At 37.3% G+C, this 144,179-nt stretch overlaps 1 protein-coding gene across 4 annotated transcripts; it reads right to left on the bottom strand.

Moving 5' to 3' along the window:
* Nucleotides 1-32,186: 32,186 nt before the first annotated feature.
* FAM53A (family with sequence similarity 53 member A) lies at nucleotides 32,187-136,321 on the bottom strand. 4 transcript variants are annotated; one of them, XM_003773441.4, is made up of 5 exons: nucleotides 135,855-136,319; nucleotides 107,844-108,097; nucleotides 96,846-96,900; nucleotides 93,803-94,599; nucleotides 32,187-33,439 (listed from the first exon to the last, which is right to left on the bottom strand). In XM_003773441.4, exons 2-5 carry the CDS (start codon nucleotides 107,958-107,960, stop codon nucleotides 33,110-33,112), a joined length of 1,299 nt encoding a protein of 432 aa, XP_003773489.2. In that variant the 5' UTR covers nucleotides 107,961-108,097; nucleotides 135,855-136,319; the 3' UTR covers nucleotides 32,187-33,109. The 4 variants fall into 4 exon arrangements, with proteins under 4 accessions (XP_003773489.2, XP_012407837.1, XP_031798113.1 ...); XM_012552383.3 differs by having other exon boundaries at nucleotides 93,803-94,596; XM_031942253.1 differs by lacking the exon at nucleotides 32,187-33,439 and adding an exon at nucleotides 68,423-68,645 and having other exon boundaries at nucleotides 135,855-136,321.
* Between the last annotated feature and the right edge of the window lie 7,858 nt (nucleotides 136,322-144,179).

Genomic DNA, 144,179 nt, shown 5'->3' with positions numbered 1-144,179 from the left:
ATATCGATATATAACTATAGAGAGATACATCTATGAGTGCAATCTTATTAAGAGATATGTAACTACATATAGATATATAACTATAGACTGATATATCTATGAGTGCAATCATATAAAGAGATACGTAACTACATAGAGAGACATATGAGATAGACATAGAGAGAGATATAATAAATACATAGATATGTATGCCATCATACAGACATATCTATAATTAGAGATAGATATATAAAACTATATATGGGTCTCAGACACTTAACACTTAAGACCCTGGGCATGTCACTTAACCCCAATTGCCTCAGGAAAAAAAAAAACCTATACATCTATAATATATAAGCAATCATATATAGATATGTAACTATATACAATCATACAATGATATGTAATAACATAGACATATATGTAATACTATATATAGATAGCTATATGTAGGTAATCAAAAAGAGATATCTATAACTAGATATAGATAAAACTAGACATAGATGCATGTACAGATATATATGCAATCATATATAGATATATAATTATATATAGATACATATACAATCACCTAATGATATATAATGATATACAGACATATATGTAAATACTATGTATAGATACACACATGTAGACAATCATAGATATCTATAACTAAATATAAATAAAACCATATGTAGATACATGTGTAGATATATATATATAATTATATATAGATATTAAAACTATATATAGATACATATATGGTACAATCATAGATATCTGTGATTACATATAGATATATAAAACTATATAGATATATATGCAATCCGCCCAGGTTAAGGATCCCTACTGTCCTATTGCACTACGCTGGTTCTCCTCCATCTTCTTCCTCAGTCACCTTCAGAGTCTAATCTTCCTTACTTTCTCTGGACCCTTAAATGACTGACCTCCAACCATTTAATACACTGTCCAACATCTAAGCTTCTATATAAATGCTATAAAAGCTATTATTATTATTTACTAACTTCTGCTATTTATAAATCCATTATAGTCACTTCTTCCCACTCACACTGAATCTCTCCATAATAGACAAAATGCTCGTGGTGGAATCAGGAAGACCTGAGTTCAAGTATGATCTCAGATACTTAACAGACATGAGATCCTGAGCACTTAACCTCAATAAAGGCATCTTGCTCAGAGTTGGGAGGATAAAATGAGAAAACATATGTAAAGTACTTTGTAAACCTTAAGTGCTATATAAATGCCAGCTGGCATTATTATTATCCAACTACAACTTATCTTTCCAGGTTATTAATTTTCCATCCTCTGACTATTCAGCCTCTATTCCTTTAATCAGACGTTTCCTCACAAGCCTTTCCTCCTGTTCTCCTGCCTGTCTACTTAGCTCTCAGTTGTTCTTCAGAGCTTCGTCAAGGTCTGTCCCTTGCTAGCTTTGCGACCTTAGCAAACTCGCTCTTCTATAAAAGAGAAACTGAATCACCAAGTTTTGGAGGTTTTTTCCTTGTTCTAATATTCTGTGTTCCAAGGACCTATTAGGTTCTGACAGTCTTTCTTCCAAGGTTCCACTTCCATCTTCCATGCTCAAAGGTTCCTTCAGTTTTGATGTTTTATGTTTCTCTGGATGGAGATTTGTTTATCTGGGGTCAGAGCTCTGATTGCTGAGAACTGGGTATCTGAGTACCATCCTGCCCACACATACCCACCACCTCCCTCTACACACACACAGACACATATATCCTTTGGGAAGAATTGGGGGGGAAGATGAGCCAGGATAGGGAAATGACCCATACAAAAAGCCATTTCCCGAAAACCATGCAAGTTTCTTGGCTTGTTTTACATTTTTGAAGGAGGATCATGGGGATCATAATTACAGGGTTTTTATTACACAGCAACACGGAAATGGAATTAAATGTCAAATGAGTTGCTGGGAATTAAATATGTAAACAGAAACAAATGGACATTTCCATGATCTTTTGCCTGCTACTGATGAGGTTTCACAAACATCAGTAATTCCCCTGACCCCCTAAGTCTAAAGGGAGGAGACCTTGTTTGACCTAAGAAAAAAAAGATTAATTTCTAAAAAGAAATGTGAGAGACCCAGTCAAGAGATTTAAAGCAGTCAACATTCTAAAGTCATCTGCTTGTAGAGGATATTAACCCCCTAGATTCTGGGCCATGGGTCCGTGAATGGATGGATGACCCTCTCTCTAGGTAAAGTCAAAAAATCTCAGTTATAAAAAGAACCAAAGACAAAATCTGGCTCAACATCCTTATTTTACTTCATCGAATACTTTTACAGACATACAACATACCTTCTTGTTGTCATTTGTCCTTCTTTCTCAAAGATGACCATAACATCAGGGAGGTGATGCTATGACACACAAGTGAATTGGATTTAAGCAAGAACTATGTGAGATGTCTATCCAGAGAGGTGAAAAAACTTCTATAATATATAATATTCTATAATATAATATCATATCCTGAATTAGTGACAGAACCAGAACAAATATCCAGAACATTTGGCAGAATTTATTATATAATTTTACAATAAACTGTCTTATATAAACTTCAGAAACCCCCCCCCCAAAAAAAAAAATCAGTTCGAGTTCTAAATCACAAGTCAATGTTTCATGCAGAACCTTTGATGTCTATCTCAGAGTGAAAGACTCTTATATAATATCCTATAAATATATATCCAATTAGTGAAGCCTAGAACATAATATCAGGAATCATTGGCAAATTTATTCACTATTTACATTCCAATAAATTCTTACACAACTTCAGTATAAGTATATAAAATAGGATACAAATCAAACAGTTACTGATTACTAAATCAAAGTCAATTTTATCCCATGCTCTTTCTCATTTTAAGTAGTCCCTATATGAGATATACCTAGTTTAAGAATCTGTGCAGCTTTAAAATAATAGAATCTAACTTTCCTAACTGTTCACCAATATGTGTTCACATTCAGTATTAGTATACAAAATGGACTACAACATCAAAATCTAGATTAATCTCATTGACCTCTCAATCAGTTTTATAGACTCCCATATGTCAAGATCAACCTAGAATTGTGCTTTAAGAAATATTCACTAACTGCATCTAATGGCTGTAGTCATATAAAGAAGCAAAGAGAATGGGGCTACTCAATCTAGTTATCTCAACAATGTAATAGATCTTTAATGAAAGGATCAAAGTGGCTGAATTCGACCATCTAATGGGTAGAATTAAGGGAAAGAAGGGAGGGGTGGAATGGGATGTAACTGATGATCATAATCCTTGAGCAAAGGACAAGGGCTTTCACCTGAGCAGGTAGAGAGAATGGGAAACGAGGTGGAAGCTATGTTGTAAGATGTCTATCCTTGAGTCCTAAAGTGTATCTAGAAAATAATCAGCAGAAGTACAATGGACAATTCAGGTGGAAGCTATTATTAATATCCTGTTAACAAAGTAGATCTAGAACACAAAGATCAAATAATTACCATAATTCAATCAGAGTCAATTTTATTATCTGTTTTAGATGTGACTGAGACAGAGATTAATAATTTTCAATCACAAGAGTTGTTATTCCTGAATCCAGTTCCAGGGCTCTACCCATTGAACCACCTAAGTGTCTGAAAAAAAATCAGGAATAATCAAGTTTACAGTTATGTGACTTGGAGGATGTACTATCCCCTAAAGAGACTGTAAAGTTAGAAGGAAGGTCAGGTTTTGGGGAGGTGGGGGTGTTGGAGGAGCTCAGTGAAAATGCAACTTGACTCAGAGAGAAAGTGGACTTAGCCTTGATTCTTCAGGAGGAATGCATTTGTTAGAAGCTTCCCTTCTTGACAGCAGGAACCCCATGCAAAATTGGGATGGGCACCAGGAATAATGACAGAAAACCAAGGTCATCAAAGTTAAACTTAGTCAACTTTATTCCACTTATCAAAGGTATTGGGGCATTCAACATGAAAGATTCTTTATCTCTTCAAATAACACCTCTGACCTCTAAACAGATTTAGTTTTAGTCACTAGCTGCCTAACAATAGATGAAATAATCTAGTAATTCTCAAATTATAAGGTTTCAAGACCTCTTTAAATTCTTAAAAATTATTGCGGACCCCAAAGAACTTTTGTTAATGTGTATTACAGCTATTGATATTTACCATATTAGAAATTAAAATATCTTAGCATAATTTTGAAAATACTTTTGAATTTGTGGACCTCCTGACAGATTCTTGGAAAAGCAAAGCAAGAGCTTTCAGCTTTTACAAGATCCATCTAGCTTTTTTTTTTTTTAATCTTCCTCCTGAGTTGATTTGCAAGGCAACCTGAGGTATTTGGGGATTAAAAAGAATCTCCTTATGCCAGCTCAACCAACTTCCTTTGAATTTTTGCTAAATAGAGTCCTGAGAATGATTTTATAAGGTCCTAGGCTACTGACATAGAATTGTGATAGGATTGAAAAGAACTTGCAGACCATAATTCAAATAAAACTTTGAACTGGAAGGATCTGAATAGCAAATGAAGAAAAATCATCTCAAAAAACACATTTTTAAATCCCTCTGAACTCTTTTGACTAGCTGCCTGGCTATAACTGACAGGACAGAAAGAGCTAAAGATGGCCCATGGGGCTACAAGCTAAAGAGCTGGCAGACCACTTTCCCTATGGAGCTGAGGCTGTATTGTAGCTCAAGACCAGCAGGTGTCAGAAGAGAGTAACAGTAACCCAATGGAGTCACCCAATGACATCAACAGAGGATTTTGGGTAGTTCTGTAGCATCAGATGTCATTATTCTTAACACATCTATTCTTTAGCTATAGATGTTCCAAGCTATGGCATATTTAACTAAGATTCCTCCCAGCTCTGATAGTTTACATTTTATGTTTTGAGGGCCCTCCCACTTCTTGAGAATCTAAATTCCTTTTTTTTCCCTAATATTAGCTTTTTCTTTTCAAAATTTATGCAAAGATAGTTTTCAACATTCACCCTTGCAAAATCTTGTGTTCCACATTTTTCTCTCTCCCTTCCCCCACCCCTTCCCTAGATTGCAAGTAATACAATATATGTTAAACATGTGTAATTCTAATATACATATTTCCATATTTATCATGCTGCACAAGAAAAATCAGATCAAAAAAAGGAAAAAAATGAGAAACAAAACAAAAATTAAGCAAACAACAACAACAAAAAAGGTGAAAATACTATGTTGTGATACACATTCAATCCCCACAATCCTCTTTTTGTATGTAATGAGAATCTAAATTCTTTTTACTAAAATATAATTGATACCCTTTTCAATGGGTAGAAAAGAGAAAAGGGAAAGAATTTGGAATTCAAAATTTTTAAAGAAAAGAATAATTAAAATAAATGCATACAGAATTGGAATTTTAAAGATTACTAATTTTGCTTTTAAAAATATTTCACTGATATCTTTTGGTTTAAATGTCTTCACATGCAAATATTTCAACATATGCTCCCATCCCCTACCCCACAGATCAAAGAATAGAGGAAAAAAATTCTTAATGTATATGGTTTTTCTGGTTCTACTAACTTTACTTTGCATCTGTTCATAAGTCTCTCCATGCTTCTCTATGTTTTCCATATTAATCTTTTTAAATGATATGGTAATATTCCATTACCAAATTACACAATTTGTTTAACCATCACCCAATGGATGATCATATATTTTGTGAGCAATTCTTTGTTGCAACAACAACAACAAAAGCTGTTATAAATGGGATCTTTCTATCTCTGACTGATATTTTCTTATAAGATCCCTTCCAGCTCTGACAGTCTATAATCCTCACAGCAACCACATGACTGGCTCTGTGTGCATTAATTAGAATATAGGTCTGTTCTCAGGAATCCTGGGAAAGGCAAGAAGCCCGGCTCCCCTTGGGCCACAGAAGGTCGGCAGACCCTGCCCATGTCCATGAGCAGGGTGTTTCTGGCTCTCAGACCTTTCCCAGCAGCTGGGCCACCGGATCGGCCCAGAAGCCAGAGTGAGCTCATTCCCACTCCCAGCAGTGGCTGTTCCGGCTGGAACATGGAAAAGGCCATTGTAGGATTTATTTTTTTAAAAATGGAGAGACAGACTGACAGACAGACAGACAGGAAGCATCCAGTCTAGGCTGGAGCTTCCCCCTTCTCAGGGAGCTGCACCAACGGCTGGACAAACAGCTGTGTACTTTTCACAAACTCTCCCAGAGTCCCCTACCCTCCACCCCCACCCTGCAAAACCAGGAAACCTGCCCATGCCTGGAATTTTTTTCCTAAGGGGACACACCCAGTCCCAACTACGCCCAGCAGTCCCCTACCTGGCCCTTTCCCAGCCCTATTCTTTCTTTTGTCTTCTCTGCATCTCTGTGGCCTGGGGAACGGAGCAGATGTCCTTGTCCCCTCTTTACAGATAAGAAAGAAAATCTGGACCCAGGGACCAAAGTGTGAGTCAGAAACTGATTTTCTAAGAACCCTTTCAATGCATAAGACCACTAAGTAGGTGAGTCAGCTGAAGGCAGAATTCCATCTCTGATGCTCTGATGATCCTGGGTGCAAATCACTTGACCCCTGATAGGGTTTCCTCTTCTCTAAAATGGGGAATCGGGCCAGCTAGGTAGTACAGTGGATAAAACACCAATCCTGAAGTCAGGAGGCCTCAGACACTTAACATGTCCTAGCTGTGTGACCCTGGGCAAGTCACTTAACCCCAATTACCTCAGAGAGAAAAAAATAAAATAAAATGGGAGGTCGGATCAGACTGCCCCCAGAGCTCTGAGCCTATGAAATAAAAGAAGAAGGTGGCTCTTTGTCTGATACACCAATCCAGCAACCCAACCTGAGATCTATTTTTCAGGCCTGTGAGATTTTGGAGGGCCAGAATTGACCCTTAACCTTCCCGCTCTCTGTTTATGGTCAGCCTTGCACAAATAGGAGTACAATACATCCCCAGTCAAACTCAGAAGCTCTTTCCTGAACCCAGCATTCCTTCCATCTCTGGCACTTTTCATAAGTGATTTCCCATGTCTACAAGACTCTCCCTTCCCCTTTATCTCCACTTATCAGAAATCAAAATTAAACCAAGAGTGAGGCAAGTTTTGGCTTCCACTCCTAGAACAGGCAGACAGGGGTCCTAAAATGGCCCTTTTCTTCATACCTCTCTCAAGGCTGCCATCCATACCCCATAGTCGGCCCTGGAAGTGTTGTGTTCAGTATAGGATGTCTTTTAATGCAATATGCATTAACAAATTAATTCAAATAATTGAACTAATTAAGTAAATCTTTAATTAAATAAATAATGAAAATTAACAAAATGCATTAACAGATGATGATGTTCGACTGAGATTCATTGTTCAACTTCAATCATGTCTAATTTTTCATGACCACGCGCCATAGCATTCCAGCCCTTCCAATCTGAGGGGCTTATCTTCCGATGTCATACTTTTTAGCATTTTAATACTGTCCATGGGATTTTTTTAAAAAATAAAGATACTGGAATAATTTGCCCTTTCTTCTCCACTGGATCAATTTTTCCCCCCTGAGGCAATCGGTCTTAAGTGACTTGCCCAGGGTCACACAGCTAGCAAATGTTAAGTGTCTAAGATCACATTTGAACTCAGATCCTCCTGACTTCAGGGCTGGTGCTCTATCCACTGCCACCTAGCTGCCCCCACTGGATCATTACTGTCTATCCTGGGTTACACTAAAAGGCACTGACCATGGTCTCATTGCGCCCTTCCACCGCCAAGGCAGCAGCCCATTAAACGCCACTCTTACCATATTACTTTATTTAGTTCTTTCTTATTGCACTGTTCACCTGCCAACAGTACTTCAATGTAATTCAGCATTTATTCAGTACTTACCATGTGCTTGGCCTGGCCTGGGTGCTAGGGATGCAAAGAGAAAGACAAGCTCTTTCCATCTCCTGCCTTGGTAGAACAGGTAAACAAATAAGGAAGCACAAGGTGATCTCAGGAGAGAGACAGAAGCTAATATTTGGGGCAGGGGAGTGATGGGAGAGGGTGGGAGCTTTCCTATAGGAGGTGCCCTGAGTGAGTCTTGAAGGAAGTGAGGCACTCTAAGTGATGGCTGATAAGGAGGGAGTGCATTCCAGGCATTAGAGAGAGCCTGAGCAAACACATGGAGAGAGAGACAGAATGCCAAGTTCAGACGACATTTATAGTCCCGAGCTTGTAGAACAGAGGAGGGTGCAGGACAGGGTAAAGTGAAATGGCTGTAATTGCTTACTGTTTCAGAGTGTGGCAAGGTCAGGGGAAAAGGGAGAAAATTTGAAACGAATGTTAAAAATTATTTTTACTTAATTGGGAAAAATAAAATATTAAAAAAAAAAAAAAAAAAAAAAACAAGTAAAGTAAGACCCAGAAGCTAGAAAGACATAAATTTGAGGCTGAGGAATTCAAATTTTTTCCTAGAGGCAATAGGAAATCACTGATGGTTTTTTAAGGAGGAGAAGAGCAAAATCAGATCTTTCTGTTAAGAAATATAGATGATATTGTTGACCAAAGTTTCTTAAACTGTGGGTTGGGACCTCATATGGTGTCATGTAACTGAATGTGGGAGGAGTGAAATTATGATTTATTGAGAATAAATTTGATTTGTATACCTATTTTACATATTTATAGGTATAATAAAATATCTCGGACAAAAAGGGATTGCAAGTGGGAAAAGTTTAAGAATCCCTGTTGTGGATGATAGAATTGACTAGAAGCAAGAAAATCAATTACAAAACTATTGTAATAATCTCATCTAGAAGTAGAGGGCCCAAAGGAGAGCAGAAGTGGAAAATGGAAAAGAACAAATGAAAGAGATGATATAAGATAGAATTCCAGGATTAATAATTGATTAAATTGAAGATGAGCTTGTTTACTTGGATAACTAAAAGGATGATGATGTCCTCAAGAGAAAGCAGGAAGTTTGGAGGAAGGATAAAGATTTGTAACAGATAACTTTCTTCCTCCCTTCCTTTCTTCCTTGTTTCCCATTCTTTCTTCTTTGCTTTCTCCTTCCTTTTTTTCCTTCTTTCTCCCTTGTTTTTTTTTCTTCCTTCCTTCCTTCCTTCCTTCCTTCCTTCCTTCCTTCCTTCCTTCCTTCCTTCCTTCCTTCTTTCCTTTTTTTCTTCCTTCCTTTCTTCCTTCCTTCTTTCTTTCTTTTCAGGGACAGGAGTTTAGGAAGATGTTAGTTTAAATATAAAGATTTAAAAACAATTTGTGAAATGGTGATAAGTGAACCTATGTTAATTAATAAAAATATTAAGGGAGGAGAGGAGAGAATACAAAACAGAGCCTTGGGGAATACTCATGCACAGTATATAGAAGGATTTGTTAATTCAGCAAAGGCGAATCAAGAGAAGGCTGTATTATAGAAATCAAGAAAAGAGAGAATGTAGAGAGCAGAAAAGACCTTGTATGAAAGACAGCATTTGATGAGCTAAGTTGTTGGATTTGGGTTTTGTTTTGTTTTTTGGAGGGGGGGAATTGTTGACTTTTTCCTTAAATTTTTAAAATTTATTTTGAACTTAAGTACAAAATTTAAAAAAAGACTTTGCCATGTACACAGTTAAATATAGTAGAGAATTCAATATAAAGTAATAAGTTTCCATTTGAAGAAACCTATTTAATAAATACCATACATTGTTTCCAAAGATGCCAAGGGTTTTGTTTTGTTTTGTTTTGTTTCCTTTAGTTTTTCTTTTGATCCGTGCTGTGTACTTTCAACTTTATTTTTCTCCTTTGCCTCCCTCCAAAGAAGGCCACAATCCAGCCCTGTTTGTAGTGGCTAGAAACTGGAAAATGAATGGATGCCCATCAATTGGAGAATGGTTGGGTAAATTGTGGTATATGAATGTTATGGAATATTATTGTTCTGTAAGAAATGACCAGCAGGATGAATACAAAGAGGCCTGGAGAGACTTACATGAACTGATGCTAAGTGAAATGAGCAGAACCAAGAGATCATTATATACTTCAACAGCGATACTGTATGAAGATGTACTCTGATGGAAGTGGATTTCTTTGACAAAGAGACCTAATTCAGATTCAATTGATCAATGATGGACAGAAGCAGCTACACCCAAAGAAAAAACACTGGGAAATGAATGTAAACTGTTTGCATTTTTGTTTCTCTTCCCGGGTTATTTTTACCTTCTGAATCCAATTCTCCCTGAGCAACAAGAAAACTGTTTGGATCTGCACACATACATTGTATCTAGGATATACTAGGACATATTCAACATATATAGGACTGCTTGCCATCTAGGGGAGGGGGTGGAGGGTGGGAGGGAAAAATCGGAACAGAAGTGAGTGCAAGGGATAATGTTGCAAAAAAATTACCCTGGCATGGGTTCTGTCAATAAAAAGTTATTATAATAAAAAGAAAGAAAAAAAAAACAAAGAAGGCCACAATTAAGTGTGTGGGTATATATATATATATATATATATATATATATATATATATATGCATATAGATTTACATAGATGTCTATAAATATACACATATACACTCATACATCTCTATGTAAGTGTGCACTATGCTTATTTCCAGTTGCTACCAAGTTCTCTGAGGTGGATACTATCTTCTTTCATAAGTCCAAGTTTTTCCATGTTTTTCTCAATGGAATGAGCAAAGTTTTGAAGCAAAGCGGGGACCCCAAGAGTCAAAACCTGCAGAGGTCAGTTAGCAAACGCACTAAGGAGAGACCAGTGGGTTTGGCTGTTAGTAAGAGATGAGGAAAATAAGTGTAGAGGAGTAGGATTTTCTAACATTTTGCTATGAAATGATAGTTTGGTGAAATGAGGAGACGAAGGATGGGAGAAACCGCAAAGTTTATATAAGTGTTAAAGGAACCGGGAAAGAAAATGAGAGAAGGAAGAAATGGTCTAAGGAGCAAACTCCCAGGGGAGACCGAAGGGGGTGGGACCAAGGGCCTCCGCAGAGAGAAAAATCATGTGTGTCCTGCTCGGAAAATGGATCAAAAGAAGAAAGGATGATTCGCGACACAAAAGAGATAAAACGTATAAGGTCGGGGATAAAGATGAGGGCCTAAGTTTCTCAATAAAAAAGAGGGTACATTTTTCTGCTAAGAGGGAGAGAGTGAAATGGCTTCTGTCTGGGTCTGGATTTGAACTCAACTCTTGTGACTTCAGCCCCGGGACTCTCCCCACCTAGGTGGGGAGATGGGTGGGAGGAGGGGAGACCTAAAGGAAAAGAACGCTCAGTCCCGAAGAGGGCGGGTGGAGACGCAGTGGTCCCGCGGAGGTCCCGGTTTCCATGAGCACCGCAAGGCGGAGGATGAGGTAAGAGCTCCGGGAGGAAGGAGGCTTGTCCGCGGCGGGGCAGGGCTCCTGAGGACACGGCGGCGGGGAGGGGAGCGGGGGAGGGAGCGGGAGCGGAGGGACGGAGCCCGAGCCCAGCGGGGCGACGTCCGTCTCGGCAGATGCCGACCCTGGCTCGGGGCTGAGAGGAGCCGGGAGGCAGTTTGTCCGCCTAGCCCGGGGAGGGGTCAGCCTGTCTCCCGGCCTCGGGGAAGGGCGGGACGGCCAGCTCCCGCTGCGGAGATGGGGGCTTGGGCCGGGGGGCGGGGGGTACGGGCCCGGGCCGCAGATGGGAGCAGCCGGGGCTTGTGTCTGAATGTCCCCAGGAAGAGCCGCCTTGTGCGTCCCTGCTGCGGAGTGACCTCAGCCTCGGAGGCACAGGGTGCTTCCGGAAGACGGGACTGAGACCCCCAAATCCCCAGCGCGGGGGACGAGCGCCCAGCACCTGGGAGGGTGCGGTCCCATCGGTTCTCGGGCGGGTGACCCAGCGGAGAGAGGCTGGGAGTCGGAGCCGCGGCTCCCTGCGGCTCGTTGACAGAGAAGGAAACTGAGGCAATCAGCGCTGAGTGACTTGTCCCAGACCAGGACCGGTTCCTGCCCGCGGCCCAGCGCCCGCTTCCTGACTTCACCCCTGCCCGTGGGACTCCGAGCTTCCCACATACATACAGCTAGGTCTCGGTGTCTGGCCACAAATGCACGTACTGCACAAGAATCCCACATAGCCTCATCTCTGTGTACGCAAGCTTGCAATGCACATACAGACATACATGTAGAGACCAATGTTTTCCGTTAATAACAAATGCATTTCAACTTTGAGGTGTCAAATGTTTCAATATCAGAAATCTAAGAAGCCAAGGACAGATTTGCTTTGCCTAAAATATAAGCTTAAAAATAAAATGAATTATTAATGAATTAATTAACTAACAGAAGTAGGCTATCAGGGATCCGATCCCCTTATTAATAAGTTAACATGAACATATATACACATCTCTATACCTCTATATGTACACATGCATGCACGCTTTCACATACATGTACATATATACATGTAGAAATACACATATTGTGTCTAATTTTTTTGGTCACTAATAAATGCATTTGGAAATTTGAGATGTCAAATCTTTCAATATCAGAAATGTAAGAAGCCATGGACAGATGTTTGCTTTGACTAAAATATATGTATGTATGTATGTATAAACTTAAGAAATAAAATGAAATCTGGTCTCAGACACTTAACATAATCTGGTCTCAGACACTTAACGCTTCCTAGCTGTGTGACCCTGGGCGAGTTACTTAACTCCAATTGCCTCAGCAAAATAAATAAAATAAAATAAATTGTTAACGAATTAAGTAATAGAAATAGGCTATCAAGGCTCCATTCCCCTTATGAGTAAGAGTTGCCTTGTCCACTAGAGCGAGCCAAGAATCCCATCTGTCTTCCCCACCAAATATGGTTTCCAGTGAGGGTTCTAAGTGATATTAACTGATATTAACAGAAAGGCCCGCTGAATTCTATGGCCACGTAGCTGGGGTATGACTGAGCACCTTCTCAAATCTGTCAAACCTGATGACAACTCCCTGCTTCTGGTGATTTCTATATGGACAAATGATCTTTCCAGGAGGAAACTAGAAAAAAAAAAAAATTTTTTTTTTTTAGTAGGGATTATGTAGTCCTAGATGAGAAACGGAGAGTGTTACAGACACAGGTGGTATATTCATCACTGCTACTGATTGAAGAAAGTAAGAAAGGGAAGCAAAAGGCAGCTGTGGGAATGTGGAGGAGTTGCTGGCACAGAACATGGTGACTGAGAACAGGATTTGGATTTGTGGACCACAGCTTAAAATTTAGGAATGATGATCTCTTGGCCGGGGATGGCATGCACCTAATCAGGGGCTGGTAAAAATATAAGTGCTGGAAGTCTTGTGAATCTAATCAAATTTTAAACTCGAAAGTCAAGAAAAGAAAGAAAATTGCTTACATGTGCCTGCCAAGTTTAGGTACCATAGAGACTAGAAACAATAATATAAAAAAGAGAATAGCAGCAGAAAGGCCTAAAAATTCACTAGAGACAAAAATCTGAGGAGAAAATCAGGAATAAAACCCATCACTTTTAATGTTTATTTTTTAAAAAACATACACACAAAAAGTATGAAGAATAAAAAGATAAGTCATAAGTCCTAATATAAGAAGATAAATTAATAAATCATAAGAGCCATCTGTAGAGCTTAACAGATCATCTTCATTTTAGAGTTGAGGAAACCCAAGTTAAGTGACTTGCCCAAAGTTAATTAGATAAGGTGAGACTTGAACCCTGGACTTCTGATTCTAGCACTTGAGATTATGGTCTTTTCATTGTACTCTTCTTCCTCTTACTGAAACACAGTGAGGTAAGACTCAAGACTGGAAAACAGCTGCTGAAAAATGGATGTTATTCAAAAGAAAGAGAGTAGATAAAAAGGAGAAGATTGAGAAGGGTTGAGAGAATGCACTTCTTTTCCTTCATTGTAGAGATGGACTATGGGAATACTGTATAAACTGTCAATCATGTGCATATGTTGGTTAGCTTTGCTGAACTGATTTTTTTCTCTTAAGTCTTATAAGGGTTGACTCAATGGGTAGAAAAGGGATCCTGCTGGAAATATTTGAAAATGGACATTATGCAAAAAACAAATAATAAAATTACAGTTCCTCTCCAAAACTTCAATCTGAAAGAAATTCAAATCATTAGGTCTAAAGCAATTATATCCCAGGGTTCTGAAAGAACTCACCGATGGAGCTGCTGAAGCACTGTCAGAGATTTTTGAAAATTCATGGAAGAAAGAACAAAGAAGTTTGGAGATTGGGTAAATGTCCTAATTTTTTTTTAAAAGGAAGGTGGTGAAATCTATTCATTCTAGGCCAGTTTGCTTGACTTCAACTCCTGGCTAAATTCTACGATATATTATCAAAGGGATAATTTGTAAAGACAGTGACGGAAGCAGTAATGACTAAGGGCCAACATGGTTTCATCAATAACAAATAAACTCAGATGTTGGATAACTCGATTTCAAGGAAGTATTTGACAGACTTTCCATGCTATCCTCATGAACAGAATAGAGTTTATGGCCTAGATGATGGTAACTAGAATAGGTGCGTTTCGAAATGGTTAAATGAATGATCCTAAAGTCAGTAAAGTAACTCATATGACCCATTACATCTAACCAGCTCCAATCATGCTTCATGCTTCTGTTCTAGCCCCCTTCTCAAACTCTCTACTAATTCATACGCTGCTAGTCAGGGCAGTGTAGATATTCCCTTCCACCTCTTGCTCTGAAAACAGAACTCAAATTTTCACCACCATTACTACCGGAAAGGTGGGGACAATTAATATCCAGATATTTCACTCACCATTCCTGTGACTTCCCAGGACAAAGTACATCTCCTGGCCATCATTCTATATGTGTTGTTTCCTCCTGTTACAAGGTTCTTAAACTAGAATCCATGCTCAATTAATTAATTAGGGTCACTTAATTTTGTTAACTACAATTCAAAACAGATTCTTTTATAATCTTATGAATTATGTACTTAGAAACATTATTCTGAGAAGGGGTCCATCAGAAGGGACCTTGACACAAACCTCCATGGTCAATTTACTAACTAGGATCACTTAATTTTGTTTACTACAATTCAATACAGGTTTCTTTATAATCTTATGAATTAGGTACTTGGAAACATTATTCTGAGAAGGGGTCCATCAGAAGAGACCTTGACCCACCCTCCTTATTAGAAGGTATGTTCCCTAAAGGTCGACTGTCTCACTTCTGCATTTGTATCCTTAGCATTTAGCCAAGTTCTTGGCACAAAGTACTTTAAAAATGCCTCATTCATTCATGCCTTCATAGATTCAGATCTGGAAGGGACATCTCATTTTGTGAGTAATTAATGACAGAGCTAGAACACAACCCAGGTGTCCTTGTTCCAAGATCAGGCCAGGCTGCCTCTCTCGAGTATTTTATTCAGCCCTGCCCTGAGACCTTTGGGAAGGCACATTTCAGCAGGTGGAGAACTCACCCCCAAACCAAGGTATGGGTTCTCTGCTGGACTCCACTGTCTTTGAGGGACTTTGCTCCCTGATAGCTGCACCCCACCTTTTGCTTCTGAGGCCCTGGCACCCCAGGCTACACATAATTCTTCAAGGTGACCAGAAATGGGGGGCGGGGAAGCAGGGCAGAGACTCAGAGCCACGAGGGCTGGGAGGAAGAGCGAGCGGCAGGAGATTCGGGGAGAGGACTGGGGAGGCCGGAGACCAGGCAACCCCAAAGAAATCCTCTTTTGTTTGCTTGCTGTCCTGCTGTCTCTGCCCCTCCAGCTGAGGGGCCCGAGCTCAATGAAAGAAGGAGCGAGTACCTCAGGAGCCCACTGAGTCTCCGGGGATGACAGGCGGCTGTCAGCCTTCCCACGAGCTGCCTGCTATTCCCAGAGGAATTTCAGGCATCAATCAAAGCCCTCTGCTTTCTGCCTCTTTACCATGACATTTAAGTCACAGAATACACATGCTCTGCTCTCCGAGTCTGTGTCTCTGTGTCTCTGTCTCTGTCTTTATCAGTCAATCAAAGGACTCAGAATAGCTCCAGCCCTGATGAACTTGGGATAAGAATAGAGAAATTCTCACATTGTACATGTCTTCCCCCCACGCTGTGCATCTTCTTGTGAAAGGAGGGGAGCGGGGGGCAGCAAGGTGGAGCCTTTTTGGAGGCTTCTCCAAGCTCAGCTCTGAAAGGCCCCGCCACCCCCTGCAGACACTCTCACCATTCCTGGGGGGCCCCCGGGCCTCAGAAGCAAAAGGGGATGTTCACATCCCATGCTCCCCCTGCCTGCCCACTGCCTGCAGGGCCTGGCTCCCTCCTGTTCCTCCTGCTCCTCTCCATCCATCTCTCCCTGTCTCTTTCTCTCTGTCGCTCTGTCTCTGTCTCTCTCTTTCATTTCTCTCTCCTCTCCTCCCTCTCTCTCTCTCTCTCTCTCTCTCTCTCACACACACACACACACACACACACACACACACACACACATTCTCTCTATCTTTCTCTCTCTGTGTGTATGTCTCTGTCTCCCTGTCTTTCTGTCTGTCTCTCTTCTCATTTCTCTTCTCCTCCTCCCATGTTCTCTCCTCTTCTTTATCCTCTTTTCTTATCCTTATCACTCTTCCTTTTCTTTCCATTCCCATTTTTTCTTCTTCTTTCTCTCTTTTCCCTCTTTCCTTCACTTTTTATCTCTTCCTGCTGTTGCTTTTTCCTTCTCCTATTTCTTTTTTTCTCTCTTCCTTCCGATTCTTTTTTCTTTTTCTTCCTTCCTTTCTTCTTTACTCCCTTCTTTCCTTCCTTCTTACCTTCCTTTTTTCCTTCCTCCTTCCCTTCCTCCCTTTCTTTCTTCCTTCCTCCCTCCCTCCCTTTCTCCTTTTCTTTCTTTCTCCTCTTTTCTCCCTTTTTATATACCTAGATTCACTACTCTTGAGCTGAGAGCTCTGGTTTGGCTCAGAGCCCCAATTCTGGCCCTTTGATCATATCTATAGGCCAGACAGAATCTGGTATCCATCTCCCACCTATTCCAAACCTATGGTTGATAAAACTCTCTCTATTCTGTCCAGACTTTAACTTATTGTATCAGGAGCAGAGGTGAAGCTCTGCCTGCTTAGAAGAGAAATAAATCTGGTCTCTATCATCCCTTCCTGGAATAGGTCAGCAGAGGCTTGGAGAAATCCAGGGAATGGTGGGAGAGCTTACTTAGGTCGTCCCTTCAGAAGGTTCCACAGAAGGAGGGTGACCCAAAATGTCTTCAAAAGCAAACAGAAAGGGACTTGAAATGGGAATGCCCTTTCTCCCCTGCCCAAGCAGGGATTTCCCAGAGCAGTAGGAACTGGGGGGGGGGGGAAGGGGGGGAGGAGAGTGTCAGGACTAGGAACAATCCCATCAACTCTGGCAACAATAGCTCAAGTCTCTCATGCCAAAGGATCTTCTTGTCATAGTCCCCTATGTCTGCAGAAAGAGCTTCATGATGTAAGGCTGGTCCCTGCCAGCCGCAATCATTTCTTGGGTTCAGGATGACCTCAGAAGACTCTGAGGGTCCCAGAAGAGGCTCTGGGACATATTTTTACATAATTTTCTATAGAATAATTTGAAAAACTGACAAAAGCAAGGCCTCAGACAGCATCCATTCCAGACTGTGCCTGATCATGGTCCTGGCCCTCCACAGCACCCCCAACAAATGGCAGCTGCTTGAAGACATTCCAGCGATGGGGAGCTCACTAGCTCTCTAGGAAGCCCATCTCACTTTGGGACAATTCTAATAGTGAGCAAGTTATAACATGTGCAGGAGGAAGAAGGATGTCTCTGATCTATAGCCTTGAGCAGCTCCAGGACCTGGAGAGGCAAAGACATCCCCACACTGACTACCTCGAGGCTTCTGCTGCAGGGGCAACTTTGATTGGGAAATGGTATCATCTTATTCAAGTCCAAACTCCTCAGATTGGCATTCAAGGCCATCCACATTCCAGGTTCCCAAGTTACCTTTTATCCTTGTCTCCTGGTCCCCTCCAGCCTGATACAGTTACCTCCACTCTACATACCTCACATATTTCCCCCTGCCAATGTTTCCCCTCCCCAAATACTCCCTCTTCTTCCCTCTGCCTTTCCTTCAAAGCCCTATTTAAGGGGGGAAAAAATCTGTCCAGAACTTCCTGCTTCAATAAACTCCTACACCCCTTCTTAGGTCACACCGCTGACATCCAATTTACAGCGTCACATGTTATTTAAGCTAGTCTAGGCTCTTCAGCATCCCCAGCCAAGAACAGCCCTCGCTTTCTCTTTGTTTTTCCAAACCCTCCCTATTCTGCTCAAAGCCCTCTTCCAGGAAGCCTGCCTTCCTCAAGCACTCAAGCTCATACTTTTTTTCTTTTTGACAAGGGAAATAGAGCTAAGTGACAGATAGTAAGTGTCAACTATCTGAAGCCACATTTGAACTCACATCCTCCTAGGGGTTTTTTGTTGTTGGGTTTTTGGGTTTTGGTTTTTGTTGTTGTTTTTTGTTTTTTTGCATTTAATAATATTTTTCTCAATTAATTTTAAAGATAATTTTCATCATTTTTATAAAATATTGAGTTTCAAATTTTTCTCCCACCTTCCCTTTCCTCCCTCCTCCCCAAGACAGCAAGCAATCTGATATAGGTTATACATGTACAATCATGTTAAACATATTTCCACATTAGTCATGCTGTGAAAGAAGATATAGAACAAAAGGAAAAAAAAAAAACAAAAGAAAAAACAAAAAAAATTTTTGAGTGGAAATGGTATATTTCCATATATATTTATAGTCTATAGTTCTTTCCCAAAAGGTGCATGGTATTTTTCACCCTGAGTCTTTTGGAACTGTCTCAGATCACTGTATTGCTGAGAAGAGTCAAGTCTATCATAGTTGATCACAGAATGTTGTTGTTACTATGCACAATGCTCTCCTGGTTCCCTCGGATCTTCCTGACGCTCTACCCACTGCACTATGTAGCTGCCCCAGATCTATTCTTTTTAAAAATAAAATAGAATTTTTTAATAAACAAAAATCTATTTTCTCTCCTTATATCCCAGTTAATAATAATAACAATTATAATAATATATAATAATAGCAATATTAATAATCCTTGTAACAAATATGCATAGTCAAGCAAAAGAAATTCCTGCTTTGGTCATGCAAAAAAATATTTCTCCTTTGGTACCCTAAGTCCATCATTTGTTTTTTAGGCAATGAGTAGTCTCTCCTATTCTTGATTAATCCTATACTTGGCCAAGCACTGCAATTTTAATAATCATAATTTGGCATTTGATTCTATCTTTGTTTAATAGTATTCTTTCTTCCTTATATATGAATCTAGTCTTCTTGACCAGACTGTGAGGTTCCAGAGTGAGACCCATGTCTATTCCTCCTCAGGGATCCCCTCCAGACCAGAATCACCCTGAGGGGCAGAGTCAGGTTCTGTTCCTTTGGCCCCCACAATAATGACATAATTATTAAGCTTGCTCAGATAGAAGGAAATCATTCCTGTAGGCCCTTAAATCAGGAAATCTGTGTCTTACTCCCATGAAAATTATAATACCCACTCCTACCCCAAATCCAGTCAATAGGAAAGCAGACCTATTACCTAGAACCAAAATCTTTTTCTCAGAATCTTAAATAATTCTTTAAAAGGACTGCTTTTAGCTGGACTGAGCTTTGGAGGCTTCTAAATACCTTTCCCTTCCATGTCAAAGCCCCAGGATATAGCAAGATTTGCTTAATCTCTCCAGGTCTCGGTTGGTAGGTTTCTCAAGAGCAAATCCAAATCCAAGAACTCCTATGTGCCAAATAAAGGGGATCTTTCTTCCTTGAAAAAAAAAATTAAATCTGTTACTTCCACTGCCCCCTCTAATTGAACAACTAAAAAATAAATTATGTATAGACCAACATTGGCTGGCTTCAAAAATAGATGTCTCTTCCTTCATTTTAAGTTCATCACCTCTCTGGTAGGAAGTAAGAGATAAGTTTCAACTTTAGTCTTTGGGGATTTTTGGTTTATAATTTATTTGATCTGAGTTCAAATGTCTTTCAGTTTGTGATTGTTGATGCTTTTTATGTTTATGACCATTGTATATGGTCCCTGGCATAGTGGACATTCTGGTTTCAACTGAAATAATTCATTCCATCATTTCTTACCTGCATTAATATATAGAAGGTAAATCACTTTTTGGGGCAACAAAGTGGCACAGTGAATAGAACAAGAGCCTTGGAGTTAGGAGTCAAATTTGGCTTTAGAGACTTACTAGCTGTGTGACTCTGAGCAAGTCACTTAACCCCATTTGCCTCAGTTGTTCATCTGTAAAATGAGTTGGAGAAAAAAATGGCAAAGCACTTTGCCAAGAAAATCCCAAATGGGATCAAGAAGAATCAGACATGACTGAACAACAATTAATAACTTCCAAATCAAGAGTTTGCTGTTTAAAAGCCATCAATAGCTTCTAAATAAAGGTTCAAACCTGAGAGTTAGTCTCAAATGAGATAATAATTACAAAGCACTTAGTACAGTGCCTGGCACGTACTAAGTGATATATAAATGTTAGTTGTTAGTTATAATTATTAGATTCAGGAACAACCACATTCGAGTTCTCCCTTTGACACATACTATTTCTTTATTACCTGACACAAAGCTGCTACTTGGAGAAGTTGAGGCTGGTGGATTGACTCAATAGGAGGTTCTGAGGGATAAAATCAAGCCAGGGCCAAAAAAGTGAATGGGGCAGAGAGCCAACAGAAGGCCTGAATTGGGGCATATCAGCCTGGCTTGGAAAAATGACAAAGGTTAGAGCTTCATCCCAAACAGTGTTGGGATAAGCCTGGGAGAATGGTTGATATACTTCCAGTCCCAATAACACAGAGAGACTCAGTCTCAAAAGTTTTTTCATTTTCATCTCAGTGCTTCCAAGCAATAACTGCAGAAGTTCTTAACCTAGGGTCTAACAATGTTTATCTGTTTTTAATATCTTTATTTTGATAATTATATTTCAATATAATTTATTTCCTTGAGAATCCCATGCACTTTAGTTTATACATTTAAAAATATCATTCTAAGAAGGGAAAGGGAGAATCTAAAGCCTTACCTGATCAAAGAAATCCATGACATACAAAAAGAGTAAGAACTCCTGTTGATTTGCACTTAGGAGATGCCAATCAGTATCAGGGTAGGGAGTTTCCTATGCCAGTGAAATCAAAGGTCTGGATTAAAAAAGAAATGTAAAGCAACAGATAGAACCCGGTCCCTGCAGGACACAGATTGACTTAGAAAACCACAAACTGACCTTATCTATGTTGTATTGTATTTTTATTTATCTTGCACCATCTTGAATCTGGTGAGGGTGCACTGGGGAGTTATTGTGCAAGCTGCAGCTTGTGGTATGTAGGCTGGGTGTTTGACACCTCTGATGTAAAGCAGAAAATGGCACAGTCTCAGCCCTCCCAGCTTCTAAGGGAGCAAAAACAAGATGTACTGTACACCAATGTGTATGTACAAGGACAAAGGAGAGCTCCAGGCAAGATACTCAAGAAAATTTGAGAAGGGAAAGAGAGAGGTCCTGACCAGTGGGAGCCTGTAGAGGCAGGTAACTCCTATGAAAGAGCCTGAGGTTGAACCTTAATGGAAGATAAATTTGAAGAGAGGAGGAAGAGGTGCATTGAAGGACATCAGGGAACATGGGTCAAGTTCGGGCAGTTTGGGTTTAGTTGGTCTGAAACCCAAAATGCTGCCTGAAAGGAATATAGATTGGAGGTTAGAACTTGGATCTGTGTTGTAGTGAAGCCTTCAGTGCCAGGGGAGGTTATTATTACAGGCTTCAGGCAACAGAAAACCAAAGATCATTCTTACCAGTAGAGTGAGAGGGCCAAATATCGTGCCTGAGGAAGGTTACTTTGGCAATTGTGTGGAATATAGATAAAAGAGAGGAAAGATGGTTGGTAGGGCAACTTATGTTGGGTGACAGCAAGAATGGAAAAAAGGGAATGGATGTAAGAGATATTACCAAGGAAGAATTACAGAATTGGCCGCTATTTAGGAGCAAGGAAAGGGAAGAATTCAAGAACCATTTCGAGAATCTTCAAATTGACAATGACAACTGGTATCAGTAATCAATGTTGCTAGGGATTGTGGAAAATGAGATGTATTAAGATTGTAGAATTGATACAACCATCCTAAAAACCACTTTGGGATTATGCTAAGAAAGTGACTAAATTTAAGGCAATATATTCTTTGAGTCAGAGAGTTCAGCGTTAGATATATACCCTCAAGTGAGATGAAGGTAGAAGGAATGGTTCCCTAGACATAAAATTTCCAGAGCGGCACTTTTTTGTAATGGAAAAATAGATGTTTGTTGATTAGGGAATGACTAGACAAATTGTAGCATATGGATGTAATAGATTATTACTGAATCTTACATGAAAAAGCATGAAAAATTTAAATGAACTGATAAAATAAAGTAAAATAAGCTGAGTCAAAATGATATACATAAAAAGAGCAACAAGGACCAGGCTTGGCCCAGAAGAGATAAGCAGCTCTTCCTCACCACCCATCTTCTTTTCTTTACAGAGGTTAGGGTCTATGGAGGTGAAACACAACACTGACTGTCAGACTAGGTTGAGCTTTTTTTGCTTTTTTTATTCTTTTTTTTTAAACAAGTGATGACTCTCTGGGAGGGAGAAATATTTGAAAACAAGTATGTAAACAAAATTAAAATTAAAAATTAAAAATCAATTAAAAGTTTTATTTCTTATTTATTTGTTTGTTTGTTTGTTTTATTTTTGCCGAGGCAATTGGGATTAAATGACTTGCTCAGGGTCACAGAGCTAGGAAGTGTTGTGTCTGAGGCCAGACTTGACCTTAGGGCTGGTGCTTTACTTAGCTGCTCTCAATGAAAAGTTTTAAAAGAAAAGAAAAAGATGACTACAGGGTTGATGAGGAAGATGATGATGATGATCAACAGAATGGGAGGTATTAGGAGGAGGGGATATAACATCTTCAGTTTTGTATATGTTGGGTTAGAGACGCTAACCTGGCATCTAAGCAGAGATGTCTAGAAGGAGTTGATGATACAGGACTGAAAAGGCAGAGAAATAATTGTGGCAAGGATAAAGACTTAAGGACCATTTCCATAAAGATAATTTGTCCCAGGGAAGTAGATGAGATCACCAAGCAAGAGAATATAAGTCACACTGTTCTGTGTGAGCCACATGAGGTAGACAATGCAGACATGATTATCTCTATTTGTCAGATGGATGCTGTGACTTGCACAGGATCACACGACTTGGGAAAGGCTAACTACAAGCTCAAAGCCTTTTCTATCCCACCAGACAGCAACCTTTAGCTGCGGCTCAGGGAGGAACAATAGGTTGTCCAAGGTCACACAGTGAATCAATAGGACAGCCAGGATGCTCCACGGGAGTCCTATGAGTCTTAACCAGGGAACTCTTGACATTGACCAAGGTCAAGGAGCAGCAATCCCATGGAATGCTGGGACTCGCTCCCGTCAAGGCCTTCTGTCATAAGACATGGAGCCCAGGGGTTCAGGACCTGGTAGAGGTCAGGGGCCAAACAGACCCACTGTGTCTTTATTCTTCTGAGCCCGTCAGTCACCCTCAAGACCACAGCTGGCATGCTGAGCCAGCGTGAGAAATCGCAGTATCCTAGAGGTCTCGGCGATCTCGAAACCACACGCCCAGAAACTGAGACGAGCGTGTCAGCATCCCGTGGAAGGGGGGTGTGCCTCAGTGCTGCAGCAGGGGGGCAGGGGCGGAAGGCAGGATTGCTCAAGATGAAAACCCCAAACCTCGTTTGATGAAACTGAGAACAGCTCTGTCAGAAGGAGGGTTTCCCACCAGGTGGCAAGTAACTGAAAAGCCGGGGCCCCAGGGCCCCAAGGGCAAGGGCAACAGCAGTAGTAAAGAAAGACAACAGTTTGTGAAGGTCCAAACCAGGATTCAGACCCTAGGAGGCCCTCGATGAATTAATCCACTACAATTTTCACTCCTCAGAATTCTCACTGCATTTTGCAGAATTCTCATAACCTCTATCATATCCCACCTTATATTTTAGCAATCTGTGGCCATTCCCATGCCCTGCCTCATATAAGATATAGCTTTCTTTATTAAACCCCACTGTGGGGTGGAGATGGAGAGAAGGGAATACGATTTCCAAAGCTCCTAATATGCACCAAACACTTTACAGATATCTCATTTCATCCTCACCACAACCCTGGGAGGCAGGTGCTGTTACTATCTCCACTTTACAGTTGAGAAAACTGAGACAAACTGAGCTTAATGGAGTTGCCCAGAATCAAGTGTCTGAGACTGGATTTGAACTTAAGATATCCCTGACTCCAGACCCAGCACTTTGTCCACTACTATCCCTATTTATAAATATGGCTTGAGTATTCTGCTTCCTTAAAAACCAACCAAACACTCAAAAAACATCCTCACACAATTGTTTCAAATTCCTTTCCTTAACCTATCAATTCCTACAAAAAGTTGTTTACCCTTACTGATTCCCCTTCCTATACTTCCCATCATTTTTCAGCCCTTGGCTCCATGGCTTCTCATCTTACCACCAGAAGGAAACTCTTTTCTCAAAGTCTGCCATTGATCTCTTAGCTTCTAAATTCTAAGTTCCTATTTCTCTTTGAACTCTCGGATACTTTTGGGGGGCACTGGTTGACTGGATACTCTTTGTCCCTTGATTTTTACCATCCTTCTCTCTGTTGATTCCCCCTTCTCCATCTCTTTGGCTGTCTCAGGATCCATGTTCCTCTCTCTTTATATTAGGGATCTTCCAAGGCTGTCTTTCACTTACTCCCTTTTTTTGTCCAAATTCTCCCTTGGTTCACCAATCTACTCTTGTTTATCATCTTTTATATCCATCCAATATCATCTTTTACATATCCAACCCTGATCTCTCTGTCTCACAAGTTCAGTCTTGCACTGCTAACCACCTACCAACTGTCTCTCTTTGGATGCCCCCACCAGAATTTCAAATACATGTCCAAAAATGGAATTCTTCATCTTATCCCCTAAACCCGCCCCTTTTCCAAACTAAATCAAGTCAATCAATTAGCATTTATTAAGCAATATGTGCCACTCACTGTGCTGAGCCACGGGGATATAAAGAAAGGCAAATTCTTGGTATCTGCCCTCAAAGAGTTTACCTTCTAATGGAAAAGACAATACACAACATACAGAAGAAGAGATGGAAAATAATTTCAGAGGGACAGCACTCTGCTTAAGAAGGGCTGGGAAAAGCTGTAGAATATGGAATTTGAGATAAGTCTTGAAGGATACTAGGGAAGTCAGGAGAATGAGCATTCCAGACATAGAGACAACTGGCCAGTAAAAAAGCAGATTATCACCTTCAAGGGAACAGTAGGAAGGTCAGTGTTGCTGTATCATGAGACAGCTAGTGGTGCAATGGACCTGGAGTGAGGAAGACCTGAATTCAAATCCAATCTCAGGTAATAGCTGGGCAAGTTATTTAAACTCAGTTTCCTCAATTGTAAAAAAAAAAAAAAAAAAAAAAAAAAAGTACCTACATTTAAAATCTACCTTAAATCTACCTAGATTTAAATCTACCATTTAAACCTACCACAAGTTGCTGTAAAGAGTGATTGAGATAATGTTTTAAAAACCCCTTCATGCAGTTCTCAGCACATAGCAGACACTATTCAAGTGCTTATCTTTCTTTCATAGAGTATTAGGAAAGGAGTCAAGTTGGGGGAAAAGGAAGGTTTGGGGTGGAGGAGTTGGGGAAACAATGAGTTCTATTTTGGACATGATGAGTTAAGAGATGTCGACTGGACTTCCTACTTCAAGATCTCCAAAAGGCAGTTGTTAATGGGAGAAGGGTGCTAATGGAGCTCTGGGGAGAAGTTAGGGCTGGATTTTTAAACCATCTGCATTGTGATGATAATTGAAACCATAGGACCTAAGATAAACAAGTGAGACACTATAGAGGGAAATGATAACTGGTCCCAGGACAGTCTTATTAGAGTATAGTCATGGTTGGGAGACATGACCTGGATGAAAATTTAGCAAAGGGTTAGACAAGTCAACATAGCTAGGATTTATATTGTACCTACTATGTGCTGGGCATTGTCCTAAATACTTTACAAATATTATTTCACTAGATTAGGAGAGAGCAATGTCATGAAAACTAGAGAAAATATTCAAAAGAGGGCAACACAGCATCAGAGACTGCCAAGAATTAAAGGAGGAGGAGGATTGAGAAAAGGCCATTAGATCTGGCAATGAAGAGATCACTGGGAACTGTGGAAAAGGAAGTTTCTGTGAAAGGATGAGGTCGAAAGGACCCGTGTCTGCTCATCTTGTGCTGTTTGCTCTTTCACAGTGAAAAATGAAAAGCCTACAAAGGGAGGGGGAGAAAGGCAGGCTTACTGCCAAGCGCAGGGGTGGCAGTTGAGGGGTGCCTGCTACAGGTTCAAGGTGAGAGATGCAGGAGGATGGAACGACTCTGGGGAGTAGAGGGGCAGCTTCAGGGTATCTTGATTCCCACAGCTGCAGCAGGTGTCAGGTTGGGGGGGGGGGTAGTTATAACCGCCCTGAGAGCCCAGAAAGCCAGCAATGGAAGGGGAATGGAGATGGGGAATCTATCAGAAGCAGAGGAGGCTACATAGGAGGGTGGGATTGCATGCATTTTCCCCCACCTTTCCACTGTCTGATCACACACACTTCTTGGGGGTCAAGTCATGCCCCCAGCTTTAAAGACTACCATTCTAGGACACTTTCTCTTGCATTTATTTGCCTCTATCACATTTTACTGTGTGTGTGTGTGTGTGTGTGTGTGTGTGTGTGTGTGTATTGCATCCAGCCAGCCAGCTTTGCCCTCTAAAAAAAAAAAATTAAACTTTTTGAGGGACAGTCATTTAAAAAAAAAAAAAATCTTTATTCCTAGAAGCCCAAGCAATGTATTTTAGAAATCGAGTCAAGGCAACAATCATTTATTAAATTACTGTGTCAAGCGCTGTGCTAAGTTATAGGTCATGAATGTTTGTTGAATTAAATTGTCAGAAGGTCACCTTCCCACCTCCCAGAAAAATACAAGTTTCTGTGGCTTCGCAGGACCTCCAAAGGCTTTTTACAGGCAGGTGGCATCCTCAGGTGCAAACATGACCTAGATGGGGCCTCTGTGAAATCACCAAAAGCTGCTGAGCTCTGGGCTGGAGCACTCAGCTGGCTTCCGGTTTCAGGGACGATTTTACCCAAGTATTGTGAGGTTTCTAGTAATAGAGAATAGAGGAGCAAAACGATAATTGTTTTCATTTCTAATTATTATGTGTGATCCTTCCAAGTTGGAGAACTAGTGAGAGAGAACCAAGTTTCTTTTTGAACTGGCACTAGCATTTTAAATCTAGGCTCCTGCTCTTAAACACCAAAGAAAGCTTTGTCTTAACTAATTTATACTTTCTCACCCTGGAGCTAAAAGGAATTCTATGACTAAAGTTTCATTCAATAACATGCAGCAACTACTAAATTCCTAGTGCAAAGACCCATACTAGGTTCAGCTGGGGTTTAATAAATGCCGATTAAAATAAGTGGAGAGACTGTGCTGTGGGTTTTGGAGATAACAGAAACCAAAATAAATAAAATAAAATAGAATGAGTCTCTGTGCCCTCAAAAAGCTTACATTCCATTACTGACCTACAAATCCTTCCTTATGCTATGGGTTTAAGGCTACAATGTAAATAATCCCCATCATCCAGAAGTTGACATTCTACTGGCATTCCATGAACTTAATGACCGCTAGCTATACCTAATTAATGTGTTTGTGTAAGAGGATTTGCCATTTTTCCAAGTTGCAATGGCAGAAAAGTTTGTCATGTTGGAACTGCCTACTTCCCCAAGGGGCTTTAAAAAAAAAAAAAAAAAAGGAAAAAAAAAAGCAGTCAAGTGCTCTCTCTCTCTGAATTTCTCCCATGCATTTGGATTATGGTTGTGTACTTTGTTCCCTTGGTTCCAGATTGTAAATTCCTTGAGTGCAGACACTGTGACAATTTTTTGCCTTTGTATTTTTTGTATGTGCATATTTACAGGAGGGGGCTTAACACATGGTAGGGGCTCAATAATTGTTCCTTTGGATTGCTGGGTTGGGGGTTGGGTGGGGGAGAACTAAAGTTCTCTAACAAAAGATTTTCCAGGCAAAGTCCTAAGAGCTATTCAAAATCTTCCCAGCCACCTTCCCAAGGGAGAGCTGTCATAGATGGTCTGGAAACAAAGGTGTGGGATTGTCATGGATGGGATTTTCCTGATTTGGGGGAGGTAGTTGGATGATAGCTGGGATTCCTTGCAGTTTTAAATCAATGAAATTTTATTTTCTCTTTTTTTTTCCAGGATCAAATGAGTTACCATGTGTACATTGCTTTTCAAACCTGAAAGTGACATATAAATGTTAGCTATCATCATTTATCAATGAGAGGAGAAAAAAGAGGAAGAAAAAAATGCTTAATTGAAAAAAATTAAAAATTGTAATCTATGATTCTATGATCATCTTTGCAAAGTTAGTCAGAAAGAAACTACATATAGTCTAAAGCTATGCGTTCATCTGTCTCTCTCAAATGTCTTTGTCTACACCTCCCCTGTGCAGTTATCATATTGCATATAAGTTACTGGTTGGTCGTCAATAAACATTTATTAATCCTACCACGGGCCAGAATTGCATTAAGCAATGGGGATACAAAGAAACAACGATTTTTATATATAATTACATACTGTATAAATTGATCATATGTATTTATATTTATTGTATTTATTATTTGTATTTAAATATATTGATGTAATTGTTTATATTTATTTGATATTTATTATTTTACATTTAATTCAAATAATATATATTTAAAGATGATTTGGAGATATTAAATAGAGTGAAGGCACTCTTAAATTAAAGGGAATGAGGAAAAACTTTTCATAGAAAATGGGATTTTGGCTGGAACTTAAAGGAAGCCAGCAGGAGGCAGAGATGAGGAGGAAAATTCCAAATATGGAGGACAACCAGTGAAAATAATCAAAATAGGAAGATTGAGTATCTTGTGTGAAGAATACCAAACAATCCTGTGTGTTAGATCAGAGCATGGAATATAAGGAGGTATAAATGAGATGTAAGAAGACTGGGAAGGTTGGAGGTCAGGAGAAAGAACAGGTTAAAAAGGACTTGCATGCCAGAGGATTTTATATTATTTGATCCTGGAGGTGATAAGAAAACTACTGGGGTTTACTAAGTTGGTAGTTGTTATGGTCAGGACTTTGCTTAGGAAAACCATTTTGGTGTCTGAATTAGAAAACGGAATTGGTGGGGAAAGACTTGGGACACATCGATCCATTAATAGGCTATCAGAACAGATAAGATGCAAGTTGTTTGAGACCTACACTATGACAGTGGCAGAGGAGAAAAGGGGGAATATTTGAGATTTTCAGAGATTTCAGAGTAAGAGTGAGAAATTGAGGAAAATACCTAGGTCATGAGCCTGAGTGAGTGGGAGGATGATGCTGCCCTCAACATGGAAGATGAGTTGAATTTGGGATATACTGAATCATGGATGAAGATTTTGCCTGTGGGACACCTAATTCGAGATGGGGATGAAATTGAGTCCCTGTCTTCTGGACAATAAACTTGTATATCTCTTAATTAACTGTTGATTTTTTAAAAAGGGAAGCAAAATTGTTATATTTGACATGTTTTTGTGAGACTACCAGAACTTGCTGTTTCTAAGACCAATATTAAAATCAAAATAGCAAAAAATCAAGATGGCAGAACCATGCATGATGGATCAGTGATTCAAACAATCATTGCCTAGAAGTACCTTTAGATATCATCTGGTATAACCCATTCCTTTTCAAGAGGAAGAACAAAATCAAGTGGATTTTAAGTGTTCCACAAAAACATAAGATAATACTGATCTATAAAAATACTACTGGAACCCTATTCCAGAGATTCTACAGAAATCCAGGCAAAGAGCTTGGACACTGCCTGGCAAGTGTATTAAAGAATGAAAAGCACAGAAATGTATATATGCATAGATATGTCTCTCAAAAATGTGTACAAGCAGATCACATAACAGTGCTTTAAAGTTTACAAAATACTTTGTTAGAATCTCATTTGAGTCTCCCAACAACCCAATGAAATAGGTATTACAAGAATTATCTCCATTGTTCACAACAGGAAACAAAATTCAGTAAGATTAGTCAAACCAAATTAGAGGCAGGATTAGAATCCAGCCCCAGGTTCAGCCATGTACCTCTAGTTCCTTGAAGGTAATCTCTGTAAAGTTTACATAGTGCTTATATTTATATGCACCGGGTGTAAAACAGACCAATTGAATAAAAATTATTTTTAAAAAATTAATGTTTTAAAAATTCAGAAAATAAAGCCATTTTTTAAAACTCAAATTGAATTTTAATACTAATCATATTACTTGGAAGTTCCTTGCTAAAAGACTTATTTTCCTTTTATTTCCTAGTTCCATTTTTAATACTTTCTCTTAGTGCCACATATAGTCAATAAAAATTAATCAAAAAGTACATGTGAGATAGAGCAATTTATAATAAAAGTATCACTAACAATTGGAGATGGTCAGCATTAGGCAGGGCTGACCACCCAGCTTTCAAGAACCATGGCAAATGGAGGGAAACTGCAAAATAAAAAAAAAAGAATGCTAGACTTGGAGTCAGTTTGGATTTGGCAGTCAGATCTGATACTTGTTTTCCTACTTGCATAACTTGGAGCAGGGTACTTCATCTCTGTGGACTTCATTTTCCATCTTGGTCATCCTTTGATGAGGTCGCTTTGCAGTTCTAAATTCATGATCCTATAACCTCTTAAGGCTGTAAAGAGGGATCATACATGCACTGAAAAGATTGATGTTTCTTTCCAGTTTTAGGATGGGGAGGGAAAGGGAAAGGAAATAGAAAGGTTCTAAAGGAAATGGAACTTTATGTATAAAATGACAATCATTTCATTTCTTTTCCCTTGAATGGAGAAAAAAACCCAAAAATCAAAAGACAGGACACACCCAAATGTCTTTTCTAGGGGGGAAAAAAACAAACAAAAAACTGAAGGTCAGGTGTTCTTACAGATGCATTTTCAGAATTTTTTAAAAATTCATAATTGAAAGTTTAAATTTCAGTTAGAGATCAATGATAAAGATGTAACTTTTCTTCCTATCCAAGTTCAGACACCCTGAAATCTATCCCCAGCCACCTGGTTAAGAATCTCTATTACATAATATTTGTTCTTGATTTACTATACCCCCAAAAGAGATTATTATATTCCAATCCTAGAGGTGGTAAGAGAAGGGGTTTTATTTGCAAAAAAAAGATTAAATGAATATAAGATATTTATTTATTTAATTAAATTAAGTAAAAAAATTCAAATAATCAGGAAAACGAAGAAGTAATCAAGTGATCTAAGGGCAACATTCACCCATCAAGGCTAGAAACCAGACCTCTGAGTATAGTACATACTATATACTACTTATAGTATACTACAGTAGTATAGAAGTGCTATTAGATGTAATACAGAAGAAGTAAATTAAATGGGCAAGTTCAGGAACCCTTAAGAGTCCCACATTCCTGGAGTCAAGCTTTTGTGCAATGTCAAAGGTGTACTTTTGCTCCATGTCATTTATAATGAGCAATTTCTTTCACCAGCTTCTCTTAAAGCTGAGTTCTTTGATTAATAACAGGGGCTTTTCTAATTTTAAACCATCAGCAGACAAAGCTTCTGATTCTGACCTAAAAATTTTGCTAAAATCTTGATGTATAAATAGTGCTCTTCTTCTTCAAAACAGGAAGGAAGTTTTATGTGGTAAACTGAATCAGAAATTAAGTCACAGGTACTTCTGACCTCACCTATTTTAACACGACTGAAAGCTTCCATCAGATTAAAGACCACTTCTCAAGAAAGGGGTCACTTATTATGGCAACGTTTTCCTTCCTGGCATGAGTCTATAAAAATCCGTGTAAATGATGACCCTTCACATTTTCTTTTGATAACCAAGAAATATTTTCCAGAGATAGATAATGGTCTACTCCCTACCTCAACAACCATCACCACCCTCAAACTCCACCCCATTCCCACTCCTTCCATCACTGCTCCCAATTTCATAGTTTTAGAGATATTTTTGGCTCAGAGCTCAAGGGCTGTCTAGGGCAGGGCACTGTTATAAAAGTGAAAATAAAAATACATGCTTTGTTCTTGGGCTGAACAAAGCCCAGGCAAGGTCAAGGAATCTTCGGGGAATTATAAAAGAAGCAACATTTAAACCAAATTAATAAGCAGAAAGCCACATATGCAAAGCAAAATGTCTTTTATTGAATTCAAGGACTAAAGTTCTGTCTAGTATTGCTCAAGGGATCACCTCCTGGGGAACTGATCATTGCATTACAAAGCCCCTGTCTCAAAGTTCAAGTGCTCTTTGTCATACATTCTTCTGAAGCACAGAAAACATAAAATTGACCACCAAGCTGGGAAGCTACTTGAATTTATAACCTGCCTAAATTATCATGGCTTCAGGCTAGAAAAGACTCAAGTAATGAAAGCTGGAGAAATATTAAACCTGTAAGGTCACCACTAGGTTTTGACCAAAAAGTCTGAATGTAGAGGGGGAAAAAATTTGTCTCATTTCAAGAGGTTTTGTAACCACTGGCTATATACCGCTGGCTAAGCACTTCTGACCAAGTGTCAACCAGAGCCTTTTTTCTGATCATCTTATACCTGATGTTTATTATCAATTACATTACACAACTCAGTTATTCCCAGTAAGCATTTGAATAAAAGGAACGGATACCCGCACTAGAATCACTGTAGGCAGATTGACTTTAATAAAATGCCCTTCAGAAAATTCATTTCAAAATAGAGAAGCTTTCTCCACAACTGTAAAAGCCATAAAAATGCAAAATATTTTTGTTAGGAAAATTTTAATCAAAATTACTCCTTAATGTTCAAAATAACATTTAACCTATTTTTTTTTTCTGTCCATATACTGATTAACAGACTATAAACAGGTGATATCATTTCATTTCCCATTCCCCCACCTGAATTTTTTTTTTTTGGCTTTTTTTGTTTTTGTTTTTTGTTTTTTTTAAACACAGTCCCCTCCTGAATGGCCACTATAGATGTCTGGGGATATGGATTACACATGGCAAAGGCAATCCACTTTCATTGGAAATTTAGGAGAACTCACTGATTTCTAACCCCCAACTCTAGGACTGACTCAGTTGTTTTCGATTTGCTCTAGATCTAGGTCTCCACAGTCCAAAGGAAATATGCCCTCCTCGGTGCTCTCACAATCACTAGGGTCGTCTTCTTCGCTTTCACATCCTGCAGCTGCTTGCGTACAAGCCCTTGTGCCGAAGCCAATCTGGCAAGGTCCGTGATGTCTGACTTCATCCAGCTGCTCTTTCACTGGACTGGAACCAGGGGTGATGATGCTCATGAGGTCATTTGAGTCACATGGGGAGGACACAATTGTCTTCATTTGGGTATCATCTTCATCTTCATCTTCATAATCAAGGGAGCAAAGACTTTTTGAATTTTTTAGAGTCTGAAATAAAACAAAACACAAAAATGAATTTATTTTGTGGCATACAGAGAACAGGTGGCTAGTTTTCTTGATTTGTCACATTTTTCAGTTAGACTGACCTTCCTTAGTGTTCAGCAGTGTATGAAATGGGAGTTGGTTCGTTTAAGTGAGTTTTCAGCTTGCTTACTCATATTTCCATAAATTCACATCTTCAAGATAGCTTTCAATAGTCAATCCTGTTATTTACCTTTTTTTTTTTTTAAACATTGCTATAGATTTGGAACTGAAAGATTTTCTAATCCAACTCACTCTTTTTACAAATAAGGAAAATAAGAGTCTGAGTTGATTATATAAGCCCAATATCATATTTACAACTAAGCAACAGACATAGATTTGAATCCCTGTCCTTCCGGTCAAAATATGAAGTGTCTTTTACTACACCCAAGCTGCTGGTGTAAGAATGAAGGAATGGCAGTGAAGGCTCTACTTAGAAACCAAAGAAACAAAATGAGAAACAAATGAGAATGTGTTTATTTTAGAATTAGCAACACTGACCACTTAAGACTGGGTCTATCTGGAAAACAAAACAAAACAAAAAAACAAAAAAACTGTTAAGAACCAAAATCGGCAAGGTCCTTACAACTTAAGTAGTTTACTCCCTTCAAACCACAATTCCTCAACAAAAGGTTTGGGTGCCTAAGAATATAAAGATTCCTCACCGGTTATAAAAAAAATCTCACCGGTGATAGATAACAAGCAGCCCATTAATCAGGGTCAATTCCATGAGGATGCCAGTGAATGTAAAATGGCATTTTGCCCCAGTTAAAGATCAAGCCACTGTCATTTTCCGATAGAATTCTATTCTCAAAATGAAGATCAAATCCTAATTTAGTCTATCAAACATAGTCCACAAATTGCTGAGGGGGTTTTCCCCATACACATTTGGGATACATCCAAAGGAATTCATCCTTCATTCAAATGAGGCAAATGAGAGTATATTATCTCATGAAGTTAATGAAGCTAGTTATTTAAGAACCCAGTTTTTACCTTTTCCAACTCTCTAAAAATCGATGACAAGCTTGTTTTACATTTAAGTTTGCATCTTGACCAGCAATTAAGATATGACCATACACACAAAAATAATACACATACACAGGATTTAAAATGAGTATGTATAGGTGGAAGCCAAATATTGTTTAGCTATTATGATTATCTATAAATATATACACAAATTATTTCCTGTAGGTTTTACTATATTTATAATTATTTCTCCTACTACTCTAATAAATAATTATGTCTTTTACTATAATTCTCTGGATTTAAAAAACCCTGGACTCAACCTTTTATGAATGTTTGTATGTATCTACCTGACAGATGGTACCAATGACAACTGCTGGGATGTCATTGCAGCATGTACCAAATTCACAGATTGCAATTATGCAGCTTAAGCACTACAAACAGCAGGCTTCTTAATGACTTCCAGTTTATGTAATTTATAGAAGGTGTTCTTGTAATAGTTATCATGTCATTAATACTTGTAAAGAAAAAAATGGAACACAGCTAAAAATCGAATAAAAAACTCCAACATGGAACTAAGGATCCAAAGCTTCTTGAGCCTTGAGACTTGAAAAATAAATTACTTTCCCTTGATGCTATTTATTTACTGCATTTAAACAATACAGATAGTTAAGATCTGTCCAATGAAGGCTGATGCTTTCTTCTCCCTGCAATATGCACACAAAATCTGTTTCATTTGAAACACAGAATCACAATTCAACAAACATTTTTAAGGACTCACTGGGCTAAGCACTGAGTACACAAAGAGCAAATGGAATTGTCCCTGACCTTAAGCAGTTTACATTCTGCAGTGTTAGAGCTGGAGTTTCCTAGGGATCTTTTAAGACAACCCTTCCCTCCATCAAGTTGCCGAGAAACTTAGAGATGTTGAACAATAATACTTACACCATTGGACTACCCATATGGCAAAAGAAAGGCTGTTTTCTATGTGCACATAAGTAGGCAAGTTTAAAATATAATTTATAATGGGTAAGTTTATGAATCTCTAAATTATTAAGTCAAGTTACTCCCTGAAGATTAAGCACATCCTAAAGGATGTGTGTAAAGAAAGTAGAAATCGGCAGATTAGCTGTACTGCACTTATAGAGGTCATGGGTTTCCCCCCTTCCCACCCGTTCTCTAGCCACTCAAGGCAATCACATAACCCAGCAGGAGCAACTTGTTTAATCATGGGTCCTCATAAAAGATGTTACATCAGAAAAGATGAGAATCCAAGGCTAGCAGTGTAGAACTCAAAGCACTCAACCCATGTCTTTGTTTATTAAGGAATGTAAATAAGTTTCCAAAAAGGGTGGGATGGTAAATAGCTGAATATTCGACTTTCTCCAGAAAACAAAGACTAAGTGGGAAAAGTAAAGTACCTTCAAAGCTTCCTTTTCCAATCAACAAGTCAGGCTTACCTTTAATTGAAAGCAAGACAATGTCTAAGTGTTCTATCAAATTTGAAGCTCTGAAATTCACAATGAAATCACCAAAAGAGGAGTGGAGGTGGGAAGAGGAGAGACAGAGACAGAGACAGAGAGAGAGAGAAACACAGACAGAGAGAGAGAAAGAGAAACACCCATAGATACATTTGCCACATTAGTTCTTAATCACATACTGTACACTATAAAACACAGATTACCTGCTGGTCACCAAAATCATCAAGAAGCTTTTGCTAGGTTTTATTTCTCTGGGGAGAAACTCATAAAGGGTAAAGTCACAGAAGCTCAACATTAACTTTACAAAGATCTATATGAAAAGTGAAGCATCTTGGCCAAGCCAACTTTGATAATTGTAAAATTTATTTCTTATTTTAAAACAAAGTTAAAATCTAGAGACTCCACATATCCATTAACTGAGTTTCAAAAAAAGCCCAAAGCCTAAATGAATCACTGGACAAAACATTTAGGAAAAAAATAAAAACCTGGCCAGGTACTGTCTGCTCACATTTGTCACCAAGCACATGAAGGACCTGGATTTATGCATAGAAAACGCAAAAAAGATTTTACATTTAAGAATAAAAGTGGCTCTAGATCTTAAGAGGAAGTTAGAAAGGTGTAAAGAATACTGACAGTGACTCTTTTGCTATACAATCTACACAAAGAAAATCAGGCTGGCTTCCTTTCAGAACATTTTCATTGTTGTTGGGTGGAAAAGTAAACTTTAGTAATCAGCATGCTAAAGAGAGAAATGCTGATATAAATAGCTCCAAAGAGAACTTTCTAAGGAGCAAAGGCATTTCCTCCCCCCAACAAATCACATTTTAGAACCTCTCTCTCTTTAGTCTCTTAATTCCCCCATTTCATGAAACTCACTGAAAAAATATTCACCATTAAGCTTCCTAAAAATTCTAGTTATCGGTTAAAAGGTTAATAGCGGCAAAGGTGTTTAAAAAAAAAAAAAAGAAACCCTATACTTTTATTAATAGAATTTTGAACAATTCTTCTCAAGGATGATACTTTTTAAGGTACCTCATGCTGCTAGACAAGAAAAGACTTTTAAACCTATGACCAACAATTACTAAAACTTTGCAAATAATGTTCATTCTTGGTATTTAGAAGCATTTTTTCTTTCCCTTTTGGGGGAAGGAGAAGAAAGGTGGTGGTGGTAGTGGTGGGGAACACAAAAAACATATCCCAAATGCCAAAATAAAACAAACACAGGGAAAAATCTGAATTGTATTCCAGCTGACTCTTTTGGTGGGAGGACAGCATTGTCTTTCATGAATAAATAAAGGCTCCTAATAAATCTTCATATTATGTCAAGACACAATGAACCTGAAGATCTAAGTGCAGTTTAATTATACTCACTTCCTGCTTTAATTTGGCACAGATTCCTTCTGGTGCTACAATCACTACTAACAAAGAAATTAATTACCATCTTAAAGAACACATTTTTTTTTTTTTTTTTTTTGCTGGCCCTGTTACAATATCCTAATTAATTCATAGTATCATTCTTTATTTAAGCCTATGAATGCTTTATTCATATCCTCTACTACCCTGAAACAGACTGCTTCAATGCAGTTATACTTCTATACAAAGCACATGAATGTCAAATTCAAGGCAAAGGAAAAAAAAATTAAGATACCTGCACATTTAAAACAGTTTGGGAAATCAACTATTCCCCCCAAGGATTCAAACTTCAGACAAGGAAAATAAAACATAAGTTTCTTGTTTCTGTTGCACTTTATGATCACAAAATAAAGGAAAAAAAATCAATGTCCCTCATATCCTTCCCCTCTCCATTTCCCAAAACAAGTAAAAAGAGATTCTGCCCATAAGATGTGAAAATATTTCACCCAAGTTTTTCTCTCACTTTCAAGAACAAAAAAATTGTTAGTTAATGAAAATTGGAATAAAACCCAAGTGCCTGATTAGTTGGTTGACCATAATTGATCCGAGGGTCACATTTCTTGTATCCAGGAAATCCTGAGGCATGCTCTTCTCAAAACAGGGACTAAAACAAGCTGTGATAGTGATCTTGAATATGGCAGAACGACAAAGATAAAAACCAGAGATGACAAGTCTAGAGGGGAAAGAGGGTGCAAAGAAGCTGTATGCAGACTCTAATTCTCCTTCCCACTTCTATGACACATTTTATCTCAACTGCTTGAGGAATAATGATAGGATGAGAGCAGTGAGCAGAACCAATTTCTCTTTCAAGGGGTCCAGATCCACAAAACAAAACAAATAAAAAACACCTGCCTTTAAAGAAATGTGGAAAGTTCCACTGGTAGGTTTTTTAATGCCAGGGAACATAACGGCTCATTTAATATATTAAAACATATACTCCCCCCCCCAAAAAAAATAAATCTGGTACTTTAGGTTCCTATAAGACCAACAAAAGGAGGAAGGTTGGTAGGGAAATGGGATGGGCAAAAAATAAAGAGAAAGGGAAGAAAAAAGGGAGCAAACTAAAGATGGGGAAGAAAGACAGAAGAGACCCACAGGATGGAGGCAAAGAAGAGCCAAGACAAGACAGACACAGGGGTGGGTCATAGCTTTTGAAATGTAGATGAGAAGATAAACTGCCTTTTGTCACATCCTCAGTTAATCTCTAGTCTGATTCACCACTCTTTCAAAGGGCAATTAAATGAGCTGCTACTTAACAGGAAATACAAATCCAAGTCTTATCTAACAAATCACTAAAAATGCTGGTTCTGCAATGACTTTTGGTGTTGTCTATTCTAGTATAGTGTAAAGTATTTGCCCATAGCCTAAACTGTCATTAAATTCAAGTAGACCTCCTTTGTTTTCCGGTGCAGGATATAAACATTAAAGGACCAAGTCCCAGGTCCCTGAGTATTTAAGTGTCAAGGAAGAGGTGAGATTTGAGCAGTCTTTGCTAATATAAATTAATTATTGTTTAAAACATTTTGGCTTACATATCACCTTCGTTTCTGAATATACATCTTGTTCTCTTTTCCCTATCTAGAGAGCTATCCTTTGTAAGGAAAATCAGTTGAAAAAGCTGACCAGCACATCAACCAAATATGAAAATATATGTGATGCTGCATCCCCACAACTTTCCACCTCTGCAAAGAAGGGAAGGAGATACCATTTACCTGTCTCTACTCTGGAGCCAAGCTTGGAGATCACACAGCTCTATGGTGTGGTCGGTTTGTTTTTAATTCTTTTCCTTTTTATAGGTGTAGTCACTGTGCATATATAGTTTCCCGTTTACCTCACTTTGCATCAGTTAATCTATCTTCCAAGAATTCTCTAATTCCATCACATTTAAATACCACAATCTATCTAGCTGCTTCTGCTTCTCGGGTAAGGGGCTTCTTTTGTTTTCGATTCTTTGTTTCCACCACAAGAAGGGTTGCTCTGACCATTAAATTGCCCCCATTCTTACTACCCACATGACCCAGACCTCAGAGACTGTCAAATCCTCATACTCCTGTCAAAGAGGCATTCTCCCACTTCTGTCCACAAGCTCTCCAGCCTTCCTTTCTTCCCTCCCACAAATTCTTTTTTCCTTCTTTCTCTATCTTTAGCCCACATCCCACTTCCAAACTCTCCTAGACCATGCCCTGGTCTAACAAAAAGCAGTAGCATCTGATCACTTTAGCACTGGACCTTTCATGATTGTACACTTCTATCAGACCCCAACAACACTCAACACAGTTGCTTTTCAAGAAGCATACTGCCATCTGATCACACAGTCAGATTGGCAAGACAGAAAAGGCTGCATTCTTTTCACAGAATATGTGAATCTGTGTTTCTCTTCTAAAGAAGACCTGTGTGACCTAGGCTAACACATTTAACCTCGATGGGCTTCAATTTCCTTCAAGATAATCTAGTTTTCTCATTAAACATTTTACCAAAAAATACTGAACATCAATACAATGAAATTTGCTTAGTAACAACTACATTTCATTTTCCTTGAACAATCCTTGAACAGACTTGAAGTCAGAGGATCTGGGTTCAAATATCACATCTGACTCTCCCTCACTTAACATCCCTGGGACTTGGTTTCCAAATCCTTGAGAGGAATGATGGTTCCAAATTCTCAATCCAGGACCCAGTGATGCTATCACCTCTTGGCTCATGTAGTGTCTTTCTCAAAGGGCATTTATTAGTTGCAGGAAGTCTGTCAACAATAACCATAAAGACAAGCCATGATCAGCAGTCACTGAGTGTTCAAGTACTTCCCATAGTAATCAGTCTTGATTTAATAAATAATTCTCTCAACTTCTGTTCATAGGCAAAGAGATTACCAGAACTGGCAGAAAGTCATTCAAGCCTCAGGGACATTATAATTTTCACCAAGTCATTATAATTTAATTATAATTCTTAAACAGAAGAAGTGGTGATAGTAGCTATCATAATTAAGAAAATTCATTTCTACACATCACAACAGCTCTGACTTAAAGAGCCCCAGAACTTGAAGGGCCTCCTGCCAAGATCATCTAATAGAAAAGTCCTCATTTTAATGGTAAAGAAACCAGGGAGCAGAGTTCATAGGGGAGCTGAGATGAAAGCCTCACTTCCTGATTCTCAGATCAGACTCTATCACACCAAGATAGCCAAGTCCTGTTTGTAGAAGTTGCAGCAGAACTAGTGATGAATGAGTCTGGTTCCTGCAGAAATAAATTCAACAAGTCTAACAATTGTTACTTAAACTACCAATTGGCCTCAGAAATGTATAAATTGGGAGACTACACATTATTATTTAAAATTTCAACATGTATATTAGGGTTTTACAAATATTCATATTCTAAAATAATAGTGGCAAAAGTAAACTTTGGTTACTTTTCATTATGGAAATTTTAAATGTGATGTGTAAATTAATCTATAATTCTACACAGTAATTCCTTAAGTCTATAAAGATGGGCAATCATTAACAATGATTAACCCACTTTCAAGAATAATGGGAAGTAATGGCTTGTTGTTACCTAAATTCAAAAGTAATTACAAAAAACAAGCTTGTTGACAAAACAAGGCATTCTATACATTTTCATCCTTGAATAAAACAAACAAAAAAGTCCTATTATAAAAGTGTATTAAAGAAGATAGTAACTTGCTAAGTTTCTTCTCATTCTTATTTGTAAAGCCTTTTTTGAAAAAAGTAAACAAAAAGTTAGTGATGGAAAATGAATTGGAAAAATAAAAAAATTTTTCAGATTTCAAAATTTGATTCTCCCCCCCCCCCAATTTAGTAGTTTCAAATATATTTGAGTCCACGGATGCTCTGTCCCAAATGTGAGATCAATGTGTTATCCAGTTACAGTAATCTGTCATTTTTAAAACTACTTGCCTTTTTAATTTATACATGTTCCTCTCTTTGGCTAAGCACATCACTCAATCGTAAACAGAAAGTAACAGATATTTTTGAGGGGACCTCTTTTAATACTTTAAAACTTCTTAAAACAACTTTAAATTTTTCTAATGTGGCTTTCTTTCCCACACATGGACCCTGAATCAAGGCCATTGTACACCCTTCCCCCTCATATTAAGGACACATCTGGTCTTACACCCATGACAGCTGGTTATATTCTGTCATCTACAGACTGAATCCTCAAAAATAGGACAGAATGAAAGGAACTGGAGAAGTGTCTTTCAAAATTAAAACTTCAACTTTTCCATCTGTTTTGAAACCTATGCTTGGGTGAATTCATAGAAAAATAAATCTTTCATTATGTGAACATATTGAACCACATAACAGTCAGTGAAGTAGCCAGGTCACCAGATAATGGAAAGGCTCATTTCAGAAAGAAATGTTTGCATTTATTAAGCTTTGATACAGTGAGTTCTATCAACCAAGAATATCATCTAAAGACCAGCTGTTACCCTGAAGTGTCTTTAATGATTAACATACTGATTATAACTCCAATTCTCTTGAAGGAGTAAGATAAAATGCTTGAGGGAGAGGGGATTAAAGGGGGAAAGGGAAAATACACAAGGAAAAATTGTTAGTTGGTGTTTTGCTCAACTTTTAATTTACATTCTAAGATGGTGCTGCAAGGTTTTAAATAGTATAACAGAAACATCCTTCTGAGTTATACAAAAACTGATTCATCTTGTTTATCTAGGAGTCTTAAAAGTCCTATTTCTAACAAGAATAAAGGGTTAGTTTTTCTAATCATTAGGTAATATGGTAATAGCTATACGTTTCAATGAGACTATATATTACTTAAGGGATTTTTTGGTGTGTTTTTTAAGTAAACATGCTCAATCACTACCTTTATCCTATGAGTATCCTATGAGTAATAACATCATCTATAGGTTTTTGAACTAACATCAATTGATCAGTGAAATTAGTCTCTAGTGGTCAGAATATACTGGACACATAAAGAATGTGGGAGAAGCTAATATATCTTTCATGGCAAAGATCTAGGTGTTCAGTCAGACAAGATGTTCATGGGGAGTTGGGGAAGGAAAGAGTTAAATGTAAAAGTACCTTCAGGAAGGGGTCTACCCACTCTATAGTAGCCTACTTCTATCAAAAGCAGGGAAAATGGTCTGTCCTTCTTACAGAGGTCCAAGAAAAAAAAAAATTTAAAAAAAAAAAAAGATCCTGATGATAGTCATCAGAGAATTAAGCCTCTTATGACAATAAAATCATGCCTATGTTTCAATGATTTGTATGTAGTATAAATCGTGAAATATTTATTGAATTAAATAAAACCTGTTCTGCTATTTCTTCATTCATCTTGAGCTTCACAGATCCTTCATGGAACCAGAATTCCAGTTTGGGTTTGGATAGTCTCTACAGAAAATTGGGTAACTAAATCACTGTCCACTAGGAGGCTTCATTCAGTCTCATGGACAGAATGAGGCTATCACAGAAGCTCCTTTCTAGTTCGGAATCTTCAGATTCTGCATAAGATCCTCACCTAAAAGGAAGAGGTCATCCTTCTAGAGAAATTAGCTTTTCTCTTTTGTCTCAAGGAGAGTCTTTTCTTTTCAGCCCCCGATGGCCTTCCCAGTTTCCTAAGCCTCGGCTCAATGTGGGTTTTAGAGTTGCTGACACAGTTCTTGCAGATCGATGTCACCCTTCTCTTTGAATGGCTACCTCTCCTTACACCTTTTGTACCTTGTGACCTTTTTAAGGTCTGAGCTGATCCATTTAATCATTTAATCAGATTGCTTTTCTCCTAACACTTAGATCAGCTATAAAATAGGAGCAGCAATGTGGAATGGAGGGAGGGAATTTGGGGGCATGAAACACTTGAAGGGAAATACAGAACCAAGGGGGGGGGGGGGGGGGGGGGACTGGCAACATCAGGAACTAAGTGCTGGGGTGGAATAGTCAAAGGAGAGGGGCAGCAGAAGGTTGAGAAAAATACAGATATGAAAGGGAGAAAGTGACATATTTCAATGAAATTTTGCCTCAAACCTGTCCTGAACTCAGGAAAGGACAAAGAAATTCTCCTTTACTATTCTCCTCTGTTCCCAGAACTGAGGCAAGTGCAACTGGTACCATAAATCAATTACATTATGGGTGAAACATGAGCTAACTTGGGAACCTAATGACGTATAATTTTTGTGGGAGAATGTGTTCTGAGTTCCAAATAACTTACTCAAGATTTGTTTTTTTTTTAATTCATGTGTTTCTCTTTAGAACAATTTACACTCTTAGAAAAATGTTAAATAATACATTCTCCCTTTCTCAATATGCCCCTAAAAGTTTATTAAAATAGCCATGAGTTTTCATGGCACATAACCTACTAAAAAAATATACTTGCAATTTTTGTTTCCTAGGTAGATTAACCTACAGTGAAAGAAATTTATTTTTATAAAGTTTCATAGTCTTGTAAGGGTAAATCTTCAAATCTAATGCCTTCAAAACGAGGCTGTGATCAAGACATGACAGAGGTTACCCTTCCTTATTTCCCTTGCTCACTTACTGAATGGGAGATTAACAAAGTTTAACCAAATAGGCTCTGAAGCTGGAAAGTCCTTTGAGGATGGATCTTTTAACCAAAATCCCTTATTTTGTAAATTAAGCAACTTTTGTAAAAAAAAAAAAAAAAAAAAAAAAAAAAAAATTTACTACCATATCCCTAAATTCAAACGTAAAACATCTGATTAATTGGCATTATACTAGGTCTTTAATGTTTCTTACTGTGATGCCTTATAATGATGGTATGGAAGGGCTCCACAGCTGGTATAGGCCAGAAGAACATAAGTTCCAGCACGTTCTACTCCAAGTCTGTCCTGAGGATCTGATTATCATCAGTAAGTGCCCAGGTGGACAACATGGCTAAATATAAGGATTTTCATTACCAGAAGGCTGGCCACCAATTCATTCATTTGTGTAGTTATTTATCTGCTACTGTCACTCCTGCAGACAATTTGGAATAACTTTCATTGATTTAAATACAATAGAACAAAAGATAGATTAAATTCTAAATCAAAGTACAGCTGCTCAAGGCTTCCTTCCATATCAGCACCCCCAAAATCAATCTTAGCAACATTTTCCCGGCAGATATGCTTCAAGTGGAAAATTGCCAAGGGGTACACATTCCCAGCAGAGACTGAAAGCTAGGACTTTAAGTTTCAGTTCTCACACTATAAATAAGAGTCTATCCCTACCCGCCTTGGGGCCATGTTTTTTATCTTTCACTTTTGTTTATACTTTGGAATGGTGATTTTACTATTTAAATTGCCTCCTCCCTACCCAAATCAATCAGAAATCGCCTCCAAGCATTCCTCAATACAAGGAGGTAAGAGACCCTTTAGGCATATCCAGAAAGAGAAGTAAGGAAATTCAGTTGAGGGAGGCACCTAAAAACATTCAAGAACCTAACCCTGATCAGCACTGGTTTTCAGTATTTACTTGGTTCTTGCTGAAAGTACCACAAATGGAAAGGATCAACATTCTAATATGTGCAAGAATGTTATTTAATACTCACTTAAGCAAAAATTATAAAGAGATCTGATTTACGCTAAAAAAGTGATAGGAAATTGTCTAAAAAAAAAAACTATCTTATGGAACCCTCAAGAATTCTAGAAGTACTTAATGGTAAATAATGCAAAGGATAACTATGCTCTAAATTACAACTCAAATTCCCTTAGAACACCTTAGACCCTCCCCCCCCCCTTAAATTAGTTCATTCAACACTGTAAAGGAAAACAATGGCTACTTTTCTTTCTAAAGTTTCTATAAGGCTCAAACCCCTTCTCATCCAATCAATCATATTTGTTTTATTGGGGGAAGAAGAGGTGGCATATTTAGGACATTTTTTTAGCTGATCAAAAAATTTAGACATGTTAGCAAAAATGAAAACAAGTAATAAGCTGATTAGATATTCACACATTTTTAAAACATTTTTAAAATGCTTATGAAGTAAACAGTTATATCAAGTAGAACTATCAACTTTGCCTATATTATTGAATTCTATCAGTACATCTATTCTAGCCAAATTGAGGTTATGACCTCGGGGTAATTTATTTGTTTTTCCCAGAAATACCAAAATATAATGAACTTGAATAATATTTGTAAGAAAAATCATTTAGATTATATTTTAGAATGCTTGGGTGAAGAGACCTTTATAAAGTGAATCATAAAGACCTGGTTTGAGTTTTTTAAAAACACATTTATGCCCGTGAGTCACTCTGTCCCTCATTTGTAAGATTTCACTTTGTAGCTTTTATAGTATACAGGTCTTTAGAAGATAAGAAAGATGAGCTCAGGTGAGTATGTCAACCACAATCAATTAACAAACATTTATTAAGTGCTTACTATGTGTCAGGCACTGTCCTACATGCCCGAGATAGAAAACAAAATGAACAGAACCCTAGAGGAGGAGATAAACTGTACATAAATTGGCATAGGATAAGATGGAGAGAGCCTTCAAAGGGAAGGCTGGATGCACCTTCCTGTGGCAGGAGGTGGTATTTGAGTTGAGCTTCAAAGAAAAATAAGGATTTTAATGACGTAGAATTAAAATGCCTGTTTTGGTCAGGACAGGTCATGGGCTAGGACCTTCAGCAGATGGTGGCATAGACCCATGGGGAAAGTGCGGGAGAATCAAGAATGAGGATAGAGGTCTGAGTCCACTGCACCACATGGGTTTCCTGCCTATGGACTAATCAGAAGGATGGCTGGATCTCAGCTTTCATATGGCCTTGTTAGTAAATTACGCTGAGAGGCCCAAGCAAGAGACTATAGAGTGATAAATAAAGCCCAAATGTACTCTAACAAATTGGGGTTCTCCCAAACAGTATCCTTCCCTGGGAGCCTTCCCTGTGGCTCAGTAGTAACCACTAAATTCAAGGGAGAGAAGAGCAGACAGACACAGAGGCCAACATCTCTCAAGCGCCAGAAGACAAGCAGCAAAGTGACCAACAATTAAGCACCTACTATCTTCAAGGTACTGTGGTAGGTACAGTGTAGCAAACAAACAATAGCAAAAGCGCTGTTGTGATCTGAATAGAGGAAATAATACACACATAAAATCAGGGGTTGCCAAGGCAGAAAGCCAGCTAGGAGTTATTGGAAGGCTTAGTCTGGAGCCCCATTAAACCATCAAGAAGCTAAGACAGGAAATGATTAAATTATATATATTATTTATGTGTTACCTAACTTTCAGGTATCATTTGAAAAAAAAAAGGAGGGGGAGGGGTTTTTTGTTTGTTGAAATACATTTTCTTCTTAAAATGTAAATAGGTATTCGGATACAACAGCACAGTCAATCTTTACACCTCTGGGTCCCTCATCCCCCAAAGCCAGAAATGTATTCCTTTCCTTATTCTAGCTTCCTTCCCAAGGTTTAGCTCCCCAGGGAGGTTTTTCTTGATCCCTCCCCACCCCCACCCCATTAGTGCTTGCTTCCTCCTGAAATTACTTTGGATTTATTTACTTAGGTAACTGGTGAATGCTCCTAGCAGAAAGCAAAAGCCCAGAGAGGCAAGAGTTATTGTTTTTCATTGATTGATTGATTTGATGACGAAAAGGGGAAGAGGAGATATTTGTATCATAGATACCTTAAGCATGGAACGTGGGACCTAAATACTTAAGTCCAAGTGGACTTTGTTAAGTAATAAGACCACAAATGGTTTATTCTTAGGTACTAATATGTACAAGCTGAATCATCTTTCAGTATTCTCCTCTCTTGATATGTTTGAATCTAATACCTAGAATTTTAGTGTAAAGTCAACTGAAATGCTTTTTAAAAATCCAAAAATAGTTTTGTACAACTCAACACAAACATCTGTTAAACTGCTTTTCTGAACACTGAATTCTATCACAAACATTTTCTCTGTTTAAGAGATGTTTTGATAACATGCAAAATACATGGGGAAAAGCAAACACTTTAGAACAACTCTTCCATTAAGGGTCATGCTAATGGGAACTCTCATTCTTTTATTCTCCCATTTTAGCTCCTTTTACTTCTGAGTTGATCCATCAACCCCTGCAATAGGATTTACTGACTCCAAGTCTACAGAATCCCTTCTTTCCCTCCTGTTCTGTCAACAGCCACTTTAATTTAGGTCCGTTACCATTGATCACTTGGACTAGTTTGATATGGTTTCTCTGACTCAAATCTCTCTCCTCTTCAATCTATGTTGCCCCAAGTTGCTAAAGAGATATGATAAGTCTTAATACAGACTTTGGGAACAAGAACTATTTAACAAAAATTGTTGGGAAAATTGTAAAACAATTTATTATAAACTAGGTATAGAACCAACATTTCGCATCATATACCAAGATAAGATGAAATATCTAATTTAAAGTTAAAGGATATCATGAGAAAATTAGGAGATCATGGAAATTTTTCCCTGCCACATCTATGGATAAAAGAAGAATATATGACCAAACAAGAGAGGGAAGGGAGAGGATCACAGGAAGTAAAAAGGATATTTTTGATTTAAAAGATTTTGCAGGGGGGAGCTAGATGGCACAGTGGATAGAGCACCAGCCCTGAAGTCAGGAGGACTTGAGTTCAAATGTGACCTCAGACACTTAACACTTCCTAGCTGTGTGATCCCGGGCAAGTCACTTTGTCTCAGCAAAAAAAATTAAATTAAATTTAAAAAATAAAAATATTTTGCACAAACAAAACCAATGCAACCACAATTAGAAGGAAATCAGAAAACTGGGGGTTGGTGGGGTGATAGTGGTTATTTTTTTGCTGAGGCAATTGGGAATAAGTGATTTGCCCAGGGTCACAAAGCTAGGAAGTATTAAGTGTCTGAGCTGGATTTGAACTCAGGTCCTCCTGATTGGGGGGGAGGGGATGTTTTACAGCAAGTTTCACTGAAGCTTATATCTCAAATATTGAGAACTGAATCAAATTTATAAAAATGAATCATTCCCCAATTGAAAATGAACAAAGGATATGAACAGGCAGATCTCAGAAGAAATCAAAGTCATCTACAATCATGGAAAAAATGCTCTAAATCAATATTGATTAGAGAAATGCTTATTAAAACAACTCTTGAGGTATTTCATACCTAAGATGATACAAAAAAAAAATGATAAATGTTGGAGAGGATGTGGGAAAAACTGAGACACTAATGAACTGCTGGTGGAGCTGTTGTACCAAAGTGGTCCAACCATTCTGGAGAACAATTTGGAACTATGCCCAAAGGGATATAAGAGTCTACATACCCTTTGGCCCAACAATATCACTACTAGATCTGTATTCTAAAGTGATAAAAAGGGAATAGACTTATATGTACAAAAAAACATTAATAGCAGTTTTTTGTGATGGCAAAGAATTGGAAATTGAGGGGATGGCAAAACAAGTTATTGTATAGGACTACGATGGAACACTATTGTAAAATGGCAAGCAGGATAGTTTCTGAAAAAGTTGGGAAGATTTATATGAACTGATGTAAAATGAGCAGAACCAAGAGAACATTGTACATAGTAATAGCAATATTGTGCAATAACCAAATATGAATGACTTGTATTCTGAGGGATACAAGGATTCAAAACAATTCCAAAGGATTCATGATTAAAAAAAAAAAAAATGCTACTCACCTTCAAAGAGAAATGATGGAGTCTGAATGCAGACTGAGGCATCATTCACTTTTTCTTTTATAACTTGGCTAATATGGAAATATTGCATGTTTTCACACTTATAACTAATGTCATCTATTACTTGCCTTCTCAATGGGTGGGGAAAGAGGTGACAGGAAGAAAGAATTCAGAACTCAATTTTTAAAAAATACTAAAAATTAATAGAGAATCATCAGAAAAATTATCCTGAAGCACAGGTCTGATCCTGTCACTTCCCTGCTCAATAAGCTCAAATAGCTCCCTATTCATTTCAGAATAAAATACAAAGTCCTCTGGCATTTAAAGCCTGTCATTACTTAGCTCCAATTTACCTTTCTAGACCCATTTTCCAGTATTTCCCCTTCATATACTCGGTACCACAGACAGATTTGGACTTCTTACTTTTCTTTTTGATATTTGACACTTTCTGTTTCCATGCCTTCAGGCTGCCCTCCTCAATCACTCCAATACTTCAAATACCCTCTCTTCTCATCCATATTTCTATCTCTGGGCTGATTTTGCCTCTTCTACCCCTAAAATCAGCTAACTTTTCCCCATAGTTGTGTAGAACTATTCTTCTGATAAGATTATGGGTTCCTCCAGGGTAGAGTCCAGCCTCAGGTTTATCTTGGTATCCCCAGTGGCTGGCAGGCAACAGGTGCTTGATAAATATTTGCTGATCAATTTTCTAACAATACCCAATATCTTCTGGAATGGCACAGAATCATAATACTGTTGGTTTTTAAATTTTGTTTTGAAGAATGGGTAAGAAAGGGTCACGCTCAGATGAGAGATTTGGTCAGAAGAGTAAAAGCACAGTTGTGTTTATTTTTCTAAACTTTGTATAAATTTTAAGTTCTTGAGTATGTGGGAAGAGGGGGTAATAAATGATAAGCTGACATTTTCCAAAACGGGAAAGTCCAAGTCTGCAGTAAGATGGGCATCGCCAGCTAACTTGTTCCACCTTGCTAAACGTCAGCCATCTGTTTGGCTTTTATCACACCTATATACCAGTATCTATGTTTAACAGAAATTGGTCTGTACAGGGTAAGTCTAGCAGAAACATGGACAGAAGTGACAGTTAAATTGATTCAGCTGTGCAGCAAAGTTTTTGTTTGTTTGTTTTTGTTTATTAAACACCAGATTCTCATAACCTCAGTTTTTAAAACCCCCAACAAATATACACAGAACTAAGTAAATGGAAAAGTCAAAACTAAGCAGCATGGACTAAGTTTGCTTTTAACTTAGGAGTTCCTGATCAATAAGGCTTGAATTTCCACCCTAAGGTGTAAAAGCCCCGAGGATACCCTTTCCATGCCCAACACTTTCAATATCACCACCCTTTGAAAACCACTTTCCTTGGAGAACTATGGAAGCATCTCTAGATCTAATATATAAATACCACCTCTAATGATCTAAAGGAGAAAAAAGCAATGCACAAATCTATCCAGCTGGCCACAGGTGCACTTGGGGGACGGGGTGTTAAGAGGTTACTAGAACATTTCCACAATGTCAAAAACCTGGTACGGTCTTCCTTAACTATTCCAACAGTGAAAGTCATTGTGGATGGATAACTTGCCAAAGGAGTGAAATTAATCTGGAGTTGCTATTAAGCTTTCCAATGTCACCAGTAGGTAACAAGTCAAGTGCAAAAGGCACCAATGGGTTCTGCACTCTGGAGGCCAAGCAATGGTGCATCTGTAGAGTACTTCTGGAAGGCAGAGCATCTATGACAGAGCAACGTTGAGGAGAGGAGGTGGCAAGAGCGACTGGGGAAGAAGAGGAGGGAAGCCAGAGAAATGACCGCAAGGAGATTTCCCTTCTCTGGCCAGTCCTGGAGTCTGCACTCTTTCAGAACCCTCTGGCATCAGGGAGCCCGCCATTCCGAGGCTCACTTCATTAAATGCCATTTGGGGCCTAATTTCATATTGTGGTCCCCTTTGCCGAAGCAGGGAAGCAAAGCACCAGATGCTGCCGGGGCACCACCTTCAAGCCCCCATTCAGAACTAAGTAGCTCCAGCCTGTTCTCTCCTGTCAAAGGACAAAGTGCGGGCTTGTCTTCAGCCCACTTCGGATGCTTGATTATCATCTCCTAGCCCAGCCTACAGCTATCGCCTTTCCTTCTTCCCAAGCCTGCTGGAATTTGAACTTTAAATGGATGTCCTCCTTGGTAACAATAGATAAAAAGGGGGCCTTTGATTGTTCAAGCGTTGCTGAAAAGAAAAGGCCCAAGATTCATCCTGGCTGAGACCTAGCAGGATCTCATCAAGCACTGCTCTCATTCCTTTCCAAAGGGACGCTTTAGCCTGTAGCTACTCATTCAAGCTCACAGTGTCTATGTTTCCATTTCAAAAGGGATGAATTCCTCAGGTTTCCCGTTAAGAAATGAAATGTTGATCCTGTGAATGAAGGGCAACACCAAACTTGGAATGCAGCCAAGAGACTCTATAACACACTGCAGTTTGGAGTTAATTCAATACTTATTGATTGCTGGCAGGATTTATAACCGCATTATTCATAAGGGGAGGGGGGAGTAGCTGGGCAATAAGACTCAATAAAAAAGGAGTTTGGGGCATTTTTTTGCATTTCCTGCCTTTCCGAGGTACAACTTCTTTGTTCGACTTCTCAAGTACCAGCCTAAAACTTTTACACAGAGAATAGTTTTAGTTCTTTATTCACAGAATTGTGAGGTCAAACACAGCCCAAGCAAGGTGGAGGGAGGGAGTAGTTTTCTTGATTCGATCTTTTCTGTCTTCTGATGCAAAAATAAATCTGCTTGATAGAAAAGTACCAATCTAAAGAGACTGCAAATATTCAGAGTCTTCCGTTACAAACTCCAACAGAATTTAATAACCTTTTCACAAAGAGCAATACATTTCATACAAAGAATGTTACTCTGTGGAAAGTAACAAATGCTCATTAACAACGCTAAGCCATCTGAAAAATGCTCACACTCCCTGGCAATGTTTTTCTGGGAGATAGTTGCCAAGTTTCAACCTCATTAAACCCATAGATATTTTGTAACCAGTCCATTCTGCCAGGCCCTCCCGCCACCACGAGGGAAAGGGGGATGAAAGGGAGGAGCAGCTGCTCCAGGCACCTAGTCTCCCCGAGAGGAGCCTTCAAGCAGCAGCTGCCGCCCAGGCCAAGGGCTCCGAAAACCCACCAAATTAACTCTTCAAACTCACATTTATATTCTGCTCTTAGCGTGGGACCCAACACTGGTGGCCTCCTCAGCATGACAAGAGGGATAAGCCTGAAGAGCTGGCTGCTTTTTTGAATTCCGATTAAAGTCATGCTTCGGATACCTGCATACTGATTAAGTTCTCAGAAATGCCCTGCGTGGCAGAAGGACATTCATCTTACCCTCATAGGCCAGAGCCAGGTTTCCTTTATAATCAAAAGAGCAGCCCCTACATAATATGGAGAGGTTTCTTCTCCCTTAAAACCTTTTTTTTTTTCCTCCTTATACAACAATTTAACAAAAACTCATTCAATTTAACAAAAAAATCATACATATATCCTGGTAGTTTTTATTAATTTTTTAAAAAACTAGCTTATATAATTGAAACCACTAAGAATGTGTGTGCCTATGAAATGCTCATATATTTACATGCTATCTAGAAAGAAAGACTTGGCCCCTGTAGATCTTTCCCAGAGTATCAAAGATCAATCTCGGGTTCAGGCCACTTAGCTGACTATTTGAGGAGGTTCAGCTCTGTTACCCCCAAATCCTTTGAAGGTTTAAGAGCTCATTTTGAAATACTCAATTACTCTCAGGAATCATTCTATAGATATTGATCAGAGAGGTGTGAATGAAAAGTGTCCTCCCTTTCAACAACTATCTGAGGGCACCGAAGTGGTCCCATGTCAACTAAAAAATGGTCTTGCTTTTCTCACTCCAAGTGAGATGAAGGATGGGGAACTCAGCATTGGAACCCAGGCAAATCCATCACAATATAGGACTTCTTTTGTTGTTATTGTGGTGGTCTCAGAATGTAAATTAGAGCATGGTCATTAAAATTCTTCTCTTTATAAAATATTATAACAGAATCCTTTTAAATAATACGTGTGTGTGTGTGTGTGTGCGTGTATTTCTACTTATTAAAATGGATGCATTCACAAATCTTGAGATAAAGACTGCCCAAAGGATAAAGGTGGAGCTTTTCATCATTATCAGCATTTAAAAATCAAAACGTTAAACTGGACTGTTGAATTCCGGCTAATATTTAAATCACATATTCACATAAAGAAGTCACACAAAACCTATTTAAAGAAAGTCAGGAGATAATTTCGAAGGTACCAATTAGTCAGTCAGTATTCTGTAGAGGTTTTTTCAGCTCTAAAGTTTCTGAATTCTATGAAACACTATTTGATTTCACATTTAAAATAAGATTCTCTTTCTCATAAGACCCCTTCTGCCCTCCTCGATTCTGAACTGCAACAAGACAGGTGTGGTCAAAAGGAATTAAGAGTCAAGAGTTCTGCCTGATATCATTCAGCTCCCAGTGCCTTAGAAGGCATTTATTTAATAGACGTCTGTTAAAAAGAGCTGGTAGATAACATAAGTCATGTGGGTCAGGACCACGTTTCAAGAGGGCAAGGCAGACTACAGCAGGGAGAAGTAAGCAGATACCACAGAGGCCCTGACAGACAAGGGTCAAGTCTAGAAAGATTAGCTAAGGCATGATCAGAAACCTAGACCGAAGATATGGGAAACCAGGGGTCAGGGAACAGAGCCAAAACAGTGTCTGGGCAACCGACAGTGGGGAAATAGGTAAGGAGTTGGGTAACAGGCGCAGGACACTCAGCATCCAGAATAGAACTTGAAACTGAGCCAATGGCTTTGAAAGGCAAGGGATGCTCCCAGATAACCTATTCAGGGCCAAACTGATCTCGGTGTGGAGTTGAAGGTAGAGAGACCAGGCTATAGCAGAAAAAAAGGGGCAACAGGATAGTTAGTGGATACCACTTCTGACTAATCCACTCTCACCAATTACCTCTTCAAAAAAGATGAGTTCCGCTCACTAGATATGTTCATTTGGGGGTACTGATCTCTACAAAACTCCTACCCCCTACTCAACCCCTCCATTTTTAATAATAATGTCCCAATCACCCAGGCTTAACACTTGATGATGATGATGAAGGCAAAGGCAGAATGTTGATTTGTAAGTCTGCATTCTGGTTCAGCTACTTCCCAACCAATGGTTAGTGTTGGGTCCCCCAAACCGTTTCCTCCTCTACCAATTGATAAAATTGTACTAAATGGTCTCTGATGTCTCTTTTTCCTTTAAAAATGCCATGGTCCTTCTCTATCCTGGCATCTATGCATCAGATCTCCTTATTATAGTCTTAAATGTGCTCTTTCCTTTGCCTACCAATAGCCAACAACATCCTTTGAATCCTACCCATCTAGATGTCAAACCCCAATTCAAAGTTCTTCTTTCACCATCCAAACACATGCCAAATCTCCCTTCTTCAGTTCTGATAACATCGTCCTGTGAATTACTCATTTGGCACTTAATAAAATAAGTTTTGTATTATTATGTAACTTTTGAACAAAATCATCTTTCCAACCAGGCTGTAAAATACTAAATGTAAGGATGGCCATCTCTTCCTGTATAGTAGATAGATGTATAATAACTGTTTACAAAAGTAAAAGGAAAAAAAAAGGTGATTAATAATAATATAGTTAAATAAGATATAGTTCATTAAAAACAGATGCCCAAATTACTATTTTCTGATAAAACAACTAGTAAAACTGATGTTTAAGAAAAATAGCATATAGGGAGACCTGTAACCAAGAATTTAATATAAACGGGAGGGGGGGTTGGGGGGGTTGTACTTAATCCACCTCTTCCCAATCATGCAGCTAACTTTTCAGCTTAACTTTGCATTCTTGAATTTGCACGACTGTGTTTTGAAGAACAAGTGGGGGGTTGTAGGGGGAGGAAGAAAAGGGACACAGCAGGAGGCAGAAGGCTGAGAAGCAGGCGCATCTGAGAACATCTGCATTAACCACTTCCAAAGATGTCTAATTATTAGGCTGGGCACATAGCACTTCAATCCAGGCTTAGTCCTGTATCACAAGCTGGAGTTTAAAGTGAGGTCACCTATTTTGATTCACTCAGTGTTTAGCTACTCCTAATTAAGTTGTGTGCCAGCATTCATTAATGCAGCAACTGATATTAGACATTGGATAGCTGACAACTTATGAATGGCCTTATAGATATTCAATGTGTACATTAGGGCATCTTATACCATTATTTTGCACCTGCCATGCTCTAGAAATTTTAAATCATTCCCATTTAAGGCCAAGACTAGCATGTGCCTGCAACTGATTTAGAAACACACACACAGCTTTAGAAAAGAACAGGGAATCTAGTGTTCATATCACTAGAAGACAAGCATTGCGATTCTACAAAGCAATGCATGAACTGTTAAACCACAAGACACCTGCGATAAACTGGTGGTTATAAAACATTTTCTAATACTCTGACAACTTGGCTAGATTTGCTCCTTTAAGATAGGATACGTAGTAATGTCAAAGTCTGCTAAAATTTTAAAGCTTATTACTGACTTCCCTTTACTAACACACTATCCTCCTTTCTAACTCAATCAATTCTCTCTCTTAACACACACACACACACACACACACACACACACACACACACACACCCTCACTTTGCAAATCTGTATGTCCAAGGGGCTTTACTGGCAGAATGTTAAAAAAGAATATTCAAGTGACCAAAGTTATTTCCTTTAACTAGTACTACTAACAGAGTATCATCAAAATATAAAAAGGTAATTTCAGGTGTCAAACTGAGAACTGCATTGTCTACCAGAACGAAATAAGTTAAACACAAGATTAATCAGAAACTGCCCCATCTCTACCACAATAATCACCTTAACCTCATGAATTCACCAAATCAATGCAAAGTAACCTAGAGGTTTTTTCTCAACATCTTAACTGGATAACTTTTTAAAAACTTCTATGAAAGTACTTTTTCTTACTTCTCTCAAGTTTTAAAGTCATTAAACAGGATCACTTATAGTTTTCTCCAACTGTCTTTGTACCCATTACCTAGGCAGACTACACTTTATAGAACAGATGCTGGCAAAGTGCACTCTGTTTTTCCAATGTTCACCAAAGTTAAAGTAAGAACTACATTTTCACGGAGAGGTGGGGGAACACCACATTCCAAATGGTTGGGCTAAAAACATTTGAAGGAAAAGAAAGTGGCTATTTAATTATCATGACATATACAATAAAATTTGGCTTTAGAATATAATGCACAAATCAATATTCTAACCAATAACCACATTAACTTCTCATATAAAAGAACTCTCCTATGCTTCAAGAAGGTATTCTATCCCCTATACAGGGCCTTGGAATTTAAATACAAACATACCCTCAAGCAAATTCTATTCTAGCAAAGAGACAGCTTGTACACAGATACATGAACACAAAATATGCACAAGTTAAAACAGAAAGTAATTTGGGAAGAAGGGGACACTAGTTAACTAAGAGGAATCAAAAAAGGTCTTGTGTGGGAGACTACACTTGAGCTAAACTCTTAATACGAACTAAGGACTCCAAGAAGTGAAGTCTTGGTCAATTTGGTGGTAATGGGGAACCTGCAGGAGGGAGGAGGTAGGCCATTACCCAGAAAAGTAGGAAAAAGCCAGGCTGGGAAGTATTTTAAATGACAAAAAGAAGAGTGTGCATTTCACCCCCACAGGTAATGGAGAGCCAGTGGAAGTTTTAGAACTGGGGAGGGACATGCATTAGGAATATCTCTGTGACAACTCTGTAGAGAATGAATTGGAGAAGGGAAACATGAATAGAAGGAAATCAATTAAGAAGCTAATGCCATAGTCAGGTAAGAGGTAATGAGGGTTTAAGCCAGGATGATTATAGAGTGAATGAGAAGTAGATATTCTAGATCAGAGTCTAGATCAGAGATCAGTGTCAGAGATATTTAGAGATATTAACCGTACACTTAATAGCTCCCAGAATTTGGTAGTTTTCTTTTCCTTCTGTCAAAGTATTTATAAAGTTTAAAAAAAGCAAGAGACTACACTTCATCCCCAAACTCCTTGAAGTTATAATTAAAAGTTATACAAACTGTGTTAGTTTCCTATTATAAGTTACCTTTGTACTGACATTTTTGATCAAGTAGGTGACTTTTTTCTTTTTTTCCTTTTTTCTTAATTTTATTAAAGCTTTTAATGTCAAAAACATATGCATGGGTAATTTTTCAACACTGACCCTTGTAAAATCTTCTGTTCCAAATTTTCTCCTCCTTACCCCCCATTCCCTCCCCTGGATGGCAGGTGGAATGACTTTATTTTTCCTGGGACTTCTGGTAAATGGAAAAAACAACAATAAACCTTTGGGTCCTACTTATAATAAATCAAAAGGATTAGTTCATCCCCCAAAATATAAAATTAAAAATAATGTTCAACTCAGGAGGGTAGTCTTATAAATAGAGAAAGGTGTCTTCTATCCTTACTGGCACATGACCAACATGTCGTCATTGGCAACCTTTTCAAAGTTAATGAAATTACTAGAGCTAAGAGAAGTTAATAGCTGCAGTGCTAATGAATTGACCTTCCACTTTATGAAGGATACAAAATTCATTATTATCTAATGCAACAGAAAAATGAGTAATAAATATTCAGTTTATGTGGAAACTTTCCTCCAATACAAAGTATGACAAGTTTCACCAGAATTTAGTAAACAAAGTGTTCTCAATTGTTTTCCATCAGTATTTCTATAAAATGGCAGTTTTTGGAAGAGTTGTCAATTAGAATTTCAGAGTGAATAAAGAAATATTATCATTATAATATTAAGTATTTATTCATTTTATTTATATGGTTCTCTTTCGGAACCTACTTTTACAGGTTTAAAGCCTTTTCAAATTTCAATGTGGCTCTGTAAAATCTCACACTAGTTTTCCTCTTCTAATGGCCCTCTGACATTTTCAGTCTTGTGTCAAGCTCATTCCCCACGGACATAGGAAGATCTAAACTAACCATCTCCTTCCCTAATGATAAGTTTGAAAGGCTGAATAAATTTAGTGTGTATGAACCACAACCTATTTTACATGAAGGTCCATTAAAACTGTCATATTACAATGAAACTCTTTCTTTGAACTGTGCATAACCAAAATCAGCTTAAGGCAGAGGGGTTCTTCCAAGGATCTGCCTCTCTTAAATAAGGAAGAAAAAAAAAAAGATTATCCTCCTGGGAACCAGAGAGAAAGGTTAAGCTTGTTCCTTAAAAATAATTCTTGTTCCAAAAGGATAACTTGCAAAAAATTAAAAGTCATGGAAATTTCCAGAAGAATCCTATTTTTAACTTTTGTGTACAAAAGTGTGACTATTAAATGAATTGCAGTAACAGCTTATTCAAAAAATCTGGTACAGGTTCATTCTTGAATTCCATAGTGGAAGCAGGCAGGCAGTGGGGTGTAGGAGAGAACAAAAGACCCAGAGGTACAGGATCTCAAGCAAAATTTCCCCTTCTTAAGCAAATCTTACCCTCCCTGAGGGGGGGAGGGGGAAGGAAGGGACCATACATACAAGCTGATTGCTATGGTCACTTCCAATTTTAGGTCCTACAATTAATTAAACAAAATTAGTACTTTTTTCCACTGTAAATAAGTGGTGGAACTTGATCTCTTCAGGTGTGAGTCTGGCTTTTAAAAAACAAGACAGAAAGAATAAGTAAGTTGGCCCTCAAATAAATAACTTCCAAATTTACTTCTTGAACTGGAGGAGGGGAAACCTCTCAGAGAAAAGACAGACTGCAGATTTTTTTATGAGTATTACTTAAAATTCTGAAAATGGGGGTGAAGGGATTTAAACGGAAAGAATGATTTCACTGTATATAGTGTCACTCCAGTGATCCAGAGTGACTGTGAAAGCTAGAAATTAAGCAGAAGCTATTTTCAGTGCCAAGTGGTAATAAAAAAAAAAAGTTCAGTGAAACAGGATAAAAATAAATTCATCAAAATAAAAAAACTTTAACATAATTACAAAATTAACTGACAAATAGTTTATACAACATTTGCCTTTCAATTTAAACTCAGAAAAAGCTTTTATGAATGTCCCTAAAACAAAAAGATTACCTCTCCCACCAAAAACAATTCAAGTTTTAGAGAAATTGTTTTGGTTCTTAAATGTACTTGTCATGGCAACAACTTAATTTCCATGGCCCTGATGTATGGTTATAGTTATAGTAACAGATATCTTGTTTCACCTGTTGGTTAATGGAAATATTCATACCACTCACTGTTTTGTGCACACAGTTGGTATTTAATAAATGTCTGTAATCCAAAGCTACAGGCATACTCTATTGGCATATGAAGAAAGGCAAGAATTAAACCTTCCCTCTGGAGTTCAATCCATGCATGGGACAGACAGATAGCAATCCTATGCTTGGCAGAGTTAAGTGTTCAAATCCCCAAGGACGAGGTTCAATATTCAGACCTCTGGAATACAACGACCACATCCTTAACAACCACCAACCACTCAGTTGTTATCCAAACCTTAAGCTAGCCAAAAGCACTTTGTGGGAAATGTATAATTTAAAACAAAAATCCTACTAAAAAGACGAAACTTAATTACCTAAATTGATCATTTTGCTCAGCATGTCAAAACAACTGCCTACTCTACGATTTTCCTTTCATAAACCAAATCGGTTTGCCAAAGCAAAATACCTCATTCTACAATTCTGTTCTAAAATTGCTGTCTTTTACTAATCACTATCTCTATTCTCTGCTAAAACAAATTTTAAATCTAACTTGCATATTCCTATTAATGTACAACAGTGCTATGATGTTGTGTGTGCGTGCGTGTGTGTGTGAGAGAGAGAGAGAGAGAGAGAGAGAGAGAGAGAGAGTGTGAGTGTGTTAAGTTTGCTTAGAAGACTGAAGCACCAGCTGAGCCCATAGAAGATCTGGCAGGCAGGCAGTCTAAGAAACCAAGTCTTAGTTCAGTGTCACATTTAAAGATCTGGTTCTGTTGATGGCAATGAACAACAGGCCCATTTGTTCTTTATACACTGAGACATAAATGGCACACTAAGATTAAAAAGGGGAGCCAAGCAAATCTGGCAAGAGAATATGCTGAATATAAGAGACACCCAAAACACAAGTTTTGCCTAGAAATTTATTTTCAAATTCAAAGACAGACTAATGACAGTGAGAGAACTGGATTACTTTGATATATTAATTATTTGGAGGCAATGATAAAATAAATAATCGTGTTTAGATCTGTCTTCATTATTTTAAATTTTTAATAATTAAAGTATAAACATCAATAATACTCATTCCAGAAGTAGCTCCTGAAGTGAAAATCTGGAAACAATGACAATGCTAACATTAAATAAACTAAACAATAATATAATATCAATAATGAAGAATAATCAGATGCTAATCAAAAAAACTTTTCATTCTAAATTATCTTATTCTTAAAATAGTCAGCTTACAGGATGAACTCTTAATATTGATGGGAAGTGCTACTGGGACTTACAGAGTAGTAACTAGCAAAGATTCCTAAAGATAAGATGGACATAATCTATGTAAATGAACAGCTGAATTGACTTTTTTTTTTAAAAAGCTACTAGATTCAACCCATGATTATGGGAAAATCAGATATATGATATTAATTTCTAATTGCCTTTTTCAATTCCAAAATTATTATTAATTAAATTATTAAAAACAAGTTATATTAGAGGCATAATTTTTGGTCTTTAGAAATCCATGCAGATGGCAACATTAAGTCTTCTAATTATTACTGATTAAAAATCAACAAGCATTTATTGCACTCCAATTATGTACTAGATAGTGAACTAGGTCTAGAAATATAAAGACAGGAAAATGATCCTTGCCCTCAAGGAGAGATCAGAAAATTCAGGAAATAGAAAAAAATAAATATCAAGTGACTGGAGGATGGGAGGTAAGAGGAAGAAAGGGAGGCTCTCAGGATAATACCAGTCTATAACCTGGAAGGCTGTAAAATTGGTGGTTCCTTTGATATATAGGAAAAGAAGTAGGTCTGGAGGAAAAACTAACAAGTTCAATGTGGAAATACTGATGGACATACTGTCCAGCAGTTGGGTTCAAAATTTCCAATAGACAATTGGTGACATCTCAGGGGAAAATGTCATCTATGCATCTAATATGACTTGTTTTTAATAAAATTTTAGAGTTGAAAAAGGTATTAGAGATTAGTATCATATATCTGATTTTCCCATAAATGGGTTAAGTTTATTATCTAATGATTTCATGAAAATAAACACTGGGAACTGATGAGATCAACGGGAACATGTATAAAGAGAAGAGAAATTGGGCTCCAGGATAGAGCCAGGCCAGCCACAAGGATGAAAGAACCAGCAAACATCTTGCCAACTCAGAAAAAAGAGGGGGAAAAGAAGGGTGAAGATGGAAAGTGGACTATCAGTTCTGCCATTAAGAGGTCTCTGATAACTGGAGAAAACAGTTTAATTAAGGGATGAGATCAGAAAGGTTCAGAACTGAATAATGAGATTAAGAGATGGAAGTAATATAAGACAGCTCTTTCAAGGAATTTGGCTGGGAAAAGAGGGGAAATAAAGGTTGGTACTTTGAAGGGGAAGGAGAGCCTAGGATGGGGGAGACTTGGCCATGTCTGAAGGCTCTCTATGGCAAATAGTAGAACTAATAACTTATCTTTATGAACTCTGTGTGTAGTGCTTTAAAACCTCTGACTCAGGTTATCTAATCTGACATGTTAATCCTTTGAAATAAATAGTATTGTCTCGGAGAGATAGGGAAACTGAGGCTTAGGAAGATGAAGTGTTGAGGCTAAGGTCTTATGTTTTATCAGGTTCCAAGCCAAAATTCAGGTTATACTGGGATGAAGATGATACCACATCCAATATTCTCCCAATTACACCAAAGTGATTCTCTACATAAATAAAAACTATTTGCTAAGATCAACTTTGGGAGTTTAAATTTTAAATAAAAGTGAGCAATTAAATAGAATGCTTATGGGAGAATAAATGAAGTTACGACACATAATTATAGGATCAAAATGGAAGAAAGATGAGATGAATTCTTACTGATATTCATTGGGTTCATATTAAAAAGTGTCAAAAATGATTTAGTCAAAATTTCACAATGAGAGACTTGGAAAAAGAAATGGCAATTTAAAATAAAGGACTTAAAAAAATTTAGGGTTCTCCACTAGAATGACAACTCTTTTTCGGCTTCCTAATGAAAAGGTCTGTCCACATAATTTTCCTCTTCAAAAACTTTCCAGCATCTTTACCTGCTGGCTAAAGTAGAGACTTCTTAGCCTATCTTTATTTAAGGCCCTCTGCAATGTGGTTCCAAATTGTCTAGACAGCCTTATTTCACAACACCATCTCCATTACAAATTCTAGCTTCAGGCCAAATGGGATGATGAACTGTACCTCCATCTCACCCTGTCCTCTTCATGCACTTGTTTGGACCATCCCAACTTTCAAATCCTTTCTATGATTTTTTCCTGTCAACCTGCTGAATTCCTTCATTTCATTCAAGGTCCAGTTAACTATCATCTCTTCCATGAGGACTTCTCTGAACCCTTCTAGCCTTCTAATGTCCCTCCCTCCTCACATACCTGATATGGGGATCTCTCTCTCTCTCTCTCCTTTGTCCTCATTAGTCTATATATTTTATGGCAATAAGTCATATCTGTCAGAATGCTAGGCCAGTACTGAAGCTCCAATATGGAGCTTCTTCATCCATTCTGGTCAGGCTTACCCCCAGGGCTAAAAACACTTCAGAGAACAGGTTCAAGAATAAAGCAAAGCAAAGGTAGCAGGCAAAAGGATTTAAGAAACAATCAAGTCTATAGAATACTAGACTGGGGTGACAAGAAGTTCCCCAGCACAAACCTCCTCTTTGAATAACATTTTGAGACTTCTCTGACTTCTTCACCATGCCCTATTAAGTTTTTAATTGGGAAAATCTCTTCTCCCAGCAAGATTCCTTTAGCTTTGGTGATTTTATCTGATCACCATAACTCTTTGTCATTCTGGCTGAAGGGTGGAGCCAAACTTCTATTTAAGGAACATCTCATATCTCACCTGGCTGAAGTACTTTGGAATTTCTACATTTCCATCATGTCCCACAGTCAGGTACTTTTCCTAGCTTCCTTCCCTTGGTCTTCCTCCAGTATTCCTAGCGAGCCCTTGAGGCTCATTAGAAAGTCAAAGCAAATTATAATGCTTGGATTAAGTAAATCACTAGAGAGGAAGGAGAGTTGGAAAGTAACACAAAGAGCCAGTATTACCAAGTCCTTTTCCATTATTTGTTGTGTGTGATAAATTTGTTCTTTGTTCCATGACTTATTAGCTTATGTGACAAAGAAATTAAAGATTGTTAATTGAAAGCAAAATAGGCAAATTTTAGATTTCCAAAGAAAACCCAGGATGGAAGCAAACCAGTCCCCATACTACAACTACCAGCATTATCACCATCAACATAAATACACATACACACACACACACACACACACACACACACACGAGTATGAATATAGAAAAAAACCAAAGATTGATGATTCCGGTCAACATAAATATAATGATTCAATCCTGGGTCAAAAGGATAATTATAATTATGGCATAATTATAAGTAAGCCATTTTTTACATATGCAAAAATACAAAATTAACTTACTCTAGAAATGCTCTTATGAGTAATATTTTTAAGGATTAAATCAATTATAGAAACATTAAAGTTGTCTCTAATGTTAAAAATTTAACATTTAGACTAAAAAGATATATGTTACATGTTAGACTTTTAAAGATACATATACTTATACACAGAGTGACAGTAAGCCATCTAGCCACCTAACAAGGCCATTTATACTTAAAAATTAAATTTCACATATTGTCCAATAGCAACATTTCTCAAAGACCAAAGGACTAAGCTACAGTAGCTCCTGGGATTTTTCTAGAACTCTAGAATTCTCAAATAAGATACTACCACTGTGGGAACTTAAAATATGAAGAAATGTGGATTTTTCTCCTCAAAAGGCCAAGATCAAAACATTTTTTAAAAAAAAACCAACTGTAGAATCTTATAAACAACCAGTAATTACAATCTACTGTAAGTAGTCTGCAATATAAACTCTGTGTGTATGTGTGTGTATTCAGTAACCTAATTTTGAAAATCCTCATGAGAGGCATGATAATTTAGAAAATAAGGGACAAATCCAGAGAGAAAATAGTCCTAGGTTATTAATGTCCATATTCAAACGTCATGTGACTACTACATTCCTTTCTGTATCAACTTCTCCATTTGTAATTTTATTATGGACAACTTTCCACAAATATATGAGAAGTAATGTGCTTTCTGCGAAAGAGGGTCAAAGCAGTTTGCACTTCTAAAAATATATTAATTATGATTTGTATCATGAAATTTATAGAACATCTTTCACCTTGAACTATTTTGGGACTTCCCTGAAATGTTGTAACACAGCACGCTTACAGGTGTAAATGAACAGTAATCCAACTTGGACCTCAGAGTTCTAACTGACATGATGACATGTGACAAGAATTTTTAAATGAAAAACAAACACTACTAGATTCTTCTCTAAAGAAAGATGTGGAAAAGTGAAAAGAACAATGAACTAGGCACCAAAGGATTGGATTCGTGTGTCAACTCCCACAACTTATTAACCATGTGACCCAAGGCAAACTGATTAACTTCTTTGGGCTTTTGACATTTTTAATATCACTTACAAATAAGAAAATAAAGAAACCAGTTCTTTTAATGATAGTGGGTTTTTTTTAGATTTAAATGTGAAAAACAGGAGTAAGTCTCCACGAACCACAAATCTGGACATCCCCCTACCATCACCCACCAGTAACCTATAAATTTAAGAATGGTTTCTTTCATCTTCTCTCACAATACTTTCTTTTTATACTATCCCCACTATATTCATCAACATATGGTGAATATATGTATATGTGTACACACACACACACACACACACACACACACACACACAATTTCTTCACTTGTTTAGGTTTATAAATTCCTTAAAGGAAAGGAGCCTCATTTGTAAGGTATGACAGGTATGGTAGGACAGGTAGGTGACAGAGTGCACTGAGGGCTGGGCCTGGAGTCAAATCGTGACTGAGTTCAAATTTAGCCTCAAATCCTTGCTAATTATGTGACTTTGGGCAAATCACTTATCTCCGTTTGCCTTAGTTTCCTGGTCTGTAAAATGAGCTAGAGAAGGAAATGGCAAACCACTCCAGTAACCCTGAGAAGAAAACCCCAAATGGGGTCACAAAGGTCAGATATGACTAAAAAAAAAAAACCCAACTCAACAATAAAGTGGACAGAGATCTGGCTTCTCAGTCAAAAGAACCTGTATTTAATGCTGTCTCTGTAACATAAATGATTGCATAATATAGACAACTAAATTTGGATTAGAAATTACAGAAATGATGCCAATATATAAAACAAGCAGTTTCCTAGACAAATGATCTCATTTGTGATGATAAATCTAGTTCTCCCACTGATCTTCACTCCCTTAAAAAGGTGATGATATCAGACTGACTAAGATGACAGAAAAAGGAAAATGACAAATATGTGGGGGAGGCTGTGGCAAAATAGGTACATCAGTGCACTGTTGATGGAGCTGCGAACTGGTTCAGCAGTCATGGAAAACAATTTGGAACTATGCTCAAGAGGTTATTAAATGGTGCATACTTTTAGAGCCAGCAATACTGCTACTGGGGTCTATATCCCAAAGAGATCAAGGAAAGAGAAAAAGAACCTATATGTATAAAAATATTTGTAGCAGCTCTTTTTGTGGTGGCAGACTTGAAAATAGGGGGAGTACCTATGAACTGGGGAATAACTGAACAAGTTATGTTTTTCAAATGTGATAGAATATTATTGTGTTGTAAAAAATGATAAAAAGGTGATAGTTTCAAAGAACTTGGGTATGAATTCCAGTTCTGCAACTTACTATCTATGGGGACCCGTTTACCCCCCTACCTCCTGCTTCTCATCTATAAAATGAGGGAGTGGAAGGAGTTCTCTTAATCTTATCACTTGACCTTTGCATCTCCCAAAAGATATAGTACAGTACATAGTATAGTAGATACTTAAAAGTTTTCTTAAATGGACAAATACTGGTGAAACATTATTATTATGCAAAAGAAGCTTTTAGAAGAAAAATATTGGAGTTACTAAATTATGAATTTCCTCATGATTTAGCTGTTAAACAAAAGTGAATTAATGCAATAATTTCTCTCATCTTTTCTGTGCCAAGGAATCAGAAGCAGACTGAGCACATCTTCAACTGCTGGAGACTTTGTACTTTGATTTTCACCTGGCTTTAATTTGTTTAAATATTTCATAATTTCAAAAGACTTGAATTTCCATTTAACATTGGGGAATCAAGTTCAACAAACATAACTTCAAGGGCTAACTGTTCTGATTTATATTACAGTCTTGTGTCCTAAAAATATAGGCTAAAATATAAAGGTTTTTTTTTTCCTCTTCCAAAATTGCTATTTATTCCTTGTCCAGGTAGAGGTATATACACTATATTACCATTACTGTGGGTTTAATGCTCAAGAAATGCTTGATAAACACACAAATACCTACCGCACTTAAGAACTACTCCAAAAGAGTCTATATACTAATCAGACCTCCAACAAATTTGAACATGCCTACTGATAAGCATAAGGTGAAAAGTCTTTTTTACTTTAATGAATAGGCACAAAATGGGGCCCTTGTTGCAGGAAAGAAAGTAATGTAAGAATTCTCTATATAAACTTCTACCATGAGTATCAAGGAATGGGAAAATGAACATCTCAGTAAAGTTTAAAATCTTGTCTTATTTAAAAAAAAAAAAAAAAAATTCTCTAAAAATGTCCAAGAAAACGAAAGGTATGGGAAAATAAGAACTAAGCAGAATTTCCTATAAAATGTGTGTGTGTGTGTGTGTGTGCTGTACACGCATGCATATATGCCCCAACTAAATTTACCCTCCCCCCTTAATCTTGGCTCCCAATATACCTGTCAGTCCAAGGTCTCAAGAATAGAAACAGAATCTACTATAAAAGTAGATCACCAAGAAGTAAGATTCCAAAGGGTCTTCCTGTACTACACAGTTTATATCTCCTCTACATAAGCTGACCTTAGAAATTCTTGGTTTAACTATATAATAGTGTAAAAAATAATTTGTGACTTGCTTAACATTTATACTTAGCTGTCACCACATTAAGCTGACATAACATTAACACATATGATTAAATGTGTCAAATTAACATTATTATAACTTATATGATCACAATAGCAAACTCCATTCACATATTTTATCTCAAAAGATTCTTGCTAAAGTGACACTCATCTGCTTAAAATGTTTTTTTAATTAGAAAGAACACAACAAAGGTAGATGCAAAGCAAACATACAAGCCAAGCACTAAAGAAAGTCTAGCAAAGTTTTTAAAAATTTCTTTTCAAAGTGAAAATTACAAATTCCAATAAAACTTTTCTTTTTTTTTAAACCTCCATTATAGTTCAAAAGATAATTATCTGTAAAGCCTAAAGCTTTTCTCCTAATTGGGTCAAAATTTCTATTTCTCTCACATAAATTACTACAGTACCCCAATCACTTTGGTGAAGAAAAAAGTTCCTTTCATCGTTAGGCCAGCTGGACTGCTGAATGTCCAAACAGAAAGCAGCAGAGCTGAGTACCCTGGCAGCTGTTCTCCTGACTGCTGAAAAGAAAGACTCAAACAATCCCACCTTCACACTCACAAGCAGCTAATGCTTTTCTTGCAGTTTTATAGCAATTCATTTAAGAAATATTTACTGAGCACCTACTACGTGCAAAGGCACAGTGAGAAATGCAAATATCAATAAAATATCCTTACATTATGACACTCAAAAGTTTTTCAAATGAATGTGAACACAGTTCTCAAAAGAATTGCAGACTACTAATGATCAAATGAAAGAATGCTCCAGGATCAATAATAATAAGAAAACTTCAAATGAAACAAATGACAGCTTTTGTATCACATCCAACAAACTAGAAAAGATGACGAAAAGATGGAAGTCAGTATTGGTGCATTACAGAAATATAGGCAAATTATCATATTTTTGTTGGTGGAGCTGTAAATTGATCTGACCATTCTGGAGAGTAATTTAAAATTATGTGAAGGCGACTAGAGTGTCCATATCCTTTGACTTAGAGATTCTACTACTAGGCATACAACCCAAAGAGGTTAATAATAAAAGGAAGGGCCTCATATACAGCCAAATTTTATAACACAAAATTGGAAACAAAATTGATGACCACTGAGTATGGACTAAACAATCAAATTGTGGTACACAAATGCAATTCTTACTAGGCTACAAGAAATGATAAATATGATGAATATAAAGATGAATGAAAAAGTTATATGAACTGATACAAAGCAAAATAAAGAGAAGAAAACAGCATAGACAATAACAATGTAATAGAACAATGAACAGTAGAAACTGAACACTATGAAAACATAATTACTAAACTTCTTGCATATGAAGAGATAAGAGAAGACATACTTGCTTCTTTGCAGAATGAAGAGACCAACAGGAATGTACAACACTGCATATAACATCCAATTTTGGCTATGTTAATTATATTTGCTGAACTTTTTGCTCCTTCCTTTAAAAGAAAAATCATTTATTAATTTTGAGAGGAGAGGATGGAGGTTTATAGTGAGGAATATAGGCAATATTAAAGCAAAAATAATATTTTAAAATTGTCCACCAAATGACCACTAAAAAAACATAACACCCCTGAAGTGTTTTCCCCATAAGAGATATTTAATAAAACAAAAAACCTAACTTAGGTGAAAAGGCATATGGTCTCATTCCTCCAAATATAAAATTAATAAGTGTTCTTATTAGCATACATAGTGTTCAGCAGATAGTGGCTACTGAAGTAAAAGCCATTAACTAAACCAAGTACTTTAATAAATATATTTCTAGTGAAAAATGTATAGAGTTATAAAGACAGGAAAAAAAAATAACACAAGCATTTTACCCACATCTAAAATGTAGTCTAATCCAAAACAAATCATAATTACCCATGTCCCCAAACTGCAAGGAGGAAATTTGTGGACACAGAGCCACAGAACTGCACATATGTCACAATAACATAACTATTCAACAGTCTGATGAAAGCAGTTAAGACAAACAAACTGTCTCAAAACCCTAAATGCACCCGAGTGGTACATAGATAACTGTAATTCAGGATCCATATTCATGAATATTTGGTCAAAGACTTGATAATCGTCTCCATACAGTCAATAAAAGAAAACAGCTTCCTTTGAACTTCCAAACCACCATAATTAACATCATTACCCTTGTAAAGAATCTCTCAAGACTGTAGAAACTGGAAATTTCAGTAACTGGCAAGAAAAAATTTGGCGATTTCTTATGTTAGCCTTAAACAGGCATTTATGAACCACTAATATTAATCATCACCCAATCATATTGGAAGATCACCGAACCGAAAGTTATTCCTATTCTGGCTTCACAGGATTAGTAACAACAAAAGTTCTCTTCAAAAAGCCTAGGCCCACTATATACATATTCTGGAATCTGTTATGTTTTCAAGTAGGGTAGTATAAGTAAGGATGAAAGGAAAAAGTTAGCCTTTCATGTTTTTTGGTTCAGTCAAAAGATACCACAGTATAAAAGTGGAAATGTGACATACATCAATACTTCAATGATACAGTGATTAAAGATGGTTCTAATTCATCAACCCTTTGTTTACTGTGTATACAAATACCATGGGATTTTTCCCTTTGGTTCTTCTATCCATCAGAAAGAAAAATCAAGAACCATAATGTTTTGAATGACAAAGATAGCATTAGTTAAGTTTATTTAATTCTACACTTTATTTAAACATCTGAATAGGAATCTGCTCACTGGATCCAAAGGGTATTAAAAAAAAAAAAAATCTTACTATCTTTTGCTGAGATACATAAAATATGTATGTTTTCAGAACAAGTGAATGGTCTTAAACAGCCAACAACTATGTTAATGGGGACAGTAATTAGAATGAATTTACTATTACCTAAAAGATCTATTCTTGGAAATTTTAATTAGGTCCATGAATAATCAGAGAAAAATCTTCTAAGAACATCTCTCTTAGGCTTTGCAAAGATCAATTTTGAAAAATTACCCATGTAAATGTTTTGTAAATAAAAAGCTTTAATAATAATAATAATAATAATAAAAAAGAACATCTCATAACCAATTAAGGAAATTGACTCATTCAATATTTTTCTAATAATAAAAACATTTTGATATGAAACTATTCAGGTTGTTTTTAAAGCTCAGGAATTATAGAACTTACCTGGAAAAGACACTTAGATTAATAATACCTTACTTATTAAAGTTAGCAAAGCACTTTTCACACATTAGCTCAATAATCCTGTTATATACATTTTTCAGATGAAATTAACTGAAATTAAGTAAGGCAAGGCCAATGGTTACACAGTAACAATCAAATCTAAGTATCGCCTGTTTTCTGGTCCACAAGACCTTCATTGCCTCCATATGTAAACTATCATAAAACAACTGGAAAAATAAAATAAAAAAAATTAAACAATTTAAATACTCAAAAGCACAGTGCCATAACAATCACATGTATTTAGTTAGCTAGTTAGTTTTTGCTGAGGCAATTGGGGTTAATTAAGTGCCTTGCCCAGGGTCCTGCAGCTAGGAAGTGTTTAGTGTCTGAGACTAAATTTGAACTCGGGTCCTCCTGACTTCAGGGCTGGTGCTGTATCCACTGCGCCACCTAGCTGCCCCAATAATTTCATTTAAAGAGAGAAATCACAATTTTTGTTTTATATTTCAAATTTAGGCAACAGGGGAAGTATGTGGGACATTAAAAAAATATATGAATTTCTACTATTGATTAGAGAAATGCAAATTAAAACAACTCTGACTTACCCCCTCACACCTCTCAGCTTGGCTAAGATGACAGGAAAAGATAAATGATAAATATTGGAGGGGATGTGGGAAAACTGGTTCACTAAGGTATTGTTGTTGGAGTTGTGAAATGATCCAATCATTCTGGAGAGTAATCTGGATTATGCCCAAAAGACTATCAAACTGTACATAACCTTTGACCCAGCAATTCCATTACTGGGTCTGTCTCCCAAGGAAATCACGAAGGAGAAAAAAGGACTCACATGTGCAAAAATGTTTGCAGCAACTCTTTTTGTGGTAGCCTATCAATTGGGGAATGGCTGAACAAACTGTGGAACATAAAGGTAATGGAATATTATTGTTTAAAAAAAAAAATGAACAAGCTGATTATAGAAAGGCCTAAAAAGATTTATACAAACTGATGCTGAGTGAAACAAGAAAAACCAGGAACACATTGTACACAATAACAGCAAGATTGTGTGATGATCAATTATGAAAGGCATAGTTTTTCTCAGCAGTTTAGTGATCCTAAGCAATCCCAAAACACTTTGGACAGAAAATGCCATTTGCATACAGAAAAAGATCTCAGGAGACTGAATATAAATCAACACATGCTATGTTCACTTCTTTTTTTGTTTTTTTTTTTTTTGTTTTTTTCCTCTCTCTCTCCCAAGGTTTTTCCCTTTTTCTCTGATTTTTCTCTCCCAACATGATTCATAAAGCAATGTGTATTAAAAATAAACTTTAAAAATAAACAAATTTCAAAAATAGCTATTCTTTTCCACTTCAATACATCAAAATTCCCTTTTTTTTTTTTTTTTTTTTTAAATGTAGATACAGGAAAAAAGTCCTTGGAAGACAAAGGAAATAAATATTCATCTGTTGTTGATAGGGCAAGATTTAAACTTGGAATGGTCCTTAGAAATGACTACTTCACTTCATCATTTTGTGACAGGAAATCTGAGACTGGAGAAAACTACACAATTTGTCCAAGGTTAGTAAGCAGGAGAAATGGGATTAAAATACAGGTCTTGAGACTCCTCCAAATTGAGTATTTCAGCCACTACACAAGGATACTTTGAAGTGAACATTCTGATAATTCACTTAAAATATTAAGTTTTGAAGTACTATATAAACAGAATACTTTTACACAGCAACTTTTAGAGATAATCTCATTTGCAACTATATCACATTTCATTGTTCATATCTAAAAATGAAACTATAATAACAAACAAAACAGAACTCATTGATAGCATAGAGTATTATGGGCTCTTTCCCAGTTAAAATGTATTAATAGCAAGTAAAATAGTAAAATAAAAGTCAATGAATAAGGTCTGGAAAAAATACAGCATGAATAACTTTTATTCACTTACCTAAGCAAAAATGATTTTTGCCTAAGTAGATGTGCCAAGTAGAGTGCAATACAGAATTGCACCTCCCACTCAGATTATTGACATCTGAAGTAGATCATTTGTTTATATAAAAAGATTAGATAAATAGATGGATGGATGTTAAAATTCCTTAAAATTGAGTTCCTATTTCTCTTCCTCCCTTCCAGACTCTTCCTCACCCCTTAAGAAAGCAAGCAATACATTATCAACTATCTATGTAAAACTGTGCAAAACATATTTCTATTTTAGATAAGCAAAATTTGTCCCAACTGCAAACACCCTTCTCTTACTATCAAAATCAAGAGCATGAAGCAAATTTTGCCAGCTTTGATAAATAAAGTGAAACATTTTGGGTTGTCTCACAATTCAGAACTAAAATCCAGAAAAACAAACTGAAAATCAAAAAAAAAGGCTACCTTCATCCCAATTTAATTTTGCATCTGAAGAAAGGATTGCAGAACCCAAGTCATATATAGCATTCACTGGGGTGCCATTTTGTTATAATTATATAAAATTATATAATTATATAAAAAATTAATTATAATGAATCCAAAAATATTTCTTAAGCATTTACTATGTGTCAGAAAGAATACAAAGGCAAAGCTAAAACAATCCCATCCTCAAGGAGCTTACATCTAATGGAGAAAACACCATGTATATATGTAGGTATAAACCTTAGAGAGGAAAACTATCAGCAACTAAGAGAGATAGACATGGGGCAAAACAATCTGGAAAGGCCTGGTTCTACACAAGTCTGTGCTTTAGATGAATCTTGAATAAACCAGAGGTTCCAAGATGGAGATTAGGAGAAGAAACAACAGCCCAAAAGGTATGGAGGAGAAAAAAAATCTTCAGGTATGCAAGGAGGGAATGTGTAAGAAGATTGCATAGATGGGAAGAGCTTTCTATATCAGAAGAGTTTTCATTTGATCCTAAAGATAGGAATCGGGAATCACTGGAATTTGTTGGTGGTGAAGGAATGTGAAATGGTGAGACTTGTGCTTTAGGAAAATCATTCTGGCAGGGATGTGGAAACCAGACTTAAGAGTTCAGGGAGATTTAAAACCAAAACACTGATGAGGAGGCTGGCGGAGTACTCCAAGTATCTTAAATGAGAAGGCAGAAATGAGGAGAGAGAAGGGAGACCTCATGGAGACAGAAGAAATGACAAATTCTGGCATCTGATCTTATAGAAGTGATGCAGGAAAGTAAGAAGTTGAGGATGATACAAAAGTGAGTGCCTAAAAGGCTGGCTAGTTGTAACAGGGAAGTCAGGAAAAGGAGTTAGTTTCAAGGGAAAAAATGATTTTTGTTTCAGACATGTTAACATGAAATCCAGCTCAAAATGTTCACTAGGCAATCAGTGAAGTGAGACTGAAGCTCAAAAGACCAGGAGTGGATGAAATCTTCATGGAGACTTCCAAGAAGGAAAAAAAAAGGTCTCAATATCTCAATATAGAAGGTGAAGATATGGCCACACCAGAGGAGATTAAGAAGGAATAGAAAGAAAGGAAAAGAGCCAAGAAAGAGATGTGAAAAGTCAGAAAGGAAAGGATATTGCAAAAGAAAAGGTGATTTTGTCAGATGCTGAAGAGAAGTCAAGGACTTCTCTACTCAAGTGAGAAAAAGGACACTAGAGTTTGTGGTTAAAAAAGCCATTTCACTTGAATTAGGAGGAAGAATGTCATATTGCAGCAGTAGAATCATGAAGAGTACAGCAATTTCCAATGAAAAAGAAATACAGGATAATAGCTAATAGGGTTGTTAGGATCTAAGGCAGGAATTGAGGAAGAGGAAGAATACTGACAGGAATATACCTATAATAGAGAAGACAGAAGAGGATGAAATTAAATGAAAAAGACAACCGCTTCATCAGACTGTAATGTAGGAGGAAGTTATGGGTATATCAGAGGTATAAGAGAGAAGAGATGGATCATGGAAAGTTCATGGTGAATGGTCTCAATTTTCCTTGGTAAAGCATAAAACAAGCTCCTAAATTGACAGACTGAGGAAGGTGGTGATATGAGAGATCCGAACCAAGAAGAAAAGGTTTGGAACACTGAGATAAGTGCATAGAAAATTAGGGAAGATTAAAAGAATTGCCATGATGCTCGGATGAAATAAGATACTATTGATTTGTTAGAGGACTCCGTCAGGACCACTACATACTTCCTTTCCTTCACATGAGGAAGCAAGATAGAAACAAAGAATGGCAGTAATCAGGGATTAGGGTTTGGCAAGACACTGAGGAGCAACAGGATAAGGAATGTAAGAGCAGAGCAGATTTAAAGGTAAGGATCAATTCATTCTTTATATTTACACTGAAGATATAGTATGAAACAAGAATCAGGAAGAAAAGAAAAGAAAAAAAAAAAGAAAAATTTTTAATTTAAATTTAATAGAAATAAATTTTAAATTTTAATTTTAATTTTAAATTTTTTTTAAAAGATCAAAAGTAAATGTAAAATCTGACATTTAAACACAAGACTCAAGAGAAGCATAAAAACATAGATTACTTGCAAAACATATTTCTATATTAGATAAGCAAAATCTGTCTCAATGCAAAACACCCTTTTCTTACTATATAAATAATATAAGCTAAACTGTTTATATTTTTATTATGAGAAGAAGAAGATACATTTAACTCCTAAATATCTTTATTAGAGTTTACACAGACAGGGGGTATAAGTATAATGCAAACCTAATTTTCTGATGTAATAAATACGACATAAGAGAAAAAATAATGCTGAAGTAACTGTTTGGAATTGTGTATACTTACATTGCATTTAATTTATACTTTAACATATTTAACATGTATTATTCAACCTGCATCTGGGTGAAGGAATGGGGGGAAGGAGGGGAAAAATTGGAACATAAGATTTGGCAATTGTCAATGCTGTAAAATTACCCATGCATATAACCTGTAAATAAAAAGCTATAATAAAAAAATAAATAAATGCTGGAATTGGAATCAAAAGATGATTTGAATCCAGATGCAGTTACTTCCATGTGATTTGGGGCAATTCATCTGTCTTCAACAGTCCTCAGTTTTTTCATCTGTAAAATGTGGAAGGTGACTAATCATCTCTTCTGTCTCTAAATCCAATGACCCTATGATTCTTTTACTTTCCTCACACTACATCAGACTCAAGAATTATACAAAGGATGAACTTTGGGAAAGATAGACAAGACTCAATCTGTAGTGCTGCTTGAGAGGAGAAGGGAAGTGGTAGCTTTAGAATTACTGCAGAACAGCATGAAACTTTTCCTCTCCCTTCCTCTGAAAACATCAACTCTAAAGTTAGTCTACTACATGAGCATTTATTATCATTTTCTTTAAAAAAAAAAAAAATAATGATAGCTTTTTATTTTCAAAATACATGCAAAGATAATTTTCAACATTCCCCCTTATCAAAACCTTGCATTCCAATTTTTTCTCCCTCTCTTCCCCTTACTCCTCTCTCCTAAGACAGCAAGTAACCCAATATAGATTAAATGTGTATTTATTGTTATTTTCAAACACAGCACATACATAGCTACTTTCTAGTTTTGTTCTGTTGTTACACACTGCACTAATTTTTTTTTTCCTAGCAATGGATGCTCAGACTGGGATAGGTAAAGAGAAAGTTCTATTTATTCACTGTTTTTTATTTCCAAAATGTTTCTTTTATGTAGCCATTTTATTTCCTAGAAACAATTAAACTCATTACAGAAGTTTACAAACATTTTCTTCAGGAAAGGCTCAGGTTTATTAACTGAAACATTGTATTTTAAGAATAAAGTAACAAGAATAATTGACAAATTAGCCACTCTATACTATGTTTTCTAGACTTCTGTAGAAGATGTTCTAATAGGGAAAACTTCATATTGAACACCATAACAAAAACATGCAATAAAATCAACAATAGCTTAAAGTTATATAGTACTTTAAGGTTTTCAAGTACAGAACATGTTACAAAGCACTAGATATATTCCCATTTTATAAATATGGAAACTGAAGTTGTGATTTATTCAGGGTCACAGAACTAGTAAGTATCTGAAACAAGTGCTAAGTTCAGGTCTCTGTGACCTCAAGTTCAATGCTTTAGCCACTGTACCAAAAACAGAATTTCCAAGTTCCTAGAAAAGGCCGACTTATTGAACAGCATTTCATCTGATGAAAATTCCCTTTGAGAAAACTTGTGGGGATGATGAAGAAAGGCTCATGTGGAAGGTAGAAGGAAGTAGAAGAATAGCAAAGAAGACCAAAATGGATGGATCCAAGAGTGAGACAAGGACAAGGTTACAAAGGCCAGATGCAGTGGGCTTTAAAAGCCCAGAAGGTTGGTTTAAATCTGAATACCTCAAGGCAATAAAGAACAGCTGGAGATAATATTCTATTTATGGCATGAAAGAGAATTTATGGCATTAAAGAAAGAAGGGACAGAGAGGGGAGTTCTAACAACATTAGATTACAACCATGGAACAATTTCAAATCCATATTTGTCTTTGCTGATCTGCTCAGATTCAAGCTTGCTTCTGTACATATTTCCCAAGTCACTGCACCTACACTCAAACTCTGATGATATGGTTAGTTTTCCTGAAATGTTTTTTCCTCCTCTTTTTCTTTTGTCACAAGGGGGTAAGACTCTTGGTTCCAGAAAGGGTCTAGGAACATTTGGAAATGTAGCTATTGCAAAAATCAATTGGTGCAGAAAGATGACTAGGGATGTTGTGGATCACAACAAAAAGGTATTTTCACCTTTTTTTTTTTTTTTTTTTTGCTGTTTTTTCTTTCTCATTTTTTTCCTTGTGATCTGATTTTTCTTGTACAGAATGAAAAATGTGGAAACATGTTTAGAAGAATTGCACATATTTAAACCCATATTAGATTACTTGATGTCTACGGAAAAAGTTTGGAAGAAGGGAAGGAGAAAAAATTTGGAACACAAGAACAAATTTTTGGAAAAAATTTGAAAGGATAAATCCTGAAAATTATTTTTGCATGTATTATGAAAAATAAAAGGCTATTACTATATTTAAAAAAAAAGTTGCTTCAAATTACCCAAATATTTCAAATCAATCATTTTTGCCGTCAAGAAACAATTTTACAATAAGTACATTTGACAAATGGGCTCATAGGGCACACTGGAGTTTGAGAGCTGGAAAGAATTTTTGAGATCACATAATCCAAAGCATCTATTAAAAATGACCAAAAGGCATGGTTTAAAAAAAAAAAAAAAAAAAACCTGCTAAGACTTAAATGAACTGATGAAAAGTGAAATGAGGAGAACCAAGAGAATACAGAAATACTGTAAATGATGATTAATTGTGAAAGATTTAATTCCTCTAATCAATACAAGTATCCAAAACAATTCTAAAAGACCCTGGATAAAGAATGCTCTTCCTCCCCTCTCTCCAAGTGAAAACTGATGGTGAACTCAGTGGAGGTTGAAGCAATTGTGTTTTCTTTTGCAACATGGCTAATAGGGAATTGCATTTTGCATTATTTCACATGTATAACTGATACCATATTGTTTGTCTTCTTAAGGAGTGGGAAAGAAGGAAAGAATTTGAAACTCAAAATTAAAAAAAAAAAAGGATATTAAAATTTTTTTACAGGTGAGAAACAGTAAATGAAATATATTTAAAAAAACATAAAATAGACATATAGATCTAATAGATTCCAACTGAACAATCATAAGAAAGTTCTGATTAAGATACTCATTTCTAGGAAGAAGCTCACAAGCTGCAGCAATTTGTTTGGATCAGAGATAAAGCATATTTGCTTTCTTTCATTACTGGTTATTTTGAGAGATATTCAATTACTTGCTTTTCTTTCAGAAAAGTCACCATCAACTTTACAACATGACATTACATTTCCAAGTTAAATGGGACACTCTTCAATTTGGGAGTTTTACTATTACTACAAGAGCTCATTCCTACTGTGGAAATACAGACCTCATTCCTCTGTGGATATCAATGAAAGAAGGTTGGAAGAATAAAAGTGCTTTGAGCTATGTCTATGTCTAAATGACCATACAAAATTATAAAATGTTACTCTTTAGAAACCATGTAGCTTGATGACATTAAGTTTACAGATGAAAGAATTGTGGCCAAAATCAGGGAGAGGGCTTGCCTAAGGTTTTATCACTATTCCAAACAGCATGGACCGATAGGAAGAACACAAGCCATTTAAGATATGAGTTAACACATGTACTGTAACTATATTTTCAACATCATTATTGCTGTTATTATCTATTGCTGAATCCATCTCTGACCTTTACCTAGCTGTGAGACCATGGCTAAGTTAATTAACCTCTTTAAGCCTCAGTTTCCTTGTCTCAAACTCCTGGAAAAAATAGTGCCTTAAGTGCTCACCATATAACAGTATGGTTTTGGAAGCTAAAGAGGGGATTGGGAAAGTGAGGAGCTCTGTCAGCCTCAGAAGTGTTATATGTCCAGTGTGACATATTCCATTTCTGAATGAATCTTCTCACTTCCATACTAGTGCTCCTTCCAACCATGCAGATCAGCACACATCTATGCAGCAAGACAAGAGCCTTGTTCCTGCCAATGTGCTAAGAAGCTTCTTTTCTCCATCTCTGGCTATTGTGTGCATGCTAATGAAACCCACAGACCATCTGTCTCACTCATGACATGAAGAGTTTTGATTTTTCTCTCTCTAAATGTTCTCCATTATTAAAGCCTGTCCTTAGAAGAGCCAGGTCTACCAACCACCCTTATTTCTTTTGTCCAAGACTCTTTCTACTATATCAATTCAATTTTTCAAAGGTTATTAAGCAACTGCTACTGTGCAAGGCACTACTACATGCTGGGAATATAAAGACAAAAAAAATGAAAATAGCCCCTGCCTTCAAGAAGCATACAATCTACTGGAGGAAAACTTGAAAAAGATTCCATAAAACTTTTACAAAACTAACAATTAAATCTATCAGAGGGTACTTGAACTGAAGAAACACTCAGGAAGGTAAATATTTCAGTCTGTTGGTTTTCTTGAAGGCCAAATGGAACTAAGTTAAAAGGTAACTAAGTTGAGTCCCACCTCCCTCAATGTGTCTTTATCAAGAGGAGGAATAATAAGAATAATAAAAAAAACTTTGCCTCTCTTGTTAGCATTAATTTCACTTTGTGTGTCTGGTCATACTATCTCCCAAGAAACTTCATTATTCAGCTTATCCCCACCCATTTTTGCTAATGCTACTAAAAAAAAAAAAAATCATTATAAAATCTGGGTCCTAATCTGGACTATTTTCTGAACCACAAACCAGTCATCTGACTTTAGGAAGTATTTCTCAGTTTCCTCATTTAAATAAAAGCCCATATCCCTACTCCATTCCCAACATCCCAGAGAAGTGTTCATGCTGCCATAGAATGAACATATTACAAATATAGCTATCAGTCAGTGTCATAAGGCTTCTTTTATAACCTGTCACTTACCCTCTAATAAAGATTGGCCTATACCTTATTTTGGTTTGAGAATTTTCTTGGTTATTATTTTGTAAGGGCAGGAAGAGAGAATGAAGTTTGCTTTTTCATCTCAGAAGATGAAAAGGTGGTTTTAAAAAGTCACAAGAGAGGGTGTATTACACTAAAACACAATGCTAGGTTCATTTCCCAAAATTCCACAATGCAGAAACTGAACATTTGTATTCAGGTCACCCAGACAGCCTCAGTTCAATTTGGCATAGTAGAAAAAGTGCTCCAAAGATCAAAGATCTAGGAGGCTTAGATTCTGACTCTGGAACTCAGTACTTACCTGGGTGACCTTGAGCAAGTTGTTTAAGGTTTCAATTTCCTCTTTCCAAGGAAGGGGTTGGACCAAATAACCTTTAAAAGGTTTCTTTCAACTCTAAATCCACAATTTTAAGTATGACCTCTTATTATTCTATTCTTACACATGACAGGATATGACTCCTGGATAGAGATCTATACAAATGTCTGTTGTGCCAAGGGATGGCATGAAGCTAAGCATATTTTTCAATATTCAATTATTCCTTTCCTCCTCCTTTAACACAAGAGTAGAATTCCATGTGATGATGCAGGAAGGTAGGGAATAAAAAAGATGCACATCTCAGATCAAGTAACTGCCTTTCTTGCTAGACATGATTTTTTGGTATCCAATTACATCTACCATAAAAAGGATTTTGAACTGGAAGAGGCCTTGTAAGTATCTTGTCAAACTTCCTCTCTTTCACAGATGAGGAAACAGACCTCAAGCTAAGGTGACTATAGCCAAAACAGGACTCAAATGCTGGGTCTTTCAGATTGAGATCCAATGTTCTTTCTACTTTATCATAACGATCTCCTTATTTATTTTGAAAGGGACCACTTTTAGCAGTTTTTAAAAAATAAATCTATCTCCAAAAAGATGAAGGATATTCAAAAGTAAGTGCTATTTCTGAAGACAATTTCTTAGAATAACAAAGTGCTTTGAGAACAATAAAGTGGCATCACTGAAATAAGCAGAACTTCTAAGGAAGCTTGTTTATAAGGAATGGATCAACATTTAGCTGTACAATTACATCCCCTATGCTATCCAAATGGATTATCATTTGATCTTCAAGGTCCCCATTTTCTCTTATAAACCAACTTTCTAAATCCTTTCCCTTAAAGCATGTCCATCCACAAATGTCTAAGCATATACTATCTGCCTGCATTGTACTGCTTTTTTTGGTGGTTCAGTGCTAGTTTTTTCTTCTCTTCTAACTTGCTTTCCCTAACAACTTCTTCAGGAGCACAAAGGGCTACTCTTGTTCTCAGGCTACTTGTGCTAATACCCTGTGCAATTCCAATAGAGAAAGAAATAAATCAGAACGTACTCTGAAAAATTCAAAGGTTTGTATGCTACTGAATTGAGAAAGGCACAAAAAAATCACCATGTTTGATTACTAGTTCCCTCACCAAAATAAAAGCTGAAGCTATGATGACACTCTTCTGATACAAACTAGTACTGCCTATTAAGTAACAAAATTTATTTAACGTCAGACACAGGTATGTCAAAAGGGAAAAAAAAGCTGCTGTATTCACATCTCAACGCAAACTCTGACGGTGGGCATATATTATGTAGCCTAAACATTCATCATGGATTCCTGTAAGCCAAGGATATTTTACATGATTTAATTTAAAAACACCTTTTCCCACCTACTATGGAATAAGAGAGCAAAATATCCACTCCTCTATCAAAAGGTACCCAACAAAATTCATGAGTAAAGAAGAGCAATACCAAGGAAATAACTCAGGCCAGTTCTTCAAAAGAAATGGCATGCTTTGATGCCTTCGTGCTACTAAATACATCACCTTTATACAGCATTTAAAAAGCATTTTTGATGCAAGTATTCTGGGGCATCTCACCTCTAGCAAAACAAAAGTATTAATGTACTTTAAACTCAGAATGGTATTAAGTAATTTGTGAATTCAGCTTTCCTGTTGAAATGATATGGGGTCCTAAGTTTTAATCCTGACTTGGAAACTAACTAGCTGGGTGACTTTGGAGCTCATTTGAAAATCCTCATTGTAAAAAAAAAAAGAAAAAAAAAAGAAAAGAAAAGAAAATCCTCATTGTACAGTGAGAATATTCACTCAGCCTGAGCAAATGAACTGCCCAGGATCACGTAGCTGGAATCTTGAGATCTGCATTCTCTTCACAACACAAAAGGTATGGCACTGACTTAGCCATTCTCTGGGCTTTTCAAGTTCTCTTTATCTCCAGTTCACAGGGACCTTCATAATCAGTAGTCAATAGGAATTAAAACTTACTATAATTTAAGCCAAACATTAAAGAAATTATATGTTATTTTGCACAAAAATTAACGTGACAACATCTTTGACAAATGAAATTCAAACCACATAAAACTCAGGGCTCATTGAAAATTATTTCAGGCTACTGTAATAACTGTCAACAAATGAAATTTAAGAATTATACTTAGATTTTAGGATATGGACAAATCTTTTCAATAGATCAGAAAATGTATCTTAAAATAGGAACTTTAAAATGTTAGGACAACCCATTCACTTTTATGTTTTTATTTCTACTCCAATTCCAACTTACTAACCATACATACACTATCCCTGATTGACAGCTGAAATGAGAACTAAGAGGTGTTTCTAAGAGATGATTAACAGCAGCTTTCTTCAAGTATCCAGTTTTCTGAAAGAGAAGTCTCCAGTGACCTGCCCACTAAGAACCACAGAATTTGGGGGGAAAAAAAGGTGGAAAACAAACTCAATTTATTCACAGATAAAATCACTGTAGGGACAGGGAATGCTATAAAATCTGTTGGTAAAGCTATGTTTCCCAATTTAAATTATCACCAAAGAAAGAAGCTCTCCTGGCAATGAAAAGACCTTCCAAGAATTTGCCACCAACAAACAACAACCAAACCCAATAGCTGCACTCATTTAAATTTTGACTCAAAATAACATTTACTGATCCCTCCTATGTGCAAAGCACTGGGCCTTTAAGGACAAAAGCAGAACAGTCCTTGCCCTTACGGAGTTTCCACTGACCAATGAAAGCAGCTGCTGCCTCCTCAGGAGGTGCCCCTTCTCCAGAAGCAGACTCCCTTCTCTAATTACCAGGGCCCCTTTTACCTCTTCAGTGATTTCCACTTTACAGTGATTGAAACTTTAGTACTGAAATAACCAACTTCCCCCTTCCAGAATAGAACAGCTCCAGGAAATCTGTACCTTAGTCTTTCATATATCCAACCCTAGCAGCATTTTGTATAGAGCACATACCCAATACATATTGAATGAATAAACTGGTGCAATAAGCCTGTTACTGGTGATTCATCCTAATCAATTGAGATACCAGTTTACACAGCACAGACCATCACACTGAAATACTGAGTCACTGAATATATAAATGGCAATGGCCCCGGCAAATTAGCACTGACCTAACACTACCTTCTGACCTTCTGATCTGAATAATACTTAATTAAAGTAGTATATTAATCCTAGAGAGAAAGAGGTACGTTTCTAAAAGCCTTCCAAATCATTCCGCTATATGGATCTCATAAGAGTCAAAAAGTCATCAACTAGCACTGTTTTTTACAAGTTTTTGAATACCACATTACAAATGAATTATTCCACTATTCTTTAATTTTTAAAAATCCTTCTCAGTTTCATATCAGTAGTTAATTATTTGTACTAGGAACTCACAATCCAGTCAGGTCAGTGTGAGGATGAGGAGGGGAAGAAAACCTTCACCAGAAAGAAGAACTCTTCCTTTACCATTATACATTCGAGAATTAGAAAATCTAATACCTATCTTCTGGAATAAAAGGTTAAAGAGTTGATAAATTTTCCCACAAAAACACCTGATTCTTAAAAGGAACATTTGACATTCAAATATGCACATGCACACATACAGATACATACAACACAAATATACATACAGTTTACTTAGTGTTTTATATACATTGATCTCATGTTCACAATCCCTGAGCCTTGATTTTCTCACATCTAAAAGGAAGAGTTGGAGAAGGACAAGGAAGAGGTGCCTCTAACGCTAAGCACAAGGATTTGTACATTAGTTAGTTGTTCATTTTAACTGAGCTAACAAAAAGTTTATACATAAATAAGGAGGGCAAGACTTGTACATGCATATCAAAAATACAGTCAAAAATATGAGAAATACAAAAAAAAAGGCTTGGATGAAGTGCTATGAGAAATCTGCAGAGGGAAGGATTACTTTTAGAAGGGAGAGAGCTAATCTAAGCTGGGCTTTGAAGGGAGGGAGAGGATTTCAAGAGGCAGAGTTAGAGTAGGAGGAGAGAAGTAAAGTGTTTATTTCAAAAATCTGAGACTTCTTAAGCAAGAGATATGAAGACCCGAGAAGGCAAGACAGGAACTGGGGGTGAGAGGCTGTGGGTGGTGAAGAGGGAAAATGAAAAGTAGTCCCATTTGCAATGAAGAGTACTTGAAAGGGAGGGGTGTGAGAAAAGGCCAAAAAGGCAGGCTGGAACCAAAGAGCAGATAGCCTGGGATACCAGGACATGGCATTTACCCTTGATATCACAGACAATGGGAAGCTAATGGCAATTTCTGAGCTAAGCAATAATGTGGTTAACACTACATTAGAAAGATCACCCAGGCAGTAACTGAAGAATAAATTTATTTGAGAAAGAAAAACTAAACAGTCCCAAGAAAGGAGAGAAGGGAACAGCAGAGGAGAGGGAGTGGTAACGTAAGATATTTTAGAGTTAGAATGTAAAGGACTTGGAAAGAAATTGAATGTGGGGAATTAAGGCCATATAAAAAGAATCCAAGACAACTAAAGTTTGAGACCTGAGTGATGGAGGAGAAGGCCATGTCTGAACAGAAATGAAGATATTAGGAAAAGTAAAATGTAAGGGGATATGGCATAAAAGCTTAGACATCTTAATATATTTTAATGAAACCAATGGAAGTCAGATGAGTTTATACAAGGTATGATTATAATTCAAGTAACATATTAATTAAAATAAATATCAAAGCATTAAATAAATGCCTGAAAGGTAAGAAAGGCAGTGACTTTCAATCCTTTGATTTAAAGGAAAAGACATGTTTAATTCTTTAGTCCTTAATATAGATTTTAATTTTACCAACAGCTTTTGTCTTTCATGCAGAGAGGAGTCGATTCTATATTTAAATCATTTTAATTACTGTATAAAAACTTCTTTTTGTGTATCTGGCCATACTTACTCCCAAGAAACTCCATTATCCAGCTCATCCCCACCCATTTTAAATTATCTTTCATTTGGAAGATCAGTTTTGTAATACTATTTGCTCAAGGACTTTGTACTTATTCTTTGCTTAATGAAAAGACTAATTTTAATTGAAAAACTTTGATGAGACAGCAAAAGCTACATTATCTGAAACTTTTGCCAGTTGGAAAACTGTAAAGCAACCAACTCAGTAACCAAACCAAACCAACTGCAACATAAGAGGACTTTGAAAAAAGCCTGAAAAAAACTATAAGGCAAGTCTTCTCTAACTTGAGAAAAAGATTCTACATTCTTTATACAAATATGTTAAACATTAACAGATTTTTTTTCTATTTAATTTTTTTATTATAGCTTTTTATATACAAAACATATGCATGGGTAATTTTTCAACAATGAACCTTGCAAAAACTTCTGTTTCAACTTTTCCCCTCCTTCCCTCCACCCCCTCCCCTAGATGGCAGGTAGTCCCATACATGTATAAATATGTTAAAGTATATGATTAACAGATTTTTAAAATATGTTTTAGTTAAAAAGGCAAAACAGACTGAATATGATCTACAATCATTTCAATTCAGCAACCGATAAAGTCCCCAGATATGTGAGTCACTGTGCTCAAAAACATAATGATGGAGTGATATATTGCCTACCACATAAAGACTTTTATCATCTATGAAAGGGGCGTGGGGAGGGAATATACAACAATTAGAATTCAATGATGACCAAAGCGATTTCTAGACTAAGTACCATAAGAAAATATGAGAAAGACAGGTCATCTAATCTATAGAGAGAGAGAGACCCAGAGAGGGAGAATCTTAGAATGGAGACAGGAGGCTTCAAGACAGGACCCGGGAAGAAGAGTCAGTTGAGCATGGTTGCAATACATCCCCAGTACTTCTTTGCACAGTGACTGAAACTAATCAGCACTTTCTAAGTACTTTTTCCAATCTGTTCATTCATGTAGTATATCTGAAGGAAAGTACTAAGAAAATAAGGCTGGGAATATAGGTTGAAGTTGGACTATAGAAGGCAATAAATGCCAAGTTAAGAAATTTGTATTTTATGCTCTAGACAATGGGGAGCTAGGAAACTTTTTGGTTAGGGAGGGAATCAGAAGATTAATTTGGCAGCTGTGTGAAAAGAAGACAAACTAGAAGTAGAGACAACAGGTCAGGGACTATTACAAGAAGCCAAGGGAGGGCCTAAACTATGGTAATGGCAGGGTGAAGATGAAAGTTAGGGAACAACACCAAAGATAGCATGAAGGTAAAAATGGAGATGACTTGATAACTGAATGCTGCGTGACTGCATGAAAGAAGAGTCAAGACATTTTAAGCATGGATCAGCCTGGGACAATGTCAATAGCAAAAACAATAAGGTTAGAAAGCAAGCCAGTTTAGGTTGGGGCAGCTAAATTTGAGGTGCCAGTATGGAGGGGGAAGAGAAGAGGAAAGGAAGGTACCTACTATGTGGCAGGCACTGTGCTAAGTACTTTAAAGCTTTCACCTCATTTGATCATCATAACAACCCTAGAAGGCAGGTTTTTAAACCCCATTTTATAGATAAGAAAACTGAGGCAAACACACCAGAAGTGATCTGCCCATTGTCATACAGGTATAAGTAAATGCATGGGGCCAAATATGAACTTCAGGCTTCTGACTCCAGGCCCACTGTGCCACCTAGTTTCCAGGTCTAGCAGGGAACTAGGAATTCAGGGCTAAGGCACAGGTTAAGTCAAAATCATGTACATAGACTGGGGAATCATCATATTCAAAGAGAGGATAATTAAAGCCACAGGGGTAGATAAGGTTACCAAAGGGAAGAGGTGGTTCTATAAAAAGCCCTTAAGATTTAAATAGAAAGAGGCCCTTAGAGAGCATCTAAGTTCATCTCCTCCTCTCCCCCCCCCCCCCCCACTTTTAAAGATGAGAAAACTGAGGCCCTCAGAGCAGGCAATCCAATGCCTTCCTCTCTTATAAAGCACTGGGCAAAAGTTCAAATACTTTATCCATCTCAGTAATTATTTAGTGTTCTGCTGGCTGATCAGCAGGGCCTAAATGTGCATTCAGGTCACGACTAGAGGCAAAACTCTTCCTATCACACCACAGTCTTGATCAAGAATAAATCTCAATATAACTTATCTATGAAAAAATCAGATTCCAGTTACATCACTAAGAGCACTGTTTCCATGAGTGTATCTCTACATATACCTATACTAAAATGAAGATTTTATGTGAGGGCATTCAGTCCACTTCTCTGTTTCACCACTAAGTTGTGAGTGAATGAACAAGAAGGATTTCAGTATTTAATACAGATCTGAACTACAAAGACTGTGTACTCCCATGGGATTGTCCTCTGCAGTCTGAGGCAGTCTGATTTTTGTGCTCCTCACAACACTTCCTAGTCCAGCACCCTACACATTTTTATTTAATGCAGGAATGAAAAATCTTTGGTTTTCAAAAGTTGTCTAAGAACAGAAAAGTTTGCCAGGACTACTTTCTCCAAACTAGTTCAAACAAATGCCTTTTCCTAAGGACCAATATTTAAATAATACTTTAAAATATCAAAATCAAATGTCCTTGGATTATAAAGTCCTTCAATTATTAGAGCTAGAAAGCACATGGGAGTCCTCTAATCTAAGAAGAAATGAAGTCCTAAAAGAGGGTATTCTACTGGTCAAAAAACAACTAAGTAGAAAAGTCAATTCTGACCCCAGATCCTCCAGTCGATATTCTTTTATTTAAAACAAAAAAGTTACACTACCTCGGGAATCAGTTGACACTGAATTGGGTTCAAATACTGACTCAGACACTTAACTATGTTACCTTGAACAAGAGGCTTCACCTCTCAGCCTCAGTTTCCTCATCTGTACAACAGAGAAAATAATTGTACCAGTCTCTTGATGGTGTTGTGAGGATCAAATGAGAAACCATACATAAAGTGCATTGTAAATCTTGAAAAACTGTAATATTGTGAAAAGTTAGTTTTATTCATATATACAAGAATATATTTTGAAAATTAGCATATCTTCAAAAGTTATTTGAGATGAATGGTATCAAGATACTCTACCAATTACACCAACCAATCATAGGAGACTTTCTTCTAAAATTAGCTATTGGCATAGTTTTTGATCCACTGGAACTCGGCTGAGGAGATACATATTTGGTGGCAGTCCAGAGAAACTAGGAGAGAGAATACTATAAATGGGAGTACATGAGATACATATTTTATGTTCTTATTTTTAGAACTATGATTCTGATATAAATCTATAACTATTCTATAGAGGAATATGGTATGAAATGCAAAAACATGAAGGAAATGAAACAATAAGGAAATCCAACTTTTTTAGAATTCCAGACTTTTCATATGATAAAGTATAAAACTGTAAATTGAGGCACTGTGAATGAAACTTATTTTTATTATTAGCTTGACTGTTTAACAAAACTGAATTTTACTATAGTTACCATGTTTCTTTTTACCATGGTACCATAATAAAAATCTGTACAAAACCATTTAATATGGCATTGCACCAAACATCTAAGTTCTATCTATAAGACACTGCCCCAGAACAGTAACTTTGCTTTCTGAAATTACTGTACACAAATGATTGCTCATGACAATCCTTTAATGGCTTGCAACTGATCACAGATCAATCTGAAGAGTTCCCAAAATGTCTTGATTTACAGAATTCAACAAATCTTGATAAAACATTCACTACTATGTTCCGTCAGGAACAGAATGGAAAGTTAGGACTGAATTTCAGTGCCTGCTTAGACAATGTGCTAATGATGTACTGACTGACAAAGAAAGACAACTTAATTTTACTCAAAGGTCTATTAATTGCCTTCTGCAATTAATGTACAGCATTCTTTGTTATTCTAACTATCTACCTGCATGAAAAGAATGGACAACAGCATAGGGGAAGATGGTAACAAGAAGCAACAGAATCTAGTAAGATTTAATGTAGTTACTTGACCATCTTTCTTTTCTCTTGAAAAATCCTGTATCCTTTTCCTTTGGACCATGGCAACAGCCATTTCGATAAGGAATATCCCTTTCTCAGGCATAACCTCCCCAACTCAGGCAGGTCCAATAGACCCCCTATACATACCAGGATTCTTCTCTATTTTTATTTCCAAAAGAGAATGAGTCCAAAGCCAGGTAGATAGCAAAAAAAAAAAAAAAGATACTGTAGGCTATTTATTCTATTCTATATAATATTCTATTGTTATTGCAGAATCATTGAATTTCAGAGCTAAAAAGCATCTTTGAGATTATGTTTGCTCTCTTTAAATCACAATTTTTCAAAAAAGAATTTATTTTATATTTGGTATACTTATACACTTCTTATCATAACATGGGTTACAAAACTACTTTGGCTGATAAGCCCAGATGCCTCAGTAATCCAGCCCATTAGACTTTGGCTAAATATTTCAATATACCTATTTAATCCTCTACACTTGGTTATCCAGTCTAGACATCAGAGTTTCCAATAACAATTCATCGTTTGCTCCTTTTGCATAATTGATACTGAAGCCGTCACAATTAAGGTTATGTGGACACTACTGGGCTCTTGTAGTCATTTTCATCTTTGGGAGAATCTTTCTGAACCAAAATGTTAAATACTTAATCCCAGACTAAATTTAACTCCATAAAATTTTTCTAACAATGTCATTAACATTTTTGATTTGGTAAGGCAAGAAAAATCATCAAGATTTTCCAAAGAAAGGGGCTTAAATTTCCAACAAAACAAAACATAAAACCCTCTCTTTTGGTCTCCAAAGATCTCATTCATGCTCAAGAAATCTCTCATAAAAACAACATCCAAAAACACTTAATGTTTACTTCTTTCAATAATGCTATATGTTACATAAATGAGGACTTGCCCATAAAAGCTCACAATCAACAATGACTGTGTAGATAAGGCACAAATATAAGACAAAGATGAAGACAGCTACAAAAATGTGGTCACCTGAGAAGTCAGGCAGAGTGTATCTGCCCCTAAGCATGCTGTCTTCTCTTTCTACAGGTATTCCAAAGCCCCCTCCTACAATGTGGTTGATGATATGAATTAGCTGCAGGAAGTAAGGCTGAGTAAAGAATTAGGAAAAAAATTTGATTCAGTGGTATCTGTGTTTTAGAGAGCTATCTGTATTGCAGAAGGAAGGAATAACAACATTTCTGCAAAAAATTCAGATAAATTTCATTTTATACAACAGATGTGCTATGGAAGTTAAATATTTAAAATGTATAATCTGACTGAGAAACCTGCCTTCTTTAATTAAGCTTTCATACCAGGACTCACATTTTCTAGCTAAATGCCAATTAAAGAACATTTAAAGGTTCAACTAACATCAACCAGTATAAGATCCCATAACAAAAGTAAAACAGTCCCTGTCCTCAAATTTGCATTCTAATGGCAAATGTATATAAATATGTTTATATAGTTAGATATATATATACATAAGGTATATGTAAAGATTTGCAAATTAACACAAAATGTTTACATATTATTTGATATCTATATATGTATAAGTATGCTATGCATGCATATGCATGTCCATGCATAAGCACGGAGGTTCTGTGAAGGAGGTCACTAATGGATGAGATGGAAGGTCTTGCTTGAGCTGAGTTGCAGGAAACCAGGTTTCCAAGCAAGGGGTAGAAGAGGTAAAAAGGGAGATGGTTCCAGGCATGGGGAACAGTTAGCCTACAGGCAGAAGATGATGCCTCAACAGTAATAGCCAATAAGCATGCTTGCTAACAGGCCAGAAATAGGAAAGGGCCATATTGTGAAAGGGCTTAAAATGCCAAACAGATGAGTCTGAGACATAGGGTATCCCCAAATCCCAAAAGACTTAGAAAAAATTTATGTGGTATATGAAAATTATGGAATATTACTGTTCTGTAAGAAATGACCAACAGGATGATTTCAGAAAGGCCTGGAGAGACTTACACGAACTGATGCTGAGTGAAATGAGCAGGACCAGGAGATCATTATATACTTCAACAACAATACTAGATGATGACCAGTTCTGATGGATCAGGCCATCCTCAGCAACGAGATCAACCAAATCATTTCTAATGGAGCAGTAATGAACTGAACTAGCTATACCCAGAAAAAGAACTCTGGGAGATGACTAAAAACCATTACATTGAATTCCCAATCCCTATATTTATGCACACCTGCATTTTTGACTTCCTTCACAAGCTAATTGTACAATAATTCAGAGTCTGATTCTTTTTGTACAGCAAAATAATGTTTTGGTCATGTATACTTATTGTGTATCTAAGTTATATTTTAATATATTTAACATCTACTGGTCATCCTGCCATTTAGGGGAGGGGGTGGGGGTAAGAGGTGAAAAATTGGAACAAGAGGTTTGGCAATTGTTAATGCTGTAAAGTTACCCATGTATATATCCTGTAAATAAAAGGCTATTAAATAAAAAAAAATAAAAAAAAAAGACTTAGAAAAAATTTAAACTACAATAACTTCAGAAGTAAAAATGCTACAAACTTATGAAGAAAACTTGAAAGATTTTAAAAATTAAATTTCTTTTCCTAAAATTCAACATAGCTGCCATTTTGAACTTTTTTGGTAAAAGCTGCTATTCAGTCTATCCCTAGGATTATTCAAAGAATGTGGTCTTGATGGATATACTATTGCTTGGACCCAAAAGCACAAGATAGAAGACTAATGGAGAGAAAACAGGCTACCCAAGGTGGCCAAAGCAACACTCTTCAAAGTGGCAGCCTGAAATTGTTGCACACATGATACTGGGATAGAGTGCATAATCTTGTTAAAATTTAAATTAGTTATTCAAAATTCACAAAACTAAAGTATAAAAAAAATAAATAATTAAAATTTCCATTCCAGCTCTTATACCAGTAGCCAATTCTCATTAATGTACCAGTCATCCTGTGTCACTCAATATCCTTGTCTGTATTCCTCTCCATGTCACAGGGGATACAGATTCTCACCTCAGCCTTTCAGAATCCCTACTTTCCTGCAAAGCTTGGCTCAGGTGCCAACTTCTCTATGAAGTCTTTCTTGATCCCCTATTATCAGAGCTGCCTTCCTCAGGAAATCTTTGCATTGATTTATTTGTGTAAATATTTTATTCTCTAGCCTCAGGAGAAGGTAGGTTTCCTGAGGATAGGGACTGTTTCATATGAATCTTTATATCTTAATGCCTAGTACTTTGCATATAGTAGTTAATTGATAAATATCTGATGGATTGTTTAACTGTTTGATAGCCTACATGTTACTTTCCCATTCAAGATAAGTCATTATAAAGCTAGACAAAGAAAGGCTGAAACCTGAGCATTCTCACTACAACTTTTCTCTTCTTCATATAAACTCTTTGAGAGTACCATGGACCAATATAGTCAAAATTTATTTGGAAATTCAACACCACCTTCTGGAAAATTCATTTAGTATAAAACTCTGGTTGTTTGGATTTGCTTGGGCTTTATTTTTATTTTTATTTTTTGCTAAGTTCAACAGTTGGTATTAAAAATAGCATTTCATTTTCCAAAGTTCTTTTCTTTATCTTAAGTTAATATTCCCTACTACCACTATTGTGGTCATAATAAGCAACTTAGAGATTTCTCTCTCTCTTTTGTGTTTAAGAAAAAAAAATTTTTTTAAAGAAAGGACCTGCACTACTCAAAGCGACAATGTTATTTTTCTCGAAAAATAAATCAGAATCCTGTTCTAAATGAATACCTTGATTTCCACAAATAGAATACAAAACTTTTAGATTTAACTATAATCAATTAATAGCATGTTCAGCAGAATCCAAATACAGCAACACCAATAAACAACTCAAGAGATAAGTGAGCCCCCTTCCTCAGCAGTAAATAGGTGATTAGAGAGGTCTGATTCAAAGACTTCTACCATAATCTTATCTACTTATAAAGATAATGACAAGTATATCAAAACAATTTCAATATTGCTTCTAATTTAGGATTTCTTCCTTTCCAACAATTTCTTCTTATAACCAACTATTAAAGCAACATGCTTAACAAGGTCTTCTACCAGCATAACAGCACATATTAAATGAAGCATGCCCCAGACTTACTGGGCTGAAGTGTTTTTAGTTTGTCAGATGCTGGAAGAGACTGTATGATGTAGGAGAGAGCCAGACTGGACTCAGAAAGATACAGCTCCAAGACCTGACTCTGACATTTACCTATGTCACCAAGAGCAAGTTCATCTCTGGCTCCCAGGTGACTCTTAAAGATTATAAATTGCAGATGAGCAGATGATCTGCTTCGGTTAAAAAAAAAAAAAAAAAAATAGCTTCCAGGTGTTCCCTGAATGAAATCAAAGATCCAGACTCTCCAATAAATGTATGCCAGTAGGACAATTAGTGAAGGAACAGAATAAAATCTACCAACCTTATCTTTCACTGACTTTAAAAACCAAAAGTCAGTAGGGACATGTGAGAGAAAGGGAGGCGAATAACTCCTTGAAATCAGATTGCAAAACCTCACCTAGATCTATCAGTAAACAACCACTCCTTGAAAATACCCTGAAGTTAAAGTATTTCAACATCTGGGCCTTCTAAACACTTGAGGTAAGAATCTGCAACAAAAGAGAAATATCCAACAAATAACTCAAAGAACGGACCCTCCAAAGCTTTACACCCCAAGTTCTAGGTTGCACAGCCCACCTAAAGAACTTGCCCTTCATGTCACCCTCTACTGAGGCGAAACGATATCCCACACCAGAAGGGTTCAAGCCCTACTGAACAAAGTAAAAATCTCACCCGTGTCATTTTAAAAAAGTCTAAAGATGGGCGATTCCACCGCACGTCTTCCTCTCGTCTGCGCTTTAGCCGGCTTTTCTTTTCGTTCAGTACACAAGGCTGTGAGCGGCATCTCAACAAGCCCTGGCGCCGACTAAGCTCTGGTGTGGATGTGGGAGTGCTATTAGCTGAAGGCAAGAGGTTCCCCGCCTCGGGAATGTGCTCCTGGGAAAGAGAGAGGCGACGCCTGGGGTTAAAATCACAAGGTCCAGCAGAATTCCAGCGGATGCTAGAACTGGTACTGCCCTCACTACTGTCCACAAAGCCGCTGCTGGCTGAAGAGGGCCTGGGCACCGGAGACGTGTGGAAGCCGGTGACGGGGAACACGTTCTGGAGTGACAGGACGCTCTGGGGCAGGCTGATGCTGGTGCTTCTCTGCAGGGTGGCGCTGCCGCCGCTGTTACAGCGCTGCAAGGTGGCACTGCCGCCACTGTTGCATCGTCTTTTGGAGACGGGAGTCCAGACCTTGGAATTGCCAGGTTTCCATGGTGACCGGCAGCGAGCCAGCTCATCGGGCTCTGACAGCGATCGACAGTGTCGCTTAGGAGGTGGGGCCAGAGGCTGCCCAGAGTTTTCATTCAGGTTGAGTTCACTGATCCATCCTGACACCATCGATGGGCTGGGGGATTCTTTCTGCCATTGGAGACACATGTTTGCCGAACTAAATGGGCATGATGGGAAAGGGAAAGCTGAAACCTTGGTCACTTCGGTTCGGATTGGGCATCCTCCATTCAACACTTTCCAAGGATTTTCTTCTACTGAAGGAAACAGGGAAGGACAGAGATCAGCAAGGAAGAGGGACAAGGGGAAAACCCAATTATCAGGAAACAAGTGCAAAGATGCCACTGCAAAATGAATTCAACAATAGACCAGTACAAGGCCAGGTCTTTGGATAATAAAACTAAAAGTTAAAAAATTAACATCAACCCAGCTGTTCCTGCCCACTACCAAGAAAGCTAGCTACTATGTATGTTTACATAGACATAAGCAGGATCTATAAAATATTTCAGACATTTAGCCCACCTACACTTGACTGTAATCTTTCAGATGGTGACAAATTTCTTAGTAGCTATAATGATAAAGACAGCATTTTTATTCCTAAAAATACTAACACATACAATATTCCAAAATAAGCTATTTCCTGTCTATTTAGGTCCATCTTCTAGGACTTGATTAATCTGTTTCTTAAGACTTCCATGAAATGAAACCAATCTTGTTTTCAGTTATCTGCAACAGAGACCTATTCGTTTTTATTGTTTAACGAGTCTACTTCAAATACAAATAATTTTTATTTAATAGATGCATGAGATAAGCTAAATATTATAAATAGTGATGGATCAAAAATTTAGAGCTCCATAGAGCCTCTGAAGTCATCATTTACTTATTTTACAGTGGTGGAGACTGGGGCTTAGAAAGTTAAATGGCCTGTCCAATATCACACAGGCAGTAATTCTCAAGAGCTGAGATTAAGCCTCATACATTCTGCCTCCAATTCCAAGGCTTCTTCCCTACAACTAACTATATGGGATTTCATCCAGATGCTCAAAGTGACTGACCACTATAGGATAGACAGAAGAAGAACTTTAATAAAAACCCTAAATAGGCCTCCTCTCATTAAGTCTATCATCATTATAAAGGTATGAAGGAAAATTTGTATTTTTTTCCTCATTAAGCTAACACTTATACAAACTATGATATCTAAAACATATTCCTTTATTAGTTCAATTTTACTAAGATTTTTCTGCATTATTCTGTTTTAATACTCTGCTTACAAGTAAAATATTCTTTTTATTAACCTGAAAAAGTATTTATACTAACATGTTATATTATAGTAGGTAATCTTTTTTCTCACTCTTAAAGAAAGCTAAAACTTTAATACAAATGACTGAATCTCCCTTCTGAAAGTGTTATGCCACAAATTGTAAAAAAAGTAAAAATAATTCTCTCCTTTTTAGTAGTTTTTGAGTTATTTAAACAAAGCTTTTACTTATTAACTCTAGTATTTCTCATAACTACCAGACAAAGGTTTAAGAACTTCAGAAGTATCATCCAGTTTGGAGGCAAGGGCATTAAAGCTATTAGCCAAACCTCAGACTCCTGTATCAAACTGCTTTCTCCAGCTACATTCAGCATAATCTACAATTGTTCTTAAGCGTGGTATAATAATGATGGGTAAAAATAAGTGATAAAAAGAGAAAGAAAACCCCTCTTGTGTTTAACAATTTTTAAAGCTTGGGTGCAAAACTGACAACTTAAAACCAAGTAGATACAACTCATCCTCTAAATTAAGCAAAATTCAATTACTTAGACACTGAGAAATTCTCAGATTATCTAAGAATTGTAACATAAGCAAAACATTGACTTCATTCTCTGTGTACAAGGTGACGCAAACAGGCTCCTTCTTCTGGAGCTACACATGATACCATGTGCCTGACATCAAGGTTCAAAACTAATCAAGTATTTCAACTCTATCCAGCTAATATTCATACCAACAGTTTTCAACAGTAGGATTTCTGTTCCTTTGGTTTAAAAATAAATCAAAACATCTTTCTCCCAAATATTTCCTTCATTCTTAGCTCCTTTTAAATCAGATTTTAGAAAGTAAAGAATCTGTTTAAAAAAAAAAAAAAAAAGGTACCCTCTTGCCACATGGGACTAGAACATAGTCATGGCACCCAAAGATGCAAGTAGTCATGCTTGTCATTTTCCTAACAACTACCACAAGAGAAAGTCTCAAAAGGAGATGGGCACATGAAGAGGGCATTTAGACATACCGAATGATATTGAACAAAAACATCTTAAGAGAGCTTTTACTATGCAAAGCAGATCACAAGCAGCAAACTAATAAGCAGTGATTCACGGCATTGTCCCAAGGCCAGCTCAAACCAGCAGGCTGTACAGCAGCAGGTCCCAGCCCCCATTTCACCTGATTTGCAACAGAAAGGCTGCGGAGCGCCCCAATTACCTCAGTGTCTCTGCAGCCAGGGCTTTTAGAAGAACTTACCATTGATTTCGAAAGGAAACAAGCTGCCACTTTTGTTCAGCTCCTCAGATGAGTACTGAAATTAATCAGAGAAAGAGGTTTCAACACCGCACAACTCTACATGGTGTGAAAGAAAACGCACACAAACTCTGTGTCAGAGAGTGGGCAAATGTCTGAGAGCTTCATTCTGCTTCTTACCAAACTCAGACTCACTCCTAGATGTTTATTTGGGTACCTGGTCTCTTTTAGCAAAGCTAAAAACAAGCCATCTGGCCACCTGGCACTCCAATGGCGGAGGAGCTGGCCGGATGCTGGCTTCTTTGAAATCTGCTCCCCTTCTTCCCCGGCACCAGAGCCACTGTTGGGTTCTCTGGCCTGTGCTCAAGGGCACAGCAGAGGGGCAGCTGAGACAGCTTTGCCCCTTACCTCCAAAGGCATCAGAAAGGGGAAACCTGTTGGGAGATGAGGTCTGGGCATGGGGGACGAGGTGGGCACAGTTTCACATTAAGACTTCGGAAGGAACTTGAAGCTCCAAAGGAATAACATAAGGCTAGTCTGGGGGAAGGGAGTGGTTCAAATCTGAAATTACACCCTGGGTAGAACTCCAGGTAAGTAAATTCTCTCCCATGACATCCATTTGTAACTGCTCTGTCTGAGGGAGCGGAGGGAACCTGGGGCTCGCAGCCAGGATGGGGCTAAAGGCAGCAGTAGCAGAGAGAAAAGAATACTCTATTTGTAATACAAACCTGGCAGTTCAAGCCCAGGCTCTGCTGGGCTGACCTGAGCATCTCAGGGTACTTCACCCCACTTGTCTGGCCTGCTTTCTCCTCAATAAAATTAGGGGTGTGGACCTGCTGAGATCCTGCAGTCCTTCCAGCTCTCAATCTGTACCTCACTCATTGCCTTACAAATCTGACCCTGGAATTAACTGAGATTTAGGAATAAAATCTCCATTTTGAAAAATTTTGATACTTCAGATTTGTCAAAAATTAATGGATTTTCTATAAACTTAATTTTAACTTTTGTTTAAAAAAAAATTAAAATGTTTAACTTATATAAACTCATTGACCAAGTATAATTGTTGCCTTAGAGATATCTCAAGTGGCATATCTCAGATTGAAAATTCATAATGAATTCTAATTCCAAGACGTTCACAACCTTGTAAATTAATTGGCAGGATTATAAAATAATCTATGAAACCTACATAAATAGATCATATTGGAAACTGCTACTTCCTTCTCCTTAAAGAAAAGGTTTTCCCCTTTATCAACAAGTGCTTCACCTTTCAAGAAGCCTCCTAAAGACCTCAGATATGTTGTTTTCAAATGCACCTCAATGCCAAATTATATTATCTTTATCTACGTGTAAATTCATCTTCTCTAACTAAACTGTAGCCTTCTTAATTAGGGGAAGGGAAACACAATTTATTTATCTGAGTATTTTTCTTAGGCACATCACAGATACACATAATGTTGTTCAGCATCTAGCATAGTCATTGTAATCAAAATTTATATGTATATAAAAATTTCAAGTAACTTTGCATTGAGTTAACCAATTTCAATTCATCAGAAGTATAAACTCAATGACAGTATCAGAGGATAGACTACCGGGAAGGATCAGATCATATCACAAGGGTCAGGAACTGGAGATATTTGGCCTGGAAAAGAGAAGGCTTTGGGAGACACATAATAGCTGTTCTAGACACTTAGCAGATAAATAGATTTTGTGATTGTAGCTTCATGTGTACCTCTGTGAGGTACATATGCTATTTATTAAAACTGTTTAAAAAGGAATTTTAACACACATTTCTCACACCAACATTTTGAACTATTCCCTACAATGCCTTTATGATTTCATATTCATTCCTTCCTATAAGTTTGTGTCTGAAAAAAAAAAAAAAAGAGAGAGGCTCATATGTTTTTCAAGACAGAAAAAAGGTTTGATTATTTTAACATGCCTCCTGTTTTACAAGTTATTTTTTTGATCCTGGGTTTTGTTTTGTGTACGTGTGTTTTATTATTATTAAACCAAAAAGAAGATAGTATTGTTCTAAGACTTCCTTTCTAAATACAGGTTCAGTTTTTAAGTAAACATCCTTGAGCAATGAAAAGTTTATACTGTTTGTTAATACGAAGTTCTGTACATGTTAAGACCTTGAACCTTGAAGGTTATAATAAAAATGCTTAATATACTATTGTAAGAAATACTTAAGGAAATTAAGACTACCTTTTACCAGATAAAACTTGCTAGAAATGCTTTCAAATATTTTTCAAGTTAATGAGCCATTAGAGATGTTTTATTTCCTTACCTGGATAAAGAAAAAGAGCAAAAGGCTACTAATAAACAGCTAAAGGATGTGGGAATCTAAGACTCTGAATGAGGAGTCAGATCATAATCACTGATGAGAGCTAGTGATATGAACAAGTTAATTTAGTAAAGGTTTCATTAAGATTAAGCTTCATAATTTTGTCCAGTCATTGGTTTATGTACCTTAACATTAATACAGTTGGCATGGGGATAAGACACTTTGTATATGTACTTTTAAAGGAAAATATTTCACTATAATTTCTATCTCTTGTTATTAAGAATGGAGAAAAATAAAAACAGTCTGTGGTAAAAACAGAAATCTGGCCATTTAAACTTGGCTACATTAGATAAAACATATTGGGATATTCATAATAAAATCTTTTCCAAGATCCCTGCTCGGACACTGGGGCTGCAAGTCATTTCACTTTCTCAATCCTCCATTTTCTCCTTGGCAAAGTGAGAATAGCAAACACTCCTATGATACACCTCAACAAATTGCTCTTTGTCAGCTTGCCATTGTTATTCAAAATCACTTTCCTGAAGTTTTGAGATTTCCTAAAAATGGAGGAGAGGAAGCCTGAATTTAATTTTGAATAAGATTAATGCATTTAAGATTCTCACTTCACTAAATACCAAAAGCTCCCAACATACTATGTAATGTTTTGAAACCAACAAAGAAAATTTCTTTTCCTCTTATTCTAGGATAATTAGACCCCTACCTGGCTTAGGCTTTAGTAAGCACCCAAAAGGTGGGAGAGACCAAGAGATATGTGTAGTGACACCTAAGACAATTTCTATGGCCCTAAACCCCCCCCCCCATGCTGGTGACCTGTAAGAACAAGGCCCTCAACTCAGCATGAAAGCCATCACCTACTCCTCCTCACAACCACCCTGGGAGGGGGCTAATGCAAAGACTAACTTTGGTTCTATTGGCCCATCATCACAGCTAGTGTCATAGTCAGGATTCGACTCTGGGCAACCTGACCCCCCAGCAAACCTTTTTCTCCTGCATAAGCCACCTGCCACTAAAAACAATAAAAGGTTTTCTCAAGATGATATACACTTCAAACACTACCCCTTCCATGATTTCACAAATGAGGGATATTTTCACTGAAACTGATATCTAACCAAACAGATTAATAATAAAACATTTAAAAGTCAAACATGGACATGACAGAAACACTCTATGATATTAAATATTTCTAAATTCACTGTAGCTACCATTAATTTTTATGGTCTTTTGGGCAAATCTTCAACACTCTCCAATGTACAATAAATATTAAACATTTACCAATCACTTCTTTGATCATCAACCTTTGAAACCACAAACTAGACATGGAAAAGTGTAGTCAAAGGAAATGGCCAAGAATTATCCTCCTGTCATTTGAAGGCAATAATTCTATGGCTAAGAAACTAGCCTAACATTTCTAACTCCCATTATTTTGGATTTCTATTTAACACCTTTGGGGGAGAAAAGCCAGTTTGTTATCCAACTCACAGAAATCTTTGGATCTTGATTTATTCTAACTAACAAACATTTAAAAGCAATTGGCCCACAACACTTGCTCTCAGAACAACTGCTGGAAAGAGTTCCAGCATCTCAGAGCACATCATTTCTGTAATTTAAATACAAAAGTACACACTGGATTAAAGGAATGGTATAAGCTACAATTCCAAATAAGTCAAATTATGTTGGTATAAAATATGTCTACCTATATCAATTCTCTAAAATTCACATGTAAATATGAATCTCAAAAAAGGGGGAGAAACAGGAGAGGAGGAGGATGAGCTCTCAGAAATCCTGTCTCAAAAAGAAAACAAATCTCTTTATAAATGAAGCAGGAATATTTGAGAATATTGTTATAGTACATAGACACTCCTATGATCTTGCATCATTCTAACATGACTAAGAATAGCACAGAAGACAGAGTGAATGGGTTAGGATTTGTACCAAGAGGATACATCCCACCTCCATGAAATTACCAATCCCTTAAGAGTCTGGACAAAACCCACAGGGGCTTCTTGGCAAAAAGCCTGTTACAAACACCCTTATACTAGCTTTCCCAAAAGCAATCGTTACATCATCATTCATCATGGCATCCACATAGCTCTGTACTCTACAACAATAATAGCAAATCGTATTTCTATGATCCCTCAAGATCTACAAAGTGCTTTCTCGCAACAACTCTGAAAGTGCCTAGTACCACTGAAACTCAAGAGAAATAAATGTGAAGTCTTGCATTTGGGTATAAACAAATCAAATCTGGAGGCCTGATTAGATAACAGTTCTGAAAAAGATCTGGAACTCTGAGTAGATAGCAATATCAAGACGAGTCAAGCAGTGATTGGGCAGTTAAAAAAATTAAGAGGACTCTTGGGTCCAGCTTCCAGAAATAGGGAGGTAAGCACTTCACTGCAGCTTGATTACAGACATCATCTGGAGTACTGTATTTACTTCTGGGCATCACAATTTAAGAAAGTTGATAAACTGGACAGTATACAAAGGAGAATAACCCAAATGATCAAGGACTTTGTCAAAGGAGGATCTGTTGAAGGAAAAGGGCAAGTTTAGCCAAAAAGAGACAACTCAATTCAGCCTTGATGTGAGGAGAAACTTCCTGACAATGAGAGCTGCTGCTAAGGATGGTGGGATCCTTCTCCTCAGCTCTGCGCAACCACTTATTTTTGAGAGGGGTCACTGCGAGACCTTTTTCCCTATGTGGGTAGGATGGACAAGATGGCCTCTGCAGAGGATCACCCTTTCTCCAACTCTCAAATTCTGAGATTTCCTGAAGCACCACCTCCGTTTTCACAGACCAAGAAATTAGGCCTTAAGTGAAATGACTTGCCTGAGTTCACACTACTGAGAAGCATCAAAACTGAGACTCAAATTGGGATTCATTCCTAAATACTCTTGACAAATTATGCAACTTTCATTTAATGAGATGAACATATATATATATAGCTCATTCAGATTTTTTAATTTTCCACACAGAACTGAAGTTAAGTGATTCAGCAAGTATGAGACAAGTTAATTCTGAATCAAGAAAAAATTACATTCCATTATTATTGAACTGGAACTAAAAAAGTTTTCTTGACTTCTTTCTGGTATGATAAGAGTTCAAGTCTTAACAAGTCCTACGAAAATTACCCTGCACTAGTCAAAATTAAGTTATACAAACATGTTTATATCACTGGGGCTGGGCCAATTCAATGACTCTTTCTATTTGTGGGTTTTACTGTGAAGTAAAAAAGAATGAGCCAAAAGGGACCAATCAAAAACCTAAGCTTTAGTTTTAGATATATCAATCTATTTTCTTTTGGAGAATGAGGCAATTGGGATTAAGTGACTTGCTTAGGGTAATACAGCTAGAAAATGTTAAGTGTCTGAGGATGGTTTTGAACTCAGGACCTCCTGGTTTCAGGGCCATTGCTCTATCCACTGTGCCATCTAGAGACCCCTAAATTAAGTGCCCATGTGCTAAGCACTGTGCTACTGAGGACCCAAAGATAAAAAGCAAATGATTCCTAATCTCAAGAAGTTTATGTTCTCTTAGGAGAGGCAATGGAAAATTTAAGGACACACAAAAGTACAAAAGTACCTACCTATTAAATAAATTAAAAGTACTTTGGGGAGAGTCACAGGTTGGTGGGATGGAGGGATGATGGAGAAAGCCTCATGTAAGAGGTTGAACTTGATCTGAGTCTGTAAGGAGATGAAGGACAGTGGGGAGTGGAGATGAGGAGAAAGGGCATCCCAACCATAGGGCCCAGCTTACAAAGGTATGATGAATATCAAGAAAGCCAATTGTAGAGCAGAGTTTTTTACCTTAGTCAATGAATTTATCTTTTTAATGTTTCGACAATTATTTCAATGCAAACTGTTTCCATTTAATCTTGTCTATTTTCTATGATGCAAGAACATTTGTCAGGTGATGTGCCCACTGCACAGACAAGGTGAAGGGGCCTTGGGCTGGACAAAGAACAAGAACAAACACACAGTAAATCTGAAAAGTTAGGCTGGGTCCAGGCCATCAAAACCTATAAAGGCCAAACAGAGGAGTTTCTATGTGATCCCAGAAATAGTATGAAGTTACCAGAGTTACTAAGCAAGAGATCCACAGAGTTAAGACAATGGGAAACATGGGCAATGAAAGAAGAAAAGATAGCAATAAAAACTCATTTTCTTTATAAAAAAAAAAAAAAACTCACTGGTTAACTCCAGAGGGAACAGTCTCAATATAGGAATAAACACAGAATTAAGCCAATCCAACCAAGTCTCTAAAGCCAAAGACTCAAACTATCACAGTGATTTCAGCTACATGAAACATCCCATGGAACCTGAGTTTTTCTATAGCACACACATGCTCTGAACCCCAATGTTTTTACATACAAACTACTTCTTACAAAGATATTTTTCCTGCTCTTTCCACCTAAGGATCTTCATTTTGCCTCTCAAAACTGCACAGAAGTCAACTACTCCCTATGAATAGCCAGGCCATGTTGTGGAGTAGAAAGAGTCCTCTGTGAAAAGCGAAAAAGCCTGGTTCATGTCCCACATGTTACTTTCCTGGTGAAATCTTGAATTATACCCCGCTATTGGCCAGAGTTATAGATCTGGGGAAGACCTGTGAAGGTCAAACACCAATTCTATCTGGAAGACTTTGGGATCCTCCAGAAATGGAAGATACATGCAATTGTCATGCAATAGAGGACATTTGTATTGACTATTTATGGGCTACTCCTAGTATTTTCTAAATTTAGTTACAGGCTCCTTTGAGTCTATTGTATTTTTGCACAATATCATACTTTTATATTATCTGTGAAGTGAAATAATGTTCTTCCTAAAAACATTCACCCCTCCCTGCCCAAAGCTGCCTGTTCATGTTGTCTCCATTTCCTCATCTCTTACACATCTGTGAACATCCCCAAATCAAGCTTCTGGTCCGGACTATCTCCTAACCTGACACTTTCTTGTAGTGACCTCATCAGCACTAATGAGTCCAATTATCATTTCTTCAGCCCTCCTCTTTTCCAAGCTTCAGCCTCTCATCACTAAAAGCCTATGTGACATTTCAAAGCAGATTGTATAGTTATCTTGAACTCAAACTGTCCAAAACAGTCCTTATTCTCTTTCCCCACAAACCCATCAATCTTCAAAGCTTTCCTTTTTCTGCTGTAGGTATAATACCCCCCCTCCAAGTTACCCAGGTTCACAATTTCAGAACCATTCTTGAGCTGTACTCTTCCCCTAATCTGAACATCTCTATTTCCACATCACATCTGCCTAAATAAACCCCATTCCTAATTAGCCACCCTAGCTCAGGCCCTCAGCAACTCTTGTTTAGACTATTGCAGAAATCTCTGGTCTACCCCTACCAATGACTCTTCCCTCAGACTCAACTCCTGGCATCCCACCTCCCATTTCTATGCTTTCCCTCCCTGGCATGCATTCCCCTCAAGCAGCCCTCTGTGGGGCTGCTTAGGATACCGAGCTCTCTCTGCATGACTTGGGTAGGTGGATTATCCATCTCTTCCCCCCACCCCCATGAAGAACACAAGCTCCTCAAAGGCAGCACTATTTATTTCTCTCTAGTCCTAGGCCCTGAACACAGCTGGCACAGGTTATGTTTGTTAAACTGATTTTAGCAGCATGAGAGCAGACTCTCTTCCTGCTCAGTACCTGTCACATTAAGTTTGAAGTGATCTAACTTTTAATACCCCATTAAAAAAAAAAAAAAAAAAATCCTAGTCCAATGTTTATCAAACCAAGTGTTGTTCATTAGTAATGACTACAACTGAGACACTGTCAGACTGTGTCAGGATGTATCAACTTGGTCTAAATGGAGAACCTTTGTGAACAAACTTATATTCATTCACATCTTACCTACCAGTACCTACCTCATAGGAGCCCATTTTATATAGGCCGCAAAGCATGAGGTCATTAACCAGACAAAACTCAATTATGACAAATGAGAAATAGGCAAGAATAATTTCTGAGACAAGTACTGATATTCGTCTAATTAAGACCAGTGGACATGTCCATCCCAGCAGATCCAGATCTTGTGGTGTCAGTTCAAGACCCTGCAATGAGCTCATTTGTGAGGAACAATAATAGGGTCAGCAAAGCCAGTTGTCAGCTGGGCCACTTCAGTGTCTTTAAGCTAAACAAAGTATTCACATCCTTTTAATACTCCCCCAAAAGGAATCAAAAACCATATAGCCACCATTCCCCAATTTTAAAAAAAGGGCTAATGGCAGGTCCAGTCTTTATTGTACAACTACATGCATTTCCTATTTGTCAGTAAAATATATATACAGGATGAAGTTAATGGAGAGGCAGAAAGAAGGTCAGTTATGTTTTCTTCATTTTTTTTCACTCATGCCTTTAAATGGCACATAAGACTCAAAGAGAAGTCCCAACAAGCCTGGCTTAACAAAAAAATTCTGCTAACTCTAACAGTGTACTTAAACTGCTGTAATCTCTCATTTCATAGCTTACACAAAGGTCTTCTGGCTCCGAGCACTGTTTGGCTTTTTGAAAGAGCATCCAGAGACACAGATCCTCCTTCTCCTCCTCTTCAACTCTACATATCAACCATAGGTCCAAATTATTTCTGAATCATGGTAAGCACGGATTCAAACAATAGTATAACTGTGTTTGGTCATAAAAGGCAAGGGGCCACATATGTGGAATGACAAAGTAATAAGAATGGATTTTTTTCAAGTATACTAGAACTTCTCTATGCCAATGAACAGTGACCTTCAATGTGCTGCCCGCGGCCCACCCCTTGGGAGACTGCCATTGCTCCAACATATTTTTGGAGCTCTTTGCTTGGAACAGCTTTTCAGAGCCAGTTTACAAGCCACCCAGAAAGTCTGTAATATTATTTTACAGTTACAACTTGTATTTTAGGAAACAGTATTGAATGGGGCATATCACAAGACCTAGGTTTTATTCTGAGCCTCATGAGGAGCTACAATGCCTGATAATTCTCAATATTTCTATGTTTTAATTTATAAAAAATGGCCCAGCTGCTCCTCAGCTCTACCTATCTCACAAAAATTGTAAAACACATTATAGCACAAAATGTTTCAACTTAAAATTGTGAGACTTAATATATTTACATGGATCATTTTGAATGTCAGAATATTTTTTGTATAAAACTCAAGGCATTGCAAAATTATTTCTTTTTAGATCTGAGAAGCTTTCAAACTATCTAGCTCGACTCTTTTGTTTTACAGAGAAGGAAACTCTTCTGAGACATTAAGTGATTTTCCTAAGGTCAAATGCATAGCTAATTAATAGGAAAATCAAAACTAGAACAGGGATCTGAATTCCCAGGCAAGCAGTCCTTCTACTAAGTTCTGTCAGTTCCTTCATTCTTCTTAATAACATGCTGTACTGCCTCAGTTTACAGAGCAGTTCTGTTGTCCTCCTCCTATCAATGAGAACAAAGCTGACTTGGGTCTGACTTTCTCAGTGTCACATCACTAACAAGTGTCAGTAGCAGATCTTAAAGCCAGGTTTCTTGACATCAAATCCAGAGTTCATTCCGCTGAGTGATTACACAGCCTCGTACTCAGAGAAGAAGGCAGAGCTCTCTCCAGACAAGAGTTCAACAGTCTAGATGAGTAGTGTGCAATATTAACCACTACTTTAGGGCCAAGGGTCAGTGTCTTCTTCTCGGTCAGAAGACAACGTTCTAGAGGAGCATCAGAGGTCACTAGGCAGAAGGCCTTTAACTAGAAGGGACCTCAGAAGTTAAAGTGAATCTCCAACAAGAGACCTATTAGCCTCTACACTCAGACAGCATTCGCCCACCTCAGTGCATTAGATGCTCCCTCAAAATATGACAGCTTGTTCTACTTTGGACAACTGGTAAAAACCAGCACACAAATTTGTTACACAAAGCCCTCTCCCCATCCCCACTAGACTTTCTTTGATGTGCTGTCTTCTCTAAGCTGAGGTAAGGTCCTGCAGAGCAGGGACCCAAGCCTTCTCCTCCTACCTGTGTCCTACAGCTGTTGGCACAGAGCAGGTACTTAATGAATGCTCCTCCCCTCACTGACTGGGTAGAATCTTATTATTAATGACAAGCCAAAGGTCTATTTCTATTCTGCGGAAGAAGGATAACATCAATTTTCTTCCCCTAATTTCTAGGGCTTCTGACATGTACCTTAGCTGGGCAATTTAGAAGTATAATGAGGAAAGTGATAAAAACCTGCACACAACAGAGGGGAATGAAGCAAACAACAAACTGGGAAAAGCTTTGCTACAGTCTGCAGTGTCAAGGGGGAAGTATACAGTGCCCAAACTTAATAAAGGGAGACAGTTTCTTAGATGAATAAATAACAAGCAACAGAACCCAGAATTCAGATAAAACCAAAATCTACCAAAAGGATATGGGATGTTATATATTATCACCATAATAATTTCAATCTGGATGCTACTATCCCAAATATCAATCAGTCAATCAATCAATAAGCATTCATTAAGCACCTACTAGGCACTGATTTAAGTTCTAGGGAGACAAAGAAAAGACAAAGACAAACTCTGCTCTCAAAGAACTCACAGCTTAATGAGCTATATAAAAACAAGCAACATGTAGCATAAATTGAAGATAATCAAATGGGGGAAAGCATGAGAATTTAGATAAATAAATAATTGCCAGAGATGATAGAGGTAGTGATTATATGGTAGATACTTACCAGATTAATATTGTATGTTTTACAGGTGAGATCATCCAAGCTCTGGTTCTGTAGCTTTTCTGTTATTAATGTTACCATGGTAGGGGTCCCTTTTCCACTGCTCACGCTGACAAGCATCAGTGCTCCTCCGTGTCCCACTTCACAAATCTTGGGTCATCGCTGGATCTACGCTAGTCAATCTCAAGACTTACACTTCGATTTTACAGGTGAAGAGTTTACTTTGAAGATACTCTCAGGGGTTCATGCCTACTTTTCTGTAAAGAGAAATTACCACATATAACTATATATGTCATCATCTTATGCCATTTAGCTATTATATACATAGCATCAATACTGATAAAAAATTTTTAAATCATCATCCCTTTTATTTGTTTAACTTAAAACATCCTATGATATGGGATAGATTTCTCTAATTTTTTCAATGGAGAAATTAAGACACCAGTTGAAAAAGCTTAAATTGACAATTTAACATAAGAAATGGCAAAATGACCAAAATTAATCACTCAATCCACTAAATTACATAGCCCCACTCCTTACAGGTTAAAATTTATGCCAATTTTATGATCCTTTATTATTTAAGGTTATCAGATTCTAAATCAGTGATAGATATGACCCCTAAAATTATATTGATTCCTCTTCCTTCCAAGAAAGGTTACTTTTAAAATCACCAAATCAGCAATTATCTTCTTCTGAAAATCAAAGGGCAAAAATATTTCATAAGCTCCTTTCTTTCCTTTAATTTTGCACATTTTTTCAAATCCATCTTTATTCATGGTGTTAGGAGGTAAAGTAGCACTTTAATCTTCCTGTGTATACAAAGAGGTAACAACTTTTGCAGGGTCTCAAAAGAGTTTCTTCTTCTAGTGAAGGCTGTGGAACTCCTATTAGAAGTCAAGATATTAGCACATAGGGGAGCATGCTTCCATTTTCCAATTCTCTTCAATAGTGGAAATGTAAATCACGATATTTAAAAAGAGAAACGTGCTTCATGACTGCTATCTCAGTTTCTCTTAATGAAGAATTGTTAAGAAAATGCTGAACAGCTAGAGAAGCCAAAACAAATTCTAGTTTAACAACTTTATTATATATTGTTTATACTATATATATATATATATATATATATATATATATAAACATATATATAGTTATATTTCCAGCCAGAGTATTTAAATTAAAGCTCTAAAGCCCTAATCTCTATCTTGTATCTTTCTCATCATCCTATGCTTAACCCATATCAAAACTTCATACTCTATGCTGCCTTTTATACAACATTCTATTTAAATGGCACCTGAAAACTCACCTGATCTAATGTTCCACTCAACATAGTTATCTAAACATCATTGCTATCATCTAGCTTCTGTCCCCAAAGCAACAGTTAACCAGTAAGTTAGAAATTACAGGCAAAATTACCTCACTTTCAAATTAGGTTGCTTTACAATGATTAACCCCAATAAACTTCAATCTTGTCATCGCTTACTTACTTAAAGTTTATGAGTATAATTTGTACATCCATCCGAATGCACATAGACAATAAGAAAATCAAAATTTTGTACACAAGTGGCCAACAGATAGTCTGTCCCTATAGGCAAACATACTCTAGAAGGCTCAAGAGGAAGGAAAGCTGTCTATTTAATGGACTCAAGATAGTAAAATCCCTATTTTATGGCTTTCTGCTTACTAATAATTATCTAGGTGATTTTTGGGAGGTTTTTTTTGGAATCAGGATAAAAGAGGCTCTGCAGTTAAATACTCCTCATTATTGGAAAGATCAAAGGATTGTTGTTGATGGGACTCCTAGAATGAGTATTAGACAGAGAGTTGATTAATTCATGAATGTTAAAAAAAATTTGGAGTTCAAAATGTACTTAACTATAATATATATAAGTATATATAATATATATGTACATAGAAAACAAATTAATTACCTTGAGATATAAAAAGCCCTAAAAACGCATATTACTTACTAGTAATTACTAGTTAAGCAATGGCTTACTACGTTTGTAAAGATGTCTAATAAATTCTTTAGTAAAATGTCAAATGTACATATTTGTTCAATGAGCTTTAATATATTTTCAGCAACTATGAGAAGCTAATTTAAAAATCACCTAAAATGTTTAAATCATTACAATTAACACAGATTATATTCACAAGATATACTTTTAAGGTGATTTAAAAGAAATTAATTTACTCCTAGTTTCCTTAATTTTAAGTTTTAGACAATTTTTAAAGCCTCTACCCAACGGACTTAAATTTTAAGTTACTCAAAATACACAAGTAAGGTTATTTTACCTATACCTCCAAATCTTCCACAAAATTGTTAAATACACAAATTTAGAATAAATTTCCAAAAATGTACAGATTCTTGAATAATCTAGTAGATCTATCTATATCTGCTTCTGCCTCAAAGACTGTCCTATTCAAAATGCTATTGTTGAGAATTTTTACTTTCCAGAATCATTTGTTCTTTAAAAAAAAGGAAAGAAAGAAAAGAAAAGAGGACACAGAAAAGGGGGGAGGGGAGGAAGGGAGACTGCCAGGGTGAACAAGGTGTTTTTTTGTATCGCTATATAAATGCAAGCAAATTTTAAAAACAGTATCAATTCAATCACAAGCACTAGATCTTTATCCATGATTCTGTCTTGGAATCAATCCAAAAGACCTGAATATACTTCCTACCTATGATATAGACTTGTTACGTGGCCCCAAACAATTCTAAGAACAAGTCCAGGACAAGCTATTTGCTCTGATGGAGGAATTTTTCATACTGGGAACTCCCCAACTTAATGTAATCATAGATCCTAACAAAATGGGAGATGATTTAAAAATAAATAAATCTATTGTAAAAGGTAGCTCAAGTGTTGCAAAGAGCTACAAGGGAAGAAAACAAATGAACACAAAAAAGACTAGACCAAAGAACAAAAAACTTTTTTCTGCTGTTCTCACCAAGTACATGCTTGGAGGCAGTGATGATAAGCAGCAATTCTTCGATTCTGATTTGCTTTGCAATCAAAAGAAAGCAGAGGAAGAAACAGATAATCAAACAAATAGACTTCCCCATTAATATATAGGTACAGAATGTTGCAGCCATCATCAGAAACTGTAGTTATATTGGAGTTTTGTTGCTATTTTGTAACAACGGAAGGTAGATTTGTAAACTCCAGTGTAAAATACTTTAAAGGGATGGGGGGGGAGGATGGGGAGGGAGAGAGGGATTCCTAGGAGTTTCCCATGAGGGTAGACTACAAAGCCACTCCCGATTCTATCCCTCAGGCAGCCCTAAGCATTCTGACCAAGTATTGGATCTAAAAAAAAAAAAAAAAAAAAAAGATATGACAGAAATCATAATCTGTTACAGGTTAAATGATGTATCAAGGCCCAAACTATTGAAGAAAAATTAGTAAGACAAACAAAATGATTGCTTTTCTATTCCTAACAAGATCACCCTCAGATTCAGCTCATCAAAACACAAACAAACAAAACCAATATTCACTTTTATTTTTAATTAAACTAGTGGAAAAACTAGAAGACAAGCTTAGTCATGGGGGGAAAAAAATTCCCTTCTGAGAAGCAATCTAGAAATTGCCTCGACTCCCAACTATTGTACCTTACAATTCAACCATCATAAAACTGTGACCAAAAGTATTCATGTGAAAGATTTATTCCAGACACAGATAACATTAATTTGTATAAAATTTGTATAAAAGAACAGATGATAACATTAATTTGTATAAAAGAACACCTCAGACCTAACACTAAGATCCCAATATCTCCTGTCTTACGTTTCTGTTTTCCTCTCCTTTATACTACACTTCCATGTTCTCTGAAAGTCTTTTCTACCAGCCTAGGCTCGGGCCAGGACTTCCACATTTTTGACCTGAGGAGTTTTTGCCTATGTTTAACTTTTAAGGCCTGATCCCTGGCAGTCCTGAGGTGTTTAAGAAATTATGTAAAGACTTGAACAGCTACTTTCAAGAACAAGAGTGAGCTATGACACCGTGGCCATTTATCCACCTCTTGCCTACTGGCAAAAGGAGGGATGAAACTACAAATACAGAACAAATCAAGACTTTAAAAATGATTTTTAAAAAGAAAGGATGTTTCTCCAATCTTGCCCCCATGCTCCCCTTTCCCCCAAGCTTTCCAAGAATATGATCCTGTTTCAGTCATGTCACTACTTTCAGTTTCCCTAAATTGATCAGAGACCTGCTCACTAACTCCTCTTTTGCTCTTAGCACAAAAAGCAGAATCAGAAGCTTTTACTAACTTAAGAAGACTTCTCAAAGTCCCATAGACTTCACAATTAGCATCTTTCTAAAGCAGTTATTAATTAAATATCAAAGCTTTTCTATGAAAAAACTTTTTAACTACTGACAGAAAACCACCTGAAATGGGAACACACCCTGCACAGAGTATATTTAGGTCCAAAGAAGCAACAAATCCTAATTCAATCAAGCCATCACTTGTAATTATTAATTAATTCATGTGACTGCCCTCATTCACAAAAACCAACTATTCTATATAACATATTATATAAGAGCCACTACCCCACTATGATTTAAAAACATTAATGTAAAAAAAAAAAAAAGTTTGTATTTTATATTGCTATTAGAATTTTTCACATCCAATTTAGTTGTTCCCTGTCACAGAGAATGAATATTTTAAATTTTAAAAAAGGAGGGGAGGGGCATCTAGGTGGAGTAGTGGACAGAGCACCAGCTCTGAAGTCAGGAGGACCCAAGTTCAAATTTGAACTCAGACACTTAACACTCCCTAGCTGTGTGACTCTGGGCAAGTCATTTAACCCCAATTGCCTCAGGGGAAAAAAAAAAAGGAAAAAGGGAAAAAGAAATTTTTAAAAAGACAAAATTGGTTTATTGAATGACTATATAAAACATGAATTAACAGAACTAAAAGTATCACTTATCAACACATCTAAAGACACTAACACAATTCCTTTTTTTTTCCTAATTCAAAAAGGACCCCAAGACACATGAAAATTCTCACAGGCACTCAAAATCTATTGCTGGCACTCAAAATCTACCCAAGTCAGGAAAACAGTGCTTTGAAAAAAGTCCTTTCCTCATTCCACCCCACAAGCTACTGCCCTACACAAAGTAGGCAATCAATAAGTAGGTGTTTGACCTGGCAACAAGGCAGAGTCTGAACAAGTATTCAATATTGGTTCACATCCTGGTTCCCACTCTTGCTAGGGATGTCCATGAGGCCCAGGAAAACCATCTGACTTACATTCAGTTTCCAAACCAATGAGATGGGGAAATAAGGAAGTGATGAATAGCCTGCTAACAAATATATTATTTATTATACTTAGGTAAAAAGCCTTTCCTAAGATAGCCCTGAAAATCTTTCTCACTCCAGGCATGGAACAAACAAAATCATCCACAAAGAATAGACTGTTTAATGACAAATTAAACAAGGTAACAAATCTAATCATTTATAAATCCAGGTGATTTATTCATTCAAAAATGCTCACGTACTATAGGCTAAGAAACTGGATTCAAGTTGTCATTTATTATGTTTGTAACTATGATTTCTTCTCTGGGTCTTTATTTAAGATTCCTTTTCTGTTAAATTTATTTAAGATTTATTTAAATTTAAGATTCCTTTTCTGTTAAATAAGGATGAAGATAGATGAGATGATCTATAAGATCAAGCCTGTGATGCTATGATCCATAAGAGTCTGTTCCTTCTCTAGCAGAAACATACATATATCATATAGTGTTTCTTACTATCTTATTCCAATTGTGATAATATAAAGAAACAGGGGATAAATTACATGCATGAAGGGAAAGGGAAAAAAAAAGGAGAAGAGAATTGGTCTTCATTAAGCACCAATAATGTACCAGGCACTTACCAAGATCAATCTACTAAGTAGATGAGGCCATCAATCTACTAAGTATATGAGGCCAAATGTGAAATTCTGGCTCAAGGTACTCCCACTGTACCGTCTCACTGCTTAAGATCAATAAATGTTTATCAACTTCAGAAATTAAATCATCACTATATGATAAAAATAGTTATCCATTTAGACAGCACTTAGTGTTGTTTTTCAATCCTTTCAGTTGTATCCAACTCTTTGTGATCCTTTTTGGGGGTCTTCTTAGTAAAGATAATGTATGGTTTATCATTTTTCTATAGTTCATTTTTCAGATGATGAAACTGAGGCACATTAACTGACTTGCCCAGGATCACACAGAGATTAAGTATCTGAGGCTGCATTTGAATTCAGGGCTTCTTGATTCTAAGAACAATCCCCATCTAGTGTGCCACCCTTAAATATTGATCAATCCAGAAATTATTATTGGATAAAATTGACCATATTAACAAATATAATTATATGGATATAGTAAAACCCAATGCAATAAGAACATGTCAAGTTTTTCCAGGCTGTTTCAGAAAAATCTCTAGTTTCTCAGACTTAGTGACAGGCAATTCAGACATGGAAATTTTGTGGAAAATACAAAGCTCTTCTGCTTTTTAATTCTCTAGGTAGAGAGCATAATGTGAAACAAGTAAGTGCTTTCAAAGGATTTCGGGTACCTGAAAATCTACAAGGGCAGGAGATTTTCTTTCGGATAAAGTACAAACCTGTGAGTGGCAGCATCACACAGGCAGACAAGAATGGCACAACAAATCTCAAAGTTTCCATGTTACCTTGCAACACTAATTGGTAACAGATGACAAGTGAAATGCATTCTTCCAAGGCACAAAAAAGTCTGCTCAAGGATTGTGACTTTCTGGAATTTGCCACTATTGGAAATGGAGATTCAGCCAGAGGCTTAGAAGTCCAGGCCACTTCCGTCTGAACTACTACCTTCAGGGACTTTGTTCTTTCCTAACATTCACTTCAGTCATTTCATTCAGCAATAAATAAGAACTTCCACCAAGCCCCATAAAGGTAGATGTAAATTCGTGCCCCCTCCACAATATAAGAACAAGACAGCAGCTTTACACTAAGTATTCAGAGAAAAAGCAAAACTGCCACAATCAATACCATTTGCTAATAAGTCCATCAAGATTAAGACCTTTTTATGATACTAGTTTATTCTCCAGCACAAGCCCTAAAAACTGGATGGAACTTAATCTTTAAAAAAGTAAGGTGTTTTTTTTTTGGGGGGGGGGGGGGGGGGGAAGGGACGGGGGAAAAATGAAGAGAAAGAAAAAAAACTATCTCCCACTGCATGCATATTTAAAGGCTGTTTGTTCCACAGTGAGCACACTGGGCAGAATCCCAGTTTACTATAAAGGCCGAGTCTACTCACTATCTCCAGAATAAGGAAGGCGGTGGCTACTGCTGAGTCATTTCAGTTGTGCCCAATTCTGTGACCCCATTTTGAGAGTTTTCTCAACAAAGATACTAAGATGGTTTGCAATTTCCCTCTGCAGCTCATTTTACAGATGAAGAACTGAGGCAAACAGTGTTCACTGGCTTGCCCAGGCTCACAGGGCCACTTAAATATCTCAGGCCACATTTGAACTCAGGTCTTCCCGTCTCCAAGAATGCTCTTGCCATTAAGACACCAAGCTGACCCATCTATATTCTAATTCAAAAGGTTCAAGTTGTCTTCTATGCAACTATTTGAAGACAATGACATTTAAGTCTTAGCACACTTAAAACAAAGAAATAAACAAAATCTTAGGGTTATCTCTCTCATACCAAACAGTTACCTTGATATAAAACCTAGAAACACAAAACAACTCCTCATAAACACAGAAGCTGAAGAGCCCTACAATCCTTAATTCACCTACCTTCATAGAGTTTTCATCCAAAAAGAGGATAACAGCTCAAAAATACTGCCTAAGTGCCACTAGGGATGTAACAAAGAACACAACTCCTGTGCTGGATGGGAAGCAGTGATCATGACCTGTCCTGACAGGGAAGGCTTCAGGAAGCCGGCAGGTGAGTGGGTCATCAGGGACAGTCATGAGGTCTGAAGAGGGAAGGGCAGGGCACAGGCCCATAAGCAAAGGCAAAGCGAGCACATGAGCATTAGAGGCAGAAAAGGGCCGCCTGCTGTGGACCCAGAGGTGAGTACCATGAGAAAAGTCAGTAGGGACTGAGTTGAGGTTTGACCTGACCTGACCTGACCTCTGGGCCATGCAGAGCAGCACTTTCAGGCTTACAAAAGAAGAGAGTAGAGGCCCACGTGAAAGGAAAGAAACAAAGAAGGAGCCAGAGCTGGAGGATGTGGGTTCTTGTCCCACTCAAGGTGGCTGTGGGCAAGCCACTGCCCCTCACTGGGTGCCCATTTCCTTATCTGTAAAATGGGGAGGAAGGCCCAATGAGATTATCTCGATGGTCCCTTCCAATTTAACTCGAGGTTATTGCAATAATCTAATCCCATGATCTCCAAAGTGAGATCTGGGGTGTCTTTCTCCAAGCCTGGCTCTTCTTCCACACAATTCCCACCTCTCCTTATCTTCCACCATTCATCCCACTCTATCCCTCCTGTACAAATCCTAAAAGCTCCTCGCTTCTGAACCAGGCCCAAGCTATCAAGGCAGAAAATCTCTCCCCCAGCATATCACAATCATTTCCTGACCCTAAAATCAACTTGTGGATACAGTAGCAAGTGCCTCTCACAAGATGGGCCCCTGCAAGCCTACCTTGACCCCTTTTATTCAGTGGGACAATTTCACTGAAGATAAACTTCACTAGTAGTTTCAATACATTCTTTCCCCCTCAAAATCACTCCTGATCTGAATTTTCCACTTATTGCTGGAGGAATTCTATCCTCCCAGTAACCTAGGTTTTAAACCCCAGCATCATTTTCAATTCCTCACTCCTCCTTCACCAATGTATCTAATTGCCAAATCTTCTCTCTTCTATCAATACAATATCACTTGCTGCTGTTGCATTCTTTTTTTACCCGTGGAACTAGGATCCTAATTCCAGTCCCCTATCTATCACCTAGACTACTGCAGTACCTTTTACCTTAAATCTCTCCCCTCTCCAGTTTATTCTTCATGCAACAAATTGATTTTCTCAAAGTGCAGATCTTACTCCAGTGAGTTTCTATTGTCTCTAGGATCAAATATTTTTATCTCATTCTTTAAAATAACTACTTTGTGTAAGTTTTATGATGTATATAATAGAGTGGCACATATGTATCATTTATAAATAAATAAATAAATATAATATGCTCAAAACTTTTTTCACTGATAAGGATGTCTGATCAAAAAAGTTTGGAGACCCACTCATCTAAGCCTACATTATTACGATGGTGGTAATGGAAATGAAGGGAAAGATGGGAAAGCTGCTACAAAGAAAATCTATGATCTGACAGATGAGAAATGAAAAGGGGGGAGGGAGAAAGAGGTCAAAGATAAAGTGCCACAAAAAAAAACAATGAGGCCCCAAGTGAATGATAGTGCCACACAAAGAAACAAATAAGGCAGAAGTTAGTTTTCATAGAAATAATGAGCTCCATTTGATAAACATACAAAAATACACAGAATGTCAAAGAATAGCATTAGTAAACACAAGCATTAAATATTTTCAACAAATTGGGAAATAATAATTTTTTTTTTAAATGCATCCCTAATCAAAAATGAAAAAGCTTCACTCTGAATGCTGGCCACTGAGGTCATGTGGTCATTTCACTTCAGAAGGGCTCTAGGACAATAAGGAAAAGGACTGCTAAGATCTGCCTAACAACTAGGAGGACATATGGGGTGACGGGTAGGGGGGAACATTATACACACACACAAATACACATGTATATGTATATACTTATGTGCATTTCAGAATGAGAAAAGCAAAGTGTTGGAATATACAGGAAATTGATTTCTTTAGAGGCAAATGAAATTCAATTTCCCTATTCTGGCTCCTCCAAACCAGTTTATTCCCATTGCTGACTTTTCCATTTTATATTAGGCTCTTCACACATGCAAAAAAAGACCTAGCATACTTCTTTTTAAAAAGAGGGATTTAAGAATTTGCATTTTTCCTATGAAGTTTCCAAGTTCTTTTCCACATCATCCTGCAGGGACAAATAAGTAGAGGAACAGAAAAAATGAGGCCATAGTGTTGAACCAGAAAAGCCTGGTACTGAGTAGGAACCTTCTACAAATATTTTGAATGTTCTGGGTCAGGCATTTCCCTTCTCTGAACTTTAGTTTCTTCATTTTAAAGTTCTAGATAAGTGAAACATATTATTTTTGTGAATAATTCAATTCAACATTTAATAAGCACCTAACACAAACAAGCTGAGGATTCAAAGACATGAAATTCTCCAAGTCTTAAGGAGTGGGAACGATTAAACTATGCACACAGCAAAGGTAACTGGAGCACAGAGATAACATTAACAATTCAGAATATCAGGGAATACTAGCATCTATAGGGAAAACTCATGGAAGAAAACACACCTATCTATACTGAGCTTTGGCCCTAAATATTTTTTACATGTGAGGAAAGCATCAGTATTTGCAATGACAGCATGGTTAAAGGGAGAAATGTGTAGAGATTGACTTACTATTGTAGTTGGGCTAGAAAAGAGTAATGGTAAGGGTGGGAGACTAGATCTGTGATTTCACAGGCAAAAAGAACTCCTAGATAGATGCAAAAACTCCTCTACCAATGCAAGCAGTTACCTCCTCTGAATCTTAGGATGTAAAAACAACTACAGTATTAAATGTCATGAAAAGCTGAGTAACTTGCTGTATGTGTCAGGGGTGAGACTTGAACCTGTGGTTCATCCTAGCTTTGAGGCTAACTCTTTGCTATTATGCCATAAGAGAACCACTAAGTTTTGTACAGGTAGGTTAGAGTCAGGATCTTTGTGACAACCAAAAACTCGAAACTGAAGGGATGCCCATCAATTGAGGAATGGCTAAACAAGTTGTGATACTTGAGTGTGATATACTACTACTGTACTGTAAGAAATGATGGAGAATAGTTTCACAAAAACCTGGAAAGATTTGCATAAACAAATCTTTCATGTATGGTAAAAAGTGAACCAAGCAGAACCAGGAGAACATGATCTTTAAAGGTCATAAAAATATCATGAAGATAATGACCTTTAAAGACTTAATAACTAACACAATGACTAATCAATTCCAAAGGAATCAAGATAAAATCTAGAATCCTAGGGGAAAAAAACCTGATACTCAGTGTAAACCAAAGTAAATTTTCATACCATTCTCATTCTCATCATTCATATTTTCTCTCTCTCTCTGGAAAAGGAGGAAACATGGCTAATGAAGGAGTTTATTTTGCATAATTTATATATAATTATAATGGACTTTGTTTTTATTGTCTTTTCAATGGGTAGAGGGCAGGGAGACAATTCAGAATTGAAAATAAAACTTAATTTAAAATAAAATGAATACACTTTAAAAAAAGAAATGTGGGAAAGAAAATATTTTTTCCAAAAAGCTGTGGGAAGACTTATCAAATTGATGCAGATTGATGTGAGCAGAACCAGAAGAATAATTTATACTATAATATCAATATTCCAAAAACAAACAATTTGGATGATTTTTATAAATTCACAACAAATAAGATGAGCGAATGAGCATAAGAACAATTTATATGACAACACTGCAAAGACACACAATTGTGAAATCTCTAAAAACTCTGATATATCAGCAACAAGATCAAGTGATGATCAACGATGATTAATTCTTATGGATGTAACGCTTTCCAACAATGAGATGATTGAGGCTAGTTCTGACAATCTTGTGATAAAGAGAGCAATCTACACCCAGAGAGAGTACTGTGGGAACTGAGTATGGATCACAACATAGCATTTTCACTCTTTTTGTTGTTGTTCACTTGCATTTTATTTTCTCTCATTTTTCCCGTGCAAGTGATTTGATTTTTCTTGTGCAAGTGATAATTGTATAAATATGTATGCATATATTGGATTTAACATATATTTCTATCATGACTACTTGCCAACTAGGGGAGGAGATTGGGGAAGGGAGGGAAACATTGGATCACCAGGTTTTGCAAGGATTAATGTCAAAGAATTATCCATGCATATGTTTTGAAAAATAAAAAGATTTAATAAAAAAATTAATTTAATAAATTCAATTTTAAAATAAAGACTACAAATTTGACAGAGCGCGCGCGCGCACACACACACACACACACACACACACACAAAACAACCACCTTCTGACGTATGCAATGCTCATCCATGATTCTAGAGTACCTATGATGAAGTGAAGTGTGCTCTCCATTATAGAGAGATGATACACTCATGGGTACAAATGAGACTTCAGTCAGAAGGCTAATTTGTTTTACTTGACTATTCATTTCTGTCACAAGAAAAAAAAATTTCTTTTCCAATGAGGTTAAAGGGGGTGGAGAGAGAGAAAACAAATTTCTACTCATTTAAAAATAAAAAAAGACAGTAGCTGAACAGAGGTTTAAGAAAAAGTGAGCAAAGAGTTGAGGATGACTATGACTCTGGAAGTGTCAGTGGCTGGGAGGATGTAGATGCCACCAACACCAAACAGCAAAGCTTAGGGAGGAAGAGAGGTTCCATTTTAATGATCCTACACTCTTGCCTCTTCTTTTCCTAATCATCCATTTTTCTGTCCACACAATTTCAAACTGTTGTAACTCTAACTTGCTTTCAAGTCAAAACTTAACATCTAAAATATGTTACAAAAGCTAAAAAATTTACAAGTAAATTTAATATCAGCCTCAAAGAAAATTAAACTTGTTTCTAAATTAAATTATATAAAAACCAAGTTGTTTCCTTGAAAGCAAGGCGATCACAGGCCCTTCGGAGAACACGCCTGGCACAACTGAGTAGACAACAGGAACTCAATTAATCTGTTGGTCAAGTTACTGACTGATGTACTTTAAATACAAAATATAAGTGCATACTCTATCACAAAGCAACAGAGACAAGCCATAATTAAATTCAGACATCTAAATGTCTCCTGTCCAAAATGAGGAGCACATTCCTCCGAGGCCTAAGCTCTGTATAAAAATAACTAATATAAAGCATTAGTTAAAAATACTAATACAAAGCAGAATAACAATATATGTAGTAGAGGCATGAAGTGCTAGATAAATCTATAAGTAGAGTGTGGAGTAGAGAAAATCCAGTTTCATGAAGGAGCTCATATTGAGTCAGTCCTTGAAGAAGGTAGCATAACTGAGTAAATGAAGGAAGAGAACTTCAGGCACAAGAAATATCCTAAGCAAAAGCACATGGGAAAGAAGAACACATGTTCACAAACAGAAAGAACTCTAAATTATATTACAATTATATTCAAGAGGCAACAAAGTTTTGTTTTTTAAACAGTAAAGAGTGATTTGATCAAAATTATGAGATGGGAAGATTTATAAGGTGGCAATGTTCAAGATGAATTGGAGATAGAGGAAGAGACCAATTAGAAAGGTACTTCAGCAGCCAAAGGGAAAGTAATGCAGGCAGCGGGTTTGTTGGTGAGCAGAACCCTGGGTCCAGAGTCAGAAAGTTCAAATATGGCCTTAGACACTTTCCTGGGTGAACCTGGGCCAGTTACTCAACCTCGGTTTGCCTCAGTTTTCTCACCTCTAAAATGGGAATAATAATAGCATCTATACCTCCCAGAAGTGGTAGTTGTGAGAATCAAATGAGATAATATAGTACCGCTTAAGTACTTAATGCTTAAGATCTTCCTCTTCATAAATATAGATCCTAAGTCAAGAGTAGCAACCATGGTAATAGAGAAAAAAAGGGCAAATGTGAGAGGCACAAGAAGGCAGTATAGGGAAAAGAGCAGCAGGCCTAGAATCAGGGATCAAGCTCCAGCTCCAGATGCCACCGCTTCCTGGCTTCACAGACCTGCACATATCACTTCCCCACAGAAGAATGAGGGGCAGGTCTGGCTGGTCTCTGCGAATCCACTCGGGCTTCAAATCCGTGATGCTACCCTGGAACTACCATGGCTTGCCAACTTGAAACATGGAGGCTGAGGACAACAGTAACCAGGTTTTAAGACTGTAAGTCAGAGAACATGAGGATCCCATTAACAGAAATTAGAGAGAGGAGATAAATATGGGTATAGACACACTCAGATAGGTATTTTGGGAATTTCTACTTGGAAGTGATAACTTCCAAGGCACAAGAATGGAAATAGTCATTCAGGGTAAATATATTAAAAAAAAAAAATAAAAATTCAACCAACCATCCCAGGGCAGAAACTCTGACAGAGCAGCTTTGTATTATAAGCCCCTTGAGAGGGCTGTCATGAAAGCTAAAGGTGAAGGTAAGCGGAAGGAAAGGCAATCTGCAGCGTAAATTGCCACATAGATTCAATAATAAGGATGGTATCAGCGACCCTAAAAACTTTATTTCACGGCCTTCCATGTCAACTCCACTATTAAAACTTCTATAAAATGCAATAGATACTGCACAGTTCTTTCATTCTGCAATGTTTCTATTTAATATAGACCCATTATTTTTTTTTTCTTTGGGCTGAGACAATTGGGGTTAAGTGACTTGTGCAGGGTCACACAGCTAGGAAGTGTTGAGTGTCTGAGGGGAGATTTGAATTCAGGTCCAGCCTTCAGGGCTGATGCTCTATCTACTTTGCCACCTAGCTACCCCAGACCCATTAATTTTTATCCTCCAGAACACAAACAGCTTCTGCTCTTTAGAAAGCCAAGAAGCTGATATCAAAAATAACCAAAATGAAGGTTTTTAGGTGTTTTAGCTTCACTGACCTCCTCTCATACTGATTTGGGTCCTTAGTTTTTTTAATTACTCTCTATAAAACTGACAACAAAGAATTGATTTCTAGAGCTCTTTTAGATTTTTGCTGAGTGTAATATGATCTCATTGGATCCTCAAGACATTCTTGGGAGACAGGTACTATTATTCGCATCTTACCAATGCATAAACTGAGGCTGAAAGTAGTCTCTTTGCTCAAGATTGTACCACAAATCTAAATCAGAATTTGAACCCAGGTTTTCCCGATTAAGTTCAGCATTCTATCCACTGAACCACCCAGCTGATTTTCCCTTCTTCCTTCCTGTGAGTTGTGGCTATGGAACACATCATGAAAGCAAATACTTCAGGAATAATTAATCTCCATTTTAAAATTCACTTAAATTTGAATTATTCAATTAAATGAAATCTGCAAGAGAATAGATAAGAAATAAAAACTTCTCTTCCCATAAGAGCTCACTGATAGAAATGTAGGAAAGTAACTATTATATGCAACATACTGTATTAAATGTTGGAGCAAATAAAGATAATATGCAATATCTAACTAAGGATATAGATAAAGCACATTTAGAACTTGCAGTATTCTAGATACAATGCTAAGACACAGGATACAAATATAACTAAAACAGACAGTGCCTCCCTTCAAGGAGCTTACATTCTAATAGGTGAAGATAACATTAAAGGGAAAGAAAAAGAGGGGGAAAAGGAAGGTGAAAAAGGAACATAAAATTAGGGGCAGAAAAGGATTAGAAGACCAGCACTTGAACAGCTCTGGATGGCACCTATTTCCACCCCCTCCTCTAAGTCCTTCTCAAAAGGTTCCCTTAACACCCCCTTCAATCTAATGAATATTTAATGAGTAACAGTGGGAGCAGCATACTAAATCTATATGCATCAATATTCCCTCCCCTCCTTACTATATAACCAGTACCCCCTTTTTATTATATTAATAATCACACTGCCAGTATGAGTCAAGTCAGAACTTGAACTCAAATCATCATCTGGACTGCTTCTAGGCTGGTCTATGCTACACTGTGTATATATAGTTGATGTGTGTATAAATAGCACAATAAAAATTAATGGTGATGGTATGAGTAAGGACAAAGAAGTGGCAATCAGAACCCCTGATTTCAATTTTTGGAAAGGAAACTCCTATCAATATAGATTAGAAAATGTTGTATAATTTTTTTTAATAAGTTGCCTTGGGCATTCAGAGATTAAGTGACTTACCTAGAGTCACAAAAACTAAGGATACTTTCAACAGAGAATTTATGATTTTGGCTACACTCTCCTTTCCACTTTGAATCCAAGTTCCTCCTGACTCCAAGGCAAGTCTCTCCATTAGGAAAGTTGTCTCCTACAAATTAGAATAAAAATATAAAATCTCTACAAAATGAGATAAGAGAAATCATTTCCTACAGGGAAATCATGGGTACACAGGAAGACAGTAAGGATGAGAAAACAGATAAGTCAATCCAAGAGAAGGATGTAGAAAAATGGACAAATGGCAAAGAGTGGAGTCATCAAGTACTAGCTGAAGATGAGCATTTAGGAGGAGGAGAGAAGGTTCAAAAAAGGTAGATTCATCAGGAATTTAAGTCAATTCATCTGAGTTAGACATTTGATTCATTTTATGCAATTAACTGTAGGGCTGTATATAAATCAAACTTTTGTAAATAGAGAAATTTAAAATTGATTAGAAAATTGTCTTAGAAAAATCCTAGCAGAGAATGCATTAGTAGACAGCATGCTCCCTAAGGGCAGAGATGGCATCTTATCTAAAGTTTCTATTTTACTCCCCTAAAAAAAGTTTGTTCAATGTAACTAGCCCATTTTATAACTTTAGACATTCCTAAGATGTCTCTGTCCCACGGCATATTGTATTTCAAAACAGGGAGGTAGAAGTTTAAATATAAAAATTGGCTCTAGAAATGTTTTTAAATCTTTACTATTGAGCTATTTACTCTATAGCTAAGTCCTCCTTCTCTCTAAAGCATCCGGAAGAACACCAAATCAGGAACAGGAGCTCCAAGCTTGCTACTCCACACCTCTAGCACTTTTACCTGTAGGATCCTTAGCAAATCATGTGAGCTTTTGGGGCTTCAGTGTGGAAGTGGACTAGAAAAAGGCCTTTCCACATGAAAAATCTATGTGTTTTTCTGCATGTAGAATAACTTTGCACACTCTCTATCCAACAAAGACTCACATAACACTTGAAGAGCTACCTTCAAAATCTCTCCCTCTATCTACACAAGCACACTATCTTCTCCAAATGATTGGTCTACCTCTGAAGATTTAAGAAAGCAGCTATACAATTAAGCATCTGCTCCCAAGCTTCTGGTACTCCTGCCTAGATAACCATCCTGCAGACTCCCTAAGCCATCACCACAATCTGTGTGGGCCCTAAAGCAGGAACCTGACTTCCCCTTCCATGATATAATAGACTTCCCAATAAGTCTAATCATTTACCCAAAGAGAAAGGAAACTACTTATTTATCAAAGAAGAAAAGAAAAACTGCCTCTGGTTCCTCTCCTCCCTTCCCTTCCTCATCTTTCTACCCATCTCACCTTTCAAGCTTTCCATGAAACAAAGGAATATTATGCAGCTGCTAAAGAAAATGGGTAAATACCTAGGTAAAGTACCCACAATGTACAGTAATTGAAGAAGAAAAGTAGTGTCCTACTACTTTAAAACTGAGCAACTTACTCAACCTGTAGACTAAACAACATATACAAGCTAAATAAAAATAATATATATATATATGTATGTATTACTTATATATTTTAAAATACAAGCAATAATATTTTACTAGCAAATAAGTAAATTCCACAAAGGCAGGGACTTTCTCTCAACTGTTTCTTCCCGCACTTTTGTTTTCCAACAACAATTTCCATGTGGCTGTTTGTCAAGATTAGCTGGCCTCATGTTTGGCCTCTTTACACTTGACAGTGACTATTATCAGGCATAACAAAATTCCATAGAGTAAGCACTTAATATTTTGCTGAACAGGACTGAAGCAATACAGTATATAAATTATCTCTTTCCTCCCTTACTCATACTATATTTTTAAAAAAATTTATACAGAAATATTAACATTATAGCACTTTTCCCCCCTCAGAATGACCAAGACCAGTTTTTTTACTGGAAGGAAAAAAAAGCTCAAAGTGAATAAAAATATGAAAAGTATAATTACAATTCATATTTTAATTAATTACTACACAGCCCAAACCTATTCTCTACAATTATTGTTTTGGCAGGAACAGAACAACAGTAGCAATTTCATATTTGCATAGTGATCTAAACTTTCCAAGGTTTTTATTCTCTGTAAGCTCTCCTGATACAACATCTGTATAGGACAGGGCCTATTATCCCTATTTTATAGAAGAGAAAACTGGCTCTAAGGGGGATAAGTGTGAGGAGCCAGAAATGAAATTTAAGGCTTCATGAGCCAAGCCTAGCACTCCAGCCAATACTGTATGAAATATGTACCTCCACTGATTTTAAACTACCATTGATCTTGCTTTAAAAGGCAATCTTCTCAAATTCTTTATCTTAATAAGCTTTAACAAGGTATCACTGTATAGAAAGGAAAATTTGATTAAAATAACTGGCTAATTCCTCAATTGATATGGTCAAAGTATACGAAGAGGCATTTAGATGAAAAAGTGAAAGCTCACAATAGCTGAATGAAAAAAATATTTTTTAAATCACTTATTATTAGAGAAATACAAGTTAAAACAATTCATACCCATTCAGATTGGCAAAGCTGTCCTCCCAAAACCCAAAAATGCTACAGCTAGAGGGGCTGTAGCAAAACAGGTACACTAACTCACTACTAGTAGAACTGGGAAATGACTCAGCTATTCTGGAAAGAAATTTGGAACTATGTCCAAAAAGCAATGAAACTGCATATCCTCTGATCCAGTAATACTACTACTAGATTTTTCTTAAAGTGGAAATGAACATAGGTACAAAAATATTACAGGAGCTCTTTTTGTGGTGGCACAGAATTAGAAACTGATGGAATGGCCATGAACAAGGGAAAAGTTGAATAAATAAGTTACATATATGAATGTGATGGAATATCACTGTACTGTAAGAACTGATAGAAGTTTTCTGAACAACCTGGGAAGCGAACAGAATCAAGAACAATTTATATAGTAACAAGAATAATATAAAGACAATTTTTGAAATAACTAAGAACTAGGATCAACCACAACTCCAGAACATTTATGTTGAAACACACTCACCTCCAGATAGAGGTGATAAACTTAGAAGAACTTAAACTTGATCAATGAGAGAAATTGTTTTATTCAATTATACAGGTTTGCAATGTATTATTTTTCTTTTTCTCAATGACAGAGAATAGGGTTGAAGGAGGAGAGAGAATGTGAACCTGAAAACAAAATTGAACTTTAAAAATTTAAAATTCAATTTAAATTTTAATTAAAAATTTAAAAATTTACTGACTCAATAACTCACAAAACTTATCTTCTAGAATAGAATTTGAATCCTGACCTCATTAAGTTACAAAGTCACCTTAAAGAAAAGTAACCCCATAATTCCTAAGGTTACAGAATGAGAAGAAGGAATGCCACCATCCTGTATCTATAACAGTTGCTAATTTAAAGTACCCAACTTTTCTTGTTTTAGCCAAACTTCAATTAATTGCAGGTATCTGAATGTAATGTGCAATTAAGTTGTTGTTATTTAACTTTTCAACTAGCCAAAATTCCTTGAGAAATAATAACCTTTGCCACAGTAGGAATTAATTTTATTTGTTCCTTGAAACCATGGACTGGAAAAATATGGGAATCATTTACTGATGACAAGTCTCTTACCCATTACTTCTTAAAACATTCGAATAAGCCACCTTTACAAAGCTGTTAGCAAAGTTCAAAACTTTCTATTCTGTCTCTTCTGTCCAAGCTCAACAGAAGCTTGTCAAGTGGTATTTTCTGGTCAATGAAATAAAGATTTAGAATAAAAGGGGAAAAAAGTAAAATAATTAAAATTTATTTAAATAAATTAAAAATATAAAAAATAAAAATTTAAAATAAAATAAAATAAATCTCATTAACATAAATTGATGTGGCTCCTTGAGAGTAGGGATTGTTCCATTTTTTTGTCTTTGTAATCCCTACCCTCTTAGCACATAGTCAGCACTTCTAATAAATGTTAATTGACTGAACAAGGCAAAGCACAATATTGTTACAAAACTATATGATCCAGAAAAAGTTCAGAGGTCTTTTTTAGTGTAAGAGAGAGGTTGAAGGGGTTTGAAATAAAAGAAGAAAAAATCTCAGCACACAAAAAACTCCAGAGTGGTCAGAATTCCTGGAGTAGAGTTCACTTTTGGGTCTTTTTGCTGTGGCCCTGGGCAAGCTTCCAAGCTGCCCCTAGGCCTGTTTCTCAATCCTTAATATTGTAAACTTTGGGGTGCCATAAAAATACAGAATATCCATACTCCCAAGATGGCATCACCTGGTAGTTCTGTGGCCTTGCTTAGGACAAGTAATCCACACAGGGAATGATATCATCCTAAAAGGTAGATGGTAGGGACCAGATACATCATCAGTTGGAAATTAAGTATGAAAGCAGTGGGAGAGGCCAATTAAAATGGGACCCATTTCAAAACTATTACAATGCCAGAAGAGAGATGCAGCAAAATTCAAATCAACTGAATTTCCTCCATTTTGTACCAAAGTCTCCCTGACTATTACTCTTTCTCCCTAGAATAACATTCACGGGTTCCACTATTATTTTTCAAACTTAAAAATGTTGTAGGCCAAATTCACTTGGGAAATAAATGCTGCTTTAGACTTTTTGTAGCAGCTGCTACAATCACTGCTGAGAAAAAATAAGGGATTGAAAATTATAATACAAATTCCAACACAAAGTTTTAGCTTAAAAAAAAAAAATCAAACCCAAGAATAAGAATTAGTTTATGCTTTGAGATAGTAAGCACTTGATGAATACTATTAAATAAATTAAAGAAGCTATGGACAAAGTTAGGAGAGTCTTTCCACCTACCCACTACTAACAAATCATCCTTCAAAATTAAATAAAAACCTAAGACCAGGATTTAAGATAACCCCAAACTGGTATTGCTTTTTCACTTTACCCTGTTTAATCTTTTTCCTTTAAAAAGTGAAACTAACCATATTAAAAAGTACTGCTAAAAATCTATTGAAATCTTCAGAACAAATTTAAACTAGAAATGGAGAGAGCTATACCAAAGACAAGTTTATAAAGAGCGTGTATCTCTAGTGTAGAGTCAGAGGTTTAATAAGGACTAATACCTAGCACTGGTGACAAATCTCTTACTTCTACAGAGCCTTCAGGCTTCCAAAGTCCTTTTGCCAGAATGATTTGAGAAAATAGTTCAAACACTAACCATATTCTACAGATGACCAAAATATGACTCAAATTGACTTAGCCGAGGTTCTTCCACAAAAATCAGACCCAGGGCTCAGACCTGCCTCGACTAGATAATTTAAATCCCGACACCTGTCTCTTACACCAGTTACTTCCCAATACTTCCCTGCCCACCTGACCCCTGTACAGTCCCTTTAATAGAAAGCAGCAAAGCCGTGCCAATGCATTCAGTAGGCCATGGACACCCAAAGGAAGGGAGTAGGTTTCATTCTCCTTTAGAGTGAAGAGGAGAGAGAACATTTAATCTGAATTCAGATCCTTCACGTGCAGCTTTCATTTACATTAGAGACATGTTTTCTATGGTGTTCTGCTGGCTCCTCCTTCTTTCCAGCTAAGTCCATGTATCGCTAAAATCTTCACATTAGTTATATTATAACTAATTCTGCCATTCCGCCTTCTTGCCTACTTGCCAGAGGCAAGTATGGAGTGCAGCAGTAGAGTCTGGAACATCTGAGCTTAAATTCAGCCCCTACCTTTCCAAGTGCTCTGTCCCTGAAAAAGTCACCACTTCTGTTTGCCTCAGTTTCCTCATCTATAAAGTGCAAAGAGCACTTTACCTGCCAGGATTATTATGAGGATCAAAAGGAAGACTGTTTGTAAAGCACTTAGCAGAGTATCTGGCACATAGTAGCCACTTAATAGATGCTTGCTACCTTCTATTGGCACCTGTTTTTCTGCTATCCACAAAAAGTTCATTTTGAATACTTAGCATTTGAGAGTTAAGCTTATTAAAAATTTTCAGACTACATGATTAATAAAATTATCTGTACTAGGTAAAAAAAATTTTAAAGTAGGTTAGAACAGAAAAGACAAGCAATAAGTAATCAGACATGGGAGCCCCATGTCCCCAGAACACAAGCTACAAAGGAAATAACGTCAAATTAGAAAAGAACTGCCCAGAAACTAGAAAGTGATCGGACAAAAAAGCAGCTTCAGACCAGCATCTTAAACTTTATCACAGTGGGTGAGCAACATAAAAGGACTCATTAAAAAAAAAAAAAAAAAAAAAAAAGCTATCTTTCACAACTATACTTAGAGGAAGAATTCATAACCAAACATGGAATAGCAGTGGTCACAAGACAAAATAGACAATTTTGGTATATAAAAATCCAAGATTTTTCAACAAATTCAACTACAATAAGTAACAATTAGAGTAAGACAACTATTGAGCAGAGAGGGAAAAAATCTCTAAATCAATCATCTGTGATAAAAGTCTGCTATCTAAGAGTTAAGGCAAATTGGCAAAAATATGTAAAACTGATAACCATTCCCCAAGAAAAGCAAAGGACATGAGTAGATTTTAAAAGAAGTAAAAGGAACAAATCAGTAAGAGAAATGCAAATTAAAACACCTAGGCTTTAAGACACACCTGCCACCGGTGATTAAAAAAAACTCTACTTGCATATTGGAATTGCTGCAGAAGTCAGATGCACTACGACTACTGAAGACATGAATTAGTTCAAACATTCTGAAAAATCATTTTAGAGAAGAATTTACTAAAGTGTTATGGTCTTTAACTCCAAGATCAAAGATGGATGATAACAGAACACAACCATTTACTACTTCCTCTGGAACCCCACCTGAGATGCAGGTTAGCACTCTGCAGAGCAGTCAAAGACAGACTACATAGAAAGCCACTACCACTTTATCACAATACATTCAGGATATTTTCGGATCTCATTTCTTATTACTTTGTCTCCAGACAGGATGACATGACAGTGATCTGGCCTAAGAGCAGGAAAACCTGAACATTTTGCTGTCTGGGTGACCCCAGGGTCAAGTTATTCAAGCACCTCTCAGGGACAATAAATTGCAAAGCTGCCTTATTAAAAACACTATTCTGCCTAAGCTGCTCCCAATCTACTGGTACATCTCTTGCTCCCTCAACTCACTTGCCCAGCTGTAAATCCGCAATGCTTTCTAGACAACAGCCCAGAGGTGGCCTCTGACAAGACTTCTGATGTCCTGCCTGTGAAGGGCAGTATGTGAACTTCTCGACAGTAGGAACCGTTTCATCTCCCTTTTAGTATTGACAAAATCAGCAAGTTCTGCACACCAAAGAGAATTAATGTTAAATCTAACTGAAAATAACATGGCTTAAAGGGAAATTCAATTGTTAATCTCTCCTACATTTTATAGAAGATTCAAAATTATTATTCCACTTTTAAACTAATGAATACTGATTTGGGAACAAATGATCAAAAATCAAAAAACTCTCTGAACATTTTCTTTCCCCAAAAGGCGCTTAAAATTTTTAAACATAATCTTCCTTGTTAGAAAAAAATGTCACGGGAATTCAAAAAAGAAAAAAGGCCAAAATGGACTAAATGATTTTTGACATTGTCCCAATTCTGAATCTGCAAAATTCTGTTTCCACTCTCATGGGTTTTTAAGAATAAGACTTTTAAGAATCATCTAACTCCTATATTTTATAGATCAAGAAAATTTTACATTCTCAAATATACTGATAATTTTTACGGATGAAGCCTTTTATCACATGGTCAATGTCAATACAGATTTCAGAGAACTCGATTTATTTTCACTTGTGTGTTTATACCAATGAATACAGGAGACTCAGATAAAATTGGCACTAGAGTTGATAAAGAAATGCAAGATAGTTAAATTTTTAAATAAACGTATTTTTAAAATCCTGTGGTTGTTGTTCAGTCATGTCTGATGTTTCATGATCACATTTGGGATTTTCTTGGCAAAGATCTTGGAATACCATTTCCTTCTCCAGTTAATATTACAGATGAGGAAACTGAGGGAAACAAAGTTGAGTGCCTTTGTTCAGGATCACAGAGCTATTAAGTGTTTGAGAAGGCCACATTTGAACTCAGGTCTTCCTAACTTCAGGCCCTGTCCTCTGTGCACTGCGCCACCTAGCTGCCCTATAAAAACACTGGCTTTTTTCAATAAGTATTTCAAAAAGTCCATGGAATAAGATGCAATAATAGGTATAAATGCAGACTAGGGAGAAAATTAGTTTGTAAAAAATAAGAAAAAAATAGCAACAGAGAGGAAAAAATGCTCCATAAAATTTTCATCTTTGTATCTAAGTGTGATTAAAAAGGAATTTGATAAGCCAGAAATCATAACAAAAAGTCCTAATTCTAATATCAAATTTCTGACAAATCTACTAATATAATCACAGAGAAACGGCAATACTTGCATTTATAACTTTTGCACAGTCAGAATTCATTCTCATAATTTCCTCCCCTCCTAAGAGAGATATTATATTTGGCCATCGGCCATGTAAAAGCCTGTCAGCTAAATAAATGCTTGGCAGGTAGTAAGTACTTGATCTTCTGAAAATCTTTCCTCTTGTCACTGAACTTGGTTAAAGTGTTAACCAGGATCATAAAATTATACTCTTACCTGGTTCTTGATTTCTCCCATTTTGGGGACCTTCTTCATTTAAAGTAATTTTCCCTTAAAATCTTTAGGGAAGAGTCCTTTGGAATAAATAGTAAGAAAATTGTTTTACTCTTCTTAGTTTAAAAAAAGAAAAAAACCTAGTTACCATTTACTTTCCAAGGACATCTGCCCCTTAGCTCAGTTTCCATTAGACCATTAAAAAATAAGTTAATTCATGTGGTTCTTTAGAGGTTATGAAAAAAATAAAACTGAAGATGAGAAATAATGTGTAAGGAAAAAAAGTTATTTTAAAAGGGATACCAAGAATTTTTTTACATTTATCACTTCAGGGAATCAAATTGGAGAATACTTATTTCTGCTAACTGAAAGTTCCTGTTAACTTAAAAATCATAGGCTAGACATTACAAACCCTAAAAAAAAAGAAAAAAAAAGAAAAAAAATCTACACTGAAAATAAAGCCATAAGTTCTGACTGTGACCATCAGTTTAAAAATAAAAAAAAAAGAATTCTTGCAAAAAAGTGTGCATTTCAGGAAAATGCATTATTGCAGGAAACAGGTCAAAACAATCTGGCTAAATTATTTCTCATTTGTCTTTTGAGGTATAATTTGGCAAATCCTGTATGAATGCATAAGTGGGAAACTTAGCAACTAAAGACTATTCCACAAAATGTGAAAGTTAGATTAAGACAGATGTACATGAGTCTATAAAAAACAGGAAAGAATCCCAGAGCACCCTCTAAAAATGGAAGAAGTAGAAACTGTCTAAATAAATGATTTTAAATGCCACTGAAAGAGAGCAATTTTTAAAAAATTAATGTCAACTTTCAAAGAGGCATCATAAAATTTATTGCAGGAACAAAGATCAGGAGAGGAAAGTTTTAAGTACACGTGTTTATAAAGGGAATAATCTATCAAACCACAGGAGGTGGCAGAACTGCCACCGTTATTGCTGTTAGCACAAAGGAATGCTTGGGGGAAAACAATGGCTGCCAGACTCCAAGGGAATTCCTATGAAAAAGAAAAAGATATGAAACAAGGTATATATATTAAGCTCCCAAAAGAATGAATTTTTTTAATACTCCCACGTTAAAGCATCCCAACTTGATAAACAAAAGCTAAAATGTATGGATTCACATCTGAAGTTTTGGACAAAATGCAAACACAATCAAGCACAGAGCAAAGCCAGAGAATCTTACCCTTATTACTTTGAAATAGTTCTATTTGTAAATTTCTTCAAGTACTTTGGTTAGGCACAGAATGAACTGCTTTCTTTATATTACACATCTCAATTTACACTACATTAATATCTAACTATATAACTGGAATAAATGTTTGTTAAATTCTACTAGTATAAATCCCCATACCAAAAGTAGATTCAGAAAGAAGCCAAAGTATAAGTTTTAAATAAACCAACCCATTGAACATCCAGGCAAGCCCAAGCATAAGTCCTTTTATCTATAAAGTATTTTAAATCTATAAAGCACTGAGCTGTTAACAGAAACAGATACTCTATTTTAAGTCTGAAATTATGTATCTACAGTATACTGGTAAAGTTCTCAAATCAGCTATTATAGATTTTCAATAATTTAACAAAAGTCAAAGATGACAGAAATGAGAAAGTGAAATCCAGTATAATCACTCAAATTATTTTCTTTCTAGAAAGTGAATAAGTTCTTAGAATTTCCTGCCGACCAAAAGGGCAAACTTCCAACTATCTATTCACTTAAGAACCATTTAAAATAGAATCTTATTATGGAGTTCTACAGCAAAAATACTGCGCTACCTATTCAATTCACTGTTACATGATGATTTAAAAACCCTTTCAAACAAAATTTCCACCCATGTATGCTTAAAGCAATATAACAGCAATGACTGGAATTAACAGCTCTCAGTGGCTAACTTAAAAGTAGGTGTAGTGAACCGGAAAAGAGATTCAAGCAGCTGGTTCAACTCATCCTGAGGCCTACGACTTCATGTGCACATTAAAAATACCTAATCTCTGATCTACTCTGACTCATTCAGAATACTGGTTCCATCTCTGTTGACACCCTTAAGTACCGTTATTAGTACTACAAAGATCTATTTCGAACCATCTTCCATTAGGACTGGGCAGATTTGCTCATTACCTCAGTTTCAGCCAAAACACTGAAATCAAAGTTTCCTCTCTTCCTTGAAGTGGATAAAATGTTCATCAGGTCAACAATAAAAAAAAAAAAAACACATTAATTTTAATACTTTTTATTAAGCGCCTATTACATGCCAAAAAAAAAAAGCATTTAGGATTCTGATCACATTTTTTCTCCTTGGAATGGTTAAATTTTTTTTCTTCTTTCAAGGACAAATATTGGATGGTCCAGAAGTTCCTTTCCATATCAATGGCTAAAGTAAAGGGGTTCGAGTTGGACAATCACTTTGCCCTAGAACTGGCAAGAAGAGCCCAAAAGTCTTGCAAAAAAGGAAAAAAAAAAAACCCCACAAAACTTTTGCAGCTGTCTCCAACTAATTCGCAGAAACCTAACTCGTTCCTTTTTCAGATGGTGTCCCTCGTGGGGCCCGTGACAGACGCCGCTGGCCGCTCTGGGAGGCCCCCGCAGCCTCCAGGTGGCATGGCCCCGACCCCGCCGGCCCAACTCTCCTCCGCGCAGGCTCTACCCCCCAAAAAAAAACACCCCCCCCCACTCTCCGGGGCTCTCCCGCAGCTATCCTCCGAGACGGAGACCCTTTTCCTCCATCTGGGAAGCGAGGGGTCGGCCCCCCGGCGGCTCTCCCCAGCTCTTCCTTTCCAAACCTCCGGCTGCACCGGCCCTAGAGCGAGGCTGGGCAAGTCCGGAGAAAAGCTGAGCGGCCCGACACGGACCCGAGAACCGCAGCAAAAAAAGGGAGGGGGCGAGGAAGAGACAGATAAGAGAAAAAGGGAGAGAGATAAAGAGACACCGGGAGATAAGAGAGATAAAGGAGACAGAAAGAAAAAGAAAGCGAGAGGAAGAGACAGACACCGAGAGATAAGAAAAAGATAAGAGAAAGAGGTAGAAAGATAAAAGAGAAAAAGAGAGAGGAAGAGACAGAGACACCGAGAGATAAGAAGAAAGAAGAGATGAGATAGAGAGACAGAGAGAAGAGAGAGGGGGACAGAGACGCAGGCAGAGAAGAAGCAGAGGAGAGAGAGAGGAAAAATGAGGGGAAGAAAGAGACAGATGAGTTAAGGAGGAGAGGAGGAAAGTGTTAGAGCGCAGGAGAGAGAAGTGAGGGAGAGAAGAGAACGGAAGAAAGAGGAGGAAGGGAAGAAAAAGCGGAAGGGAAAAAGGAGAGGAAGAGGGAGAAAGAAAAGAGAACGGAAGAGAGACGTAAAGGAGAGGAAGAGAGAGAGCGAGCAGTGCACGGAGAAATGAAACTTAATTTGCGGTTTAAATGGAAACCCAGCGCCCGCGGGGCTTGGGACAGGCGCGGGTGGCACGCGCGGCTCGCGGGACGACGGACGCGGGGCGCTCCGCAGCGGATACCTGTGGCTCGGGCGCGACCGCTGGCAGTGCGAGCAGCGGGAGCAGCGGCAGCCGGGTCCGGGGTGCTGGAGCGGGGGAGGCGAGCCCCGAGGGCAGCAGCAGCCGCCGCGGGCGAGGGAGGGAGCCGGGGGCGGCAGCGGCCGTCGGGGGGCCCGGAAGCTGCGCAGGGTGCGGAGGTGCGGGCGGCCCGCGCTCGCCTCCGCCGCCGAGGATCCCACCGCCGCCGCAGCCCAGGCCGGGAGCTGAAGCCGCGCTGGCCGCCAGCACTTCTGCATATGAACGACGACGCTTCCCCTCAGCGGCCGCGGGACAAAATAGACGGCGACGCCCCGCCCCCTCCGGCCGCCCTCATTGGCCGTCCCCCCTCGCCCTCCGCCGCTGCCATCAGCCCGTCGGGACCCGGCCGAGGCCCAGCTGCCCTTCTTCCTTCTTCTCCTTTTGCCCTCCTCTTCCTCCTCTTCCTCCTCCTCCTCTTTCTTCTTCTCCTCCTGTTCCTCCTCCTCCTCCTCCTGTTTCTCCACCTCCTTCTTCTCCTCCTCCTCCTCCTCCTCCTCCCGCCACTCCTGTCTCCGCTCCCCGCACGCAGGCCATCGGGGGAAGGGGGCGGAGTTCCTAGGACCCGCCCCTTCGTCTCTACGTCACGCCCTCTCCCCGCCCACCCTGCGGCGTGCAGGCGACGAGCCTTTCCAAACGTGAGGTCAAGAGCGCGTGCGCGCGGTTCCTCCCCGTCGTGCCCGCCCTCAGGCCCGCCTCTTTTTCCTTCTCCGCGTGCCAGTTTCCTAGTCAATGCCGAGCTCCTTTCCTCTTTCTCTCTAGAGTTGCTAACCCCGCCCCTTGGTGGCGTCATATGACCATGGCCTCCCTGAACCGGGATACGCACGCGCCCCCCTTCTCCCCGCCCCCCTCCGACCCTTTCTGAGAAAAGCAAGCTGGCACGCCCCAGTTTGGAGCTCTTCCTCCGGGTCCTAGGGAAGCGAGGAAGGAGCGGGAGGAGGGAAGGATGCCGAAGGGGCGGGGCCTCCGGGCGCGTGCCGGACGGACTTGCGTTTCTCCTGCGACACGTGACCCTCCACCTCATTCCCCACCCGGCCTTCTCCCACGCGCGACCCCCTTCTCTCCGGCGGGTGGGAAGGCCCGGAGGGACAATTGGGAGCCCGGAGCGGGGGCGGAGGGAAAGGACAGAACAACGTGGCGCTCCTTCCCCCTCCCCATGTATTCGGGGTGAAGGTGAGGATCCTAGTGGTTCCCGGACGTCTTCTATGACGTCTCACGCTCCTCCACGCACTCTTGCGGGGGGCGGGGATTCAGCGAACGGGTGTGACTCACGTGTTTCTCTACGATTGATCCCAGGTTTTTTTTCCTTAACGTTCGATACCGAGCTGCTCGAGAGCAGGGGCTGTGTCTCTCTGCATCTCCAGTGCTTTTAGCGCGCTACTTGGGGCCCTTCACAAATGCTCGCTGCATTATTCTCCTTCCCCGCTTCCAAGCCGCAGGCTCCCTGAGGGCAGGAGCCGGCTCTTACCGGTCACCCTGCAAGATCCCGCAAACAGATCCCTGGGCATCAGCCGCGGCCGCTTAATAAGTGCGGTCTGAATGGAAACTTAGGTTGAGAAAAGTCTGCTAAGGCAACAGTCAAGGCCTAACAGTCCTGGAGGTGACTCCAGAGAAGGGGGCGGGAGTAACGTGCAGCGGTAGAAGAGGAAATAAGGGGGCGTCTTGAATTGCAAGAAAAGCTAATGTTCAATAAACGCCGTGGGATTTACCTGCTTTAGGTCATTTGATGAGGAGGAATGAGGATTGTTGTGAGAATCAAAGGAAATAATTATAAAGCGCTTAATACAGTGCCTGGGACATAATTTTAGTTATTTTGTACTTTATTATGTCAATAAGCTGTTTTTCCTAATAGAATGTAAGCTCCTTGATGGCAGTAACCATTTTATTTTCGTCTTCGTGCTCCCAGTTCTCAAATTGTCCCTGGCCTATGTTAAGTGTCTCATTAAGCATGCCCAAATAGGAATCCCATCATTAATTTCTTTTTTTTTTTTTTTTTTATTTGATTGCCTTATATTTACAGGATATATACATGGGTAACTTTACAGCATTAACAATTGCCAAACCTCTTGTTCCAATTTTTCACCTCTTACCCCCCCCAACCCCTCCCCTAGATGGCAGGATGACCAGTAGATGTTAAATACATTAAAATATAACTTAGATACACAATAAGTATACACGACCAAAACGTTATTTTGCTGTACAAAAAGAATCAGACTGAAATATTGTACAATTAGCTTGTGAAGGAAATCAAAAATGCATGTGTGCATAAATATAGGGATTGGGAATTCGATGTAATGGTTTTTAGTCATCTCCCAGAGTTCTTTTTCTGGGCGTAGCTGGTTCAGTTCATTACTGCTCCATTAGAAATGATTTGGTTGATCTCGTTGCTGAGGATGGCCAGGTCCATCAGAACTGGTCATCATCTAGTATTGTTGTTGAAGTATATAATGATCTCCTGGTCCTGCTCATTTCACTCAGCATCAGTTCGTGTAAGTCTCTCCAGGCCTTTCTGAAATTCCCATCATTAATTTCAACAGGGCAGTGAGCTTGCCATCTCTGAGATACTTGGAGTTCCACTTTGGAAAAGCTTTAATTATTTTTTCTTCTAACGAATGAAAATAAGTCTCTGTAACTGCCGACCATTACTTGTGGTTCTGCCCCTTAGGTCCAAACAGAATAGGTCTTATCCTTTTCCCATTTGAGTCAGTCAGTACCATGAATGAATGAGAGACCCCAACTCCTCCAGTTCCATTCCTGTTGTCGCTCACTGTCCCATTTGCTCATGTTCCCTTTTCTCCTGCTGCCTACCTCCTGTGCTTAGAAGGAAATCTCCATCCACGTCTCCTAGTTAAGGGTTCTTTGCTTGCAAGGCCAAATCCCACTTCCTCCATAAAGTTACATTTCCCCTTCCACCCACCCCTCTTTCCCATCCTCTCCAGCTGGAAGAATCTCTCTTGTCTTACATTTTTTTAAATTGCTTTCTGCCTGGGCATCTCCTTTACACTTAGCATATTATACCTCATGTTGTAGTTATGCATGTTAAATCCCCTTGTTTGTAAACCCCTTGAGCACTAGAAACATGTCTGATTTCATGTCTGGCCACAGTGACAAGTACAGAGACTGGTCCATAACTTTAATACTTTTAAACTTTTGATTTCTCTTTCCATGTGTTCCTTCCCTTGATATCAATCCTACCCCATCTTTCTTTGCACCATTCCCACATGCCCTTCGTTCTTTAGAACGCAGTTTTATGTTTTTGTGGACACAAAGTTCATTATCTCCTTTTGGGAGATGAGCCTCTGCATTTAGCCAGGCTGGCCCCCAAAAGGTAAACCCAAAAGCCATCCTTGGACCATTTAGATAGAAGGTGCTTTAAACTGAATTTAATTCTATCTACAGGAAGTGATTCCTAAGAGGGCCTCTGAGGTACCTTGCAATTTTACATTATGTTTAGATTTTTTTTTTTTTTGCTTCCTTTGAGTGTTCCTTTCTTAATATTTGCTGATTTTCTTTTTTTTGTTTTCATTTTTCTTCTTCAATCAAACTTTTAGGAAGCCTGATTGTTTTTTTTTTTTTCCCAGTATTTTTTTTTTTTATTTAATAGCCTTTTATTTACAGGATATATATAGCTTGTGAAGGAAATAAAAAATGCAGGTGGGCATAAATATAGGGATTGGGAATTTAATGTAATGGTTTTTAGTCATCTCCCAGAGTTCTTTTTCTGGGCGTAGCTGGTTCAGTTCATTACTGCTCCATTGGCCTGATCCATCAGAACTGGTCATCATATAGTATTGTTGTTGAAGTATATAATGATCTCCTGGTCCTGCTCATTTCGCTCAGCATCAGTTCGTGTAAGTCTCTCCAGGCCTTTCTGAAATCATCCTGTTGGTCATTTCTTACAGAACAGTAATATTCCATAATATTCATATAACACAATTTATTCAGCCATTCTCCAACTGATGGACATCCATTCAGTTTCCAGTTTCTAGCCACTACAAAAAGGAAGCCTGATTGTTTAAACAAATTTTGAAATGTTTTTATAGTCTCATCCTTTCTTTTCTCCAGGTCATACATGATGGCAAAAATAAGTTGCTTTAAGTGTGTTTTGAGTCCAGCCCATGCACCTGAATCTTTTTTTTTTTTAATTTTTACCCTAAATGTAGTAGTTCACAATATAAAAAATCCAAATGAAAAAGATCATTCAAACCCATAAATTCTACATTCATAATTTTCTTTTATAAAAATTGTATGTTAACTAACAAAAGTATCTTAGTTCTGTTATTCTCTAATCTCTTTCATATACGTGTAACTGGAGTGTAATGTTGCTATTATTTTTACAGTCATAGGAAATATATATATATACATATATATAATGTAGGATCTTCATATCTTCTCATTTCTTTGTATTTTAAGATATTGCTTGTTATTTCTTATGGTACAAAAAACACTTAAACTAAAAGGGATGGAGAAAGGGAAAAAACTGATTATGTACATGGCATCCCAAAGATTTCAGTATAGTTTGAAATTTTAAGCTGTAAGTTTTGAAATTCTAGATCATTAAAGAGATAGTTGATGAATCTGTAAGAAAGGAAAATGGCAATTACAAATAACCCGCACAGCTTCATCAAGAATAGGTCAAGACTAAATTTTTTTTTTTAAGAATTCCCAAACTGATACTTGAAGGGGATAATGAAGGTATAGTTTACCTGGATTTTAGCAGAATTTTTGATAAAGCATTTCATACTGTTCTATGGGAAAAGATAGAAAAAGATAGAATTGATGATGACATAGTTTAATAGATTCAGAGCTGACTGGCCAGACTCATAGTGTAGTTGTTAATGATTCAGTAACAACATAGAATGATGGCTCCTGAAGAATATCTCAGGGATCCATGCTTATCCCTGTTCAGTTTAACATTTTTTATCAATGAGATGGGTAAAGTTATAATAGCATGCTTATCAGATATGCAGAGGACACACAACTGGGTGAGATTGTTAATGAAGAAAGGCAGAGACTGGATCCAAAAGAATCTTGATAGGTTCAAACATTAGACAAGTCTAATAAGTTGAAATTTATATATATGAAGTCTCATACTTGGCTTCAGAAGGTCAACTTCACAAACATGAGATAAGGGAGATATAAGGTTAGATATCAACTTATCTGAAAAAGATCTGGAGTTTTAGTGGACTGTAATTCAGTATGAGTCAGCAATGTAATATGATAACTAAAAAAGCTAGGGAAATCTTGGGCTGCATTAAAAGAATCACAACTTCCAGGAATAGGGAGGTTATGATAGTCCCACTATACTTTGCCCTCATCTGACCTGAAGTATTACGTTCAACTGATATCTGGCACAGCAGATGATGATCTGGACAGTGTCCAGAGGAGGGCAACCAATGGAGGACCTTGAGTCTCCGTCATGTGGGGAAAGTTGGAAGAGATGGGTATGTTTAGTCTGGAGAAGACTTATAGGGAACATGATAGTTGTCTTCAAATAGTTCAAGATCTAACATAGAGGAATTAAAGTTGCTTTTTGGCCCCAGAAGGCAGAATCAGGAAGTTGTAAAGAGGCCAACTGAGTCTTGATGACAGGAAAAAACTGCCAAATAGCTGTCCCAAAGTGGAATGGGCTGATTTAGGAGATGGGACATTGTCCTTGAAGAAGCTGGATGGCCACTTGTTAGCTATGTCACTGACAGAATATAAGGCCTTTCAGAATCTAGATTATTTGTTTTTTGGGGGTTTTTGTCTTTGTATTTCATATGTCTAGCATAATGCCAAACATACATTCAAAACTTCATAAATGTTGTTGATTCACTGATTATTATAGTGAATGAACTATATGGCTTCTGAGGTCCCTGCCAAGCCTTATTTCCTAATCACATTCTATTAGGTTCCACTTACACAAACTGTTTAGCCACTGTTTAATCATTGGATATATGGTTGTTTATAGTTTGGTATTTTTTGTGATTTCATGTAACGTTTTTAAACAGATAAGCCTTTTTATGCTTCTTTTAATAACATCTTTAGTATTTTAATCCTAGTCCACTGAGATCAGTGGAATAAAATAGCTTTATAATTCTTATTGCCTATTGTTATATTGCTTTATCTAGATTCTTTTCTCCTATAAAATCTCCCCAAAAGATCATATGTTGATTCCTACTTTCAAGTTACAACCTACATTTTTGCATTGTTTTTCCTTTTTTTCCAAAATTTTCTTCATTCAGATAAATCTGGAAAAATCTTTTTGGAAAATTATTTCTTAATTTTTCTTTTAAGAAAAAGGAGACTTTAATATGATTCCACAAATCCAAACCAATGATTCAATTTCTTGTAACATAATAATTTCAAATAATTTCCCAAAAGATACCATTATGCCCTGTTTTGAAAAGGAATAAAGTATTCCACAGACATTTATTAAGTATTTATTACATACAGTGTATTGCACTTGTAATATTCTTCTCTAAAATGTAATGTTCTCTTGTTGGGGTTTTCTTGGGGTCTCTGGAGGCAGTCTTCATTTCAGTTCAGTAATCACCACAAGTGCAGTCAGGGCTTAAAGTCCAAAGTCTAAATCCTTTATTGTGTCTTTCAAAGTCTTGTCTCCTTTCCTGGGCCTGGCTAGCTTTCTTAGAGGCCCATCTCTCTCCTTGGTTCTGTGGGCTTGAGCTCCTGCCGCCAGCCCTTTGTCTTCTCTGCTTCTGCCAGCTTCTTGAGGTCCTCCTGAATGTGTCTTGGTTTCTGTGGGGGAGGCAGAAGGACCACCACCATGGTCTCTGTCTTCCAGTTCTGATTCTGGCTGTGTTTGTCTGAGCTTATATGCTCTCTTACCAAAGGTGTGAATCTTGTAGAACTATAGTAAGTACTAAGTACATGTTCTGAACTAGAGAACTGTTAAGCACCATGCTAAATCACCATTGTCTCTGTCAATTCCATTGACTTAGCAACTTGTTTCAAGTTCTGGCCCATAATAGCACTATTTTGAGAAATTAAGTGGCATCTCTGCCCTCATGAAATCTATTTACAATTATATAATTCACACATACAGTATGACCCAACAATTATCATGCTGTTTTAAGCTATTAAAGCTTTTGGGACACCCTGTATTATAATTTGACTTTACAAAATGCTTTCTTGACAACTCTTGATAGAGCAAGAATTATTATCCCCATTTTGAAGGTTGAAGGAACTCATAAGGGTTATAGCCTTCTGCTATACAGCCAATAAGTGGAGGATCTAGAGCTGTAACATACATGATTAGTAAGGATGTGAAGCCCAAACAATAGTCTATACTAATTATGATAGATCCACTCAAAGCTTCCCGGAATTGGTGGCACTTCAGATAATTAAAAAAGAGAGAATTTCAACAAAGCAAGTATTGAGAGCACCATGGACAAAGGAAACAAGTATGAGCTAGAGCAGTGAGGTGGGAAAGTAAGGTGTGTATGTCATGGGTGTATTCCAGTTTAGTTAAAACATCAAACACATGAAGTATGATGTAAGGCTGAAAAAAATAGGGTAACTGGTAGCAAGGCACTAGAAACAAAGTAGATGAATGAATGAACCTGAAGAATGGCTAAACGAACTGTGTGATATAAATGCATGTAAATGTAATGGACTTCTACTGCATGGGGAGAAATGATGACTGAAGAATAGAGAGAAGCAAGAAAAGATACCTGAACTGATGCAAAGTCAAGTCAGCAGAACCAAAAAACCAACAGAGACAATGACTACAGTAATGGAAATAGGAAGAATGATGACCAAACAGTAAACAAATCTTGGATACTTATGATTAACCAAATTTGGTTCTGAAAAAGAGAATGACAATGACAATGCACCTTTCTCTTTATGGAAGTGAGAGACAGTGAGGTGGAATACTGCAAATCCCTTCAGATAAGCTGATTGGCTAGTTTTGCTGGATGTTTTTCTCTTTTATATGCATTGGTATAAGGGCTAGCTCTCTGGGTGGAGGAAAGGAAAGATTTATATTGGAAAAAGCAGCAGTTAGGTGGTACAGTGGTTAGAGCACCAGTCCTGAAGTCAGAAGAACCTGACTTCAAATCTGGCCTTAGACATGTAACACTTCCTAGCTGTGTGACCCTGGGCAAGTCACTTAACCCCAATTACCTCAGCAAAAAAGGAAAAAAAAAAAAAAAGAAGAAGAAGAAGATGTATATTGGAAAATAAAATTGACATAAAAACAAAAGATATCAACAAGTTACTACTGACAGAGATTTTTATTATTCAAACTTTTCAAATTCTTTGATAGAT

This window comes from Sarcophilus harrisii, chromosome 6 (genome assembly GCF_902635505.1).
Source record: "Sarcophilus harrisii chromosome 6, mSarHar1.11, whole genome shotgun sequence".
In the NCBI taxonomy this organism is placed as follows: Eukaryota; Metazoa; Chordata; class Mammalia; order Dasyuromorphia; family Dasyuridae; genus Sarcophilus; species Sarcophilus harrisii.
The sequence above is the reverse complement of the archived record's forward strand: the minus strand, read 5'-3'. Positions and strand labels throughout refer to the sequence as shown.

Coding starts and splice junctions, on each gene's coding strand:
- FAM53A (XM_003773441.4), bottom strand. CDS start 107,960: ATGCTTGTCAGCGTGAGCAGTGGAAAAGGGACCCCTACCATGGTAACA. Junction 96,901..107,843: donor AAACATACAATATTAATCTG/GTAAGTATCTAC, acceptor GATTAATTTCAG/TACTCATCTGAGGAGCTGAA. Junction 94,600..96,845: donor GTTTCCTTTCGAAATCAATG/GTAAGTTCTTCT, acceptor TGTTTCCTTCAG/TAGAAGAAAATCCTTGGAAA.